General features: G+C 35.5%; 6 protein-coding genes, 1 long non-coding RNA gene, 2 other non-coding genes and 5 pseudogenes across 12 annotated transcripts; 9 read left to right on the top strand and 5 right to left on the bottom strand.

Moving 5' to 3' along the window:
• The first annotated feature begins 5917 nt into the window (after window positions 1-5917).
• On the top strand, window positions 5918-7785 carry LOC120212436. Its single transcript, XM_039210737.1, has 3 exons — window positions 5918-6423; window positions 7554-7579; window positions 7648-7785. The coding sequence occupies exons 1-3, from the start codon at window positions 6018-6020 to the stop codon at window positions 7783-7785; spliced, it is 570 nt and encodes a 189-aa protein (XP_039066668.1). The 5' UTR covers window positions 5918-6017.
• A 497-nt stretch (window positions 7786-8282) lies between these two features.
• Window positions 8283-11275, top strand: LOC120212435 (annotated as a pseudogene).
• A 31148-nt stretch (window positions 11276-42423) lies between these two features.
• Window positions 42424-42497, top strand: TRNAN-GUU. The gene has a single exon. It is a non-coding gene; the product is annotated as a tRNA-Asn (tRNA).
• Window positions 42498-52745: 10248 nt separating this feature from the next.
• On the bottom strand, window positions 52746-59213 carry LOC120212550 (protein CTR9 homolog). 2 transcript variants are annotated; one of them, XM_039210825.1, is made up of 2 exons: window positions 58535-59213; window positions 52746-52929 (listed from the first exon to the last, which is right to left on the bottom strand). In XM_039210825.1, exon 1 carries the CDS (start codon window positions 59196-59198, stop codon window positions 58698-58700), a length of 501 nt encoding a protein of 166 aa, XP_039066756.1. In that variant the 5' UTR covers window positions 59199-59213; the 3' UTR covers window positions 52746-52929; window positions 58535-58697. The 2 variants fall into 2 exon arrangements, with proteins under 2 accessions (XP_039066756.1, XP_039066755.1); XM_039210824.1 differs by lacking the exon at window positions 52746-52929 and adding an exon at window positions 56588-56673 and having other exon boundaries at window positions 58499-59213.
• On the bottom strand, window positions 54464-56564 carry LOC120212434 (protein CTR9 homolog). Its single transcript, XM_039210736.1, has 3 exons — window positions 56388-56564; window positions 56267-56291; window positions 54464-54915 (listed from the first exon to the last, which is right to left on the bottom strand). Exons 1-3 carry the CDS (start codon window positions 56562-56564, stop codon window positions 54464-54466), a joined length of 654 nt encoding a protein of 217 aa, XP_039066667.1.
• A 3939-nt stretch (window positions 59214-63152) lies between the features above and the next one.
• LOC120212433 lies at window positions 63153-64218 on the bottom strand (annotated as a pseudogene).
• An 11891-nt stretch (window positions 64219-76109) lies between these two features.
• LOC120212432 lies at window positions 76110-78924 on the top strand (annotated as a pseudogene).
• A 321-nt stretch (window positions 78925-79245) lies between these two features.
• On the bottom strand, window positions 79246-81266 carry LOC120212431 (annotated as a pseudogene).
• Window positions 81267-86318: 5052 nt separating this feature from the next.
• On the top strand, window positions 86319-87327 carry LOC120212594. The gene is made up of 3 exons (XR_005524716.1): window positions 86319-86410; window positions 87010-87123; window positions 87241-87327. It is a non-coding gene; the product is annotated as an uncharacterized LOC120212594 (long non-coding RNA).
• A 5933-nt stretch (window positions 87328-93260) lies between these two features.
• Window positions 93261-93334, top strand: TRNAT-AGU. The gene has a single exon. It is a non-coding gene; the product is annotated as a tRNA-Thr (tRNA).
• Window positions 93335-110202: 16868 nt separating this feature from the next.
• LOC120212310 (50S ribosomal protein L7/L12-like) lies at window positions 110203-110935 on the bottom strand. The gene has a single exon (XM_039210666.1). The coding sequence runs from the start codon at window positions 110886-110888 to the stop codon at window positions 110376-110378; it is 513 nt and encodes a 170-aa protein (XP_039066597.1). The 5' UTR covers window positions 110889-110935; the 3' UTR covers window positions 110203-110375.
• A 1496-nt stretch (window positions 110936-112431) lies between these two features.
• On the top strand, window positions 112432-113105 carry LOC120212549 (60S ribosomal protein L26-1). Its single transcript, XM_039210823.1, has one exon. It carries the CDS (start codon window positions 112525-112527, stop codon window positions 112963-112965), a length of 441 nt encoding a protein of 146 aa, XP_039066754.1. The 5' UTR covers window positions 112432-112524; the 3' UTR covers window positions 112966-113105.
• Window positions 113106-124050: 10945 nt separating this feature from the next.
• Window positions 124051-128012, top strand: LOC120212547 (annotated as a pseudogene).
• A 1605-nt stretch (window positions 128013-129617) lies between these two features.
• On the top strand, window positions 129618-132494 carry LOC120212545 (queuosine salvage protein-like). Of its 3 annotated transcripts, none has more exons than XR_005524708.1 (5): window positions 129618-129757; window positions 129903-130046; window positions 130439-130874; window positions 131167-131265; window positions 131499-131736. XR_005524708.1 is itself a non-coding variant. In XM_039210819.1 (5 exons), the coding sequence occupies exons 2-5, from the start codon at window positions 129926-129928 to the stop codon at window positions 132479-132481; spliced, it is 438 nt and encodes a 145-aa protein (XP_039066750.1). In that variant the 5' UTR covers window positions 129618-129757; window positions 129903-129925; the 3' UTR covers window positions 132482-132494. The 3 variants fall into 3 exon arrangements, 2 of the variants coding, with proteins under 2 accessions (XP_039066750.1, XP_039066749.1); XM_039210819.1 differs by lacking the exon at window positions 130439-130874 and adding an exon at window positions 132341-132494 and having other exon boundaries at window positions 131499-131575; XM_039210818.1 differs by lacking the exons at window positions 129618-129757; window positions 130439-130874 and adding an exon at window positions 132341-132494 and having other exon boundaries at window positions 129828-130046; window positions 131499-131575.
• Window positions 132495-144179: the final 11685 nt, after the last annotated feature.

Below are 144179 nucleotides of genomic sequence, written 5' to 3'. Positions count from 1 at the left end.
TTAAACAAGAAACAATTCACCACATACGTATTCATGCAATCTATATGGCAATCAGATTAAACAATTGAACGTGTATAACATTCTTTCCTCTATTCGAACAAGAAGCAATTCACCACATATGTATTCATGCAATCTATATGGAAATCGATTTAAACAATTCAACATGTATAACATTCTTTCCTCTATTCGAACAAGAAAGAAACACTCATTATATGCACACACACACACATACATATATATATATATATATAATTGAACTATGCATTTCATGTAAATATGCATAATTCTTCCGACTTAATCTTATCATTCAATTTAAATCTTGGTTGATAGTTTAGTTTAGATAACCAAATCTCCAACCAACTTTCTCCATACAATTGCACCGTAGTGCTGGTCAACCCTCCTACTATCGCCAAAGACCATATATCGTACTTTTTGCCTGTCACCAATAAGCATCATAGTGTTGGACCGTAGTCTCCCACACACAATTGAGCTCTAGACTCTAAGACATGCCCTTCTATCTTGGACTAAATATTAATCAAGGACTTGAATCTTATTTGGCAAACCATCATGTTTCAATTACTTATTCGTCAAGAATCCTTCAATGTAAAACACTAATAAATGACAATTAGTTCAAGCATTTTTACCATATGCCCTTAGGCCTTTAAACATGGAACTGTAACAAGGATTATATCTCATAAATCAGCAAGCTTTTAAGAACCAAGATCACACATACAATCCAATTCGATCATGGTAGCAACAATAATCTAACTAAGATAACATATACAGTCCAATTCAATCATGGCAGCAAGTAATTATCTAACTACCAATCAATTTCAATTTGCATTCATTAAATTTATAATTCTTAATTAATCTAACTTTCCCTTTAATTTAATTTACCAATATAATTAATTTCACTTATAAACATACCAATTTGATAAGCAATAGAACATAAAATAAAAAGGGGGTAGTTGAGACCTAATTCCCAACCCTAGCTAGCCTTGAATTACTATTCCTTTTTGCTTATCCTTAGTGGATTCTCTCCTATTTCTTTAATCCACTTCCTAAATTCCTTGCTCTATAAATTTATACACAACATAGGAAAGTCATAAGAATCAATACAATAGCAATTCAACTTCAATTAAGCAACATGACACTAAACAGATTCAGTTATAGCAGATTGTACACCTTAGAGTAATTTGTCCATAATTTTTAATTCACTCATCTTATTTTTAATTGATTTATACCTACAGAAAGATAATTCAATTATATTTCCAACCATGTATGGATCATATTTTAATTCCTTCTACACAATTATAGTTTTGCATTTGAAGTTAGACAATTTTCTAGAGACCAATCTGTAACTCTTGTAATTCAATGCACTTTGGTGAACTAATTCACCTAGAATCCTTATCAATTTGTCTTAGATATTTTTACCATTATTTAATTTTATCCCTTCCATGTATTTTCATATTAACTTTAACCTTTAACAATTCAATTAAGTCCTCCAATTAACAGTTTTCCCAAATCTGCCCAATTCCACTATTTTACCCATGTATCACCTATAAGCCTTCGAATTCTCTCAAATGAAGGCTTCAAACTTTATTATTTATTTAGTCTGGTCCCTGTCCAATCCTCAATTATTTTTACCAGTCTTCAATACTGTCAAATTGAGTCCCGAATTTTTCAATTTGTTCAAAACAGTCCCTAATTGAATTTTTACAGCAGCAGTGATTAAATTCACTTCTAAGATCAAATTTTTATAATTTTACAGTATTGTATATTGTTTAATTCTTAGAAACCCCTGTAGTTTTCAATTTTTAGCAACTTTTTCCTACAACCATTCTTCCAATTCGGTACACAACCTTTTAAATTTCTTAATTTGGTCACATGCAAGAATAATTCCTTCGGTTATCACTTCAAGATGATAACCCATAATAGTCCAATTTAGCAAGGTTCTCACTCTCTTAAACTTGATTCAACATGACCATCAATTATTTCTAATATCATGCACCAACAATTGGAATTATTTCCATATCAAACTTATAATTTCTTAAGAATCAACTCAATTAAACTCTTAAAATTTCGAATGGAAATAGAGGGAAAGGCTTACTTGTAGGCTAGGTGAATTCTTTAGTTAATCTAAGCTTGAAATCCACGCATGCATGGCCGAATACTCCCTTTGCATTCTCTCCATTTTTCTCTCAATTTTCTTTCTCAATTTCAGTCACCAAATGGAGAAAGAAGAGAATGTTATTTCCTCCAATAATACATGTAATTTGTCTTCTTTAACCTCACTTAATGTTTAAGTAATTAACTATTCAAGGGCAATGTAGCTTAGTTCTCCTAGGCTAGGATTTCGGGGTGTTACAAGATCAATGTTGATGCAACCTGTTCTACTCTTAATGTTGGTTCAGCAGTGGAGATTATAACTCGAGATCATCGAGGCTTAGTTATCACTTGCCAGGCCATCTATATGGTCGACTGTTTTGATGTGGGGATTGCAAAGACCAAAGCCATTACTTACTGTCTCTGCCTTGCCGTTGAGCTCTCTTGTCCCAAGGTTTTACTTAAGAGTGACGCACAAAACCTCGTTCGGCAATTGACCTCAACTCACTTGGATCTGTCCACAGTAGGGTATCATCTAACAGAAGCTTGACAATTACTCCATGAAAATGCTGGTCTGCAAGTCCATGGGATCTGCCGTTCAGCTAATATGACTGGGCATACCTTAGCTACTTATGTTTTATCTAAATCTACCACATTTTATTATAACTATGATAGCTGGAATTGTCTTTCTCATGTTTTGCTTGATGATGTATTAATGACTAATATTTCGAATGCTCGTTATGTTTAAAAAAATTGTGTATGAATTTTGATCGCGTGCAGTATATAAATTCTTAGTTCGCATGCATGAGTAAGATAATTTTATGTGATTCCATGAGGCTAAAAGTGTTTTATCCTTTAAATTTTATTTTTTTAATCAAAGGTAAGATAGATAGAATCTTAGAGTTTAAAAGTTACTAAAACTTAGTGTATTCTTTAAGTTAATCCTTTTACGTTTTTTTAGTTTTGATGTGATTAATGCAAAAATTTTCTATGACTTTAGCATAAAAATTAGAAAAGAAAATAATCAGAATGTTAAATTTATTGAAAATCTTGTATTTTTGTGAATTAAACATGACCTGATGTTGGCTATGTTGTTAGCAGATTATATTAGATATACCCATAACCTAAGTAACTAATATTAAAATTTTTGAAGTATTTTATTGAATGTTTAGAGAGGATAATAACTTAGAATCATAGTTTATCGAAGTACTGTGCCATCATTAAAAGATATTATATATAAAATAGGTAATTGATAATGTTGTGGGAAAGTCTTTTAGTGAGTATATCTCCATCTTGTGTGGAGTAAATTTCTCGTAGAAGTTTATAAAATATATGTTTTACTCTCTGCTTTGAAGTAATTGATAGCCCTCGAATTAGTCAAACAAAATGATGAGTGATTTAAATATTTATTTACTCAGATTTCTTATGGGGTAAAAAAACCTACACACGTTGTGTTTCATAGGGACTCAAACTGTGCAAAAAAAAAAATACAAGCCCATAATGATAATAGAATGTACAATTGAATTAAATATGAGTGTGTGAAATAGATATAGAGTACTACTCGGCTTTGGAGTACAAGATAATCTTGTTGATCCCTCAAGTAAACAGTTAAGTAGGAAAATGGTTCACGATTCATCAAGGAGATGGGTCATAAGCCTAATAATCGAAGGATTTACGGTGGATATTCAACTTAATTTTCTAAATTTAATGTTGTCAAATGAAACTATGTTACGCGAATTAAAATAAATTTATCATGTATTGATCAGTATAATTATAAAATAGACGTTGCCTTCTAAAATTAATACACTCAAACAAAAAAATGAAACTGACTCAATGTTGCTCTTTTTAGGGAAGGAAGAAATGGGTTATTAGATGAAGGAGAACAAAGAAATAAGAAAAGGCTTGTATTATTGATATTTCAGTAATGAAGTAATGGACAATAGAGGTAATAGATAAAATGAAGAGAGTTGATGAAGCAAATCTTGGTTGAGCTGGCCTTTCTTTTGTCTTTCAGCCACACAAGGTCTTGAAATCTACTGTCAATAACCAAATGTATATCTTTCCGATGTGATCAATTCATCAGACACGCGCGTATTCTTTGTTGTATTAGGCCAAATCCATACTATCATCGTCTTTTATTCACCTCAACTTCCTTTTGATTTTTTATGCATGTATTGAGTTCGTGAAATATCTAATTTTGTTTAATATTTCATTTAATAATTTAAATTTTTAATTCAATATAAAAAATTAATAATTTTTATTAAATTAGTTTAAAAAAATATGAAAGTACGTAATCGATCTACATGGCACGTGATTGAAAACTCACCTCCAAAACAGGGAAGGAATGATTAGAGGAGGAAGAGATTAGGGTATTATAAATTTAAGATCTAAGGAGATTATATTTAAATTTAGTGATTTAAGGGATTGAAACAATATCAAGAGAATAACCAGTAATATAGTCCAATGATGAATTAGCAAGTGTTCGACGATGCCAATGACGATTGTGGAGATGATAAATTTGAAATTCGTGTTTAGGGTTACTTGAAATTTTATGAAATTTGTAATATTTAAAAAAAAAATTAGAAAAGTTATAGTTTTGTTTCAAAATGTATGAAATATTTTTTAATTTTTTTTAAAAACTAAAGTATGTAATTGATTAACTATTTTTTAACGAATTCTTTTATTATTATTTTTAAAATTAAGCATAGAACTTTTTATGCTTAATATGTAATTGAAAGTTCTATGCTTAATTTAAAAATATGTAATTGAAAGTTCTATGCTTAATTTTAAAAATAATAATAAAAGAATTCGTTAAAAAATACTTAATCAATTACATACTTTAGTTTTTAAAAAAATTTAAAAAATATTTCATACATTTTGAAACAAAACTATATCTTTTCTAATTTTTTTCATAAAAATATTACAAATAATTAAGTAATTTTTTTTTTGAAATCAACAAATGTTTATTATTCTTTAAGAACCAAGAGCTGATTTACACGTGTCAAAGCTAGAGGTCGTGTCAGACACTGATTGGACTTTACACTATACACGTAAGCAAACTTGGAGGGATGTCAGTCCACTTGCTGCTGTATCAACGGTTAAAAACATATTGAGCTTTTAGCCAATTATCTTTTTGTGTTTTTTCTAAAATAAAAATATTTTATTCAGACCGTAGCATCTCAACCATCAAATGTTCTTTGATTGAAAAAAAAGAAGAAAAAAAAAACTGTATAAATGGTGGAATACGAATTCTCCCAGTTTGATTATTCTTCACGGTAGGGAGGACAAATAATGATAAAACAAGAAAATGGAAATGTGTGAGATAATATTAGGGTTTTCGATTATCCCTTTAATTTTTCTTTGATTGAAAGTTTCTTTCTCCCCATCTCCAATCTCCAGTCCAGTGTGTTGAATTCTAGCTTCTTCTTTTTTTACCAGAAATTCAACGTGTATTTTATCTTCAGTTGACGTTTTTTTCTTCCGGTTCTAGTTTCGCCGTATTAGCGCTGAAACGACCTTTTGAATTTTGAGCTTTTTCTCGCAGTAGAAATTGTAATATTTGGTAAAATTTTGAGCTTTTCTGTTTGTTGACTTTTTGATGAACTTTGGTTTGACGAGTTTGAGGTAAGAGAAAAGGGTCATAAAACTGTAGACGAAAAATAAAACCTCTTTTGATTGGATCATAAGCTTGTCTGGGTTTGATTATTTTTTTGAAAGAAACAAATCTATGCTGAAGTCAGTCTAATTGAGTTCGGTTCAGAAGCTTTTGATTTTAATTTTGATTCAAAAAAATTGTTGGATTCAATCATTAAATTTCCAAATTTTGATCTTTCTTTTTCAATAACCCGATTTGATAATTTCCTAATGTTGTGGTTCATTGCAAGAAAAAAGTAGAAAGTTTTCAACAAAAAATGGCAGTTTCTTTTTCTGGGTTCCCGTGGTGGTTTCGGAGTGTTGGGAAGAAAGATAAACAGCTTATTTCAAATGAGTCTTCTTTGATTTCTTCATCGTCTTCTTCTGACACAGTTAAATTCCAAACAAAGATATCCCCTTCAAAGGGAAAGTGGCCAGTTGGTGAGAAGACAAGGGTGGTTCAATCGGATGGTTTGCTTTTATCTGGACATGAATCTGATGGTCCAGAATGGTCCATTGGATGGGAAGAACCCCATGGTCCTGGTTTTCAAGTTAATGATGATGATGGTGGTGGATTTGCTGTGCTGGTTCCTTGTTATAAGCCTGGTTGCAAAGAACTTGTACAAGGCCCTAATAACCATCTCTTGAGTGCAATCAAGAATCTCTCCAATGACTTCTCTTCAGGTAAAAACTTATTCCTACTGAATCCTTATGTTATGTTAAAGGACTATATCTATATTTATCAAGTAGTTGAGATTGTTCTTCATTCCTTTCAATGCTTGATTGTAAGTTTTTGCTGTTTTTGCTTGATTGAAACACCAGTGCTAGCTACTTTGAAGGTGTTGACAACTTTAAAGTTGATACAGATTTTGCAAGGCAGTGTCATAATTCATAAGTGTTGTATTGTATTGCGTATCTGGATGATCATTGCACAACTTTGTTACTTGGACTTTGTGTGTGTGTCGGATACGGGTACAAAATGGGAATGTTTGATTTTTCGATTTTTTTTTCTCTTGAATGTGGGATACAGTCTTAGAGTATCATATTTCATATCGATGTCTAAATATGTTCGGATGTCTGTTGGATGGGAAGTTATATTCACAGAAAATCCTTTGCGGGCAGCATTACTAGGGAAAGCCTCTGATTGACAGACATTTCGACAAAAACTGGAGCTTCACATTTGCATTTGTTTAACTTAACATGGTTCTTTAGACTTGGTGAGCATTGAGCTCAACCTCTAGCATGTAGAACTTGTATCGCGTCAGCAGATGTGTACTTTGCGCGAGCATTACGGTCTGATTTAGTTGGAGTCTGAGTTGAAAGCATCAGATGGAAAGGAACTGGAAGGTGATCTTTGATGCAACTTGTCCAAATGTATCAGTAAGCTCTGCAGGATTAGTGTAGGGAGCACTTATTGCACCATTTGTTGCAATCTTATTCTCGAACGACCCATTATAGTTTTAAGTGATGTTTCATGGACTCTTAGATCGAACTCTGAAGAAACTTGTGTTTCCCAATGCTCGATTTATTTGTATTTGGTTAAGCTTTGCATATGTATTGAAAACATTTTCAATCACAATTCGCAGTGTACTGTTGTGTGAGAACTTTCTATTTCACGGACTGGAGCTTTAGACTTATCATCTTCAACTCTGTTGAACTCGAAGATGTGTGATTCAAGTGTTTCGATGTTTTAAAAGATGTTTGTACATGCTGAATTGGGATTTTTCGTGTTTAAAATCGGTGCTCTTGTCGCAGGCTGAAGATTTCTTCATGCATACTAACATTCTCTATGCATTTTGGTTACAAATATGCAGAGGGAAGGGACTCCATCCAGCAGTGGTTTCCTTATAGATGAAATCCATAAATATTTCAGCCGAAGGTACTCTTGAAGTGATCACATTTCTAGTATTTGCGCATAATGCAAGAAAAGGTGTCCGGTACTGGCAAGAGGCAATGATCTGCTTTAGATTCCAGTGGAAACATGAAGAAAATGGTTGCTCTTGTTTTTCAGTTTCTGTAAATAATTATGCTGTAAATATGCAGTAAAAGAAATCAACTTTGCTTTCAGCTCAAGTTCTACTGTGATAATTCTTGTCATTCAATTGGATATATATATATATATATAATGGAGATGATTAGCCCTAAATTTGGGGATAATGGCTTAACATTATCTCCAAAAGAAAATAATATCTCAACATGTTATTTATTAAATAAAAAATAGAAAAAGTGGGTTAAATGGGAGAAAAAAAAAGAGAGAAAATATCCTAATTGCCAAGCCGAGAACTGTGAACACCCTGATAAAAAGACAGTCGCCACGTGGAGGAAGGTCACTGGCTGAAAACTCTTAAACTAACTTTCTCTTGTAATTGTTTAAAAAAAACATGGCACAAAGAAAGTTCCGTTGTCTCAAGGATATAATTGGGGCGAGGCTTGCTCGCTTCCATGATTCCATAACAAAAGCAAATGAAACCAAAAAAAAAAAAACACAACGACAAATTTTATCTTATTCTTCCCTCTATCTACCCCAAATTTTCTCTTTGATTAGCTTTCCATGTCTACTCTTTATTTTATTGGAAGATAAAAAGAGTTTTTTTTTTTTTGCATGCTTCTTGGGGGGTCTTAATTTACCTTAAAACAAACCTTTCCTCTGCAAACTGTTTTGGTGATTTTGTTCTTAAAAAAAAAGTAAGCAAAGATGTTGCAAAGAGCTGCTAGCAATGCCTACTCATGGTGGATGGCTAGCCATATAAGAACAAAGCAATCAAAATGGATGGAGCAAAACCTTCAAGGTAATATATATCTATTAATGTAAGAATTTCTGGGTTTTTTGTGTTCTTTTTGTTGAATATGTCCAATGCAAAAGAATTCCAGTTTGGAAAAGTGGAAAAATTGCAGATATGTATCTGCAGTACTTAAACTGATCGAAGAAGATGGAGACTCCTTTATCCAGAAAGCCGAAATGTATTACAGAAAGAGACCTGAGATCATAAATTTTGTGGAAGAATTTTTCCGAGCTTACCGTGCCTTAGCTGATCGATATGATCACTTATCAACCGAGCTGCAGAATGCCAACAACACCATCGCTGCAATTTGTCTCGATCAAGTTAGGGGCTTGGACGATGACGACTACTTCAATTGCCCATCAAGGTTCCCGAAAAAGCCTTCCGATAACATGGGCAAAGCCCCCAGTGTTCCTAAGCAACCCATTAAAGAATTGAAGTTCATAACCAATACGAAGAAGAAGTGCAAGAGAAGAAAGTGGCGAAACAGCCTGTTTCGTCCGTTTACAAGTCCTCCGGTCTGACCAAGGAGGAGGGAATCGATGAGATCATTCGGATTCAGAAACGAATCCTGGCGTTGCAGACCGAGAAGGAATTTGTTAAGAGTTCTTATGAGAGTAGATTGGCTAAGTACTGGGAAGTTGAGAATGAGATCAAAGAAGAGCAACAGAAAGTTAATAGTTTGCAAGATGAATTCGGTGAAGGTAAGGTGATTGAAGACAACGAAGCCCGGAATTTGATGGCCACAACCGCTTTAAGTCGTGCAAAGAGACATTGGAGGAGCTGATAAAGAGATACAAGAGATCGGCGGTCGAAGCCGAAGTCGAACAAAAGAGGATCACAGCAGCAAGGGGGAAGGTGGATGCTTTGAGGAAAGTGTTCCTTTCGAAAGTATCCGCAGCGGATATGACCAAAATCGCAGAAGAAAGGGCGGAAAAAAGGAAAGAAATGTGCATAATATCGCCCACAATACGGAGTCAGAGGCCGGAGAAGATGATTCCGAGGCGGACGTTCCAAGAAGATTGATGTGCTGATGAATAAGGTGACGAGCCTAAAAACTTCGAATTCATCTTAGGAAGCTCTTATTCATAGTTAAAAAAAAATGATGAACTTTAAGGCCTAATTCAGAGATTAGAAGAAGGTAAGGCTAACCAGAATTTGAAGATGAAGATAATCAACTTGGAGCTCAAGTGGCAAGGGATTCAGGATTTGGAACCATAGTATTGAAAACCAAAAGACAAATCTACAAGCTTCAAAGATGCACAGTCTAATCTTGATGAACTTTCCCATAATGTGCAGCTGATTGAGAATCTAGAAGCCCTGAAAAGCTGGTTGGCATTGCCGAAGAACGAAAAGGAAGAGAAGCCAAAGAAGGCGAAAGCAGGGAAAGAGTTCTTGAAGCCGAAACAGGCCCTGATATCTACCACTGTCGATGCTGATGCATCGAAAGGAGTAAATTCTGCTGTAAAATCCACTGTTGATGGTGCCAGTGCATCGAAGAACTAAATTCCGTCCCGAAAGATGCAAACGAAGGTGCTGCCGATGCATCGAAAGAGCTACATTCCGTCCCGAAATCTGCAAATGAAGGAGACGGAAGTTCTGAGACTTCAGAAACATCTGATTATCTGAAAGCAATGTCTCAAGTCGTTGGACAAGCATCATCACTGATAGCCGACACACTGTCCAAAACTGATTTGAAAGAACATGAATCAGCTGCACTGTCTCAGACCTTGGAGGAAACCAAGAAGAAGCTCATGGAAGTCGAAACAAATCATCAGAACTCTTTGAGATAACGTTGCAGTTAAAAGAATTGAAGAACCATATGGCCAAGAAAGACGAAGAGATTCGATCTTTACGTCTGAAACTAATCTGAGGCCAGACCGGTATCGGTAAGCCAAAGAACGAAGATGAATCCCTAGAATGTTTCGAGAAATCACGAGAGCCCGAAACAAAAACAACAGAACCACCTTAACCGGTCAAGAAAAAAGTGGAAGAGGACGAAGATTCGATCAAGCTCCCAAAGCCGGTTCAGGACCCTGAACCTACACCCGCATCGAAGAAAAATTCCGAACCGACATGACGAACTGCTGGAAGAGAACTTGGAGTTTTGGTTCAGATTCAGCTTAACATTATACGAAGTAAAAAAGTACCAAACTGGGGTTAAAGATTTAGAAGCAGAGGTAATGAAACTGTAGGAAAGGAAAAAGAACGAAGGAAGTAGCACATCTAAATACTCGGCAACTTCAGACGTCCGACCATTATATAAACACCTGAGAGAAATGCAGACCGAACTGAATCAGTGGATCGAAAAGGGAATGTCATTGAAAGAAGAACTGAAGAACAGGTCAGCATCTTAATGGGAAATCCAATAGGAGATCACCAAAGCACTGAAAGCGAGTACCGAAGATGACGAGTTCAGTTTCACGAGTTTTCAGGCAGCAAAATTCCAAGGCGAAATATTGAACATGAAGCAGGAGAACAAGAGGGTTGGCGACGAATTACAAGCTGGTTTGGAACTAGCGACATTACTGCAGCGTGATGCAGATAGGGCACTGTCCAAGTTGAGTGACGACTGGGGACTGTCGGGTTCGAAGAGCCGCCACAGCAGCGGCTCGGCGGAAGTTCGAACGAACGTGCCGTTGAGGCCGTTTATCTTTGGTGCAAAACAAAAGAAGCAAAAGGCTTCCATTTGTTCAGTGGTTCAACCTGCACTGCAAAAGAGGCAGAATAAATCAGGGCTTAGCAGTGGTAGATGATAAATGGTTGGATTCTGAATGTTTTGCTTATATTAATAAGCCTTTTACTTATACTATATCTCTCGATCTCGTAACTTCAAATATGATATGAGAATAGATACGAACACAAAATACATACAAAAGTGATCCAACAACTGTTGCTCCGATTCTCACCCATTTTATAATATCTCAATGTTTGTTTCATCGTCTTTGGTTTTTCTTTGATAGGTAGTATTGAAGTAAATGTTCTAGAATGAATCTAGAATTCTGCTGAAGTAATCTGCTGTGTGTAGAATGTAGTGCAGTTAGTTTGTTAGTATTCTGTTATACCAGATTACCAGCTTAGGGAATTGGTTGTTATGTGTATGTAAACCATGTTCTCATTAATGAAGAATTAAGAAGCTTTCTTTACAGATTTCAGTCTTCTTTATACATCATAATACGGTATCATCCGCCTTTTGATCCTGGAGATTGTTGCCTTCATGGGTGATTGTAGCAATATTGCTTTCGAATTCGGGGAAGCTGCTCGCAGTAGCAAGATCTTCACACATAAGAAGATCAACATCTTGCTGGATGAAACGAACTTCTTGTTGTGGAAACAACAAGTATTGCACACGGTTCACAGTCACATGTTAGAGAGGCTGCTCAATGGACAATCACTACCATCGCCGGCTCGAATTGCTGATGAATCAGGTGCTAGTGTTGTGAATGAAGACTATGAAAACTATGTTGCATAGGACAGTGCTCTTGCGTCCTGGTTGCTATCTACGATCAGTGATCCCTTGTTGCCCCATTTTGTAGGAGCTGAAACCGCAGTTGATGTATGGCAAACAGTTCAGAAAATCTTTGTTAATCGATCCACTACGAGTGTGATGAGTCTGTATTGTAAACTCAGATCCAACAAGAAAGGTGATGATAGCATGAGATTCTATCTTACAATGATTAAAGAAGTTGTGATGCACTTGCAACGTGTGGGAGTGCGATCTCGGACCATGAACAAATTGCTACCATTCTCAATGGTCTCTTGGTTGAATATCAACCATTTGTGGCTGTGATTACTGCAAGCAAAGAAATGTTTTATGTTGACAGTGTAAAAACAATCTTGATGGATGCTGAGTCACAATTAAGTGATTTTCAATCACAACAATCTCTTCCTATGAGTGTGATGAGTGTTCAGAATCGTCAATCTCTGCTGGTTATTTCTTCGGTTTTGTGGAATTATTGCTGCTAAATTGGTCGTGTTATGTTTGTTTTCTTGCAGGTCCTTACTTTCTAGAATTAGTGACAAAACGGGCGTATTCTGCATTTTTTTATTATTTGATCACGGCTGGAGACATGGGCACGACTCTGGGCATGACGCAGTCTGACGTGGCAGTTTCTAGAAGGTCCAGTCAACGACGGTTTCTAGAAGACTTCCTCCGCACGCCTTCTAGGAGATTGACGAGCAGAGTTGCATTAGGAGACTAGTTTAAGTTTGAATTTAAATTAAAAATAATTATCTTTAAGATTATTTTATTTGTTTTCTTTGTTTATTCTTTAGGCTTTGAGAGGCTATAAATACCCCTAAACTCATCATTCGGATTACAATCTTCTTTTCTTTCTAGTTTTTATAAAAGCTTTCTAGTTTTCAAGTTCTTTTCATTTTTCTTTTATTTTCCAAACTTTGTTTTCAAATGCTAAGTATGACTTTTGTCATGCTTAGCTAAACGTTTCATAAGCCGAGAGCTGTCGTAATGACTCAATTCCATCGGGAGAATTGAAACAGGCCCTTAATATCTTCGGAACATCTCTCTCAATCTTTGCGCTTATTTTTCAAAATGTAAACAGTTTTCAAAATCAAAGATTAACTTTGGTCAATAGGTTGTTGCGATTAAACGTGTGGGAGGAAAATTCGGCTTATAGAAAGCAATTCGACTTCATAGGAACACACTTGGCGAGATAGCTTCTCCAAGAGGGAATTGAGATCAGAATTGACAGTTATCGAAGCAACAATCCGAGTCGGAAGCTACGAACTTAAACGGTAACTGATCTACTACAATTGATGTTGTTAGAATCAATTACCGAAACCGAAATCAAAGATTGTCTTGGGTATTCGGTATACAAGATAGAGTCACGGGGATAGCCCTTGTAGAAAAAGTAACCGACGTGAATCCCGAAGAGAAAATCTTATTCGATGATCATAAGGAAATTGAGCCAAAGCAAGGCTTGAGGCTATTTTTACAGTATTTATTCACAATCTCTACTCTCTTATTTTTATTTAAATTGCTTTTATTTATTTAATCGCTTTATCACTTAAATATATTTATACCAAAACCCCCATTTTATTACTTTCACGTCTGGTTTAAAACAATCAAACATAAATTTGTGATTTTCTAAGTCCCTGAGGATTCGACCCTTATTTCTCTACACTACGCATTTCTTTATTAATTAATTGAGAAAAAGGAATTATTTTGACATCGAAAACGACATTTGTCAAATTGGCACCGTTGTTGGGGACCTCGCCAAAGTTACTAATTTTTGTTTGCTTTTGATTTATGACCAGGTCTAATTTGAGAGCATTAGTGGAGTACGACCCGGAGATTGAAGCCAAAGCTAGGAGACTCCACGCCTAGAAACTTCGGGCAAGAAAGAGACAACAAACAAATTCAGAAGAAGAATCAAATTCAAGTAATATAAATCCGATGGCCGATCTTACTATTTGGGAGTTAGCCGCGGCTCCTACTAAGCAAGGGCATATGTGAATTGATTTTCCCCAAGGCGAAACTCCATACCAATTAAAAATTGTCCTTATTCATCTCCTCCCTACATTCTGTTACTACATGGGCTCAAATCACTCGTCTTTTTCTTGACAGGTTTTTTTCCTGCGGCGAAAGTAAGTGAACTACGATGGACAATACTTGGAATCAAGCAGCTTGATAGAGAGTCACTTTACAAATACTGGAGCGGTTTAAGAAGTTATGTTCTAGTTTCCCACAACATGGGTTAACCGAACAAACACTCCTTCAATACTTTTATGAAGGATTATCTCCCCTGGAAATGAAGATGATCGATGCTGCCAGTGGTGGAGCCTTGGTGAATATGACTCCTACTGAGGCTAGAGACTTAATATCGACGATGGCCGCAAATTCCCAACAATTTCACACAAATAATGAACCTTCTCGAAGGGTTCATGAGATAAGTTCATCTTCCTTAGAAAATAAAATAGACAAGTTAACTGAAGTCATAAAGTCTCTTGTTGTAGGAAAGATAGGACAAAACCGATTATGTGGAATATGTGCATTACTTAATCATTCAACAGACGATTGTCCACTGATTCAAGACGATGCAACAACTCAATCCTACGCAGTCAGAAACTTTTCGGGCCTCCCCAAAGAGCTTATAATCCTTACGATAATACATACAACCCAGGATGGAGGGATCATCTGAACTTTAGTTATGCTCAGAACCCAAGACCGAATCAAGGCTATCAAGCGAGACCTCCACCACCGCAACAACCGCAGAAGTCATAATTAGAATCGATTATCAAGAGGTTAGCACTATCCCAAGAAAAATTCCAAACTCGAACTGAAGCCCACTTCCAAGAGATGGACAAACAGATAAACCAACTGACTTAAGCTGTAGGGAGATTAGAGTCACAAAGGAGGCTGTCATCACAAACTGAGCCGAATCCAATAGAGAATATTAGCGCCATCACCCTCCGAAGCGGTACAATTGTTGAACAACCAGACCCAAAGAAAGTAAGCGCAAGATCCCAGAAGAAAGAAAAAATTTTGAACTCCAAAAGGGAAGAAGAAGCAGTTGACGCAGGATCCCAGAAAGAGAATGATGAAGAACAAATGGACGATCCGACGCCATCTCCCTATGACATGCCACTACCTTTTCCATCAAGGTTAGTTAAAAAGGATAAAAAACCATGGAAAATGAAATATTAGACGTACTTCGGAAGGTGGAAGTTAATATACCTCTTCTTGAGGTTATCCGAAAAGTTCCAAGGTATTGTCTATTTTTGAAGTATCTCTGTACGACTAAAAGGAAGCTTATCGGGGTCGAGAAAGTGGATTTAGGTGCGAATGTCTCAACAGTTTTCCAACGATCGCTTCCACCGAAATATAAAGACCAAGTTATGTTTTCAATATCTTGTAAAATCGATGAGGTTAAAATCAAGCGAGCTATGTGAGATCTAGGTGCCTCTATCAACTTAATGCCTCTCTCCGTCTATAATTTAATTTCCACCGAGTCTTTGAAAGAGACGAGAGTTACACTTCAGCTAGCCGACAAATCAACTATTTATCCTGAAGGACTGATAGAAAATGTTTTAGTAGAGCTAGAAGACTTAATTTTCCCTGCAGATTTTTATGTGATTAATATGGAAAATGAGCGTAGTAATTGGTTCTGAAATCCTCCTCGGTCGTCCCTTTTTGCGCACGGCAAATGCAAAAATTAACGTTCGAAACGGTATTCTTACTATGGAGTTCGATGGTGAGATCTTAAAATTTGATGTTTATAAAGCAATGAGATATCTGGATAACGTGCATAGTATTAATTTTGTTGGCATTATTGAACTTGTTGATGATGAATCTAACTTTGTTGATGATTTATGCCAGAAATCGGATAATAAAAAGGACGACATAAGGGAGTTGGAAAATATTTCAGTTGTTGATTTAGATTTGATCTTAACTCCTTTAAAATCTAAAGATTTACTTTCTCTTTTGCAGGTACTAAAAATTAAGTCGAAACCATCGAGAAATCGTTTGAAGAAATCAATTTTTGGTAAAAAAAGATGTTTTGACGGCCATTCTTTTTGCATGATTTTTAATTTGGGAAATATTTGAAGAAATCTTAATGATAATTTTCGAATTTCTCATAAGAAATTTCTTAGTTGGAAAAAGTGAATGAAGTGGAAGTGTCTGTCACGGAACCTGTAGTCTGAATCAGGTCGTCGAGCTAACGACGTTAAACAAAAGCGCTTCATGGGAGGCAACCCATTGTTTTTAATTCCATTACATTTTTTTATTTTTTTTATTTTTCATTTCGATCGAGCATGTTTTATTTTATTTTTATTTTACAGGAATCAAATTTTTTTTATTCAAACTTGAACGATGAAGATTTACGAAATTATGATTCGAACAGTGCTAATTTTAGAGACTACTGAGCAGTGAACAGTCGAACAAAGCAGAAAAAAATAATGCCTCAGCCATGTGCACCGTTTCATTAAACGACACACGTTAACAAAACCGACATGAAATCCAGGGAGTACTCTATTCCTTTTCTTGCACTTTAATTTTTCGTTTTGAGGCAAAACGCTTTAAGTGGGGGGAGTAGAGTGTATGATTGAATTTTCCTTTGCTTGTCTTTATGTTTCGATGTTAGTATGTGTTGGTTGGATTTGTTGAAAATTTCATTCATTGTCTTTATCTTATGGAAAAATTTTGGAATGCTATGCTTGTTTGGGAACACATAATTGTTTATGATAGGATATTCTTGATAGCAAATAGCATGAATTGTGATCAAGTTGGTGCTTTTGTGATATTCCATGCCTTTTTTGGTTGAAATGTGATTAGCTCAATGCATGAAACATTTGGTGTGATTTGAGCCTTTACGAGCATATCATTTTCGCTCTCATTTTGTTGGATTGAGTGTGTCGAATTTGACATTAGTATTCTAGAACCTGTATGATAAATACTGTTGAGATTACACATGAACATGATGCTTAAAGATGATTTGAGCACCTTAGGATTAACCATTTCGTTCCCCCACTAAATTTCCTACCCATGCATTTTCCCCTTAGTTAACCACTTTTGAGCTTATTCCCGCTTCTTTGTTTTCACCATATTCATAAACCCGAGCCTTTTTTATTTTATCCCTCTTTTCTACCTTTTTAGGGCAAGTGAATAATTTAACCATTGTATGCTCCATCAAAAAAAAAGAAGAAGAAAAAGAAAAACATCAGTTTGAAAAAAAAGGAAAAAAAGAAGCTGTTCGAAAAAAAGAGAAAAAAAGACGTGAGAAAAAATTGGTGTTGTTTTATATGTCGTCTTTTTATATTGTTGTGCTTAATGTATTGATGGAGTTGAGATTATCATTTGTTAGTTCCTTGCCTTGAATATTTAGCCATATATTTAGCCTTTTTCCCCACCTTTACCTAAGCCCCGTTACAACCAATAAAAGACCCTTTGATTTATGCATCTTGTTCTTATTAGTAGTGGAGATTTGATTTACTTGCAGGCTTATGGTAATATTGTGTCAATTCTGACATTGAGTGTTCCTTTACCCCAAACACATTGTGTGATTTGAGTGAATCCCGGTAAGGTGTTGAGTTATAAGCATTGAGATTAATGAATGAATTGATATTACAATTGCACTTGACTTGTTCCAATTGGTGATGTTCAATTGATTGATTTCTTGACTTGAATAGTTATTGTGGTCTCTACCTTGCTTCCTTGAATGTGAAACTTGACAAAGAACGATATTAATCATACTTGAGGACAAGCATGAGATAAGTGGGGGGAATTTGATGAGTGTTCAGAATCGTCAATCTTTACTCGTTATTTCTTCGGTTTTGTGGAATTATTGCTGCTAAATTGGTCGTATTATGTTTGTTTTCTTGAAGGTCATTACTTTCCAGAATTAGTGACAAAACGAGCGCATTCTGTATTTTTTTTATTATTTGGTCACGGCTGGAGACATGGGCACGACTCTGGGCATGACGCGGTCTGACGTGGCAGTTTCTAGAAGGTTCAGTAAGCTACGGTTTCTAGAAGACTTCCTCTGCACGCCTTCTAGAAGATTGACAAGCAGAGTTGCATTAGGAGACTAGTTTGAATTTAAATTAAAAAACAATTATCTTTAGGATTATTTTATTTGTTTACTCTGTTTATCCTTTAGGCTTTGAGAGGCTATAAATACCCACTTGGGGTAAGCCTAAACTCATCATTCGGATTATAATCTTTTTTTCTTTCTAGTTTTTATAAAAGCTTTCTAGTTTTCAAGTTCTTTTCATTTTTCTTTTATTTTCCAAGCTTTGTTTTCAAATGCTAAGTGTCGTAACCGGTTTTCGCCCGGGTACGAAATTTTTTACTTGGCGGGAAAAATAATGTGAATTAATGGATTTTTAAAATGTTTAAGGAGTCGCCATCGGCCTTTTGGGTCAGGTAGGTCGAATACCTAAAAATTATCTTTTAAAAGAGTTTTTAAGAAAACATCAGTTAAAAGATAAACTGGTATGCGTTTTAACCAAAAATTCGTTCTTTTTAATAATAAAAAGAGATTCGTGGTCGATTACGTTTGGGGAAGGATTAGCACCCCTACAACGCCCAAATTTGGTACTCATTAATTGTAAATTGTCTCTATTATTAGAAATTTAAAAATTCAAAATCCTGCTATTTCAAATTTATTAATATCTATATTTTTAAATAAGATATTTATTTATTTAGAAATATCAGAAAATGGCTTCTAGGTGCTTTAAGACAATTCTTTTCTTTATATTAAAAAATAAATAAATATTAATAAAATATTTATCTAATAATTAGGACATTTATATATATATTTTATAAAAGTAGGACATTTATTTAAATATATCAGAAAATGAACATCCAGTTATTTTAAGACTGACATTTCTTAATATTGAAAAATAAATATCAAAATATGATTGAAATAATATGTATAAAAAACAAAAAACAAAAAATAAATATTATTAGTTTATAAAATTAATCATATAAATATATATTAATAAAAGTAAAATAATAATAATTAAAATATTAAACATATAAAATTAAAATATATTTAAATAATAACTAAAACAATTAAAATTCTAACTATAGTAAAAATATAATAAAACTAGTATATAAAAATAAATGAAGTATTAGACTTAGTGATTAATTTATAACATATTAAAATTAAAGGTTCTAGTTCAAAATATTATGAAAACCAAGTATTATCAGTGTAATTTGACATATGTTAATTAATTTCGGGATATAAATAAAATTTATTAAAATTAATAGGGGCTAAATAGATTATTTATCCTATTTATAAGTATATACAGTGACTAACTTATAAAATATAAAAATTAATAGACATAATTAATAACATTATATAATATAGGTATGAACATCGTAATTTAACCTAAATGTTAATACGATATTAAAATAAATATTAATTAAATGACAAGGGACTAAATCAGTTATTTACCCTAAATATATATATATACGGATAAGGATTAAAATAATATCAAATAAAATTACGAGACTAAATTAAAAAGATCAGGAAATTGTTCCAGTGACTAAATTGCAATGTTACAAATATATGGGGATTGCGGGTATAGTTTACCTATTTGGGAAATTACATATGTACCCTCCCCAAAACGACGTCGTTTGGGGAGGGTTTTAAATACCCCAAATGGTCGGCCCTTTTGGGTCATTCTCTTCATTACTTCTCTTCCCATTCTCTCTCTAACTGAGAGTAAAATGCTCTGACCTCTCTCTTCAATTCCCTTATCGGAGGGAAGAGAAATCCGACCGGCAGCCGCGCTCCGGCGCCGACCACCACCGCAGGCCACTGTCAATGGTGGCCGGAAAATTATATCTACCCCAAATTAAAGGCTGGCTCTCCCTCGTCCTAAATCTAACCTTTGTTTCTCCTAACAACCCTTAGATTTTCCTAGATCTAGGTTTTTTTACCTTCGATGTATGGATCTCCGGCGGCTCGTGGGGCTTAGATGAGGTGGTAAGTTTCTTCAATCTCTCGGTTTATTTTTCGTTGTTGGTGATAGCTTGTTGTTGATGTTGGTTCTCGGTTTTGTACTGTTCTTGCTCTCTATCTTTGGTTGTTGGTTCATTCTCCTCTTTTTCTTTTTGTTGCTTTTGTATCTCCCTCCCCTTTTGGTTTCTGGTCTTTTTTGCTTGCTGTCCGTGTCTCCCCCTTTTTGTTTTGCAGGTTTTGAAAAACATCATGCACTGAAGGACTTACAGATGTTGGAAATAGTTTACTAAGTAAAAAAAACTATGGAAATCATTTTCTTACTTTTCAACAATTTCATTTTTAGAAAAAATGAGAAATTTTGAAAATCGTTTTCTCATTGAAATAACTTGTTGATTGGGTAACATGACCCAATTAAAATAATGTATCTCCTGTGGATTGTGTCCATCTATTCTTTAGATGTTTGCGTGATTCCTGTATTTGAGGTTTTGAATTCTATCTTCTTCTTGTAAGGTATTGTTCATCATGAATCTTCTTTTTCATATGAAGATCTGTAAAACCTCATGTTTGAATGTATTCAGATGTATCAATGTAATGCATTGTCTATTGTGTAAAGGATGTTCTTATGAATGCATGAATGTTTATGCAATCTTCATTTGACTTCAAAGTGGTGAACTTGGTCTTCTTTTACTTCATCATTTATTGCCAGGGTTACCTTCAGATATCAGTGTAGCAACCTATGCAATAAAGCTGAAGAACCATCTGATTAATCTTGTATATTTGTGTCTTCTTCCTTTGCATTAAAGTCTCAGAAGAAATGTTTCATTTATGGAACTCTTGCCGTAATCAGAACTATGATCTTGATGCCCCATTTTTTCTTTGATAACATCGGATTTCTTTGCTTGGACTTGTGTAGAAATCCAATAAAGCTTTCATCTTTGAAAAGAGAATCTATCATCTTTAAAGAGATAGGCTATCATCTTTGAAGAAAGAGTCTATCATCTTTGAAAAGTGTAGATGTAGATATGTCATACTCAGCAGGGATTAATTAGGAGAGCAATGTCTGTTCTGATTTGACTCTTGCAACACATTATAAGGAAGATGTATCCTGATTCCTTCCATGTCTCCATATCTAATTGGATCTCGAACAAGGCAACTTGAACCATATCATGTCAAGTTGTGTTTAACAATAACCTGTCATTCAACTTTAGTTGGCTCTACTAGTTTCTTGTTGTTAAAAATTTCAACTTCCCTTATGTGGAAAAAAATCTTCATCATATCTCACTTCTAACCTTGAGGTTGAAGAAGACAAACTTCATCTTGGACCAATTAATGGAAACCATATGATCACAACATTGGTTCAACATCAGAATGACTGGTTCGTAAAACATTTGTCAATACATTCATCATCTCATGTGGTTTATGCTCAGATGCTAGTAAAACATTTGACAACACATTCATCCTTTCCTGTGGCTTCTGCACAGATGCTGGTAAGGGAGGATCTTTCGTAGCGCTCAGAACTTTCGTATAACTTCACAAGACCACTTGAGAACAAAACTCAATTAGATGCTGGTGTGACCAAAAAGTTGATCAAATTCGTGAGATATGCTAGTGATGAATTGAATAAAGATACCAATTGATCTTGATATTGTCTCAGGCAAGAGTAAGTGTGATATTGATCACGTTTTCTTCCATAACAAGTATTGTAGGAATTAGAAACACATCAGCTATAGGAGCCATGTACAGAACGATATCCATGGAATTCTTACCGCTGGGGATGAAACGCACAGGATAAAACCAAAATAGATGAAAACTCAATTCATCCTGGCTGGCAATGATAACCCCAGTAACAACGGGGATAAGAATAACATAAGCTGAGCCTCTTTATTCAATATCATCAAGTAATTGAAAACTGTATTGAAAAAACATATTCGTAGCACAACAGTACAGTTGAAACTAACTGCCAGAAATCTCAAAGAAATATGTTCAATCATTATTGTCACACAAAAGACCAAATTCAAAGCCAAGATCTTGAGGAACTAAACCCTGGATCAAATGGTTTGCCTGGGGACCATCTTTATTCATACAACCGTGATTTAACTTAACAAAGAACATGTTGTCATGTAACACATGGTTAAGAAGATTTGATATTTGAAACCATACTTGCTGAGTAGATATTTGTTCAACAATATGATCCTGATGTAACTGTCTGATGAACGAAACAATAATGTAGTGTCAGCTCCACTGTCACTGTTTCACCATTTTCATTCTTCATGTCTTTCTATCTTATTGAAAATATTTTCTCAAAGCAATGATCTTTCCATAAGATGATATGGGCCTTCAGCGTGCCCCGACATTTGCTGATACGAACATTCAAAATGCACAAACATTCCTGATTCTTGATTGAAAGGTGCTTTCAGCATGCCCCAGCATTGGCTAATACAAACGTTCAAAATGTGTCAATATTCCTCATTCTGATTGAAAGGGGCTTTCAGCATGCCCCAGCATTTGCTGATATAAATGTTCAAAATACATCAACATTCATGATTCTGATTAAGAGGGGTTTTCAGTATGCCCCAGCATTTGTTCTTGTTAATCTGAGCCTTCAAAATGCCACACATGGATATGTCTGAAGTAACCTTTAAAATGCCCCAACATTTGCTGATACAGGTGTTAAAATGCATTCATATTATTTCTTGTTGAGATGAGCCTCCACGAATGGCCAAATATTCATATTACTATGAGCCTTCAAAATGCCCCACCATTCTATTCTTGGTTGAAATAGGCTTTCGAGATGTCCCGCATGGATCTGTCTGAATTGGGCCTTCACAAAGCCCCTAACATTCTAAACTGTAAGGCTTACTTTCAATGTCTGTTTGACTTGAATATCATGATCCCCACAAGGTCCAATTTGACAATACACTGTGGTGTGTACTTGTGGTTTTATCCGTGCCCCAAATATATTTATCTTGAATACTCTCATTCTGGTGTCACTAAATAGCAGTGTTGTCAAGTAGCTGGAGGAATTCTCTTCATGTTGGCACACACTTAAGAAGTGCTTAATCATTCTGACTGAAATGTCTAAGATATGTGCCTCTTCTGAATGAGGTGCCCATTTTTTTGGATCTGGAGGGATCTAGTCGGATAGAGTAGTATAAATTGCTTGGTAATTCATTCCAGGCTGACATAGTGAACCTTGTTTTCAGTGAAGGTTATTTCTGGAATATACTTTTCTGTGGGAGAGAAACCAATTTATGTGAACAGTAATCTGATGCAATAGCAAGACTATATATACAATGGTAAATGCTTTTGAAAAATCTGCACCCATGCAACATGTGGATTATGATAACTACTCATCTGATTATGAATCGATCTTTCAGGATGATTTCACAGATATTGATAGTTCTTCTGATACCGAGGAAATCCTGAATTCTAATTCTGATGAGGAGAATAAACTGTTATACTTGACGAAAATAGGGTACTCAGAGGCTGAGGCTTTAATAACCATGGAGAGATGTGGTTTGGATTCATCAATTGCAGAGTTGACAGATTTTATATGTGATGCTCAAATGGCTAAGGCTGATGATGCACTTCTTTTAGTAGAAGATAGGAAACCATTATGCAATGACCCCAATTACAAGCAAAGGCAAAACTTGGGCTATGATTTTTGGAAAAGGAAGCAGAGAAAGCTTGAAAAGAAGCTTCTTAATGAAGACGATCATGTAATTCATCTTTCAACTCTAATGATTGAGGTTCTCACCGAACCAGATCAGATAACTCAAAGAACACTTCCAGAAGATGCTATTGGGCTTCCTTATTTCTACTTCGAGAATGTGGCACTTGCTCCGGTTGGTGTTTGGACTGAAATATCATGGTATTTATACAATGTAGAGCCAGAATTTGTAGATTCGAAGTATTTTTATGTTGTTGCACGGAAAAGGGGCTATGTTTGTAATATGCCAATTAAGAACATATTTCCTCTTATTAAGTTTCCTCCATGATGTTTTTCCATTGAAAACAAAATGGTGGCCTTCCTGGGATCCAAGAACAAAGTTGAACTGTTTACAAACATGTACAGGAAGTGCCAAATTGACGGAAAGGATCCGTAAGGCTCTTGAAACTTATGACGATGAGCCACCTTCGAGTGTCCAGAAGTGTGTTCTTGATGAGTGCCAAAAATGGAATCTGGTATGAGTTGGGAGTAATAAAGTTGATCCACTTGAACCTGATAAGGTGGAAATTCTTCTAGGTTTCCATAAAAACCATACACAAGGAAGAGGATTTGGTAGAGACATTCTCCGATGGTATCAATGTTCTGTCTCTTTTCTATGGAATCAGTGATGCAGTGGTTGCCTTCTACTGTCTTGGCATACCTTTAAAAATAGATGCGCAAGAACTGAATGATGATCGGTTGGAGAAATTGATGAGTAGATTTCGTAAATTTGACCTTGTTGGTGGTGGCGTCTAGTGTAACAACCTTACTGGAAGAAATAAATATCATCGGGATGAACTAGAAGATTTTTGTTGGTGCATTTTATTGCAATGGCTGCCACAACAACTTTCTCTTTTGTAACCCCAAGATACGCACTACCATATCTCACTCTTCCCAAACCATAGAAAGGTTTAGTTGATAGTAAAACTGGTTATCTCTACTTTTGGAATCCTGCAACCAATGTTACCTAATATGAAAGGCATACAAGTGTAGAATCTGTTCCAATGTCTTATTCTGTGCCATAAGTCCTTAATTTCAAGTTCAACAATCTTCTGAAGGACATAATGGATATAATCATGACAAGGAAAATAATCGGCATGGAAGAGGCATCAATGATGCATCAAGACTTGAACCAGTATCACAGTATAACCAGAGCGCAGATGGTGGACTTGTTTATTCCCATAATATACCTTAATGGGACTTATAACTCTGTGATGTAATCTTCTAGAGAACAAGGATTGATGGCTGGGGAAAATAATTTGTCTGATGATGCTTATCGCCTTCAGCATGAAATAAGTGATAATCTTTCTTGATGGATTGCTAACAATGTTACAGGAGATCTTCATAAGTTCAATTCTACATACTTTCTGGCTTCTTGGACCACTTACTTTCAAGAAAGTGCTTCATCATTTTGGCCTGACTTATTCTTTTTCTTAAATAGAAGTAGAATAGGCAACAACTTACTTCAAGGACCTTCCTCATTTGAGACTGTCCTATTTGAAAATGTTTTTTCTCCTTTCTTTATCGAAGAATGACAGAATTTTGTAAAGTATTGCCCTTTTCAGGTTCACAATAAAATTAAATCATAAGACATGAAATTAATAAACATCAAATAAATCAACTACTCTTTTAAATCATTCCAAAAATCATAGTCCTATGGCAAGTGTCAAAACTATTGACTGATTTAAGGTGTAGGTTGATTATGGTAAAGTAAGGTCTCTCATATCAGTCCAGCATATATGTCTCTTTGGGTTAACTTGAAGAAATGATTGTTATGCTCATCTTGTAAAGATACCTCTCATTGTTATGCTTATCTCGTAGAGATACTTCTTGTGTCTAACTCTCAGGAACATCTTTGGGATGTGTGGTGCTTCATTAAGAGCTTAAGATCATCTCTTATGTCATTGTTGCACCATTCAATATTCGAGTCGCCTTTTCAGGTTTTCAACTCGAATCCTCCTTTGGTTTCAAGATGTTATTTCAAAATTTACATCTTGAACCCCCTTTTATCATTTTTCATATCATGCATTAAAGATTTTAAAAACCAATTTTTGCAAATAAAATTCAATCTTGAGAGGCGGAATGAATTCTGAAGATTTTCTCTTTTAATTAGATGCCTTCAATCTTGCTTTGCTTAACTTGGATCTGTTTTGTTGGGGATTTTTCCATGATTCATTCCTCTCCAGTATTTATTGCGCTTCTTGTTGAATATGAATCTTCGAACTAATTGCACTTGATCAATCTTGTAACTTGAGGCTCCATGAGTCACCCATCTTGGTTTAATTTTTCCCTTTTTTCCTTTTTTTTTTCTTTTTTTCCTTTTTTTCAAGTATAATATTTCTTGACAGAATCTGAGTTTATTTGGTTTCTCAAAACTTTCCCATTCATTTCTGCCAAAATCAATGCTTCTCCGGAAAAGGCCTATTTTTACAATATTTGACCCATCCCAATTAGACATCCCATTTCTCACGGAAATATTTATGTATAGGCAAGATCTTTTTAAACACTAGATCACCCTCTTGGAACTCTCTCAGATGTGATCTTTCATCATCCGTTTCTGATGCATTTGCCGAGCTTGGATCCCTTCAGCTTCCTCTAATTTTAGCTCCTTTAAGATACAAAGTGATGTATCTCAAATTGGTAAGACTGAACAATAAGGTGTTGCCCCAGTGATGTTCGAACATTATTTCGATATGTATATAAGGCGAAAGGTAGCTTCTCGTGACAATCCTTGTAAGTTTCAGTGATCTTTGTAATGATCATCTTAATGTTCTTATTTGCTCCTTCAACTGCCTCATTCATCTTTGGGCGATATGTCAATGAGTTTGCATGCTTAAACTGTGCACAAAGTTCAGTCGTCTCATACATAGAAGTCTTTGTGAAAAGATGTATCTCCAGGGGGATGAATATTCAAGATTAACTTTCATTTACATGAAAACAATGTAATTAATGCATGATATATTTATTTAAATCAATCATTTTTTCTTCTTTTAGTATGCTCCAATCACTCGAAATTATATTCGATAAGCTGGTCCATAATGCCTCATCTCGTCTCTTCTTGTAGGAAGATTCACGGATAATTGAAAGTTTGGTTCTTTTGAGGTCATTTGGTTTATGATGGTTTTGTATTTGGAAGGACAAAAGTGTGACTTTTGAAGTCGTGTATGTGGTGGAAGTTAGTATCATAAACCAGTAAACGTCTGGATTTGGTCTCTCAAAAATATGTAGAGATATTTCTTCAGAGTCTCAGATAATCGTAGTGTCAGGATTTGGTTTTGGTAAGGATCAAGCAATTAGCGTTAGATGGGATATGGAAGATATAATTTTACCACTTGCCAAAGATCTATAACTCTTGAAAAATTAAAAGAATATTTAATCTACTTGATACTCAAGAATTTCAAGATTAAAACTTAATTCTTTGCTCATAATCATAAAAGCAACACAAATTTATTTATTGCACAAAGGGCGGAGAAAAGGAACAAAAAACAAGTTCAAACAAGATGCTGAAAGTAGAAAGGTACTACAGTGGTAGATATTAACTTCCACTTGTTTATCTATCATGCCTCACTATATTGTTAGGTGTGTAATAGGACTAAGGTTTTTGTCCTCATTTGCCCCCCATTTCTTGATCATCTTTATGTCAACTTCTTTGGATAAACCCTCAAATGCACAAATCTTTGCTTCTTCCTGATCAGTCTCTATCATCATCTTTTTCTCTCCCCGAGTGGAAATTGGGCTCAATTTTATATTCAGAACAGCTTCCTTTGGTGATGAAAGTTTTGTTCTGATTCTAAATGCATCTTGCAGCTGTGATTGGAGTAGTATTCACCAGACTCTTTATATTGCCCATTGCTTCACTTGTCCTCAGAATATCTGATACAAATGTTTGAGGTTTCTTCAGAGTTAAATTTTCCCATTCATTCTTAAACTGGTGGGCCAATCTCAAATTACTCTCTTTTCATTTATTTCTCATTCTTTAGTATCAGAGAAGTATCAAGAGTTGAATCTGTCATACATTCTTCATATTCCTCAATTTTGCCTTTTTTCTTTTCAATATCTTCTGTTGTATGATCTTCATTTGCCTTGATCGTGTTAACTTTATTTTGTGGTTTGAATCCCAATTATTTGATCAAAATGGATTGACTGTTAACATCCACTCTTATGATTTTATGAACCAAAAGGTCTTGAACTTGTCTTTTGAAGTTACCGCAATTCTCGATGGAGTGTCCTCGGATTCCAGCATGATATTCACAAAATACTTTCTCATTATACCATCTCGGGTAAGGAGGCAACAAAGGATTAGCCTGACATGGGCTAATAAGATGGGCTTTGAGTAACTCAGGATATAACTTGTTGCATGAAACTGAAGGAAACTTGGGTAGAATTTCCCCTGACATCACTGTCACATTACAATTGTTTTCTTTACTTTCTTGAAGACCTTGTGACTGACAATCTAGATGTTTTCTTTGTTTATCTTTCTTCAATGGTACTGAAATTTCTTCTATGCTTCTCTTCAACTTGATCTTTGTCTCATCTTCTGGGGTCATACCCGATTTTTGGAGATTTATCGAATTTTCACATTCCCTGGCAAAGTTCTGGTCATTTGTTTCCATTGTATCATCTACATTATTCATAATCCCATTCAAATCTTTCACAATAGGATCCTCTAAGGGTTTCTCTCCATGGATTACAATATTCACCAGGTCCATCAATTTGGTCAGTTGTTCATTTGAATCCTCCTGGAACTTTTTTATTTGATCAGTCATCTTTTGTTGTGTCTCGATAAATTGCTCTTGTAGTTTCTCGATTCTACCAACCCTTGCTAAAATCTCATTTATGGCTATTATCCTTCTTTAGGAAGACCAAGTTAACTCCACTTTGATTCTGTCATGGAATTCTCCACGAATTATTTCACGTTGTCATGATTAAATGCATATAGAATAGTTTGAAATAAAATGTAATTATGCAAATATGCAAATGCAAAAATGAAAATATAAATATAAACGTAAAAATGAAAAAAATGCAAAATGTAAATGCAAATGTAAATATGTGAATGTAACAATAAAAATGCAAATTGTGCAATACAAAAGCAAACATAAAAGTATAAATACAAAACGAAAATGCAAATGCAAAGATGTGAAATGCAAATGCATGTATGAAAAGGTGTTACTCAAGAGTGATCATCTTAGAATAGATTTCATTGAACACAAAAGTTTCCGTGCATCAAACAAAACTTTTATATGTAGGGGATAACTTTTACTCCTAACTTCTCTATTTCTCTTAAAAGCCAAATTAACTTCCACTCATGTTCAGGTGTGGAGTTATCCATCTGCTTCAATTCTCTCGTGAAGCCAGCTAAGTTCACCAGCTTATGAGCCACATTGCTTGCTTGAGCAACAATTTCCTTCGTGACATTGTCTTTTTCCTTCATCTTCTGTGTCAACTCTTGGGTTTGTAAACAATGTTGTTCATTTTTCTTGTGAGAGATTCTTTATGTTCAAGAAGTTCTCGTACAAGATCTCTATAATCATCTAAACATTTCTTCAATGTTTTGTTCTTGGCCATAGTGGCTTTTAATTCAGTATCGATCTCAAACTGATGAATCTGATATGATGCTTCCATGTTGGTCATAGCCATATTTAACCTTTGATTTTCGACTTGACATCTTTTTAATTCACTGACAGATGTATTGTGTCTTTTTTCTGCAACTCGTAAATCATGAGAAAACTTCTTGGCTCGTCCTTCATGTATGTTACAGTTCTTTTTCAGTTTGGTGACCTCTGTTATCCACTCTTCTGGGGTGTTTTCTAGGCCAGTATTTTGAAAGGCTTGACTGACCTTCTGGAAATCTTCATGCATGGTTTGCATTTTGGTGCTCAATTTATCGTTTGCAATCTTTAGATGACGTATTTGAGCCTCATATCTCATCAAATTTTCTTCTTTCTGGGTGCCCCTACTGATAGTCTTACTTTGTCCACTTTTGGTAATAATCTAGCAGGACCTTCAGTTACCAAACTAGGTTGATCCTTTGTCATAAATTATAAGGTTCCATGATCCAAAAGACTTTGGACTCGATGTTTGAAGGCAAGACAATTCTCGATGGTATGTCCTTGAGTTCCAGCATGATATTCACAATAAACGTTGATGTCATACCAATTCGGATACGGAGGTTGGAACGGTTTTATGTAGTACGGGGCCACTTCTCGTGCTTCAAGTAGTTTTTCATACAACTCTTTATATGATATAGGGATAGCATCAAAATGAGAATCGCCTTTTTTCTTGGATTGAACCTGAGTTTTAGACGTCGGGAGCAGACTAAACTTCGTCGATTTCAGATTATATGATTTCTTCTCATCTCTAGGAGCTTTTACAATTGTCACCATTTGCTTAATATCTCCAGACAACTTGTGAATACAAATAATGATTGTCTACAACTTCTCAAATTGGTTAGGATCAGAAGTCCCTTGCATATCTGAAATTGCAGGATTATCTTCATTAAGCTTTCTCTCTTTCTGTGCAGGAATCTCTTCTCCTTTGGCCAAAACAGATATTCTATCCATCATCTTGGACATCTTCTCTCTTATTTCTCGTATCTCCTCTTGCTCCTTAATGGATACATGATCTTTAGGTGCATAGCTCTCCTCCATCTTCAGAGTTCCCTCAGGATGCCATTCCATGGTTACGTCATATTTTGTTCGATCATAAAACTTTTTGTTCATTTATGATTTTTTTCCAATTTGATGAACAATCTTTCAAGTCAACACCTTTTGGTTATGCTATGATCATGCAATGCAAACGAAAGAAATCAATATAAACAAGTTATAGCAAAACAAAATGTATGAAAAATAAAAATGGGAAGGGAAAAAATAAATTGGTTAGTACCAATAAATATTCTATCTATCAAGGTATATAATGTATCCTAACCTCATGCTTTCTAGTTCCATGCTTTGTTTGGAAAAATTAACCTAATTGCATGATTACTAGTTCGCATGCATTTATTCAGAGAGAGAAATAATAAATTAAAAGCTAAAGAATATTTCTCCCTTGTGTACACTTACGGATAGAGGTTCAGTACTGTCTTAGATCAGGAAAATTTCTAGGGTTCATTATATGCAGGGTTTTGGTTCTAAGAGTAAAGGTACTCGAACTGTCCTTGTTGATGCCCCCTTGGACTACCAACCCTCAATCCTAGTCCATCACAGACTTAAGCGGACCGAGTTCAATTCGAGGGGACACATTTCTTTATGCCTGACACAGAGAATAAATTCTCACGAAGAAATAGAGTATATGAACCCCGAAAGCTACTTGCTAGGTCTGACACGGAGAATAAATTCTCACGAAGACTTCGCTTTCACTCCCAGTTAAAAGGGACAAATCTCAGTTATAGATATTATGTTTATGCAATGCAAGTGTTGTGTGTGAGGAGAAATATTCAGACTTCTAACAAATAATTAAATAAAAATGAAATTTAACACCTTTAAATAAAATAAAAACAATCATAAAGAATAATATATAATATATTACAAAAATAATAAGTATATGTATAAAAAATTTGAAAGGAAAGAATTATAAATTAAATATATGAATTTTTAATTTCTAGAGACAATTTATAATTAATTTCAAAGCTTGATTGGTCCCCAGTGGATCGCCAAGCTGTCGTAACCGGTTTTCGCCCGGGTACGAAATTTTTACTTGGCGGGAAAAATAATGTGAATAAATGGATTTTTAAAATGTTTAAGGAGTCGCCATCGGCCTTTTGGGTCAGGTAGGTCGAATACCTAAAAATTATCTTTTAAAAGAATTTTTAAGAAAACATCAGTTAAAAGATAAACTGGTCTGCATTTTAACCAAAAATTCGTTCTTTTTAATAATAAAAAGAGATTCGTGGTCGATTACGTTTGGGGAATGATTAGCACCCCCACAATGCCCAAAATTGGTACTCATTAATTGTAAATTGTCTATATTATTAGAAATTTAAAAATTCAAAATCCAGTTATTTCAAATTTATTAATATCTATATTTTTAAATAAAATATTTATTTATTTAGAAATATCAGAAAAAGCTTCTAGGTGCTTTAAGACATCTCTTTTCTTTATATTAAAAAATAAATAAATATTAATAAAACATTTATCTAATAATTAGGACATTTATATATATATATTTATAAAAGTAGGACATTTATTTAAATATATTAGAAAATGAACATCCAGTTATTTTAAGACTGCCCTTTCTTAATATTGAAAAATAAATATCAAAATAAGATTGAAATAATATGTATAAAAAATAAAAAATAAAAAAAAAATTATTAGTTTATAAAATTAATCATATAATATATATTAATAAAAGTAAAATAATAATAATAATTAAAATATTAAACATATAAAATTAAAATATATTAAATAATAACTAAAACAATTAAAATTCTAACTATAGTAAAAATATAATAAAACTAGTATATAACAATAAATGAAAGTATTAGACTTAGTGATTAATTTATAACATATTAAAATTAAAGGTTCTAGTTCAAAATATTATGAAAACCAAGTATTATCAGTGTAATTTGACATATGTTAATTAATTTCGGGATATAAATAAAATTTATTAAAATTAATAGGGGCTAAATAGGCTATTTATCCTATTTATAAGTATATACAGTGACTAACTTATAATAAAAACTAATAGACATAATTAATAACATTATGTAATATAGGTATGAACAGCGTAATTTAACCTAAATGTTAATACAATATTAAAATAAATATTAATTAAATGACAAGGGACTAAATCAATTATTTACCCTAAAAATATATATATACGGATAAGGATTAAAATAATATCAAATAAAATTACGAGACTAAATTAAAAAGATCAGGAAATAGTTCCAGTGACTAAATTACAATGTTACAAATATATGGGGATTGCAGGTATAGTTTACCTATTTGGGAAATTACATATGTACCCTCCCCAAAACGACGTCGTTTGGGGAGGGTTTTAAATACCCCAAACAGCCGGCCCTTTTGGGCCATTCTCTTCATTACTTCTCTTCCCATTCTCTCTGACCTCTCTCTTCAATTCCCTCATCGGAGGGAAGAGAAATACGGCCGACAGCCGCGCTTCGGCGCCGACCACCACTGCAGGCCACCGTCAATGGTGGCCGGAAAATTATATCTACCCCAAATTAAAGCCCGGCTCTCCCCGTCCTAAATCTAACATTTGTTTCTCCTAACAACCCTTAGATTTTCCTAGATCTAGGTTTATTTACCTTCGATGTATGGATCTCTGGCGGCTTGTGGGGCTTAGATGAGGTGGTAAGTTTCTTCAATCTCTCGGTTTATTTTTCGTTGTTGGTATGTTGTTGGTGATAGCTTGTTGTTGATGTTGGTTCTCAGTTTTGTACTGTTCTTGCTCTCTGTCTTTGGTTGTTGGTTCATTCTTCTCTTTTCCTTTTTATTGCTTTCGTATCTCCCTCCCCTTTTGGTTTCTGGTCTTTATTGCTTGATGTCCGTGTCTCCCCCTTTTTGTTTTGCAGGTGCACCACCGAGGCTCTCGTTGGACCGGTCCCAAAGATGAGTTCTGGTGAGTCACCGAACCTGTGGTGACTCACCGAAGAATGGGACACATGGACGGCTGGACTGACTCTTCTAGGAGCTTCGACGGGCATCGTGGTAGCGTCGGCAGCAGCTGGTTGGACCATCTGGCTTGGGAGGTGTCGGCAGAGGCGACGGCATCTGTACTAGGGTTTAGAAACCCTAGCTAAAACCCTAAATGTTTAAGGTTTCCTTTTAGTCTGGGCTAGTAGTAAACATGCCTTGTAAATGGGTTTAGGGTTTTGTAATATTTAATTTAATAATATTAATAATATATATAATAATAATAATAATAATAATAATAATAATATAGTGAAAAATTAATGTCTACACTAAGTATGACTTTTGTCATGCTTTGCTAAACTTTTCATAAGCCGAGAGTTGTCGCGATGACTCAACTCCATCGGGAGAATTGAAACATACCCTTAATATCTTCGGAATATCTCTCTCAATCTCTGTGCTTATTTTTCAAAATCAAAACAGTTTTCAAAATCAAAGATTGACTTTGGTCAAGAGGTTGTTGCGATTAAACGTGTGGGAGGAAGATTTGGCTTGTAGAAAGTAATTCGACTTCCTGGGAACACACTTGGCGAGATAGCTTCGCCAAGAGGGAATTGAGGTCGGAATTGACGGTTATCGAAGCAACAATCCGAGTCGGAAGCCACGAACTTAAATGGTAATTAATCTATGACAATTGATGTTGTTACAATCAATTACCGAAGCCGGAATCAAAGATTGCCTTGGGTATTCGGTATACAAGATAGAGTTACGGGGATAGCCCTTGTAGACAAAGTAACCGACGTGAATCCCGAAGAGAAAATCTTATTCGATGATCATAAGGAAATTGAGTCAAAGCAAGGCTTGAGGCTATTTTTACAGTATTTATTCACAATCTCTACTCTATTATTTTTATTTAAATTGCTTTTATTTATTTAATCGCTTTTATCACTTAAATATATTTATACCAAAACCCCCCATTTTATTACTTTCACGCTTGGTTTAAAACAATCAAACATAAATTTGTGATTTTCTAAGTCCCTGAGGATTCGACCCTTATTTCTCTACACTACGCATTTCTTTTATTGATTAATTGAGAAAAATGAATTATTTTGACATCGAAAATGACAGTTTTCAGAGTGCGAATGTGGCTACTGTACGAGCAAGAAATCATGAAAATGATAGGCCTACAGCTCAGGTCTACAATGGCAATGGAGTTGACAATTATAATAGGAGTAGCAAACCTGCAGGGCATGGTCGTGGCCGTCCTCGGTTGTAGTGTCAGTTATGTGGAAAGAATGAACATTCAGTTGTTGCTTCTAGCATTGCTTCGATCAGACATTTCCAGGCATGTTGGCTAACAAAAAATGAAGGTACTGAAGTACATCACACTGTGCTAGATGAATGCAAGTCGTGCAGCAGTGGTGTGCATGCTCAAGCACATTCTGCATCAACAAATTATGGTCGATAAATTGTGGACTCAGGGGCTACCCACCACATTACTCCTTATGCCTTGAACCTTAATACTAGCTCGGATTACACTGGACCAGATAAGGTAGTTGTTGGTAATGTGCATAGCCTGAGTATAGCTCGAGCTGGTTCTTCAGCTATAGCTACTAATTCTCGTGTGCTGGTTCTTAATGATTTATTGCATTTGCCCTTAGTAACCAAAAACCTTCTTTCTGTGTCAAAGTTTGCTAGAGATAACAAGGTATTTTTTGAGTTTCATGCGGGGTCGTGCTTGGTTAAGGATGAGGTGACTAAAGCGATGTTGCTTAGGGGACAAGAGCATGAAGGCCTCTATCAGTTCATAACAAATGCAGAATGCTTGGAAGCTTGTCATGCCATAATGATAGAAGGTTTCAATAGTAGTAATAAAGAGTACAATCTATGGCATAAGAGGCTTGGGCACCCTGCTCATCCTGTCCTTGTGCAAGCATGTAAACAAGTCGGTGTAATATTTCCTTCTAGAAATAAAATGGTTGGCAATTCATTTTGGGTTGCATGTAGATTGGGTAAGAGCCATAATCTGCCATTTAATCGATCTCAAACAGTGTATACCATGCCGTTGTACTTAGTTTTCAGTGATGTATGGGGTTCATCACACATAGCCTCCAATGGATATAGATATTATGTTTCTTTCGTTGATGCATGCACAAGGCATAGTTGGGTCTACCTGCTCAAAACTAAGGATCAGGTTTTGCCAACTTTCCAATTGTTCTTCATTTTCATACAAACTCAATTTAACGCCACAGTAAAAGAAGTTCAAAGCGATTGAGGAGGTGAGTATCGATCAATCTCGACGTGGCTTAAGTCATTAGGCATAGTGCATCACCTAGCATGTCCACACACGTCCGAGAAAAATGGTGTGGTCGAACGGAAACATAGACACATCATTGAGTCATCCTTTTTTGTCATGGCTCAAGCTTTAATTCCATTTAAATTCTGGTCATATGCAGTATGCATTATTGTGCACCTCATCAATCGGTTGCCTACATGCGTTCTTCAAGACAAATCCCCATACGAGATGTTGTATTCCAAGAAACCATATTACAACTATCTTTGAATCTTTGGGTGTCATTGTTTTCCCCATTTACGGTCGTACAATGCTCACAAACTCAGCTATCGATCCTCTCAGTGCATGTTTTTAAGATATAGTACTCATCACAAAGGTTACCAATGCATGGACTCGGATGGTCGAATGTTTATTTCATGCCATGTTATTTTTGATGAAGAATTCTTTCCTTTTGCAATATCAGGCAGCACGACTGGATGCAAGTGTGCATTGCGTAGGGATGGTGTGAAAAATTCCTATAATATGTGGTGCTCAACGTGTCTGCATGGGAAGAGAATCACATGGTGTTAACCCTACGACTAATGCTGATGAGTCAGGGTCCAAATCCTTTAACAATATGAGTCTGCCTGAAGATGTTGGTCATGAATCAGATGTGCAGCCTATGGTGTCAGGAAACAATGCAGTAGATGAGGATGAGCAGCAAGATGAGAATATGGTTGCACATCAAATTTCAAGGGAAACAGGTACTTCCTCATCGACCTGAGTTAATGAAGGATCAAGCATCAACAGTCGAGGTAGTCATGATCAGCATGAGACATCACTACCAGTGACAGGCCATCACATGATAACATGAAGCAAAAATGGAGTGTTCAAACCCAAATTGTACTCCTCAACTCTCAGTGGTGAATTTGCTTGTCAGAATAGCAACAGTATAAATGAGGTTGAACCTCAAAATATTCATGAAGCCTTCGAGAATCCGCTGTGGAACGATGTCGTTCTTTCTAAGTATGAAGCACTTCAAAGAAATAATACTTGGTCGCTTGTTCCTCTTCCAGAAGGAAGATCTATTGTAGGTTGTAGGTGGTTGTTTCGAGTCAAGCGTAATGCTGATGGCTCGGTACAAAATATAAAGCCAGACTCGTGGCCCAAGGGTTTTCACAAGTGCCTGGCTAGGACTTTCAAGAAACGTTTAGTCCTGTTGTAAAAATGTCAACAGTAAATGTTGTATTGACAATTGCTGCTCGCAATGGTTGGAGCCTAAGGCAAGTAGACGTTAATAATTCGTTTTTAAATGGTGAATTAAATGAATAGGTATTCATGGAACAACCTCAAGGCTTTGAGCAACAGGCTGTAGATGGAACAAGGTTGGTGTGCAAACTACAAAAAGCCTTGTATAGGTTAAGGTAAGCACCAAGAAATTGATACTCCAAGTTAAAAAAAATCTGGTGGACTTGAGGTTTCAAAGCTCTCGTGCAAATAACTCTTTGTTTATTAAACATAGTAATTGCACTAGCACATATGTCTTAGCCTATGTTGATGATATCATTGTTATAGGAGGTAAAAATGAGGATATTGAGCAAGTTCTGAAGTTGCTAGAAGAGAGGTTTTCACTCAAAGACTTGGGTACGCTTAACTTTTTTCTTGGAATTGAAGTTAAGTGTGTTGATGATGCAGTGTTTCTCAGCCAGAAGAAGTATATAATGGAGCTGCTCAATAAGTCAGGAATGAGTAAGGCCACAGCAACACCTACACCTATGGTTGCATTAGTTAAACTATCAAGTAATGATGCAGGCAGCTTATTAGAAAATGCAAAGGAATATCGCAGTTTGGTCGGGTCTTTGCTTTATGCTTGTCATACAAGGCCAGACATAGCTTATTGTGTAAATAAGCTAGCACAATTCATGCATGCACCATGTGAACAACACTTGGTGGCTATCAAACGTGTGTTGAGATACCTTAGGGGGACACTCGATTATGGCTTGGTGTTTTTGCCAAAAATAGAACCGTTTCAGCTTGTGGCCTTTGCTGATGCCAATTGGGGAAGTAGTGTTGATGATAGAAAGTCCGTATCAGGCACTTGTGTCTTCCTTGGTGGTAGTATGGTTCAATGGAGTTCAAAGAAATAGAAGATAGTTTTGAGGTCCACCACAAAGGCTGAGTACAGGAGTCTAGCTGATGCTACCTCTGATATTATTTGGCTTGAAGCATTGCTGACTGATATGAGGGTTCGAGTTCAAGCTGCTTCAGTGGTGTGGAATGACAACACCAGTGCAATTGCTATGAGTGCTAATCCAGTATACCACTCTATAACAAAGCACGTGGAGTTAGACATACACTTCATAAGGGAACGAGTTGCTACAGGAAAGCTTCAAGTGAACTTTGTACCCTCTGAACATCAAGTGACTGACGGGTTTACTAAGGCACTAACGAAAGATAGCTTTGTTCAGTTCAGGAAAAGGCTTGGTGTGCTGTCATTTCTTGAAGTTGAGAAGAGAAAAAGTAGGGGGAATGTTGAAGTAAATGTTCTAGAATGAATCAAGAATGTTCCTGAAGTAATCTGTTGTGTGTGTGTAGAATGTAGTACAGTTAGTTGGTTAGTATTCTGTTATACCAGATTACAAGCTTAGGGAATTGGTTGTTATGTGTATATAAACCATGCTCTCATTTATGAAGAATTAAGAAGCTTTCTTTACAGATTTCAGTCTTCTTTATACATCATAATAGGTAGTTGCATTGGAACGCTTGTACCATTAGAAGAGATTCTCTATCCGATTTCCATACATTTGGGAAACTATTTTTGTATTCCAACTTATTTTAGTCCATCTATTTGACAGTATTTTTTTTTTCAAATTTTCTTTTATAACATTTCTTAGTTCTTTAAAAAATGAAAACTGTTGCATTATGAACACCCAAAATACAAAATAATAAATAGGAGTTCCATCATCAATCGTCGGTGTAAGAAATAAACCTAATATATTATACCTCGAGACTAACACTCTGAAAGCGCTTTAACTTACGATTGGCCTAAGTTTCAAAAGAAAAGAAAGAAGCAAAATGGTCATGCACAAATACATAAACTAGGATCCCTCTCTTATCCTCATCAACTATTCTCCACTTAAATTAAATAAGGCGACACTTATTTGAAGTTCACATTCTCATTTAAACCACCACATCACCCATTAATTGTACAACAACTAGGGACTATATATCATATTCAAAGAGCTGTCAAGGTGGCGAATCAGTAGAAGTTCGTGCGAACGTGTGATTGAGATCATTTGTCTTTGATGTGAAAAAAAAACCAAAAGACTTGTAACACCTCCGTATTTAAACATAAATTGGGTCTAAAATCTTGTTCTTTCAAATGAGCATGCTAGATTCGAAACCCGGAAGATTTGAAAACACCCTATGGATATTGGAACTTATTCGAACCCCGGTACCTTAAAACACAAATAAATTATCTTAAGTCCCATGAAACCCTGAATTACATGCTTCTTATCAAACAATCTTTATGGACATATTTTAGTTCTAATACACTCAACATACATTATAATCTCAACGAACAAGACATGAACAAGTGATCATCGCTTCTGTTCAAGTTCATATAATTCATTTGACATACAAAATTTGTAATTTAAACTTATTTTCATGCTTTTACCAAGTTTGCATATCAATAGACGGAGTCAGGATTTCAACTCATAGAACAAAATATAATTAACCATAGAAAATAAAGGGATAAAATCAAAATAAATTATAATTTAATATTTGTTCATATAATTTTTTAATAAAAAAATAGTGAGGGGCAATAGCCCCTGAGACCAAGAGTTGTTCCGTCCCTGTTAATACATATAATCAAAGTTATAGAACCTTTCCATTTTGCACAAATTAATACAACAACAATAACGAAACCTATTCCCATATGCAATGGGATAAGGGGAGGTAGGGTAGTAGGCTGCCCCAACGCTAGGTTGAGAGCAGCTTCCGTGGAAGACCTCCGCAGTCATAAAATTACAAATAAAGATAAATGCAATGCATGTATAAATAAATAAATAAATAAATAAATACATAGTTGACTATTTTTATTTTTATTTTAAATAAGCAGTCTTCTTATGCGCGTCTGTAATGGGAAGTAATCCCTGCATAAAAATCTCTGCAATATTGACAGAAACGTAAGATCCGACTAAATTTAAAAAGAGGAAACATGAAGAGAATGATACGCAGAAGTCAACGATAGCAAGCTACGAGAAAGAGTAAAGTCAAATGTGTTAAAACCTAAACTAAGGCAACACTACCCCGCTACCCTAGATCTAAGCCTTCATAAATTCCAATGACAGAAACGTGAAGAAGAAGAAGTCAGGGAAATTACTATAAATGCCTTAAAAAAGACATAGATGTTGTAACATATGACTGTGACCCGCACTACTCGGCTACCATGGTCTTAAGTCTTCATACTTTCATATCAAAGGTCATGTCCTCGGTAAGGGCTAAATCCTTCAAATCAGATCTCAAGCAGTCTTCCCACTTCCGCCTTGGTCGTCCTCTCCTTCTGGCACCGTCGACTGTAATCAACTCTACCCTCCTGACCGTATCCGATGGTTGTCCCTAAGGACATGCCTAAACCACCGTAGTCTTCCCTCCCTCATTTTTTCGGATACAGGCACCACCCCCAAGGACGTCCTAATAGCAGAGTTTGGTGTCATGTCCCACAGAGTCTTACCACATGCCCATTGAAGCATTCTCATTTCTGCGGCCTCCATCCTCCTTACGTGATCCTTCTTGATTGCCCAACATTCTGATCCATACAGCAGTACTGGTCTTATTGCCATTCTATAAAATTTTCCCTTAAGTTTTAGAGGCACCTTCTTGTCACTCAAAACTCCAGTAGCAGCCCTCCACTTTAGTCATCCCGCCTTTATACGGTGTGTCACGTCAACATCAACACCCCCATCTTTATGTATCATAGACCCTAGGTACTTGAAACAATCCTTTGAGTGGAGAACGTGTCCTTCTATGCAAGCTTCTACATCTTCATCGTTTTGTTTCCCACTGAAGTTTGAACATAAATACTATGTCTTTTCAATATTGATCCTTAGACATTTTTCTTCCAAAGCAGTCTTCCAAGCAGCCAGTCTTCCAAGTAGCCAGTCTATTATTCAGTTCAGTTTTTGTTTCAACAATTTTTTTTTTGCACAAATTAATGATATTCTCTAACACTTTCCATCTTTATCAACGTCATGGACTAATCAAATTATCTTCACAACATCTTAATTTCTCTACTTTAACTAACATGTATACACATCCTTTCATGCTTCATCCATTTACTTATCTATGATCATATATCAATTACTATAACATGTTATCATTATACATTGAGGAATATGAACGCAGTTAATGATAAAAATATGTATTTTAAAAATCTAAATCAATGAAAATCTATCAATTGGTTTCAACTTAGGTTTATATAATTGTATCTGCAAGTATACGTATATTGCCAATAATTAAAAACGATCCTAAAGCGCTATTACATTATAATTACTATAGGCTATAAAAAAATCCAAATCAAATGAGAATTTCAGATCATGAAATGATTCCAATTTGAAACCCATTCAACAAATGTGAATCCAAGTGTTTAAATGGTAAACAAAATATTAAGTTTTTCAAGGAAAACAGGTTAAAAACATTCAAGAGAAGGAGTCGCACGTGCGTCATCGAGAAATAAAACATATATGTATTAAAATGATGCTCATCTCGTGCTTTTCAGTCAATGGTCAAATGCAGCGATTGCGCCAGTCTTTGACCTTGAAACATAATTTAATTAATAAAGACGAGATTAATCAAATAACGCATCGTATAATATAATTCATAAAAACTATCATTCTTGTTTACACCATATTAATCGGATATGGACTGACGGAGTTGGCGGGATAATTTAAAATTTTTAAAATTTTCATATTAATTTGTATAATATTTTGTATCTTTTATTAACAATTTATCTTTTATTTAAAAAATTTATAAATTCATTCGTAATAGAATTTTATAAGTTACTTCTTTTGGTATAAATTCTTGGTCCGTACATGATGTTGACAATCTTTGCTTTACTTTTTGCATGCGAATCTTGGATCCTGGATGTTCAAACCACAGTTTATACAGTATACTTGGGTAAGAAACTCCATACCTTTGTTGTTGCTCATTCCTAGTTATTAAGTTTATTCTTGCAACGTCATACTGCTGATGTAAATCTTTAGACTTGAAATCTTATGGTATAATTTTCAGGTGGTTATGATAAGGAAGAAAAGGCCGCTCGGGCATACGATTTAGCCGCCCTGAAATACTGGGGTTCGACGGCAACCATCAACCTCCCGGTATATATGAACTCTTCTTTCTTTATCATAGGTCATGCTTAAAAATATTTAAACGTGACAAAGATGCATATGGAATAGAGGTATTTTATGGAAAATGAAGATTACATGAACTTATTGATTAACTAAGCTAAATGATCCACGTTTTGCTTGGTTTAGATTTCGAATTATTCGAAAGAGTTGGAAGAGATGAAGCATGTCACCAAGTAAGAGTTTATTGATTAACTAAACTTCATTAAATTTAGTTTACATGGTAATAATTTGAAGGGCTACAATAATGATATTTTTGTCTTAAAGTTGTTGGAATTATTCACAATAGTTTTACAAATTCATTATCATGCCTAAAACATGTGATTTATCAAGACCCAATTCATAGGAGTTTTGTTATTGGTCCAGAGGAGAGTTTTAAAGAAAATGTTGACAGATTTCTTTTTTAAATTTTAAAGTCGATTAAAAGTCAATTGATTTTAGATTTTCTTTGATATTATAAACTTATTATAAACGAAAATTCTAAAACATAAAACAAAGCTGGAATAGCTCAGTTGGTTAGAGCGTGTGGCTGTTAACCACAAGGTCGGAGGTTCAAGCCCTCCTTCTAGCGTTTATTGTTGGGTAAATGTGCATTTTGGTACCTAAACTTAGTTTCAAGATACAATTTGGTACTTAGTATTCTTTTGGTCCAATTAACAACTGGTTCTATAGGAAAATGAGGCAAGGCTCATTCAGAAGAAGCTTTGGACAAGTCTAAATTAATCCTTGTAATCACCACTAATAAAAGAAAGATTATGTGGAATGCAAAACCTTGTGATTAGCCTACATACTTTAGAAATAGTAAAATCAAGCATTTTCGGCACATCCTTTTATATACATTGAATGATAAAGTTTCAATCCTTCTTGTTTATCTTTCACCAATCAAACGATGGCCACCGAGACCTCCATTGGATCCTGCAACATCCTAGAACTAGTCTCATTTCCGCCAATTGCCATCGCCACTACAATCCTCCTTTTTCTCATTCAATGTATCTGTGCACTTCATTTTCTACCCACAAGCACCATTAATCAAAGTAAACACTCTCTTGGTTTCGAATTTCATGGTCTCCGATTCGAATTTGGTAGGCAATTGGCTGGCCAACATCACAATATATAACCCGAACATCGCGTTGTCGATCCACATTAAGCAAACCAAAGCCTTGATTCTTTATAAACACAACTACGCGTTGTCGTTGACTTCCTTCGATGATTTCGAGCTCGATCCGGGGGAGAAGAGAGATGTTTACGTTTAGTTTTGGGGGTTTAAGCTTATCAACCAATCATTGAATATCCAATGTTGAAGGAGCTTCGAAAGGATCGAGGACAAAAGAAAATTAAGCTTCGAATAAGATTCAATGCAATGGTTAACTATGGAATCGATTGCTCTGGTTCAAGGGGGATATCAATAACGATGGACCCTTATAGTATAGATTTGGATGTCAATGTTGAAGATTCAAGAAGAAGAGCAATGGATGAAATTTATGATCTCATTCGTCATACCCCTGAGGATGGTTCTTGGCTTATCGTGCTAGATAATTGAATTCGAGTTTAATTTTGTCTCGGTTTGAACTTCAAAATTATTTGTACGAATCAATTAGGTGTTTTTTGTCCCAGTTTCTAGGATTTATGAATTTTGTAGATTAAAGACGAGATTTTTTTTCCAAATGTTTGAATTTTAGATACGAATAACGTAATTATATGAAGCAATGAAATTAAGTTATTCGTCTCGTTTTCTTTACTAGTTACTACCAATGGTTTCAGTTCGCCTATTGAAACATAACTGGACGAAATCTAAGTTTTCTATGTTCCTAGAGCAATGGAAAAGTCCAATAAAGACTGTTTTATTGTGGAGGATGAGTTGTGCAAAAAGGAAGATCATTATCATATTCTAATCTCATATATGTTTTAGTGTTTATGGTCATTGTTCACAAGTGTTTTGTCTAAAAAAGAGGTTGTAATGTTTCACAACAACAACAACAAAACCCTATTCCCATATACAATGGGGTAAGGGGGAGGTAGGGTAGTAGGCTGTCCCCAACGCCAGGTTGAGAGCAATTTTCGTGAAAGACCTCTGACAGTAATAAAGATAAAATGCAATGCATGTATAAATAAATAAATAAATACATAGTTGAAGCAGTCTTCATATGAAGTCACGGCCGCTACCTTGTAACTTATGAATTCCAAGTGATAACCACAGCAGAGAATATTGAACGAAAAAATTGCTTTCAATCTAGTATATATGAATTATCATTATGCTTACGATAATGCCTGCCTCCGTTTTCCTGCAGCTAATGAGGGCGCAACGACTTCATTATCCTTTAGATCGGAATCTTCTAATCCGGCCGCGGTAAGAAGATCCAGAGGATTTTCCCCATCGTCATCGTCCTGATAATTTATCTGAGTTGTAGATTCCCTATAGTTCCTGTTGGCATCTTCATCCATCATGTCATCGTCTCTCTCGTAACGCGATTTGTTCTTATCATTCCTTCTCCCCTTCCCACATTTTCTTCTCCTCTTCTCACTATGCCCAACCTCTTCGTCATCGATTGCAGGCATATCCCTTCGCCTGGAAGGGTTGCTGCTACTCTTACACTTGTCATTCACACGCTTGAAATGTTCCTCGGCCTGCTGGAACCTTTTCTGTTCGTCTTCTTGTTTCCTTCTCTCCAACAGACATTTTCTTTGCTCTTCGGCCTTACGACGGACTTCTTCAGCCAATGCAAGCTGACGAGCTGCTTCTTATTTCTGTCTACTCTGCCGCTCGCCATGTTCAGCGGCTTCACGGTAAACTTTTGCTGCTTCAAGCAAGTGTTTGCAATACTCAACATGGATGTTTATCTTCTTCTCATCAAACCCATGAAGAAGAAGGTTTGATGCAGCAAATAATTGACTAAACATGCGAACGACATTCTCTAGCTCTGCAACCGCTGAACGAACCTCATCTGCAGTCCTTTTGTCCTTCTGAAGTATTGATGTCGATAATTTCTGCATTGTTACTCCTGAATCAAACCTTAGTGTGTAATTCGAAGGAGCGAAGTGGATGGCTCTCAATAAAATTTTCTTGCATTCTTGCCATTGTTAAGCTTCATAATGAGTCCTAACTACGTAGAGAAGAATCTGAGAGTCCGTATTGTGATAGAACTTCCGCAGGCAATTTTGATACATTCTTACAGCTAAAGCAAAATTTCCTTGAGCGAAGAAGATATAAGCCAAGTTTATCCATAGATCAGCCATTTGGACAAAAATAAATTAATGTTAGGTGAAAATTAAATATTTTTCTCATGTTTTAATTTCAATGATTTAGATTATTTTGTGATTATTTTAATGAGTGGTTTAGATTGTTGAAGATTCAACAAGAAGAGCAAGGGATGAAATTTATGATCTCATTGGTCATACCCCTGAGGATGGTTTTTGGCTTATCGTGCTAGATAATTGAATTTGAGTTTAATTTTGTCTCGGTTTGAACTTCAAAATTATTTGTACGAATCAATTAGGTGTTTTTTTTGCAGCAGTTTCTAGGATTTATGAATTTTGTAGATTAAAGACGAGAATTTTTTTCTTTAAATGTTTGAATTTTAGATACGAATAACGTAATTATATTAAACAATGAAATTAAGTTATTCGTCTTGTATTCTTTACTAGTTACTACCAATGGTTTCAGTTCGCCTATTGAAACATAACAGGACGAAATCTGAGTTTTCTATGTTCCTAGAGCAATGGAAAAGTCAAATAAAGACTGTTTTATTGTGGAGGATGAGTTGTGCAAAAAGGAAGATCATTATCATATTCTAATCTCATATATGTTTTAGTGTTTATGGTAATTGTTCACAAGTGTTTTGTCTAAAAAACAGGTTGTAATGTTTCATAACAACAACAACAAAACCCTATTCCCATATGCAATGGGGTAAGGGGGAGGTATGGGAGTAGGTTGCCCCCAACGCCAGGTTGAGAGCAATTTCCGTGAAAGACCTCCGACAGTAATAAAGATAAAATGCAATGCATGTATAAATAAATAAATAAATAAATAAATAAATAAATACATAGTTGAAACAGTCTTCATATGAAGTCACGGCCGCTACCTTGCATGCGAATGTCTTGTTTCTGCCTGCTCTGCCGCTCGTCATGTTCAGCGGCTTCACGGTGAACTTTTGTTGCTTCAAGCAAGTGTTTGAAATACTCAAAATTATTTTGTCATGTTTTCTTCAGCCAATACAAGCTGACGAGCTGCGTCTTGTTTCTGCCGCTCGTCTTCTTGTTTCCTTCTCTCCAACAGATAATTTCTTTACTCTTCGGCCTTACGAAGGACTTCTTCAGCCAATACAAGCTGACGAGCTGCGTCTTGTTTCTGCCTGCTCTGCCGCTCGTCATGTTCAGCGGCTTCACGGTGAACTTTTGTTACTACCAATGGTTTTAGTTCGCCTATTGAAACATAACTGGACAAAATCTGAGTTTTCTATGTTCCTAGAGCAATGAAAAAGTCCAATAAAGACTGTTTTATTATGGAGGATGAGTTGTGCAAAAAAGAAGATCATTATCATATTTAATCTCATATATGTTTTAGTGTTTATGGTCATTGTTCACAAGTGTTTTGTCTAAAAAAGAGATTGTAATGTTTCACAACAACAACAACAAAACCCTATTCCCAGGTTAGCAATTTCCATGAAAGACCTCCGACAGTAATAAAGATAAAATGCAATGCATGTATAAATAAATAAATAAATACATAGTTGAAACATTCTTTATATGAAGTCACGGCCGCTACCTTGCATGCGAACTACTTGTAACTCCTGAATTCCAAGTGATAACCGAAGCAGAGAATATTGAACGAAAAAAATTACTTTCAATCTAGTATATATGAATTATCATTATGCTTGCGATAACGCCTGCCTCCGTTTTCCTGCAGCTAATGAGGGCGCAACGACTTCATCATCCTCCATATCGGAATCTTCTAATCCGGCTGCGGCAAGAAGATCCTGAGGATTTTCCCCATCGTCATCGTCCTGATCATTCATCTGAGTTGTAGATTCCCTATAGTTCCTGTTGGCATCTTCATCTATCATGTCATCGTCTCTCTCGTAACACGATTTGTTCTTATCATTCCTTCTCCCCTTCCCACATTTTCTTCTCCTCTTCTCACTATGCCCACCCTCTTCGTCATCGATTGCAGGCATATCCCTTCGCCTGGAAGGGTTGCTGCTACTCTTACACTGGTCCTTCACACGCTTGAAATGTTCCTCGGCCTGCTGGAGCCTTTTCTGTTCGCCTTCTTGTATCCTTCTCTCCAACAGATATTTTCTTTGCTCTTCGGCCTTACGAAGGACTTCTTCAGCCAATGCAAGCTGACGAGCTGCTTCTTGTTTCTGCCTGCTCTGCCGCTCGTCATTTTCAGCGGCTTCACGGTGAACTTTTGCTGCTTCAAGCAAGTGTTTGAAATACTCAACATGGGTGTTTATCTTCTTCTCATCAAACCCATGAAGAAGAAGGTTCGATGCAGCAAATAATTGACTAAACATATGAACGGCATTCTCTAGCTCTACAACCGCTGAACGAACCTCATCTACAGTCCTTTTGTCCTTCTGAAGTATTGATGTCGACAATTTCTACATTGCTACTCCTGCATCAAACCTTAGTGTGTTATTCGAAGGAGCGAAGTGGATGGATCTCAATAAAGTTTTCTTGCATTCTTGCCATTGTTCAGCTTCATAATGAGTCCTAGCTACGTAGAGAAGAATCTGAGAGTCCGTATTGTGATAGAACTTCCGCAGGAAATTTTGATACATTCTTACAACTAAAGCAAAATTTCCTTGAGCGAATAAGATATAAGTCAAGTTTATCAATAGATCAGCCATTTGGACAAAAACAAATTAATGTTAGGTGAAAATTAAATATTTTTCTCATGTTTTAATTTCAATGATTTAGATTATTTTGTGATTATTTTAATGAGTGGTTTAGATTGTTAAAGATTCAAGAAGAAGAGCAAGGGATGAAATTTATGATCTCATTGGTCATACCCGTGAGGATGGTTCTTGGCTTATCGTGCTAGATAATTAAATTCGAGTTTAATTTTGTCTCGGTTTGAACTTCAAAATTATTTGTACGAATCAATTAGGTGTTTTTTTGTCCCAGTTTCTAGGATTTATGAATTTTGTAGATTAAAGATGAGATTTTTTTTTTCAAATGTTTGAATTTTATATATGAATAACGTAATTATATGAAGCAATGAAATTAAGTTATTCGTCTCGTTTTCTTTACTAGTTTCTACCAATGGTTTCAGTTTGCCTATTGAAACATAACTGGACGAAATCTGAGTTTTCTATGTTCCTAGAGCAATGGAAAAGTCCAATAAAGACTGTTTTATTGTGGAGGATGAGTTGTGCAAAAAGGAAGATCATTATCATATTCTAATCTCATATATGGTTTACTGTTTATGGTAATTGTTCACAAGTGTTTTGTCTAAAAAAGAGGTTGTAATGTTTCACAACAACAACAACAAAACCCTATTCCCATATGCAATGGGGTAAGGGGGAGGTAGGGTAGTAGGCTGCCCCCAACGCCGGGTTGAGAGCAATTTCCGTGAAAAACCTCCGACAGTAATAAAGATAAAATGCAATGCATGTATAAATAAATAAATAAATAGTTGAAACAGTCTTCATATGAAGTCACGGCCGCTACCTTGCATGCAAACTACTTGTAACTCTTGAATTCCAAGTGATAACCGAAAAAGAGAATATTGAACGAAAAAAATTGCTTTCAATCTAGTATATATGAATTATCATTATGCTTACGATATTGCCTGCCTCCGTTTTCCTGCAGCTAATGAGGGCGCAGCGACTTCATCATCCTCCATATAGGAATCTTCTAATCCGGCCGCGGCAAGAAGATCCTGAGGATTTTCCCCATCGTCATCGTCCTGATCATTCATCTGAGTTGTAGATTCCCTATAGTTCCTGTTGGCATCTTCATCCATCATGTCATCGTCTCTCTCGTAACGCGATTTGTTCTTATCATTCCTTCTCCCCTTCCCACCTTTTCTTCTCCTCTTCTCACTATGCCCACCCTCTTCGTGATCGATTGCAGGCCTATCCCTTCGCCTGGAAGGGTTGCTGCTACTCTTACACTGGTCCTTCACACGCTTGAAATGTTCCTCGGCTTGTTGGAGCCTTTTCTGTTCGTCTTCTTGTTTCCTTCTCTCCAACAGATATTTTCTTTGCTCTTCGGCCTTACGAAGGACTTCTTCAGCCAATGCAAGCTGACGAGCTGCTTCTTGTTTCTGCCTGCTCTGCCGCTCGTCATTTTCAGCGGCTTCACGGTGAACTTTTGCTGCTTCAAGCAAGTGTTTGAAATACTCAACATGGGTGTTTATCTTCTTCTCATCAAACCCATGAAGAAGAAGGTTCGATGCAGCAAATAATTGACTAAACATGCGAACGGTATTCTCTAGCTCTACAACCGCTGAACGAACCTCATCTACAGTCTTTTTGTCCTTCTGAAGTATTGATGTCGACAATTTCTGCATTGCTACTCCTGCATCAAACCTTAGTGTGTAATTCGAAGGAGCGAAGTGGATGGATCTCAATAAAGTTTTCTTGCATTCTTGCCATTGTTCAGCTTCATAATGAGTCCTAGCTACGTAGAGAAGAATCTGAGAGTCCGTATTGTGATAGAACTTCCGCAGGAAATTTTGATACATTCTTACAGCTAAAGCAAAATTTCCTTGAGTGAAGAAGATATAAGTCAAGTTTATCCATAGATCAGCCATTTGGACAAAAACAAATTAATATTAGGTGAAAATTAAATATTTTTCTCATGTTTTAATTTCAATGATTTAGATTATTTTGTGATTATTTTAATGAGTAGTTTAGATTGTTGAAGATTCAAGGAGAAGAGCAAGGGATGAAATTTATGATCTCATTGGTCATACCCGTGAGGATGGTTCTTGGCTTATCGTGCTAGGTAATTGAATTCGAGTTTAATTTTGTCTCGGTTTGAACTTCAAAATTATTTGTGCGAATCAATTAGGTGTTTTTTGTCCCAGTTTCTAGGATTTATGAATTTTATAGATTAAAGATGATATTTTTTTTTTCAAATGTTTGAATTTTATATATGAATAACGTAATTATATGAAGCAATGAAATTAAGTTATTCGTCTCGTTTTCTTTACTAGTTTCTACCAATGGTTTCAGTTCGCCTATTGAAACATAACTGGACGAAATCTGAGTTTTCTATGTTCCTAGAGCAATGGAAAAGTCCAATAAAGATTGTTTTATTGTGGAGGATGAGTTGTGCAAAAAGGAAGATCATTATCATATTCTAATCTCATATATGTTTTACTGTTTATGGTCATTGCTCACAAGTGTTTTGTCTAAAAAAGAGGTTGTAATGTTTCACAACAACAACAACAAAACCCTATTCACATATGCAATGGGGTAAGAGGGAGGTAGGGTAGTAGGCTGCCCCCAACGCCAGGTTGAGAGCAATTTCCGTGAAAAACCTCCGACAGTAATAAAGATAAAATGCAATGCATGTATAAATAAATAAATAAATAAATACATAGTTGAAACAGTCTTCATATGAAGTCACGGCCGCTACCTTGCATGCAAACTACTTGTAACTCTTGAATTCCAAGTGATAACCGAAGAAGAGAATATTGAACGAAAAAAATTGCTTTCAATCTAGTATATATGAATTATCATTATGCTTACGATAATGCCTGCCTCCGTTTTCCTGCAGCTAATGAGGGCGCAGCGACTTCATCATCCTCCATATCGGAATCTTCTAATCCGGCCGCGGCAAGAAGATCCTGAGGATTTTCCCCATTGTCATCGTCCTGATCATTCATCTGAGTTGTAGATTCCCTATAGTTCCTGTTGGCATCTTCATCCATCATGTCATCGTCTCTCTCGTAACGCGATTTGTTCTTATCATTCCTTCTCCCCTTCCCACCTTTTCTTCTCCTCTTCTCACTATGCCCACCCTCTTCGTGATCGATTGCAGGCCTATCCCTTCGCCTGGAAGGGTTGCTGCTACTCTTACACTGGTCCTTCACACGCTTGAAATGTTCCTCGGCCTGCTGGAGCCTTTTCTGTTCGTCTTCTTGTTTCCTTCTCTCCAACAGATATTTTCTTTGCTCTTCGGCCTTACGAAGGACTTCTTCAGCCAATGCAAGCTGACGAGCTGCTTCTTGTTTCTGCCTGCTCTGCCACTCGTCATTTTCAGCGGCTTCACGGTGAACTTTTGCTGCTTCAAGCAAGTGTTTGAAATACTCAACATGGGTGTTTATCTTCTTCTCATCAAACCCATGAAGAAGAAGGTTCGATGCAGCAAATAATTGACTAAACATGCGAACGGCATTCTCTAGCTCTACAACCGCTGAACGAACCTCATCTACAGTCCTTTTGTCCTTCTGAAGTATTGATGTCGACAATTTCTGCATTGCTACTCCTGCATCAAACCTTAGTGTGTAATTCGAAGGAGCGAAGTGGATGGATCTCAATAAAGTTTTCTTGCATTCTTGCCATTGTTCAGCTTCATAATGAGTCCTAGCTACGTAGAGAAGAATCTGAGAGTCTGTATTGTGATAGAACTTCCGCAGGAAATTTTGATACATTCTTACAACTAAAGCAAAATTTCCTTGAGCGAAGAAGATATAAGTCAAGTTTATCCATAGATCAGCCATTTGGACAAAAACAAATTAATATTAGGTGAAAATTAAATATTTTTCTCATGTTTTAATTTCAATGATTTAGATTATTTTGTGATTATTTTAATGAGTGGTTTAGATTGTTGAAGATTCAAGGAGAAGAGCAAGGGATGAAATTTATGATCTCATTGGTCATACCCGTGAGGATGGTTCTTGGCTTATCGTGCTAGATAATTAAATTCGAGTTTAATTTTGTCTCAGTTTGAACTTCAAAATTATTTGTACGAATCAATTAGGTGTTTTTTTGTCCCAGTTTCTAGGATTTATGAATTTTGTCGATTAAAGACGAGATTTTTTTTTTCAAATGTTTGAAATTTATATATGAATAACGTAATTATATGAAGCAATGAAATTAAGTTATTCGTCTCGTTTTCTTTACTAGTTTCTACCAATGGTTTCAGTTCGCCTATTGAAACATAACTGGACGAAATCTGAGTTTTCTATGTTCCTAGAGCAATGGAAAAGTCCAATAAAGATTGTTTTATTGTGGAGGATGAGTTGTGCAAAAAGGAAGATCATTATCATATTCTAATCTCATATATATTTTACTGTTTATGGTCATTGCTCACAAGTGTTTTGTCTAAAAAAGAGGTTGTAATGTTTCACAACAACAACAACAAAACCCTATTCCCATATGCAATGGGGTAAGAGGGAGGTAGGGTAGTAGGTTACCCCCAACGCCAGGTTGAGAGCAATTTCCGTGAAAAACCTCCGACAGTAATAAAGATAAAATGCAATGCATGTATAAATAAATAAATAAATAAATAAATAAATAAATAGTTGAAACAGTCTTCATATGAAGTCACGGCCGCTACCTTGCATGCAAACTACTTGTAACTCTTGAATTCCAAGTGATAACCGAAGAAGAGAATATTGAACGAAAAAAATTGCTTTCAATCTAGTATATATGAATTATCATTATGCTTACGATAATGCCTGCCTCCGTTTTCCTACAGCTAATGAGGGCGCAGCGACTTCATCATCCTCCATATCGGAATCTTCTAATCCGGCCGCGGCAAGAAGATCCTGAGGATTTTCCCCATTGTCATCGTCCTGATCATTCATCTGAGTTGTAGATTCCCTATAGTTCCTGTTGGCATCTTCGTCCATCATGTCATCGTCTCTCTCGTAACGCGATTTGTTCTTATCATTCCTTCTCCCCTTCCCACCTTTTCTTCTCCTCTTCTCACTATGCCCACCCTCTTCGTGATCGATTGCAGGCCTATCCCTTCGCCTGGAAGGGTTGCTGCTACTCTTACACTGGTCCTTCACACGCTTGAAATGTTCCTCGGCCTGCTGTAGCCTTTTCTGTTTGTCTTCTTGTTTCCTTCTCTCCAACATATATTTTCTTTGCTCTTCGGCTTTACGAAGGACTTCTTCAGCCAATGCAACCTGACGAGTTGCTTCTTGTTTCTGCCTGCTCTGCCGCTCGTCATTTTCAGCGGCTTCACGGTGAACTTTTGCTGCTTCAAGCAAGTGTTTGAAATACTCAACGTGGGTGTTTATCTTTTTCTCATCAAACCCATGAAGAAGAAGGTTCGATGCAGCAAATAATTGACGAAACATGCGAACGGCATTCTCTAGCTCTACAACCGCTGAACGAACCTCATCTACAGTCCTTTTGTCCTTCTGAAGTATTGATGTCGACAATTTCTACATTGCTACTCCTGCATCAAACCTTAGTGTGTAATTCGAAGGAGCGAAGTGGATGGATCTCAATAATGTTTTCTTGCATTCTTGCCATTGTTCAGCTTCATAATGAGTCCTAGCTACGTAGAGAAGAATCTGAGAGTCCGTATTCTGATAGAACTTCCGCAGGAAATTTTGATACATTCTTACAGCTAAAGCAAAATTTCCTTGAGCGAAGAAGATATAAGTCAAGTTTATCCATAGATCAGCCATTTGGACAAAAACAAATTAATATTAGGTGAAAATTAAATATTTTTCTCATGTTTTAATTTCAATGATTTAGATTATTTTGTGATTATTTTAATGAGTGGTTTAGATTGTTGAAGATTCAAGGAGAAGAGCAAGGGATGAAATTTATGATCTCATTGGTCATACCCGTAAGGATGGTTCTTGGTTTATCGTGCTAGATAATTGAATTCGAGTTTAATTTTGTCTCGGTTTGAACTTCAAAATTATTTGTACGAATCAATTAGGTGTTTTTTTGTCCCAGTTTCTAGGATTTATGAGTTTTGTAGATTAAAGACGAGTTTTTTTTTTCAAATGTTTGAATTTTATATATGAATAACGTAATTATATGAAGCAATGAAATTAAGTTATTCGTCTCGTTTTCTTTACTAGTTTCTACCAATGGTTTCAGTTCGCCTATTGAAACATAACTGGACGAAATCTGAGTTTTCTATGTTCCTAGAGTAATGGAAAAGTCCAATAAAGACTGTTTTATTGTGGAGGATGAGTTGTGCAAAAAGGAAGATCATTATCATATTCTAATCTCATATATGTTTTATTGTTTATGGTCATTGCTCACAAGTGTTTTGTCTAAAAAAGAGGTTGTAATGTTTCACAACAACAACAACAAAACCCTATTCCCATATGCAATGGGGTAAGGGGGAGGTAGGGTAGTAGGCTGCCCCCAACGCCAGGTTGAGAGCAATTTCCGTAAAAAACCTCCGACAGTAATAAAGATAAAATGCAATGCATGTACAAATAAATAAATAAATACATAGTTGAAACAGTCTTCATATGAAGTCACGGCCGCTACCTTGCATGCAAACTACTTGTAACTCTTGAATTCCAAGTGATAACCGAAGCAGAGAATACTGAACGAAAAAAATTGCTTTCAATCTAGTATATATGAATTATCATTATGCTTACGATAATGCCTGCCTCCGTTTTCCTGCAGCTAATGAGGGCGCAGCGACTTCATCATCCTCCAAATCAGAATCTTCTAATCTGGCCGCGGCAAGAAGATCCTGAGGATTTTCCCCATCGTCATCGTCCTGATCATTCATCTGAGTTGTAGATTCCCTATAGTTCATGTTGGCATCTTCATCCATCATGTCATCGTCTCTCTCGTAACGCGATTTGTTCTTATCATTCCTTCTCCCCTTCCCACCTTTTCTTCTCCTCTTCTCACTATACCCACCCTCTTCGTCATCGATTGCAGGCCTATCCCTTCGCCTGGAAGGGTTGCTGCTACTCTTACACTGGTCTTTCACACGCTTGAAATGTTCCTCGGCCTGCTGGAGCCTTTTTTGTTCGTCTTCTTGTTTCCTTCTCTCCAACAGATATTTTCTTTGCTCTTCGGCCTTACGACGGACTTCTTCAGCCAATGCAAGCTAACGAGCTGCTTCTTGTTTCTGCCTGCTCTGCTGCTCGTCATGTTCAACGGCTTCACGGTGAACTTTTTCTGCTTCAAGCAAGTGTTTTCAATACTCAACATGGGTGTTTATCTTCTTCTCATCAAACCCATGAAGAAGAAGGTTTGATGCAGAAAATAATTGACTAAACATGCGAACGACATTCTCTAGCTCTACAACCGCTGAACGAACCTCATCTGCAATCCTTTTATCCTTCTGAAGTATTGATGTCGACAATTTTTACATTGCTACTCCTGCATCAAACCTTAGTGTGTAATTTGAAGGAGCGAAGTGGATGGCTCTCAAAAAAGTTTTCTTGCATTCTTGCCATTATTCAGCTTCATAATGAGTCCTAGCTACATAGAGAAGAATCTGAGAGTTCGTATTGTGATAGAACTTCCGCAGGAAATTTTGATACATTCTTACAGCTAAAGCAAAATTTCCTTGAGCGAAGAAGATATAAGCCAAGTTTATCCATAGATCAGCCATTTGGACAAAAACAAATTAATGTTAGGTGAAAATTAAATATTTTTCTCATGTTTTAATTTCAATGATTTATATTATTTTGTGATTATTTTAATAAGTGGTTTAGATTGTTGAAGATTCAAGAAGAAGAGCAAGGGATGAAATTTATGATCTCATTGGTCATACCCTTGAGGATGGTTCTTAGCTTATCGTGCTAGATAATTGAATTTGAGTTTAATTTTGTCTCGGTTTGAACTTCAAAATTATTTGTACGAATCAATTAGGTGTTTTTTTTTGTCCCAGTTTCTAGGATTTATGAATTTTGTAGATTAAAGACGAGAATTTTTTTTCCAAATGTTTGAATTTTAGATACGAATAACGTAATTATATGAAGCAATGAAATTATGTTATTCGTCTCGTTTTCTTTACTAGTTACTACCAATGGTTTCAGTTCGCCTATTGAAACATATCTGGACGAAATCTGAGTTTTCTATGTTCCTAGAGCAATGGAAAAGTCCAATAAAGACTGTTTTATTGTGGATGATGAGTTGTGCAAAAATGAAGATCATTATCATATTCTAATCTCATATATGTTTTAGTGTTTATGGTCATTGTTCACAAGTGTTTTGTCTAAAAAAGAGGTTGTAATGTTTCACAACAACAACAACAAAACCCTATTCCCATATGCAATAGGGTAAGGGGGAGGTAGGGTAGTAGGCTGCCCCCAACGCTAGGTTGAGAGCAATTTCCGTGAACGACCTCCGACAGTAATAAAGATAAAATACAATGCATGTATAAATAAATAAATACATAGTTGAAACATTCTTCATATGAAGTCACGGCCGCTACCTTGCATGCAAACTACTTGTAACTCCTGAATTCCAAGTGATAACCGCAGCAGAGAATATTGAACGAAAAAAATTGCTTTCAATCTAGTATATATGAATTATCATTATGCTTTCGATAATGCCTGCCTCCGTTTTCCTACAGCTAATAAGGGCGCAGCGACTTCATCATCCTCCAGATCAGAATCTTCTAATCCGTCTGCGGCAAGAAGATCCAGAGGATTTTCCCCATCGTCATCGTCCTGATCATTCATCTGAGTTGTAGATTCCCTATAGTTCCTGTTGGCATCTTCATCCATCATGTCGTCGTCTCTCTCGTAACGCGATTTGTTCTTATCATTCCTTCTCCCCTTCCCACATTTTCTTCTCCTCTTCTCACTATGCCCACCAACTTCGTCCTCGATTGCAGGCCTATCCCTTCACCTGGAAGGGTTGCTGCTACTCTTACACTGGTCCTTCACACGCTTGAAATGTTCCTCGGACTGCTGGAACCTTTTCTGTTCGTCTTCTTGTTTCTTTCTCTCCAACAGATATTTTCTTTGCTCTTCGGCCTTACGACGGACTTCTTCAGCCAATGCAAGCTGACGAGCTGCTTCTTGTTTCTGCCTGCTCTGCCGCTCGTCATGTTCAGCGGCTTCACGGTGAACTTTTGCTGCTTCAATCAAGTGTTTGCAATACTCAACATGGGTGTTTATCTTTTTCTCATCAAACCCATTAAGAAGAAGGTTCGATGCAGCAAATAATTGACTAAACATGCGAACGGCATTCTCTAGCTCTGCAACCGCTGAACGAACCTTATCTGCAGTCCTTTTGTCCTTCTGAAGTATTGATGTCGACAATTTCTGCATTGCTACTCCTGTATCAAACCTTAGTATGTAATTCGAAGGAGCGAAGTGGATGGCTCTCAATAAAGTTTTCTTGCACTCTTGCCATTGTTCAGCTTCATAATGAGTCCTAGCTACGTAGAGAAGAATCTGAGAGTCCGTATTGTGATAGAACTTCCGCAGGCAATTTTGATACATTCTTACAGCTAAAGCAAAATTTCCTTGAGTGAAAAAGATATAAGCCAACTTTATCCATAGATCAGCCATTTGGACAAAAAAATTAATGTTAGGTGAAAATTAAATATTTTTCTCATGTTTTAATTTCAATGATTTAGATTATTTTGTGATTATTTTAATGAGTGGTTTAGATTGTTGAAGATTCAAGGAGAAGAGCAAGGGATGAAATTTATGATCTCAATGGTCATACCCCTGAGGATTGTTCTTGGCTTATCGTGCTAGATAATTGAATTCGAGTTTAATTTTGTCTCGGTTTGAACTTCAAAATTATTTGTACGAATCAATTAGGTGTTTTTTTGTCCCAGTTTCTAGGATTTATGAATTTTATAGATTAAAGACGAGAATTTTTTTTTTCCAAATGTTTGAATTTTAGATACGAATAACGTAATTATATGAAGCAATGAAATTAAGTTATTCGTCTCGTTTTCTTTACTAGTTACTACCAATGGTTTCGGTTCTTCTATTGAAACATAACTGGACGAAATCTGAGTTTTCTATGTTCCTAGAGCAATGGAAAAGTCCAATAAAGACTGTTTTATTATGGAGGATGAGTTGTGCAAAAAGGAAGATCATTATCATATTCTAATCTCATATATGTTTTAGTGTTTATGGTCATTGTTCACAAGTGTTTTGTCTAAAAAAGAGGTTGTAATGTTTCACAACAACAATAACAAAACGCTATTCCCATATAAAATTGGGTAAGGGGGAGGTAGGGTAGTAAGCTGCCCCCAAAGCCAGGTTGAGAGCAATTTCCGTGAAAGACCTCCGACAGTAATAAAGATAAAATGCAATGCATGTATAAATAAATAAATAAATACATAGTTGAAACAATCTTCATATGAAGTCACGGCCGCTACCTTGCATGCAAACTACTTGTAACTCCTGAATTCCAAGTGATAACCGTAGCAGAGAATATTGAACGAAAAAAATTTCTTTCAATCTAGTATATATGAATTATCATTATGCTTACGATAATGCCTGCCTCCGTTTTCCTGCAGCTAATGAGGGCGCAGAGACTTCATCATTCTCCAGATCGGAATCTTCTAATCCGGCCGCTGCAAGAAGATCCTGATGATTTTCCCCATCGTCATCGTCCTGATCATTCATCTGAGTTGTAGATTCCCTATAGTTCCTGTTGGCATCTTCATCCATCATGTCATCGTCTCTCTCGTAACGCGATTTGTTCTTATCATTCCTTCTCCCCTTCCCACCTTTTCTTCTCCTCTTCTCACTATGCCCACCCTCTTCGTCATCAATTGCAGGCCTATCCCTTCGCCTGGAATGGTTGCTGCTACTCTTACACTGGTCCTTCACACGCTTGAAATGTTCCTCGGCCTGCTGGAGCCTTTTCTGTTCGTCTTCTTGTTTCCTTCTCTACAACAGATATTTTCTTTGCTCTTCGGCCTTACGACGGACTTCTTCAGCCAATGCAAGCTGACGAGTTGCTTCTTGTTTCTGCCTGCTCTGCCACTCTTCATGTTCAACGGCTTCACGGTGAACTTTTGCTGCTTCAAGCAAGTGTTTGCAATACTCAACATGGGTGTTTATCTTCTTCTCATCAAACCCATGAAGAAGAAGGTTCGATGCAGCAAATAATTGGCTAAACATGCGAACGGCATTCTCTAGCTCTGTAACCGCTGAACGAACCTCATCTGCAGTCCTTTTGTCCTTCTGAAGTATTGATGTCGACAATTTCTGCATTGCTACTCCTGCATCAAACCTTAGTGTGTAATTCGAAGGAGCGAAGTGGTTGGCTCTTAATAAAGTTTTCTTGCATTCTTGCCATTGTTCAGCTTCATTATGAGTCCTAGCTACGTAGAGAAGAATCTGAGAGTCTGTATTGTGATAGAACTTCCGCAGGCAATTTTGATACATTCTTACAGCTAAATCAAAATTTCCTTGAGCGAAGAAGATATAAGCCAAGTTTATCCATAGATCAGCTATTTGGACAAAAATAAATTAATGTTAGGTGAAAATTAAATATTTTTCTCATGTTTTAATTTCAATTATTTAGATTATTTTGTGATTATTTTAATGAGTGGTTTAGATTGTTGAAGATTCAAGAAGAAGTGCAAGGGATGAAATTTATGATCTCATTGGTCATACCCCTGAGGATGGTTCTTGGCTTATCGTGCTAGATAATTGAATTCGAGTTTAATTTTGTTTCGGTTTGAACTTCAAAATTATTTGTAGGTGTTTTTTTGTCCCAGTTTCTAGGATTTATGAATTTTGTAGATTAAAGACGAGAATTTTTTTTCCAAATGTTTGAATTTTAGATACGAATAACGTAATTATATGAAGCAATGAAATTAAGTTATTCGTCTCGTTTTCTTTACTAGTTACTACCAATGGTTTCAGTTCGCCTATTGAAACATAACTGGACGAAATCTGAGTTTTCTATGTTCCTAGAGCAATGGAAAAGTCCAATAAAGACTGTTTTATTGTGGAGGATGAGTTGTGCAAAAAGGAAGATCATTATCATATTCTAATCTCATATATGTTTTAGTGTTTATGGTCATTGTTCACAAGTGTTTTGTCTAAAAAAGAGGTTGTAATGTTTCACAACAACAACAACAAAACCCTATTCTCATATGTAATGGGGTAAGGGGAGGTAGGGTAGTAGGCTGCCCCCAACGCCAGGTTGAGAGCAATTTCCGTGAAAGACCTCCGACAGTAATAAAGATAAAATGCAATGCATGTATAAATAAATAAATAAATACATAGTTGAAACAGTCTTCATATGCAGTCTTTATATACTCGTCTGTAATGGGGGTAATCCCTGCAAATAAATCCCTACGTAAAAATCTCTACATATATACAGAAAACGTAAGACCCAGCTAAAATTAAAAAGAAGAAACCTGAAGAGGATGACACACAGTAGTCAAGATAGCAAGTTATAAGAAGAAATAAAGTCAGATGGGTTAACACCTAAAACTAAGGCAACACTACTCCGCTACCCTAGTTCTAAGCCTTCATAAAATTCAATGAAAGAAACGTATATAAAGTAGAATTCATGGAAATTACTACAAAGGCATTAAAAAGAGGACAGAGATTGTTACACCCTATGGCAGTGACCCGCACTACTCGGCTACACTGGTCTTAAGTCTCCATACTTTCCTATCAGAGGTCATGTCCTTGGTAAGGGCTAAATTCTTCAAATAAAATCTCAAGCAGTCTTCCCACTTCCGCCTTGGTCGTCCTCTCCTTCTGGGACCGTCGACTGTAATCGAATCTACCCTCCTGATCACATCCGACGGTTTTCGCCTAAGGACATGACCAAACCACCGTAGTCTTCCCTCCATCAACTTTTCGGATACCGACACCATCCCCAAGGACATCCTAATAGTAGAGTTTGGTGTCATGTCCCACAGCGTCCTACCATATGCCCATCTAAGCATTCTCATTTCTGCGGCCTTCATCCTCCTTACGTGATCCTTCTTGATTTCCCAACATTCTGATCCATACAGCAGCGCTGGTCTTATTGACATTCTATAAAATTTTCCCTTAAGTTTTTGAGGAACCTTCTTGTCACACAAAACTCCAATAGCAGCCCTCCACTTTATCCATCCCGCCTTTATACGGTGTGTAACATCATCATCTACACCCCCATCTTTATGTATCATAGACCCTAGGTACTTGAAACAATCCTTTGAGGGGAGAACGTGTCCTTCTATGCATACTTCTACATCTTCATCATTTTGGTTCCCACTGAAGTTTGAACATAAATACTTTGTCTTTTCAATATTAATCCTTAGACCTTTTTCTTCCAAAGCAGTCTTCCAGGTAGCCAGTCTACTATTCAGCTCAGTTTTTGTTTCAGCAACTAGGACAATGTCGTCTGCGAAAAGCATACACCATGGGACACCGTCTGGTGTCACAAAAAATATGTCCTCCATAATCAAGGCGAAGATGTAAGGGCTAAGAGTCGACCCCTTGTGGAGTCTGATTTCCACAGGAAATGCCTCGGTGTCACCAACTGTAGTCCTGACGTAAGTAGTAGATCTACAGTACATATCACGAATCTCCCGGATATAAGCAGTTGGGATCCGTCTCATTTCCAAGGTCTTCCAGATCGTATCGCGTGGGACGCTATCATACGCCTTCTCAAGGTCAATGAACGTTATGTGAAGATCTCTATTTTTTTCCCTATATTTCTCCATAAGCCGTCAAAGTAGATGAATCGCCTCCGTAGTCGACCTGCCTGGCATAAAACCAAATTGGTTTTTCGAAACCCTAGTAACCTGTCTCAACCTAGCCTCTATTACCCTTTCTCATAGCTTCATGGTATGGCTTAGTAGTTTAATACCTTTGTAGTTGCCACAACGTTGGGGATCTTCTTTATTCTTAAAGATTGGTATGTAGACTCTCTCCACTCCTCTGGCATCTTGGCAGTCTCTAAAATAATATTAAAGATTTTGGTCAACCACTTAACTCTCTCTTCTCCTAGGGCCAACCACACAGTGATAGGAATTTGATCTGGGCCGACAGCTTTGTCCCTCCCCATCTTTCTAAGAGCCATTTTGGCTTCCTCAAACTCAATCCTACTTGTAGGGCAATTATTGGCCGTAGTATGATGGTTGGCTAACCCATCAACGACCATATCTCTACAGGGTGAGGCACCGTCATTAAATAAGCCAAAGAAGTAACTACCCCAAACCCTTTTAATATCATGGTCTTTCATTAAAAGAACACAATTGTTATCCTTAATAAACCCAATGCTACCGAGATCCTTTTTCCTATTTTCCCTGGATTTTGCAAGCCTGAAGATGTCGTTTTGTCTTTTCTTGGTGTCTAATATCTTGTACATTTCCTCATATGCCTTATCCTTTGCTTTAGCCACTGTTTTCTTGGCTTCCCGCTTTGCTTCCTTGTATCTTTGTTTAGCTCTCGATCTTTCTTCATCGTCATTGCATTGTAGAAACTCCTTGAAGCAAGTTTGCTTTGTCTTCATCTTAGTTTGAACTTCGTCGTTCCACCACCACGATCCTTTATGTTCCTTTACCTTCCCTGTCAATAACCCAAGGGTGTTTTTGCCCACCTCTCTGATGGTATTTGCCATATTTTTCTATAACATATCTGCATTATTTGCGTTTGTAGTTCCAAAACCTGTATTAGACAAAACCTTACTCCTAAAGTCATCAGTTGTCGCTCCATGTAATTTCTTCCAAAAGATCCTAGGTTTACCTAGTTTAGCCCTCCTATGAGTGCTCCACCCGTTGCGTACGCGGAACACTAAAACCAACAATATGTGTTGTGATGCACATGCCTCTTCAGGGAACACCTTACAGTCAATGCAAGCCCATCAATCCCGATTTCGAACCAGAATGTAGTCGATTTAGGTACAATGACCCCGCTATGGAATGTAATCAAGTTCACATCTCTCTTATTAAAGAAGGAGTTAGTGACCAACATATCGTGTGCAGTAGCAAATTCAAGCAACGTACGCCCCTCCTCGTTCTTACTACCAAAACCGAAACCTCCATGAACACCGTCATACCCGTCGATTTCACTACCTATATGGCCATTGAAGTCTCCCCCTATGAAAACTCTGTGGTCCTCCGGAATAGAGGTTGTAATGTTTCAGATGTATGGAATTCTGTTCAATCTTAAAACTAGCTTCTTTTACCTTACCTGCGAAAGAAGAATATTGAATATCGTGCACTCGATATGCAGAGCATAATTACATTTTAGTACATCAGTATGCATATTGAATATAGTCACCACAAGCAATGCATTTCCCTTTATACATGGGATCATAAAAGAGAATATCATCAACCACAAGCAATGCATGGGATCATAAAAGAGGTTTTGGGTGATCTATGACGAATGTCAACCCATTAAACGATGAAAAGGACAGTATGGGCACTTGAAACTTTTCGAGGCATTCTTTGACATCTTGTTGATAGACTGTTTGCAAAGCACATGCCCACACGACAATAGCATTGGCGGGTTATCATCAGTTGATTGCTCCTTGGATACGGGGCAGAAAAATATTGAATGAAACTGAAACTCCTTGTCCAACTCCACCGGCATGGGCAACTGATTCATTGTTTGTCATTCGTGTTTCTTCCCTGCCATAACAGTCATAAACTTGAGAAGAGGTGGCAGTCCTTGGATTCCTGCTGCTATTGTGACACTCAATGGACCCTCGTATGATTGCCCCAGAAGATTGCAAAACTGCCTGGTGAGTCCCTCGGTCACCCTATCCCAATTGGTAGGCGAAAATAAATGAGCATATGGGGACTCGTGAAGTCTATCAGAATAAAAGAGACATCCCATAAGCTTCTGGATTTCGGCCATGTGGTTTCCGGCGAAAGAAACAAAGTTGGTTCTCGCATACTTGAGTGCTTCATCTATGCTTCCCTTTTGAAGTATTTTCAGGAACTGCAAATGGAGTCTCAGCTGAAGGTCTGAACCATTTTCTTTCAGTTTATTGGAGTTTGCAGCTGCCCATTTCAGGGAAAGCTCTAGGTTCCAACTCTTCATGGCTTCGAGTAGTTGATGAAGTTCCTGGAAAAATAATTTCATAGCAGCAGCAGCTTCTACATCCCGAGCCTCTGCTATTAAACAATCACCAACCTCAAACAGCCCTTGACGATAAAAGCCTTGGATATATCAGGATTAAGGACTTTCTCGAGAGCTTTGGATACATGCTCAATGCTATGTTTAGTTCCTTTTGGGTGCCTTCTAGCTGACTCCGTGGAGCAACTTCCTGCAACTTTTTCTTCAGTTCAGCTAGTTCGGATTTATATTCACGGGTTCTTGACTGCACCATCTCAATTGCCTCCTCTATTTCCTGAACAATCAGGTCTGTAACTTCATGTGTTTTAGAATAAGACACCTTTTGCTTCTTTGCAACACGCTCAAATGAATCTTTCAGGCTATTAAACTACATTTTTAGTTCTATTCACTGTGTGAAATGTTATATTAGAATCTTGCAACAAGAGTACCTGCAAAAAAGCAATTAAGAAATTGTATCGGTTAAAAATCAAATTTGTCTATGCCGGAACAAGAGAAAAGGTATTAAATATTTACAACCTTAAACCTGCAGCCAGTATATTCACAAATGCAACTCATGCCAGAAAGGCGAGGGCATTAACAGCATAAAAGGAAGTTAAAGTATATGTTCCAGTAAAGTAAGGAAAAAGAGGAGTGCGCATAAATGAGAGGAAAGATAAGTACACAGACGTATGGTTTTTCATTTGATTATGACTCAAATGCACCAGAAAAAAAAGGATATATTGGGGCTAAATCATGTGAGTTCTAAACTACATATCACAATGAATTGGTTTCAACAATACCATTGAGCACATGCTCAATTCGCATTTATCATTAATAGGAACAGAAGCGAAAGCTTAATAACAGGAATGATACATATATATTTGGAAGAGTTTTAGTCTATTAACTTAAAATCCATAAAACTAGACATACAGCTTTGACTCAAGGAAACAGCTGGTGCTAATAAAGTGCTTGAATCAATTCTAGATGACTGCATAAGCAGGCTAACAGATTCTGATTACGCAACGCACAAATCTTAAAATAAATCATTAGCAGATTAATTGGAACTCTCGTGTAACCACAAATTCTATTTAAACATATGAGAAACTTTGCTAGCGATCAATAAGACAATGTTTTACGGGACTGAATGTTGGGTGCAGAACAAATCAGTGTGATTCACATGAGAATGCTAAATCAGATGCTATGCAACCAAAAAAAAATAGAAATGCAAGTATAAAGATGAAAGCTGACAATCTTGCAGGTACCTTCCATAGCAATAGTAGTTGTAATTTGAGTTGGATTCTAAATACAGGGGCAACTGACCATATGATATTTGATTTCCAAAGTTTAGACTTTCATGTTCCATGTGATTCTGCATCTTATCTTGTCCATCTTCCAAACGGTAAAACCACTTCTATCACCAATTTTGGTTCCTTTCACTTTGATTAAACACACCGTTACCAATGTTTTGTATGTGCCTCAATTTTCTCAGAATTTATTGTCAGTCCCTAAATTGACCAAGGACTTCAATTGTAGTATTACCTTTTATCCAGACTTCTGCATTTTACAGGATCTATCCGACTGAAGGATGCAGGGGATTGGTAGAATCTCTCGAGGACTCTATTTTTTTGATCCCATGAGTCTTGGTGTGCCTTCTTCTTCAAGTTGTAAACATGTTTCTTTGCAATCTACAGGTTCTGTTTTTGCCTCTGCTGATTGTATGGCTTCATCTGTTGAAAATAATACAAAAATTTGGCATGCTAGATTAGGGCATGCCACATTGACAAATCTACATAAAATTCCTTTCTTGCAATCTGAACAATTTACTGCTGGTCGTATTCACACTTGCTCTATTTGTCCTTTAGCTTGACAATCTGGACTACCCTTTCTTACTAGTGCTTCTCGAGCAGAAACATCCTTTGAACTAATACAGTTAGATCTATGGGGGGCTTATCGGATTTCCATTCATAAAGGGCATAGGTTCTTTTTAACAATAGGTCATGATAAAATAAGGATGACTTGGATTTATCTTTTGAAACTTAAGAGTGATGTTATAATTTTAGATGTCAACTTGAACCCCAATCCACCCTTAACTAATTATTGTAATAGTATTTCTTTCTTTTTAAAAATTCGTTTTTATATAAATTTTAGTAAAATCAATATCTAATTTCCATTATTGAATTTTTGGGATTTATAAAACATCCTCTGAAGTAATTGAAATATATTTATATTTATGATAAGACACCAATTTGTACCCACCAAAATAAATCTTTTCCATAGTTTAAAATTAAAATTAGCTCGACAACTTCACAAATGTAGGAATTAATAGGAATTGAGGTGTTCCCAAAATTTACTTTACATATGGAGTAGTTGTGGTAGTGAATTTTATGGGGTCTTTTTTTAAGTTTAAATATTGTTTACGGGTCATTTATGAAATATTTATCTTTATTTTAAGTTGCTTTAGGTATGGGTTGATTATGGTCTGTTTTATAACGTGTAAAATTAATATTTTAGTAATTTATTATTTTATGCAATTTTTTTTAAAATGAGATCATAATATACTTAAAATTTTTAAATTTAAATTAATTTAAAACCAAATCAACACGATAAGAAAATCTTTTAGAACATATTTTATTAGGTTTAAACAAAATATTATCATTGAATTTTCAATTTACATTTATTTCAATTATTAGATTTTTAATGATAAAAAGAATATAAAATTAAAAAGCGTATTGTAAGACGAAGAAGAAGAAGAAGTTCAATTATTAGAATTTTAATGATAAAAAGGAATATAAAATTAGGAAGCGTATTGTAAGACCACGTGCCATTATTTCTCTGGTTTGATGGGAAATAAAGAAGAAGAAGAAGAAGAAGAAATTAAGAAGAAGAAAAGAAGAAGAAGTTCAATTATTAGATTTTTAATGATAAAAAGGAATATAAAATTAGGAAGCGTATTGTAAGACGACGTGCCATTATTCCTCTGGTTTGATGGGAAATAAAGAAGAAGAAGAAGAAAAGAAGAAGAAGTTCAATTATTAGATTTTTAATGATAAAAAGAAATATAAAATTAGGAATCGTATTGTAAGACCACATGCCATTATTCCTCTGGTTTGATGGGAAATAAAGAATAAGAAGAAGAAGAAGAAGTTCAATTATTAGATTTTTAATGATAAAAAGGAATATAAAATTAGGAAGCGTATTGTAAGACCACATGCCATTATTCAATATAAAATTAGGAAGCGTATTGTAAGACCACATGCCATTATTCCTCTGGTTTGATGGGAAATAAAGAAGAAGAAGAAGAAGAAGTTCAATTATTAGATTTTTAATGATAAAAAGGAATATAAAACTAAGAAGCGTATTGTAAGACCACATGCCATTATTTCTTTGGTTTTATGGGAAATAAAGAAGAAGAAGAAGAAGAAGAGGGTTAAATCAAATATTGTAATCATTATTTTACTGATAATAAACTCTATATTTTTATTCTCTGGTTGTACCGCTCTTCATTTCGCTGTTTTTCTCAAAAAATCACTGGTGACCGATATATTTACCGATCTAACATCGATCAGACTATATTTCCCGATCTAACACCCTTAGCAGTAAAGCGCCCTCCTGCACCGCGCTATATGCTGATTTGGCGCCACGTGGGGTAAGGTGTGCCCCTGAAGCTCGCTTTATGCTGACATAGATATACGTGGATAAAGCGCGGGGTAGGTGTGTAATTACACCATAGGCGCGGGGCAGGGGCCGCGCCTTCCCTGTGAATCTAACACGCGTTAGGAAGGCGCGCCCCCTACGGCGCACCTTAAGTGTAATTACACAACTACCCCGACTTCAATACCCCCAAACCTCCCTATAAATACCTCCATCCTCAATCACTTTCATCACACCAAATTCTCTCAACTTCTCTCAAATACTCTTATAATTTCTTCTAAGGTATATTTTATTATATTTTTAATATTTTGTATTTAATTTATTTAAGTATTTAATTTATTTAACATTTTACTTATTTGATTTTTTTATAGATATAAAATGGCAGACGATCTATTTCGCTTGGATGCAAATCATATATCTCGACACTTTGCTGATACGGTAACATTTTAACGTTTTAATTTAATTTAAATTATTAGTAATAATTTGTTGATTTATTTAATTTATGATTATTATATTAAGAATTAATTTTTATAATTATTTAATTTTAGGAGAATGACCGTGTATTAGATCATTTTATTAGGAATCTTAAGTTAGTGATATCTAGCCGTGTCTTGTCGTATTTAGTAGAGGCTGGATTCGGTTACATAGGTAGATATCAGGGTCACTGTAAGATAGAGTCAGACCTTATTTATGCCTTAGTAGAGCGGTGGAGGCCGGAGACACACACATTCCATCTTCCGTGCGGAGAGTGCACGATTACACTTGAGGATGTTTCTATGCACATGGGGCTTTCGGTGGATGGAGATGTGATATCAGGGATCGCGCATGGTTCCTGGATTGCTTCGTGTCGGGATAATCTAGGACGTGTCCCGGAAAATTTTAACGGTGGTCGGATACCGTTAAATTGGTTAGATGCCAATTTTCGTGATTTGAGCGAGGACGCGTCTGAGGATGAAGTTAAAATGTATGCACGGGCATGCATACTGCAACTGATAGGAGGGTTGTTGATATTGGACAAATCGTGCAACCAAGTTCACTGTTTGTGGTTGCGACAACTTGGCGACTTTCATCTGGCCGGATCACTTAGTTGGGGCTCGGCATTTTTGGCTTTCCTGTACAGAGAGATGTGTCGAGCCACTGACTACAGGCGTAATGCTATCGGCGGATGTCTCCTGCTGCTGCAGTCTTGGGCATGGTATCGATTGCCCTTTTTATGTCTCGTTGTCAAGAACTCATTCGTATTTCCACTACTATTGAGGTAATTGTAAAACTGATTTCGTATATTAATCATTTTATACAACGTATAATAATTTTTTTCCTCGAATAGGTGGTCTACTGATAGGAAAACTCATCAGGAGCTACCTGATGATTTAGAAAAAATTAGGGTGCTCATCGATCAGCAGGCTGGCACACAGGTATGAATTTTAATGTTTAAAAATCGATTTTAGATTATAGTTATATAATTAGATTATTATTTTGATAAAATTATATATTTGTTTTAGTTTGAATGGGTGACATATTCTACTGATGATGTGAGGGCGATGATCCCACCTGAGTTGAGGGTCTCATTAGATGTTTGGATGGCAATAGTCCCCTTGATCTGTTATGCGACCGTTGAGTGGCACTCCACTGATCGCGTGCTCCAGCAATTTGGTTGTTTTCAACAAATTCCGGAAGCACATCGCAATATGGACGAGTTGCATAGCACAGATAGACGCGGCAATACAGATACAGATTGGCTGGTGAGGCATCATGTGTGGGTCATGTTGTGGGAGGATTGACATCAGCGCCTTCCCCGTAGAGAGCCCTTTTTTATGACCTCTTGATGGTTGCTGAGGGTTATTACGAGTGGTTCAGCAGTAACGGGAAACTGTTTCTACTTCTCGAGGATGCATGAGGGCAGATCTTTTCGCGACATCGACAGAGATGTTCACCGACACAGCACCATCGTCCCTCGACTTGTGGACAGAGAGCAGGTGCTTCTGGTTCATCCTCAGCTGCACCAGCAAGACCTTCACAGCAGCCACTGCAGCCATATATGATGTCGTCACTGCCTTTCCATTACTAGATGCCACCGCCGCCATTCCCTTACCCAATGTCGTTGCCGCCACCATCACCTGGTTTTATGACCCCGCCACTGTCACCGTCACAATCACAGATGACCCCTCCTGGAGGTTATTATGAGTCTATATTTGCAGATCCGACTTGGGGTTCATATGCTGGATATTTGGCGGGTTCAGCCTCATCACCCATGGTCGCAGTACAGACACCTCCTGTACAATTTTTACACTCAACGATGTCTGGGTTTTATGAGTTTTCCCAGTTTTCGCAGGCCGATGGAATAGTCAGTCATACACCTCCAGGGTCCTTATTCTATGGAGATGCTTCATCGTCATCAGCTCCTCATGTACCTACTCAGGACGACGACGACGATGATAATGGTGATGATGATGACAACGAAGAGTCACAACCAGTGATACGAAGAAATCCTCCTCGAGACCGACAGTCATCGCCCTGCAGAACACATTCGCGTCGCAGGCATCGATAGATTTTGTTTTTTATTATATTTGTATTTAGTTTATTGGACTTTTTAATTGTAATTTTTTATTATTTCTCATTTAATACTTACTTTATTTTGTTAAATTTATTTGACTTTTTTTAATGTATTTCAGTTAATTTTGTTTATTATCATTTAATATCAGTTATTGTAATTTGGTTATCATTTACCATTTAATACTTATTTTAAGTTTGTTGTATTTAAAATTATTTTGAAATACCAAATTATTATCAGTTTGATAAAATTTAATGATTGTGTTCGATAACTTTCTTAAGTTTGTCACTTATTATCTTTTTTATTATAATTACATATAACGCAAACGTTCAATCTCGTATTATTGTATCATTTTTTTAATCTTTATCAGCGATTATCGAATGGCATTAACTTGAAGTAAATGCAAATTGAAGTACAAGAATTATTATTTGATAAACAAATACATCATTTCCTCATCAATTATTAATTAATGGCAACAGAAGTGGACATGTTTTTCTAGTGTGTCTTGGGTTTCTACAATGCACACATCTTCTGTCTTGTCTAGATCTTTCTCGAATATCCATATTGCAATGAATTCGATTGGATTTTGGATGACCACACTCCCTCAATAAACTCGGATTTGGTACAATCGGAAGCCAATCTTGAACCTCATCAGGGTCTTTGTCATTACCTATGGGGGAAACTCAAATTCATATACCTTAAAAACTTCAGATAGTAGGTATACGGAATCCACAAAAATGGTTAATAGTCTTGACGTGTATGCGAGCAAGATGCTATCACATGAGAGCATGGATACTTCAGAGCTTGAAAAAACCCGCAGTCGCACGTTCTGTCCCTTAGATTTACTCTTAACGACACAACTTCAATCCCTTGAAGAGGTCGCGACAACTCTGTGACACGAAACATTTCATGCCTTCTAGAGAAGCTTGTCACATACATTCCATTTGATGCAGAATTTTTTTTCTGTAGATCTGTAACTAATCTAGGGTGATAAACATGACCGCCTTGCATCCAGGTTTGAGCTTGTCCCCCGAGCTTCGCAAAAAATGCCCCCAAACGAAAATATATAGTCTTTACCAAAGCCGCTACTGGTAAGTGACGTGTACCCTTTAAGGTCAAATTGATTGCCTCTGCCAAGTTGGTCGTCATGTGTCCATATCGATATCCACCATCATATGCGTTCGTCCACATTTCTTTATCGATGAGGCTGATGTAATCGTATCCTTCCTCGTTCTTCGCCCGCAAATCTTGAAGCATTGATTCAAACGTTCGAGGAAGTAGTTCGTAACCTGATCAAAAAATGTATAACTTACTAACTTGCTTTCTTTGCAAAATTAAAACGATCGAAAAGAAAACACACACTACATCAGTTTCACTTACCCATGCGCATAATTAATTAACGCTCATCATTCTTCTTGTACCTTCCATGGTAGTTCGTAGCAATGTGTCAGAGACAATGCCTATGTTGGACAAAGGGTAGTTGTCACATTGGACCCAAAGACTTCATTGCTGCTTTGATCCCAGCTCCGCGATCTGAAATGACACAGATGTTTTCCCTCGTGATAACATGTGCACATAAATTTCGGAGAAAAAAACCCAAGAATCTGTGTTTTCTACTTCAACAAGAGCAAAAGCAACTGGAAGAATGTTGTGATTGCCATCTTGGACAACTGCCAATAATAAAACATGCTTGTATTTTCCATACAAGAAAGTCTCGTCGATCTGGACCACAAGCTTGCAGTATTTGACAGTATTAACGCACTATGGGTAAGTCCAAAAAACACGGTAGAATTGACATCGATCGCGGAGAACTCGATCATTGTGGTATGCATAAGAGGTTTCGAAGTCCACAATTGTCCCAGAATTCAACCTCCGCACCAGCCTAAACCAGCCTGGAAGTTCGTTGTAAGATGCATCCTATTCGCCATGAAGTTTGACAATGACATTTTGTTTTGCCAACCAAGCTTTTTTATAGGAGAGAGTGTAGCCATACTGCGATTGTTAGGGCTGAGCAACGAAACCGAGAAAACCGAAAAATCGACACGAACCGAGTAAAACGGTTCGGTTCGGTTCGGTTCGGTTTGGCTTTAAACGGTTCAGTTTTTGGTTCGGTTTAAAGGCTTCATTTTTATGATTCGGTTCGGTTCGGGTTTTCCATATGGAACCCATTTTTTCCATATTGAACCGAATAGGCAATTTTTGTAAAAAAATTTATAGTTTCAAGTGATTTTTTCATTGAAAAACCGAAAAACCGAACCGAATCAAACCGAAAAACCAGAACCGTTAAAAAAACCGAACCGAACCGATAAAACCGGTTTTGGTTTTTTCGGTTTTTTAACTATTCGGTTTCGGTTTAAATATTGAAAAACCGTTTATTTCGGTTCGGTTCAATTTTTGGTAAAAAACCGAACCGAACCGAACCGAATACACCCCTAGCAATTGTATAGCTGAAATCAACACATCAACAACTATATGAGAGCTTGCTTTTACCATGGGCATGATGGCTTGGCATATCACTTCAGAGTCCAAGTTGGGATGATCTTGGTTGATCCCTCCAGCACAACATATGTGAGGATCGTTGTATACTGTTAGTTCCCATATGTTATTTTCCTCTTCCTTTTCGAAACGCGAACCATCCAATTGCATCCATTTTCGCGTCGGGCACAATAGCATACATATTTTTCGGTCATGGATCGGTTAACTTTGGACTGAACATAATTACGGATATTGTAATTTTTTATAGCCATCATCGCTTCTTCTTTGCTTGAAACTCCATGCCTAAAGAACTCGCCATATTTATTGATGAGTAATATCCATAGTCACCGAGATTAGGCATATCCACAAATTCTGGCCCGTACATTGCACCATAATTAGCTTCATACATGTGTGCAGGAGGGTCAGTTTGTGCCACATTTCCTGGAACTTCATCATCATCGGAGTTGAATTGCGGTGATTATGGGTGATGAAGAATAGTCCAGTCTCCAGCACCATCCGCACCAGGCTCACGAAGCGGTTCTTCTGGTGGAGATGATGGTTCCTCCATGCGCTCCACATTTAGGTCGAATAACCTACTACTTGCACGATTTCCCCTTGAACTATAAGGCATATCGACATTGAGATCGAAAAAGCTCGCAGTCGAATGCTTCCCTCTAGAGCTTGAAGCCATTGTGTCAAATGGAAACTGCACAGATGGTTGTGTCGATGGCATCTCCATATTAAGGTCAAACGGATTTGCGATGAATACATTCCCCTTGAACTGGACGCGATGTTGCCATACGGATTGTTTGTCGACCCACTCGGTATATATTGTAAGGAGTTGCGGATGAATGTCTCCCCATTATGGCATTAAAAATCATTACACATAATGTCGTCGGGCTGTGTCAACTTGTTCAGCCAACCCATAGTGGGAGCTTAATGATGACCCGAACGGCACACACTTAAATAAAATTTGCATACATCTCAATATCGGCGTTGAATAATTACTTTGAGTTTCAACCATCATTTCAACATCATCATTGTTCAAAAGTTCGAACGCTGTATAAGTTAATGGCAACAATGATGTTGGAAATATGTACTGCAACAACATTCTTCTCTACTTCAAACATGAATCTTCCTCGAAATCTTCGTTATCAACTCCTCAAGAGTATGTTCTCTTCAATGATATTTAAAACACTCATTTGATACGAAAACAATGTCGGTTTCATCTTCTCGAATTTTCCCATCATATAAACAATAGCTAAAAGTCGCGCCATTCTTTGAGTTTAAAAGTACGACAATATTATATCTGCAAAAAAACAACTGAAACAATGTTGATTAAATAAATAATATATGAACGAAAATATAACAGAATAAAATTTCTACACATAAACGTAAATAATTTAAATAATATAATTTTATATTATTACCTGTACTGCAAAATTATTTCGACGTATATTCCCGCTTTCTAATTTTTACAAAACAGAAATTAATTGACAAAATTGTATAATATTTTTTTCAAATAATCATAATAAATAATAATATAATAACAAATTATCACAAAATTACCTATAAAGAAAAATCGAACGAACTTCTGAATAAAATATGAGAAAATTGTCAGAATTATTGACTCGTTGACGGAATTGATATTAATTTATAAGTTGAGATGAGAGATGTCAGGAACTAATCGGAGAAGGGTATTTATAGTCGGGAAAAGTTACAAGGCGTGGTACCTGCACCGCGCCTTATATAATTATATCAATTAAAGGTATGGCGCGGCCCCTGCCCCGCGCTATATATAAATCAGAATTAAAGGTAAGGCGCGGCCCCTGCCCCACGCTATAACCCCTTGGCGTTAAGGCGCGGCCTAGGGGCCACGCTTTACACACATGTATCAATGTCAACATAAGGCGCGCTTCAGGGGGCGCGCCTTACCTCACGTGGCGCCAAATCAGCATATAGCACAGTGCAGGGGCGCTTTTACTGCTAAGGGTGTTAGATCGGGAAATATAGTCTGACCGGTGTTAGATCGGTAATCAACCGGTCACCGGTGATTTTCGAAAAAAACGCCCTTCATTTTCGCACACTCGATCGCAGCCGTTCTTATTCCATGTCATCAATGGCACCTTTCTCACAATTACTTATATGTTTAAAGAATATTCATTTAGAGGTGTACACTTTTTCAATATATTTTTAAATGGTCCAATGCAATGATCATACAAAATAATGGTGTTTGACATGAGTCACAGTTTATATTTTTTAAATAAAAATTAAAATATTATTTCTTATAAAAAAATAATTCTTTGAAACTACAAAAAAATATAAATCTATGTCTTGATTCATGCCGGTGTCAATTATCTATTATCTGTCGTACAAGTGGCAGAAACTTCGATGAATTTGATCTTGTAACGTGAGTCGGTGACTATTACTTTCGACACATTAAGATCATGTCTCGTAAGAAGGTGAAGAGTTCACTGGGATTGATCTCAATGAAGCATGAGGAAGCTTCTCATTGTGAGAGGTAAAGACAGAGGTCTCGACGGTAATGGGATGGTATCGATGGAGAGGCAAAAAAATTAATAAAACGGAATAAAGGAGCTTCTATTTGTGGAACAAATAATTCTTCTTTAGATTCTTCAAACGGAATAAAGGAGCTTCATATTTGTGGAACAAATAATTCTTCTTTAGATCTTCACTTTTCTTTTCCTTATCCATCTTCTTTCCTTCTATTTCCTTCTACTCCATTGATGGAAGTTGAACTGTTGTAATTTAAAGAGATGGTTGATAGTGGATTCCGTGATGGTGGATAGGTGTTCATCGAAGATGACGGTTGATGGTGGTAATGGACATTGAGTAGAGATTTAGGTGTATTTGAGGATTTTATGATATTTAAGTGTTTTGTGAAAAATATATGAGATTTTTCTAAAACAATTTATAAATTTTACTTTTTTGAAAATAAAGAAAAATAAAATTTAGGTCACGTGTTAAACACTAATTGATTGATTAGTTTTTAATCATTTTCTAATGACCGTTACATGGTATGTATTTGAAAAGATTAATATTGAAAACATAAACAACTACTTTAAACTAAAAAAAATGTTCAAAAATTATAATTTAAACCTCCCATTAAGTAAAAGGCCTGTCATCAGGTGAATTGAACACTCAATTCAAATATTTATTAAACATTTAATATGAAATGTGTAATGTTGATATTATCAAAACTTCAACTTAAAAAGGATCCAAAAAAATATATAATACAAAATTCTAAAGTCAAGGAGAATTTTGCAACTTTGATCTTTCTTGAAGAAAACAATTAACCGATAAGTAAATGAATATGTACTAACATGGGCAAGGCCGATATGTGGTTACACTGATGTGGTAGGTTGTTGGAACTCTACTCTTCGTCTGTTCTGTTCTTTTCAGTTCATTCCCCCTCAGAAATTTGCAATTTCTTCTTTTCAATCCCAAAACATGACTAAAACTCAGCCATGAAACAGTGAAAGAAAAAAAACATACATGACCTTCTTCAAAGCTTCAACTCTCAGCTCTTCCTTGTCATCATCAACCCATGCTTTTTACAGGCTGTTTTGATTGGTTCCTTCTCCAAAATGGATTTTGGGGTTCCGGGATCGGATGCTACATCTCAAACTCAGCCTAAGCTGGTTGGATCTGGGTTTCCCAAGCAGGACAGATCTTGTGCGTCAACCGAAGATCACTGGAAATGTTCAAAGTTGCAAAGAACTGATGGTTTGTTAACTCCCAAGACAATGCCATTGCATCAAGGCACTCCTTTGTTGAGATCTAATTCTTTGGTCTCAGCTGACTCTGGTGGCCAGCAAGAGCATATGCTGAGCTTCTCCTCACTCAAATCTGAAGCTCCTTTCAGCAACAAAAATGGTGACTTTTCGGAGATAAGTGCACTAAACAGTGTAAGTTGCAAAGACTGATGGTTGTTAACTCCCAAGACAATGCCATGCATCAAGGCACTCCTTTGTTGAGATCTAATTCTTTGGTCTCAGCTGACTCTGGTGGCCAGCATAGCATCTGAGCTTCTCCTCACTCAAATCTGAAGCTCCTTTCAGCAACAAAAATGGTGACTTTCGGAGATAAGTGCACTAAACAGTGGCTTTTCTTATTATCGCCATACACCCTCCACATATGCTAGAAATCCAGGTAACCGAAAAAGATTGGTTCTTTGGGATGATGAGGTTTTGGGGTATGAGATTTAGGCAGCACTCTGTGCAAAAAAGGGTCTTTATTTACTAGAAATTCACGATTTTTGCTTGCATCATATGTTAATGTTTGTGGTATGTGGATGTTCAATGATGTTTCAGGCAAAGTTAAGACTTCTCAATGTTGTGTGCTTTCAGGTTATGGTTGTGGAAGCTCTAATGCAAGCATGCATGAGGCTTCTAGAGGACCATAACTCCATCTCAGTTGACCGAGTTGCAAACATCAGCATTGATCTACAAATACATCACTGTAATGTGGCAGTGCCTTCCAATTTGATCATCCCTCTCAAGAAAACACTTTATCCTTATGGCTTCACCAGCTCATCTGCTGGATCTTTGCCCCCAAATTCATGTATGTTTCTTTGAAATTACGTTACTTTTTTTTTACTCCATTTGAGTTTTGAAGTGCCTGCTGGTGTTCTTGTTTGGTGTATATAATAATTTCATATCCTGAATTACTTTGCTGTTTGTAACAGGGAATTTTGGATTTTGCAGTGATCTCAAAATTTTCTGTTTCTCTTTATTTGAAAAGTAATTTTGGTTAAAAAGTAACAATGGGGTTGATGTTAAATCCTTTTCCTTTTTGTTTGGTCGTCTTTATTATTGATCATTGTGTGTGTGCGTTTTCTCTGGTTTATAGCATATATATATGTGTGTGTAGTGGGATGGGGCTCTTTCCATCTGGGGTACTCAGGCAGCGCTGACCCTGAGCCGGGGAGGTGTCGCCGGACAGATGGAAAGAAATGGTGGTGCTCTAGGGACGCTGTTGCCGACCAAAAGTATTGTGAAAGGCACATAACAGGGGCCGCCATCGTTCAAGAAAGCCTGTGGAAGGCCAGACTGGCCATGCCCCCTCTGGGACCACTAATCCAAAGGTGGTGCCGATGTCTTCCCCTTTATCGGCATCGCTGATAACTGGCGGAGGTGCATCCAGTTGCCTCAAAATCTCACAGCAGCAGCGGTTTAAGAACTTGCAATCTGGTGCTACCAATCATTCTCCGAAACACAATTGTTAACAGGTAAAAATTGTGTTCATTAATTCGAGATTGCTTAGTTGCTTGCATTCGTATAATTCGGTTAGTAATTTTTTAGATGGTATTGCTTTGAACAGTTTGAGTAGGGATACGTTCTGCTCTTTTCTTTTCTCTTTAAAGTAGACCCCATTGTTTCCTCATTACTTTGGTGACATTGACAACACCTTCAGGAGCATTTTTCTTGCATCTTCTGCGTTCCATTGATACGACTTTGGTAATTTGGATATATTAGTGATTAAAATTGATGTTTTGATCTTTTAATCATGTTCGTTATGATCGGTTTCCGTATTTCTACTGTATTTAAGTTTTTCTAAACGAAGAATATTTGTGCAGCAGGATACAGGATCCACGAGCGTTGTCTGTGATGTCTTCCACCGCCAACATGAAATCAACAACTCCACATTTACCATTACGAAGCAAGGTGCTCCGTCTGCAGAATCCTCTCAATCAGATTTCGGACATGTCGCCTTTGATTCTCTCGTTAATCTCACGCATGGAAGCTTGAACATGGATTCTAAAGAGTATGGTCATCTCCTAGACTTCACTACTGATCAAGAAACCCAAGACCAAAATCTGCATCACAGATTCATCGATGACTGGCCCAAGGACGTTATTACTTGGCCAGGGGAGTTGAGATCGGACTGGACCAAACTTTCTATGTCTAATCCTATGACATCTTCTGAGTTCTCATCATCCTCGTCCTCGCCTGCAAGAGAAGCTTGCCCTTTCGCCTCTTAGTCTATCTCGCGAATTTGGTACGGTAGGAGCAGTGACATGGTGAACCGAAGCAAAATCAAGCTTTCTGGATACCGATATCTTGGGGAAGTTCAATGGGAGGCCCTTTAGGAGGTCATAACCAACAGCGCAAGCAATGTGGGTAGCTGCAAGAACTCATCCCAGCTTAGCTTCATATCTGAAGGTTGGTCCGGCAGTCCGCATTCAAGATCTCCTCTGCTAACAGGCATGTTTCAGACAACACCTTTCGGATCACTTTCGAATAGCAGTTCAGGGAGCAGTCCGATATCTGAGAATAAGAAGCTCCACGATGGTTCAAGCCTTTGTGACGATGTGCTCGGCTCAACCCTTGTAAGTTCTGCCTTGATCCTCTCCATAATCCGTAGCTAATAATTTAAGCTAGAGAAGGACGGAAACTTAAGGGGGGGGGGGGGAACAGCTTTTATTCCAAGGATGTTTGAAGTAACTTGTGTTTAATCAATTTTCTTTCAGTCTTTGTTGAACTTTTAAACTTGATTATTCTTATATTTGGCGAAAGTAGGAAATGTTGAACATTCTCCGGTTCATTTAGATTTGTGGGTGTATGAGTAATTTATGATCAAATCAGGGATGGATAAAGAGACAATGAAGATAATTGTTCATGAAAATTTCAAATTATCATATTATATATTTTTATTAATTATTTGTTTTTACTCTTTAAAAATTTTATAAGTTTATTTTTTTTTAATATAAAATCATGCTAATCAAATTATTTGTCTAGTTTTTCCAATCATCTTTGCCCCAATTGGGTCCATTTTTTGCCAAAGGATATCTGTTTCCCATCTATTCCAGCTGGTTTCAACAATAGAGTTTCCATGACTCCAGGCAGGAGGCACATTTACTGCCTGCCCACCCTTCAGTATCCATAAATTAAATAAACATGGGACCATTTCTTTCCTTTCCCTGTTCCTAAACCCTATCGGACTTTATATTAAATTCTATTTTGACTTTTTTTTTTAATCATGCATGATGATTGGGACCATCTTGGTGCATGGGGTCCCAATAATTGGAGGGATTGAGAATGAGGCCTTTAAAATATCTGTTATTTGACACGATGGAATTAAAATGAAGAAGGAATCCGACAATAGTTGGTACCAGTATGTGCTGTACCCTACCCTACATTGGGTGAGAAAATAATCGACTTTGTCGAGTGGCTTGCTTGGTACCAGCGGGAAATGAAACACTGTTCCAGTTTGTTCCCAGAAAACTAAGCAAGCGAAAGATTGTTGGCTGCCTGCACACAGTAATAGCCATTGGAGTCAAAACTGGAAATACATGGAAGAAGAAAACCAAAATTCCCTGCTGCAATATTTGACTGAAACTGCCTTGTTTTTCTCTTTTAACTGGCTTGTTTTCTAGTCTGCATAGTTTATGAATTATGAAGTGAATAAATCAAAATTAAATTTGGAAAAAATTTCTTGGCTTGACTTGTAGTGTTGGAAACATATAAGCATTGTAATTAGAGTTCGAAGTTTGTAACAATGATGGCCTTTTCTTCCTGTTCGAAACAGATAAACATTGGGTTCTATATCAAATGAAGGGAATGTCTGATTTTATTCTCCTTAAAATATCCGAATTCAAACAGTTAGAGGTGTATAGTTGTTAATAAACTATACAAATTTTAAACAGCAGTCATTAGTCAACCACTATATTTTTCTTAAAGTTTAAAAATTCTCGATTAACTACATAGTGTTTTTTTTCGTTAACGGATTTACCCACTTCCGTCACAGAAAGTGACATGAAACCCTATAACCATGATATGTGACACGTTAAAAAACATATTTTTTTAATTTTTTGATAAATTATACTATTCATCATTCAACTATCTTCTAACTCTTATTTTAGTCATTAAAGTTTAAATTTTTTAATTTAATTATTAAACTATAGAATTGTTCTTATTTTAATAACTCAAATTTATTTTATTAATTTTTTTTGACATGACATCTATTAATAACTCAAATTTATTTATTTATTTTATTAATATTTAATAACTCAATTAATATTTTAATTGAACCAAAGAAACTGGAGCTTTTATCTCCATTAGAAGAGCCATTCACTTCTGGATCATCTAAATGCAAGTGTATGTTGTTGTCATCGTTGTTTTTCTTCTTATCTTGTTCAACCGAGTGCTTCCTCAATAGCTTAAGGAGAGAATCGACTGTTTCACTCTCTTTTCCCTTCCCCTGTGAGGCTTCAGTTTTCTTATCTTCTTTAATTGCAGCTCTTTCTTGAAGTTTAGCTTGGACCTTCATAGAAAGCTCCAATATCTCCTTCTCTATTGGACCTGGGGTTGCAGCAGCTTGAAATTTCGTGGAACCAGAAAGGGAGAGTAATGGCCCGTTTTTTTGAAGATATCATTTCAGATTCATCTATATTTTCAAGATTCTCTCTCTCCTCATTCTGCCTGTTCTTCTCTCGAAACCCATGGCTTTGCCTCGAGAAGTCAGGGTTTCTCCTGTGACCACTAGAACCTGTTCTGCATACAACATATATTCATATCGAACTACATTTTAAGGATATAATCTTCACCTGTGTGCAAATTCTGTGGTGACTATGTGAAGAGCAAGGAGGAAAGAGTCACTGCTCTTCCAGAAATACCCGAGTAGGAGCAATATCTACAGTCTGTTGGTCCATAACCTACAATAGATCAGAATCAAATGACACAGAGTTAAGAAAATAACCATGTCTGATACAATATTATCTATGGGCCTAATTCTTTACCCATAAAACACTTGTCAAAAACCCGAATAACTAAAAATAACAAATAAATAACACACCAGCAATCTAGCCAGTAAACTACCTTGGGCAAATCCCACATTACAATCAATATCAATATTCACAAAGTTGCTATCACCTTAAACAAGAACAAATTAAAATGAATTTTCAAACCAACCAAAGCATGCCTACTTAAAATAATCTTCTCCGAGACTTCCTCAAGGGTGCAATTAACCTTTTGCTCAGGAATATAACAGATTTCTACTTAGATAATATAAAAGCAAAAGTTCAACATTAGCTAAACTAATCTTCAAGATACATAGTAGCCTAAGAATGAAAACAACACTCAACCCCAAAGCCTATTTATGTTACCCGAGCGACGAAAACAACCCCAACAAGACAGGACTATCTCCTCCTCTAGCTCATCACAAATGAAAAATACTTATTGTAGATGCACAACTAAGTAACTCAGTGAACTTCTCTTTTTTTTTAAAATGCAAAAAAAAAAAACAATTAAGCTACCTTCCAGACCACAAGAATGCAAATATAAACAAATTCAACATATCAGCATGAATTAACAATAGATCATTTCACAGATTCAAGCAATGAACAACAAAATAATATAAGGATAAGATTAATACCAGAAAATTTTTAACAAAAAAAGAGACCAAATACACTAAGGTAAAACTAAAAACACTCATTAATGAAAAATGGGATGTGAGTAAAAAACACTCATTTCATCCCTTAGCCGCGAATATGACAAACATTTTATTTTCATTCTTTTTTTCTTGGGAACCAAACAAAAAAAGTAAATAAATTGAAGGGAAACCACACACCCCCAAAATAAAAAAGGAAGAGAAATAAACCATGAACGTTATTGGGAAGGTGATGAAGTGTGTGCGACATGAGTTAAGGTGGAGCTTCAAAACAAAACGTTGTTGTGGTGGTTTTGCATTCTCTTTCGCAGGGTTTCCGTGTTCTTTGTTTGATAAGGGAGTCTGTAATATCCCAAACACCAGGTTAGTGACCAAATTGTAAAACTTCAGAATTTATTGGCTAAAGTAGATAAATTGAATGGTTTAAGGATTTATAATGAAAATTTTGCGTAGGACTAAATAGCAAAGAAGGATAAATGGAAGGAAAAATGGTCATTTGACCTAGAAATAAATTAAAAATGGGATATGGTAAGGATATATATACACGTGGAGATATGCAGAAATGAAAGATTTCTACAGAAAATTCTCTCTTCTTCTTTCAGGCTTGAGCTACCATAGCAAAGGTGAGTTTTCTTGTGGGTTGATTATTCATTGAATTCAAGTTTGGTTATGATCCTTAGATGATACTTAAGCTTAAGAAAAGCTTAAGTTATCTTAAAACTATAAGATGGAAGAATTAAGGGAATTAAAGATAAGGAATTTCTAAATGAAATCTTGGAAAAGAGTTGATAAGTAGAATTTGGAAGTAAATTTGACTTGTCATCAACTAAATTAAGAAGTATGAAGTGTTAGAATTGAAATTAGAACATGTTGGAAAATTGGTAGAATTCTTGATTTCAAGATATAGGATGAAATTCTGAAGATAATGATGGTTTATATGGATATAAGTTGATTGGAGTAAGGGTAGTTGAGTTTAATGGCATGATAGGGGCTTAAAATGGAAGGTTTAGATTAGTATTAGTGAATTTCGGGTTTAAAAATGATTTCTGGGCTGTGAGTATCGGTACTACTTAATCAAGTACCGATACTTCAAGAGTAAAATAGTGAATTTTGGTTTAGGGTATCGATACTGGTCGAACAATATCGATACCATAAGCTTGAATTTGACAAAGACATTCATGGGGTATCGATACCAAGGGTACCGATACCATAAGGTTAATATCGGTACCAATTTTTGAAACAAGTATTTCGAATGCAAAATGGGTATCGATACATGGGCTTGGTATTGATACCACAACTAATGAAGTATCGATACCCTATAGGGGGTACCGATACTACTTCAAGTAGAAAGTGAAATTAAGCCTTTCTTTTGGTCTAAGAAATTAAGAATCGAATCATGATAATTGGAATGCTAATATGTATATAATATGTATGATTATAGATATCAAACACAAGCAAGTTCCGGAACAACCGCAGAGTTAGGATTGTGAGGCTAAGGTGAGTGCATACTATAGGTATAGTTCAATGGAAATAAGACTTGTGATAAGTCTATTTCCTATGTTAGTTTTCATGGTCCAATAGTTATGAACATGCATATATTATGGTCATTATAAAAGCATGCATAAGTTATATATGTTTATATGATTTGATACATGCTATATGATTTATGTAAACATACTCAAATAGCATATGTTATATGATATGAGATTGATGGTTATATGTACATGTGATATGTGACAGAAGGGAAGACATATGTGATTATAAGAGAAATGACATGAGTACATGAACATATGAAGCATAATAATAATGCCCATGTTATATGATATGAGAGCTATAGGTATAGTTGGCATACCAAGAGTCGAGGGTTACATAGGTCCTTCGGGACATATACATGAAGTCCTTCGAGACAAATTTCACATGCCCCTAGTGGGACCCTATACGAGCTATGTTGACAGTATATGCGCACAACTTCAATGTACTCGCATATCTTAAGTTCTCAGTAATGTACATGGGCCTATAAAAGATATCAAAAGTGTTTGCATTATTATATGTTATTATGTTATTTTTGTTTTGTAACATCCTCAATATCGGGTTAGTGATCAAAGTGTGAAATTAAAAAAATCAATGACCAGATTAGATAAATTGAAAAGTGAAGGAATTAATTGAAAGATGTTAGTCTAGGATGAATTAATAAATAAAGGAATAGTAAAAGGGTAAATGGGTCATTAAACATGGGGTATTGATTAAATAATTAAATAATTATGGTGGGTGTTTTATAAACCCACGTGAATCATAATTGGGGGAGGAGAGTTTCCAGATTCTCATCTTCATCTTCTTCTCTTCTCCAACGTGAAGCCCCAAGCCAAGGTGAATTTGATTTCTTTTGGTTAATTCTTAAAATTTAATTACTGTTTTGGTTAAGGAAGACTTAGGAAACACGATGGAGATGAAAAAGGCCATAGAAACTCAAAGATTTGTAAGTTATGAAGAATTAAAGATAAGAAGAGGATAAGTGAAATTTTGAATAAAGATGTATAAATGAATTTAGAAGTTAAATTTGACTTGTCATAGGTGTGAGTAAGAAGTATAAGTGTTAGAAATAAGTTTGGATTACATGGAAAATTTAGTATGATTATTGAATTCCATGTAGAGGATTGTAATTTGAAGTTAGATAAGTGTTGAAGGAGTATTAATTGTTTTAAGTAGGTGTATGTAAGTTAAGGATATGAATGAGGTTGAAATATGGAATAATTGAGCTAAAAGGAAGTGATTTTCGTGCTCAAAATATAATTCTAGGCTAAAGTGTATCGGTACACATTCGATATGTATCGATACATCAAAGGGAAATTTCCAAAAAATTATTCAGTGTATCGATGCACAGGAAGTGTATCGCTGCACCCCTTAAAATGAAAACATCGAATGTTAATATGAAAATGAAACATGTGTCTCTATGAGTATGGGGAAGTAAGTGATGTGCTTACATGATTACAAGATAGGAAATAAGACATGAGATATATGAAGAAAAAGTATATGTGAATATTTGTGAACAAAATATGACATAAGTAGTTACATGAACATCTGTGAAATAATAAAAACTATGACACTACAACAAATTTAGCAATTTATGACAAAATTTCTATATGACATTTTGTATAATGTCACAAAATATACTTTAAAGGTGACGATTTTTAATTTTGGTCGCATTTAATGATTAATGATATATCATTTATGACAATTTTAAAAAAGTCATTGATTTCCGTCACTATATGTTTGGAGCCAAAATTTGCCTCCAAAAAAATTTGGTGGGAAATATTTCAATGATGTTTAGGTAAAATGGTGACGTTGTAAAATCGTCTCCAAAGGAATAAAAGTATTAGTGACGATTTATTATTATGACGATTCGATATGAAATAGTGGTGTTAGAAATTTGTCACCAATAAACTTTATCTGTGACAATTTATTTGTCATCTTTTATAAGATATAAAAGGTGACATTTTATTTTTGTCATAAAATAAGTTTAACATGACAAAAATAATTATTTGTCACTCATTGCATATCTCTTGTTTTTTATATGACGATTAAAAAATATATATAATATTAAAACTTTATTAAAAATTACTCTTGTGAGGTGAATTGTTGTGTTATGATGTCATAGATTCTTCTCGAAAGAACTGTTATATAGTGGCGTAGATCTCCATGGAGAAGAAGTGTTGTACATATATCTCCCGTTCGAAAACCTATGCTACATAGTTTTATATATTTTTAAATATTTGAATAATTTTAAAAATAAGAACATAATATTTCATAATTTTTATTATGTTTTATAATTTATAACAATAATTAAAATTTCTTTCTATTTTTAAAATATTTTTAAAATTTTTAAATATTATAATAATATTTAATTTTTCATTTTTTAAATAAATTTCAAATTTTGAAAAAAAATAGCTTAATTGGGCTTAAAATAATAATAATTCAATCAAAATTGGGGTTAGATGAACGGTCATAATAATTTAGGACTTAATTGAATTTTATAATAAAATATTAAGGTTGTGATAAATATGAAATTCAAAGACTAAAATATAAAAAATAAAAAGTTGAAATTCTAAAAAGTTAAACCTAAATTGTTTAATGGCATACGTTGCAGTTTACTCATATTTATTTAGGATTAATGTTCTCTGTAATTGTTCAATTTCTCTGAAATTGCTAAAGGTAAAATCATATTTTATTATTGGAAATAAAATAAAATAAAATATATCTAACCCTAACCAACCCTTTATGTAGAAAAGGAATAAACCAAATTCTAAACTTCATCATCCTTTCGGTCTTCGCCGTTTGCGCCATCACCGGTGAACCATGCCTCCGTTCACGAGTCAAGCACTCCTTGTTCAATCGTGAACACCATAACATTGTGATCAGTGCCTATCCTCGTGTCATTCAATCATCTTATTTGAAGTCCCCGCCGGTGAGCTCTGATATTCCGTCCGTATGGTTTCTTATTGTAAGTTTTTGTCTTGTATTCTGGTATTACTTAATTGATATGATATTTTTTTCTTATGGAAAAACTGTTTACAATGGTTCATCAATGGACAAATCGTTGTGGAATCTGAATAACTACGCCTTCACTTATCCAAATGAGAAACTTGGGAATCAAGATGGTCAAAAAGACATTGCGGGGATAGCAACAATGTTGTGGACAATTGTGTCTAGAATTGTTGCAATGCTTTGTTTTTTCTTTTACACTTATGATACTGATTTTATCATTTGGTGTTTCTATTTGAACAAGTGATGTATCGTCATAAAAAAACATTAGCATTAGGGAAAATCTAAGTGATCATGTCTGAACAAGCTTCTTGTCTGATGTTGGTTTCTTTGAATGGGTAATACTTAATAGGTATTGTTTAATACTGTTTAATATTGTATTGTTTAAGTGATCATAACATGGAATTGAATCATCACGTTATTGGGGGACATGTGTCTTTTAAGGACATATGTTCATATATATATATATAATCATACAATTAACTGGTTTTTTATTTTTTTCTAGAAAAGGTTTACTAATTGTTACACAGTATCTTACAGTTGTCAATGTTGCTCTAGGATGGGGTCGTAATTGATATCCATGAAACCAAAGATTTCTTGGTAAAAGCATCGGATGTCCTACGGTAGATCCTCATTGTTGGAGTTGGAGGAGAAGAATTCAAAGAAATGGAGGTATTTATTATTGAAAGCCTTTTATATCCATTTAAGGGAGAATGGTTACTTCATAAATTATCTTTTTGTTGGCGGGTACTTGAGTCAATTGATTTATCAAGTTAATCTTTTTTACAGATTTTAGATGCTGACAAGGGGGAAAGACTTGAAAGCTTAACCGGAGAAGTTACTTCACTCCATATTGTTCAATTGTTCCATTTAGATATATACAAGGTAAGCCATCTACTGGTTTCAATTGTACCATGTTAACATGGATTAAAATGCTTTGTAGTTGGGATATAACAATCGTTTTTCATTGCATGTGATGAAAACGTGATTATTCCATTCAATGTAGTAAATGGCACCACATAATTTACAATTAAAAAAATAACTTTAGTTTTATATTGATATAAGTGGGGGTTTATTATAACATGACATTATTGGGGTTTAGGGCTTCTCTGCTCTATCAAAAATTTGCTTCTCACTTTGTTTTGGGTTTTTTGCTGTAGTCATCTTGATAAACTTCATTAAGGATATGGTGAGTATGAAATGTGGATACATCATTCCCATGGAAATGGCAATACCTTTCTACATTGGCCCATACTTTGCTATTGATATGTGCACAAGAAGTTTGATCTTATTCGTCTGGGAAAAGTTAAACAAGGAAAACACAGATGCATTTGACCTAGAAGTCTCCTCATATCTTATCTACTGGGACGGTATATGCTAGTTTTCGAGTTCAATACTTGCTCTTGCCGAGTATTTCTTCAAGTAAACTTGTTATTGGTGCTACGAATGAAGTAAATTCATCTTCCATGGTTCCAATATTTGCAAATCCGTTCTGGAAGGAAATTGTGGTATTGTCAAACCGATCCATCTTGAATTCGAGATGATGTTGGAATTGTTTGATATTCGTTTGGAAGCAGTTCTAGTGATAGAGTTTGTTCGAGAAATTCCTCTCAAGTCGTAATTTATTAGAAGTTTTTTCTTTGATTGTAATTTATAAAAACAATTGGAATTTGTTGTAATTTATAAAAACAATTGGAATTTGTTGTAATTTATAAAAACAATTGTAATTAGTTGTAATTTTTAATTTTTTTGGCATTTGTTGTAATTTATAAAAAGTTTTGGTATTTTTTTGTAATTTATAAAAAGTTTGGCATTTGTTTGTAATTTATAAAAGTTTTGGTCTTTATTGTAATATATCAAAATATTATTTTTATTTTTATTTATATAAAATTTTAGACTTTTATTGTAATTTTAAGTTTTTATTTTTTAATTTTTTTAAAATTTAAACAAAGAATTACAACGATCTTTTCTTCGTCGTTTATACAGTAAAAATTTAATATTATAGTGACAATATGAATGATTAATGATAAAATTTTATTTCATTTAGTGACGTAATTAGTTGTCACTGAATACAAATTATAAGGTGACGTTATACAAAAACGTCATTAAATGTTTAACAATAAGTGACGATAAAAAGATACATCGTCACGCTAGACATTTAGTGACACACCTAGGGTGACGAACGCCATGACGTCGAATTTTATGTCACAAAATACAAATAGTGACGTAAATGTAAGTCTCAATGACAATATTTTCAACGTCAAAAATTAACAAATTTTTTGTAGTGTGAGACATGATTTACACGATTTCCTGAATATATGAAACATGTTATATGATATGAGAGCTATAGGTATAGTTGGCATGCCAAGAGTCGAGGATTACCTATGTCTTTTGGGACATATGGACAAGATTACCTATGTCTTTCGGGACATATGGACATGATTACTTATGTCTTTCGGGACATATGGACAGGATTACCTATGTATTTCGGGATATATGGACAAGATTACCTATGTATTTCGGGACATATGGACAGTTACCTATGTTCTTAGGAACATATTGATAGGTCCTTTGGACACAGATTTCATATGTCACTTAGAGGAAATTTATACGAGCTATGGTGATAGCATAGTACACAACCTCACAGTACTCACATACCTCAGGTTATCAGTATTGTATCATGGGCTATTAAACTTATTATATGAATTCATTATGGTTAATTTTATCAGATTATGGGTAAGATATATGGTTATGCAATTTGCATAGATTGAATATATGATTTCATGATATTGCATTTCATTATGACATTTTCATTATATTTCATTGGCATTATCATTATGCCTCACTAAGTCTATGACTTAACGTGTAAGTGTTTTACACGTAGGTACCGAAAAGCAGAGAGATCCATTATAAGCTCAACAGAACAATATATCTCCACTTGAAGGTCAGATCAGAAGTAGATTAAATAATAGGTATTATTATGTGATAAATAGGTTGGCATGTAAACAAAGTCTTTAAATTAAGTATGTGTGCTCTGATCAAGTTTTGGAATGTTTTAAACGTATATATGTAAATAGTAAATGTATAGTGATGAACGTTTTAAATTTGTATGAGTTTTATATGTTTTGCCGAAAAATACTGTAGCAGGGTATCGATACCCCTGCAACAATCTGGAAAAATTTTAGCATTCGATATTGTTCACATTATTGTTCATCAATGTTCACGGGACTGTTCATACCGTATAGTACTATTCATAAAAACGTATATTTTTTTAATAAATTGTTATAACGAACAAAATTCAACAATATATTATCATATTTTCTTAATATAAGTCCAATTGATCTGTATTTTGTTAAGAATATTGTTTTAAAAAGTCAATGTAACATCTCATACTCGTATCCGGGTCAGGTACTGGTTGGGGTGTTACATGTTTACACCGAATCATATGTGACATGATTGGATAATGATATGATAATTATGATTGGATTTGAATAATTAGATTGCATGTTCATATTTATAGGAAATGCATTATTATATTTTTATGCCTAACTAAGTATATGACTTAGCGTGTAAGAGTTTTACACGTAGGTACTGAAAAGCAGGAGAATATGATATAGGTTCAACAAAATAACATATCTCCACTCGAAGATCAGATCAGAAGTAAAGTATACAGTATATATTTTGTTGTATCAAAGGTGTTGGCATGTAGACAAATTATCACTTATATATGTTCTGATCGGTTTTTGTAATATGTTGAGTATACTCATGTAAATTATTAACTTTATTTTAATGAAAGTTTGAATTTTCATGATTTTATAAGTTTTGAATAGTCAATGTGACACCTTAAATTCATATTTGAGTCGGGTACGGGTTGGGAGTGTTACAGAGTCCATTGGTAATATGTCAATTTGCTTATAGGCAATTCCGGGTTACCGAAATAAGAGGCATGCCGGCCATATCAAATCCGGAACAACCCATTTTGTGAAGGGAAAACATATGGATTTCATGGTTCTGCATCTTCTATTGCTGCGAGGTTCTGCATATTCTATTGTAGAGATAGAAAGTATAGGGTCGGTACCTGCCACTCACATGGGTCAATATACTTTATGTCCCTTGCCATGCAAACCCTAATCCGATAACAGGTTAAATGGTTATCATTAGTTACTGTGTAAAACATGCTGACATATCTTTATCATTACATTATTGTTGTCATCCTCGGTGAAAGAAACATACGCTTTTTAATATGTATTATGTTATTCAAGATATTATTTTTGGCTAATCAGATCATGCAAGCAAGTTGGTGCAGATTTGTTACTTTTGGCCAATTCTTGTTCACAAATTGGTGAAGTTTCTTCGTACTTCTTGAGCTTTCACTTTCTAGATTTTTTTCCCCTTTTGCTCTCACAATCTGCATCGTGTCTGGGTAAAAAAAGATATGAAAACTGGAAAGGTTTGTATCTGAAAATGGGAGAGATCAATTTCTATCTTTGAAAATCTTGGGCGGTTTGCTGAGGTCAGGGAGATGTTATAATTGTATCGATGCCAGGTTCTGCATCTTCTATTGCTGCGAAGCTCGGATAAGGTTTGTTGCATGGCTTGCTGGTGTGGATCGTAGACTGACGAAGATGACGCTTTGGCTAGCAGTGATGAGGGTATTGTTTCACAAGTCGAAACTTGAGGCCGAGGATCACTTGGGACAGTGGTGGGCATCAGATAAGAATTCGGACTACCACCAGTGGACCGTGACCTTAATGAAGATGAAGAAGAAGAAGGCTTGTTGAGGTCGGTGGGTTGATAATAATTAAATTAAAAAAATTGTAAATTTTAGTGGCTAAAATAAGAGTGAGAATGTAGTTGAATGATGTAATTTACTTAAAAAAATAAAAACATGTTTTTTTAAGTGCCTCGTGTTAGTTTATATAGGTCAGAGGGTTTCACGTCATATTCTATGACAGAAATGGGTATACCCATTAACGGCAGAAAATATTACATAGTTAATCGAAAATTTTTAAATTTTATGTATGAAACTGAGAATTGAGTATAGTTCATTTATGAATGGGATAATTAACCCTTCATTTTATGATCCAAATACATATAAGCAACTTTTTGAACCACGAAGTTAAATTTAGGTATCAATTTGAACCTAAAAGCCAAGTTCATATACTTAATTGGAATAAAAAGTTTAAGTGCCAAGTTCAACCATAAAACCAAGATCAAGTACTTAAGTGGACCAAGAAAAAGTCTAGGTACTAAATTGTGACTTAAAACTAAGATCAGGCCGAAATATATATTTACCCAAAAATATACGCTACAGCCCTAATTACAATTGTCCAGAGGAATTAACAAAGCGTCGGCCTGAAAACCTCTCCGCTACAACTTTCAATTCCCAATTTATCACAAAACCCTAAACCCTTCCTCCTCCGGTCCTTCTCACTCTACCAATGGCGGAGCTAAAACTATCCTAGAGTAGAGACTTGACCCGAATCGAACGAATAGGTGCCCACTCCCACATCCGTGGCCTGGGTTTTGACTCTTCTCTGGAGCCCCGTGACGTTTCCGAAGGCATGGCCGGTCAAACCCTAGCTCGTAAAGCAGCCAGCGTCATCCTCCAAATGATCAAACACAGTGAAATCTTTCAGAAAAGAAGGTATTACACTTCACGAAATTGATGTCATTAATAGCAGGTAAATTTGAGTTTGGCTACAAATAACTTCATTTTCTTTCCAAATTTCTGTTGTAATTGATATATGCAGTGCGTGTTTAACAGTCTATCGTTAATTGTTTTGAATTTACCTAAAAGCTGAGCCATTATGGACTGCTAGTAATTTAGACTTATTTTGTTTCTTCCACTTGCTACTGACATTTTACTTCTGAAAGTAAAAACATAAGTATATGATCAAGAGGTATGCTTGGATGAAAAGGCCTACAGCATTCTGGAAACATTATTGAATTAAGTGGATTTGATTTTCACATTTAGAGGAGCCTACTGATAAAGATATTGAGAACTGAGCTTCTGCAAGTTAAGAGGGATGAAAAAGGTTTGAATAACTGATGAGATGGATCTCTAGTAAGTCATTGATTCTTATTATAGTTGCACCAATGTATATGAACCTTACTTATGTGGCATCCTTATACTGTCAGTCGATCAAACGGATTTGATTTTACCATTATTTTATGACTTTGATGGAAGAATTTGTGAATGACAGTCCTTTGGCTGGTCAGATTATGAGCGTCATTACTTGTTTAAATATATCTCACTAGCTTGAAATTCCTGGTCTGCCTTCTAGGAGGTTCTTCACATGAAGAAGCTTTAAACGATCTACTATATTCATCTGTTCTGAGTTTATATAATCTTATGTCTTATTATGTTTCTGGTTCAGAACATAGGGATTTCTTGCACTATTCATTGGTGAACTTCATGCCGAGGTGAGAGAATAAATTGACACGAAGGTTGCAGAGTGGAGGGAGGAAGGCAAGGCAGAAGTTGTGCCAGGTGTTCTCTTTATTGACGAGGTGTGTATATGCTTGACATTGAGTGCTTTTTCGTTCCCGAGCCGTGCTCTTGAGAATGAGATGGCCCCTATGTTAGTGGTTTCTACTATCAACTGCTTGCCGATTTACAATGCAGTAAGAATTTCTTCTTAAAATCCCCTATCCTTACATTTTGGAAACAAGCTCTTGTAACTCGGTTAGAGCGCCCGTTTAGTAGGAGATCCTCAGTTTGACTCCCGTTGAGCATATTTTACTTTTTTATTATTAAGAACGCAATTATTTGATTTAAATCTGTTAATCTGACTGGTGAGCATCAAGCTCTCGTAGCTCAGTTGGTTAGAGCACCCGTTTAGTAAGCGGGAGGTCTTGAGTTCGACTCTCAACGAGAGCAAGTGTAGTTTTAATTATTCATATTTCATGTAATTTAGAAAGAAAAACTTATCTACCTGCCAAACAACAAGCTTTTGTAGCTCAGTTGGTTAGAGCAATCCGTTTGTATGCGGGAGGCTTTGAGTTGACTCTCAACGGAAGCACATTCTATAGTTTTTTTCTTTGATTTTGTTTGGGTATTCACGCACGCAGCCCATGAGTACATGGAGAAGATGAATATCCCCATTACAGCAGGCATTCGACCACTAATTTCTGCCCAGATTCGATTGCTGAAAACCATTTTTATAACCAAAATTTGAAACTTAATTTCATTATAATTATGATTGAACATGTTTCAGCTGTATCTTTCTGTCTTTATCTTACTTTAGCTATGATAAACCTTTATGTTTACATTTCATAGATTCGTAGTTACTTATAATAAGTTATGACATTTGCAGGCTATGAACCAAAGTATAATGGAAGATACAGAATAACGGAATCTGAATCACTAGCAGCTGCAACGGAAGCGGAAGGTGGAATTCGTGTAATGATAGAAGCAAAGCTTTCTTCAGAACCCTTGCATCTAATATTCGTCCACATGGTGATAGTAGTCGTTTTCATGAAGTTGGTGTCAGTGTTGCAGCCAAGGCTAGAATGTTTATGTTTTGAGACTTGAGTAGGGATATATTATCTTTCACATTTATTTGTAGGTATATGTAACCCACCTTATTCATACTGAAGATACTCATTTTTTTCATTTAAATATTATTTATATTATTATTATTATTATTATAATAATTATTATTATTATTATTATTATTCTATTATTAATAAATACAGGCCCATATCAGACTGGATCGGCCCAGTTACAAAGGACCCAACTGGCCCAAGCCCATAGGAAACCCTAAACCCAATTTAGGGTTTGTATCATCTCTTGCCCCAGCCGCCAGCATCACAACCGTTGGATCTAGTTTTGATCCAACGGCCCAGATGGTCCCAACAAGGAAACCCTAGGGTATCATAACCCTAGGGACACGTCCCATCCGCCGTTGCCTCCAGTGCCACGCCACCTCGCCGTTGAATTCCAGCCGCCGCTTCACCAGAAGCTTCCAGAAGGCCAGCTGCCCCTCCCACATGTCGCGGCTATGGGGTGAGTCACCACATAGCTCGGTGACTCACCGAACTTCCCCCTCTAGACCGGTCCGAGCATGGCTCGGTGGTGGCTATAAAAGCCACAGGATCCTGCAAAACAAAAAAGGGGACAGAAACGAAGAGAGGGCAAGCAAACCAGTAACCACAGCAAGCCAACACAGAACAACCCAACAGCCAAATATCGAAAGAAGAGAGAAATGAGATGTTGGCCCTAAGGGCCAGCCAGCATAGGGTATTTATACCCTCTCTTAAACGACGTCGTTTAAGGGAGGACCTGTGTGTAATTTGGTAAGGGTAAAACCCTTCCCGCAACCATTATAATTTTATAATCTTATATTTTAGTCACTGAACCCAATTTTAGATCTTTATAATTCGGTTCTTTAATTTTAATTTTATTTATTTTAGTCCTTTATATTAAATAATATATTTAGGATAAATATCGCATTTAGTCCCTCATAGTTTTATAAATTTTATTTTAGCCCTGAATAAATAATTAAGGTTAAATTAAAATATTAGGATATAGATTTCTTAATATTTCGAATTTGATATTTCATTTTTAATACTTTATATTTTGATCATATAATTTTAATTTTATTTATTACATTGCAATTTTATTTTATTGTTATATATTTAAATTAATAATAATTATTATTTTAATCATATTAATATATTATTTGATTAATTTTATAAAAATTTTATAATAATGTTTATTTATTTTTTAATATCAAAGAAAATGATAGTCTTAAAGCAACTAGATGTCTGTTTTCTGATAATTTTAAATAAATAAATATTTTACTTTTATAAATTGTATATATTAATCTATTTTTTAGATAAATGTTTTAATATTTATTTATTTTTTAATATCAAAGGAAAGAGCTGTCTTAAAACACCTAGAAGCTCTTTTCTGATATTTCTAAATAAATAAATATCTTATTTATATAAATTAATAAATTTACTTAAAATTATAGTAATAAATTTAAATTAAATATTTTGAATTTTAATTTCTAATAATAAGAGACAATTTATAATTAAAAAGTACCAATTTTGGGCGTTGTAGGGGTGCTAATCCTTCCCTAAACGTAACCGACCACGAATCCCTTTTTATTATTAAAAAGAATGAATTTTTGGTTATAAACACAGATCAGTTCATCTTTTAACTGATGTTTTCTTAAAACTCTTTTAAAAGATAATTTTTAGGTATTCGACCTACCTAACCCAAAAGGCCGATGGCGACTCCCAAATTATTTTAAAAACCATTTATTCACATCACTTTTCCCGCCAAGTAAGTAAAAAAATTCGTGCCTGTGCGAAAACCGGTTACGACAGCTTGGCGACTCCGCTGGGGATGATGTCAAACTTTAAAATTAATTATAAATTGTCTCTATTAATTAGAAATTAAAAATTCATTTATTTAATTTTTAATTCTTTTCTTTCAAATTTTTTATTACTTATTATTTTTATATTATTTTATTAATATTTTTTTTCAGGTATTAATTATTTTATTTATCTGTTAGAGGTTTAAACATTTCTCCTCACACACAACACTTGCATTGCATAACATAAAGCTCTATAATTGAGTTTGTCCCTTTTAAGTGGGAGTGAAAGTGACGTCTTCGTGAGAATTTATTCTCCGTGTCAGACCTAGCAAGTAACTTTCGGGGTTCATATGCTCTATGTCTTCGTGAGAATTTATTCTCCGTGTCAGGCATAGAGAAGTGTATCCCATCGAATTGAACTCGATCCATTTTAGTCTGTGATGGACTAGGATTGAGGGTTTGACAGCCCAAGGGGGCACCGACAAGGACAGTTCGAGTACCTTTACCCTTAGAACCAAAACCCTGCATATAATGAACCCTAGAAATTCTCCTGATCTAAGACAGTACTGAACCTCTATCCGTAAGTATACACAAAGGATAAATAAGCTTTAGCTTTTAATATATTATTTTTCTCTCTGAATAAATGCATGTGAACTAGTAATCATGCAGTTAGGTTATTTTTTTTTAAACAAAGCATGGAACTAAAAAGCATGAGGTTAGGATATATTATATACCTTGATAGATATAATCTTTCTTGGTACTAACCAATTTATTTTTTCCTTACCATTTTTATTTTTCATGCATATTGTTTGCTCTAAACTTGTTTATATTTAATTTGTTTTGTTTAAATTGCATAATCATGGCATAATCAAAAGGTGTTTATTTGAAAGACTGTTCATCATATTGGAAAAAAATCGTAAATGGACAAAAAGTTTTATGATCAAACAAAATATGATGCGGCCGAGGAAAGACATCCTGAGGAAACCCTGAGGATAGAAGCAAGCAATGCACACAGAGATCCTGTTATATTAATACCAAAAGTACTCCTCAAAGATCCTGCCAGATTGATACCAAAAGCAGTCTATGGTAAGAGTATTAGTCGGGACACACAGAATAGACGAGGTTTTTATGAAGCTCAAGCATGTTATTTGAAGGACTTGAACGACCAAAACAAGAAATTGAGCACAAAAATGAAAACCATGCATGAAGATTTTCAGAAGATCAGTCAAGCCTTTCGAAATGCTGGCATAGGAAACACCCAGAAGAATGGATCACAGGGGTCACCAAGCTGAAAAAGAACTGCAACATATATGAAGATCTTGTTCAAGAACTTCTTGGACAGAAAGGTTCTCTTACAAGGGAAAATGAGCAACTCCGAGAAGTGACACAGAAGATGAAAGAGAATGTCATAGAAGAAGTTGCAGTCCAGACAAGCAATATGGTTCTTAAATGATAGATTTAGCTGATTTTACAAGGAGATGAAGCAGACTGAAGACTCAACTTTTTGAGCATGAATGGAAACTAATTGGGATTTGGAAAAGTTAGGAGTAAAAGATATCCTTATATGTAAAGTTTTGTTTGATGTACCGAAACTTTTGTGTTCAATGAAATCTGTTCTAAGATGATCACTCTTGAGTAAACACCTTTTCATACATGCATTTGCATTTTGCATCTTTGCATTTTTCATTGTGCATTTATACTCTTATATTTGCTTTTGTACTATACAATTTGCATTATTACATTCACATATTTACATTTGCATTTTTTTACATTTGCATATTTCCATAATTACATTTTATTTCAAACTATTTTACATACATTCAATCATGACAACGTGGAATAATTCGTGGAGAATTCCATGACAGAATCAAAGTGGAGTTAACTTGGTCTTCCTAAAGAAGGATAATAGCCATGAATGAGATTTTAGCAAGGGTTGGTAGAATTGAGAAACTACAAGAGCAATTTATCGAGACACAACAAAAGATGACTGATCAAGTGAAAAAATTACAGAATGATTCAAAGGAACAACTGACCAAATTGATGGACCTGATGAATATTGTAATCCATGGAGAGAAACCCTTAGAGGATCCTGTTGTGAAAGATTTGAATGGGATTATGAATGATGTAGCTGATACAATGGAAACAAATGACCAAGACATTGTCGGGGAATGTGGAAATTCGATAAATCTCCAAAAATCGGGTATGACCCCAGATAATGCGACAAAGATCAAGTTGAAGAGAAGCATAGAAGAAATTTCAGTACCATTGAAGAAAGCTAAACCAAGCAAACAGTCACAAGGTCTTCAAGAAAGCAGAGTAAACAATTGTAATTTGACAGTGATGTCAGGGGAAATTCTACCTAATTTTCCTTCAGTTTCATGCAACAAGTTATATCTTGAGTTACTCAAAGCCCAGATTATTACTCCATGTCGAGCTAAGCCTTTGTTGTTTCCATACCCGAGTTGGTATAATGAGAAACTCTCTTGTGATTATCACGCTGGAGCCCAAGGACACTCCATTGAAAAGTGTGGTCGCTTCAAACAATGAGTTCAAGACCTTTTGGTACAGGGAATCATAGAATTGGATGACCAGTCTGTTTTGGTCAAACAATCGAGAATTAAACATCAAAATGGAGTTGGTAGTATCAAAAACAAATAAAGTACATGCCGCAGAAAATGAAGAAAACAAAGTACTTGAGCCAAAGATAAAACGTTCAATTCTCAATACTTCTCTGATTTTAAATGATAAAAAAGTAAAAGGAGATGTAATTCGAGACTGGCCCACAGGTTTAAGAATGAATATGAAAGATGAAACTCTGAAGAAACCTCAAACGCATGTATCAAATTTTCTGAAGACCAGTGAAAAGAGTCTGGATACAAAGAGTCTTGTGAATATTACTCCAATTACAGCCACAATATGTGTTCAGAATTAGGACAAGGCTGTCATCCTTAGTAAAAGTTGTTCTGAATCCAAAAATGAGCTCAATTACCAGCCAGAGAAGAAAAAGATGATGATGGAAACTGCTCAGAATAAAGTAAAGAGTTATGTATCTGAAGGCTTACCTAAAGAAGTTGACACAAAAGATAATCAAGAAATAGGGGGCAAATGAGGAAAATCTTAGGCCAATTACACACCCAACATTATTGGAATAATGGGGTAGGCTAAATAAACAAGTGGAAGTTGTTATCTACCACTATAGTACTTTTCTATTTTCAGCATCCTGTTTAAACTTGTTTTTTGTTCCTTTCTCCGCCTTTTGTGCAATAAATAAATTTGTGTTGCTTATTAAGGTTATGAGCATTCAGTCAATTTTACAATCTTGCAGTTCTTTGAATATCAACTGGATTAAAATGCTCTTCATGATTAGAGTTATAATCTTTGACAGAATATCAGGATTGAAAACCAGAAAAACAAGGACCATTGACCTTACCTCAGAAGAAATACACCCAAACACTATCCTATTACAAATATGAGATAGTCTACTCCTATTGAAAGGAATTACAAAAAGGCTTGGTATTTATATATAGGAGCGTACAACATGGGGCATCATTGGTGTATTACATTACAAAACTTACTAGAGTATTTTTCTATTAATGACATTCGATGATGAACATAATTTTTACAAATAGGTAAATCTAGTTTAAATCAGTTGCTTGAGAATTGAACTCTAACAAAGAGATTTTCTGAATTCCACCAAAACACTTAGACTATAACAGGTTCTTCTTAACAAGCTTAAGAAATTGGATTTGGATAGCCATGTTATATTATTATATACAATAAAGCTTGAGTTGTCCCACTAGAGCAAATGGTTAATCGCCCCGGCTTTATGGATAATATTCAGCCAACCCATTATATTATTATATATAATAAAGCTGTCCCTCTAGAGCAATTGGTTAATAGCCCCGGCTTTATGGATAAGTTTCAATTAACCTGATAAAGGAATTATATTATTATATACAATAAAGCTGAATTCAGCTAGCCAAAGTGGCAAATGTGTTAACAAATGGACTAAGGGAATTATGAAACACCTGTTATAGTCAACTTCACACAAGCACTCAGAAATCTCATTTTTAGACCGATATTTTTGCACTACTTTGATTAGATGAGTCTAAATGAAAGATTCCAGAGAATTGAAATAGAAAGATTCTAGAAGGTCTAGTGATTGGAAATCCTAGTTGCGTCATTTTGTACGCATCCGGTTAAAATACTAAGTCCTCAAAGTGAGACATGTGACAAAGTTCACAAAGAGCGAGAGATGAGTGACATCTTAAATAAATGTAACCATAGAAAATAGGAAGGCCATCCTGAAACCAAACCAAATCAAATCTTGATACTTGTCAAAGAATTATAATTCTCAAACATTACAGAGTTGTTGATTCTTTTGATATTCTTTGAATTCATGCTTATGATTTGATTTTATTGTGAACCTGAGAAGGACATTACTTTTCAAAATTCTTTCATTCTTCAATAAAGAAAGGAGAAAAAACATTTTTAAACAGGACAGTCTCAAATGACGAAGGTCCTTGAAACAACTGTTGCTTATTCTACCTCTGTTGTAGAAAAATAATGAACGAGGCCAGAATAATGAAGCACTTCACATTTTTAAAGGCAAGTGGTCCAAGAAGCCAGAAAGTCTGGAGAATTGAACTTGTGAAACTCTCCTATGACATTATTAGTAGCTCATCAAGAAAGATTATCGTTTATCCCATGCTGAGGACGATAAGCATCACCAGACAAATTATTTTCCCCAGCCATCAATTCATGTTCTCTAGAAGATTACGTCATAGAACCATGAACAAGTCACTACCTGCACTCTGGTTATACCGTGATGTTGGCTCAAGTCTTGATACATCTATTGCTACTTCTTCTATGCCGATCACTTTCTTTGTCAAGATGATATCCATTATGTCCTTCAGAAGATTGCTGAATTTGAATTTAAGGACTTATGGCACAGAATAAGACATTGGAACAAATTCTACATTTGTATGCCATACAGGATTCCAAAAGTTGAGATAACCAGTTTTACCATCAACTAAACCTTTCCATGGTTAGGGAAGAGTATGATATGGCAGTGTGTATTTTGGAGCAGCAGAAGAGATAGTTGTCGTAGCAGTCATTGCAAGAAAATGCACCAACAAAAATCTTTTATTTCATCCTGATGATGTTTATTTCTTCCAGTAAGGTTATTACGCTGGATGCCACCGACAACAAGGTCGAATTTGACAAATCTACTCATCAATTGCTCCAACTGATCATCATTCAGTTCTTACACATCTGTTTTCAAAGATATGCCAAGACAATAGAAGGCAATCTCTGCATCACTGATTCTAGAGAAAAGAGACAGGACATTGATATCCTAGGGAAACATGTTTCTAACAGATCCTCCTCCTCGTGTATGGTTTTTAGGGAAACCTAGAAGCATTTCCACCTCATCAGATTCAAGTGGAACAATTTTATTCTTTTCAACCCATATCAGATTCCATTTTCAGCACTCATCAAGAACATACTTTTGGACACTCGAATGTGGCTCATTGTCATAAGCTTCAATAGTCTTACAGATCCTTTCTGTCAATTTGACACTTCCTGTACATGTTTATAAACAGTTCAACTTTGTTCTTGGATCCCAGGAAGGCCATCTTTTCTTTGTCAATGGAAAAACATCAGCACATGGAGGAAACAGAATAAGAGAAAATCTGTTCTCAATTGGCAGAATTATGAATATAGCCTTTTTCAGTGTAGTAGGATGAAAATGCTTCGAATCTACAAATTCTGGCTCTACATCGAAAAACTATTATGATATTCCAGTCCAAACATTAATTGGAGTAAGTGCCATGTGCTCATAGTAGAAATAAGAAGACCCAATAGCATCTTCTGGAAGTGTTCCTTGAGTTATCTGATCTGGTTTGGTATGAACCCCAAAAACCAATCATTAGATTTGAAATATGAATTTGCTCATGGTAGAAATAAGGAGACCCAATAGCATCTTCTGGAAGTGTTCTTTGAGTTATCTGATCTGGTTCGATAGGAACCCCAGAACCAATCATTGGAATTGAAAGATGAATTGCATGATCGTCTTCATTAAAAAGCTTCTTTTCAAGCTTCCTCTGCTTCTTCCTTTTCAAAAATCATAGCCCAAGTTTTGCCTTTTCTTGTAATTTGGGTCATTACATAATGGCTTCTTATCTTCTACTGGAAGAAGTGTGTCAGTAGCCTTAACCAGTTGATCAGCACATATAAAATCTGTCAATTCTGCAATTGATGAATCTGAACCACATCTCTTCATGGCTATTGAAGCCTCAGCCTCTGAGAATCCCATTTTTGTCAAGTATAACAGTTTACTCTCCTCATCAGAATTAGAATTCAGGATTTCCTCGATATCAGAAGAACTATCAATATCTGTGAAATCATCCTGAAAGATCGCTTCATAATCAGATGAGTTGTTATCAGAATCAACATGTTGCATGGGTGTGGATTTTTGATGAGCCTGTATCATTGTATATGTAGTCTTGTTATTGTATCAGATTACTGTTCGCATAAATTGGTTTCTCTCCCACAGAAAAGTATATTTCAGAGATGACCTTCACTGAAAGATGATAAGCCACTGTGTCAGCCTGGAACAGATTACCAAGCTATTTATATTGCTCTGTCTGACTAAATCCCTCCAGATACAGAAAATGGTCACCTTATTCAGAAGACACATATCTCAGACGTTTTTATCAGAATGATTAAGTACTTCTTAAGTTTGTAACAATATGAAGAGAATTTCTCCAGTTACTTGACAATACTACTGTTTAGTGACACCAGAATGAGAGTATTCAAGATAAACAGATTTGGGGCACGAATAAAGCCACAAGTACCTACAATAGTTCATTGTCAAAATTGGACCTCATGGGGATCATGACATTTCAGTTAAACATACATTGAGAGTTGAATCAGAAGCAGATATTGGGGCAGACTGAAAGCCCATTTCAATTAGAATCAGAAATATTGATGTATTCTGAACATTTATATCAGCAAAATGTTGGGGCATGCTGAAAACCCTTTCAATCAGAATGAAGAATGTTGAGGTATTTTTTGTATTAGTCAATATTGGGGCATGTTGAAAGCCCATATTATCCTATGTCAAGATCATTGACTCGAACAAATATTTCCAATGAGACATAAAGATATGAAGAATGAAAATGGTGAAACAATGACAGTGAAGTTGACTATAAATAATTGCTTCGTTCATCAAGCAGTTATATTATGATCATGTTGTTGAACAAATATCTACTCAGCAAGTATGGTTTCAAATACCCAATCTTCTTAAACCATGTGTCACATGACAGTGTATTCTTTGATAAACTACATCATGATTGCATGGATAAAGATGGTCCCCAGGCAGACTACTCGATCCAGAGTTCAGTTCCTCAAAATCTCGGCTTTGAATTTTGCATTCTGTGTGTCGGTAATAATTGGAAATGTTTTTTTGAGATTCCTGGCAGTTAGTTTCAACCATACTGTTAAAATAATGAAGCTGTTTTTCACATCAGTTTTTGATTACTTGATGACATTGAAAAGGGAGACTCGACTCTCACTTTATTACTGTTATTCCCGTTGTTATTGGGATCATCATTGCTAGCCAGGGTGAACTGAGTTTTCATCTATTTTGGTTTTATCATTTGTGTTTCATCCCCAGCTGCAAAAATTCCACGGATATCTTTCTGTACATTGATCCTATAGCTGAAGTGTTTCTACTTTCTACAATGCTCATTATGAAAGAAAGCATGATCAGTATCACATTTGCCTTTTCCAGAGATGATATCAAGATTTGTTGGTATCTCCTATTAAATTCGACACCAGCACATTTTGTGAATTTGACCAACTTTTTGGTCATACCAACATTACACTTGAATTCCTATTAAGTTTTGTTCTCAAGTGGTCTTGTGACGTCATTCAAAAACTTTGAACAGTAGGTAAAGAGCTTCAATAATTGAGAAATTTGAGCAGAAGCCACAGAAAAGGATGAATCTGTTGTCAAGTGTTTTACATCCCACAGAAAAGGATGAATGTGTTGTCAAGTGTTTTACATCTGAGCTGAAACCACATGAGATGAAGAATGTGTTGTCAAATGTTTTACGAACATCTGAGCAGAAGCCACAGGAAAGGATGAATGCGCTGTCAAATGTTTTACGAACCAGTTATTCCGATGCTAAACCAATGTTGTTATCATATGGTTTTTCTTTATTGATCCAAGATAAATTTTGTCTTCTTCAACCCGAAGATTAGAAATGAGATATGATGAATATTTCTTTCCACAGAAGGAGAACTGAAATTTTAAATAAGAAACTAGTGGTACCAACTAAGGTTGAATTACAGGTTGTTGTTAACCATCTCGACATGATATGGTCCAAGTTGCCTTATTCGAGATCTGATTTAAATGTGGGGACATGAAAGGAATTGAATAAATCTTCCTTATGATGTGTTTCAAGAGTTAAGTTAGAACAGACTCTACTCTCCTAATTAATCCATGCTGAGTCAGGCATATCTACATCTACACTCTTCAAAGATGATAGATTCCCTTTTTAAAAGATGACAAATTCTCTTTTCAAAGATGAAAGCTTTATCGGATTTCTGCACAACTCCAAGCAAAGAAAGTTGGTTTTATCCAAGACAAAATGGGGCATCAGAGTCATAATTTTGACTACGATAAGAGTTCCACAAATGAAACAATTCTTCTGAGACTTTCATGAAGCAAAGAAGACATAAAGATACAAGTTGATCAGATGGTTCTTCAGAAATGCAAGCTTGATAGCATAAGTTGCTGCACTGATATCCAGAGATGACCCTGGCAATAAATGATGAAGTGGAGGAAAACCGAGTTCACCATTTTGAAGTCAAATGAAGATTGCATCAACATTCATGCATCATATTTAGACATTTGCAAAATATGAGCATTTTCATTCATTTTATCCATGTTGAATATTTGACAGGAATTTCAAAGATTTTAGCAAAGTTCAAATCCATCATTCAATGGATCAACATTTCAAGAAGAGTTCATAATGAGAAGAACTCATATAAGAAGGAAGAAGAAGTTCATAATAAGAAGAGCTTGTTCAACTTTTTGCTTGAATTCATGATTCAATGGATCAGCATTACCAGTTCGAGTTCATAATGAGAAGAACTCATCTGAAGAAGGAAGAAGAAGTTCATAATAAGATGAACTTGTTCAACTTTTTGCTTGAATTCATGATTCAATAGATCAGCATTACCAGTTCGAGTTCATAATGAGAAGAATTCATCTGAAGAAAGAAGAAGAAGTTCATAATGAGAAGAACTTGTTCAACTTTTTGCTTGAATTCATGATTCAATGGATCAGCATTACCAGTTCGAGTTCATAATAAGAAGAACTCATCTGAAGAAAGAAGAAGAAGTTCATAATAAGAAGAACTTGTTCAACTTTTTTTCTTGAATTTATCATTCGATGGACCAGCATTGCCAGGGCGAGTTCATAATGAGAAGAATTCATCTGAAGAAGGAAGAAGAAGTTCATAATGAGAAGAACTTGTTCAACTTTTCGCTTGAATTTATCATTCGATGGACCAGTATTGCCAAGGCGAGTTCATAATAAGAAGAATTCATCTGAAGAAGGAAGAAGAAGTTCATAATGAGAAGAACTTGTTCAACTTTTTGCTTGAATTCATGATTCAATGGATCGGCATTACCAGTTATAGTTCATAATGAGAAGAATTCATCTGAAGAAAGAAGAAGAAGTTCATAATGAGAAGAACTTGTTCAACTTTTTGCTTGAATTCATGATTCAATAGATCAGCATTACCAGTTCGAGTTCATAATGAGAAGAACTCATCTGAAGAAAGAAGAAGAAGTTCATAATAAGAAGAACTTGTTCAACTTTTTGCTTGAATTCATGATTCAATGGATCAGCATTACCAGTTCGAGTTCATAATGAGAAGAATTCATCTGAAGAAAGAAGAAAAAGTTCATAATGAGAAGAACTTGTTCAACTTTTCGCTTGAATTTATCATTCGATGGACCAGCATTGCCAGGGCGAGTTCATAATGAGAAGAATTCATCTGAAGAAGGAAGAAGAAGTTCATAATGAGAAGAACTTGTTCAACTTTTCGCTTGAATTTATCATTCGATGGACCAGCATTGCCAGGGCGAGTTCATAATAAGAAGAACTCATCTGAAGAAGGAAGAAGAAGTTCATAATGAGAAGAACTTGTTTAACTTTTCGCTTGAATTTATCATTCGATGGACCAGCATTGCCAGAGAGAGTTCATAATAAGAAGAACTCATCTGAAGAAGGAAGAAGAAATTCATAATGAGAAGAATTTGTTCAATCTTTTGTTTGAATTCATCATTTGATGGATCAGCATCCCCAGTGAAAGAGTTAATAATGAGAAGAACTCATATGAAGAAGGAATAAGAAGTCCATAATGAGAAGAACTTGTTCAACTTTTCGCTCGAATTAATCACTCGATGGATCAGCTTTTCCATAAAAAAGTTCATAATGAGAAGAACTCATCTGAAGAAAGAAGAAAAAGTTCATAATGAGAAGAATTTATTTGAAGAGAAAGAAGAAATTCATAATGAGAAGAATTTGTTCAACCTTTTGCATAATTCTATCACAGAAGGAGATAGATCAACATCAGCTTTTCCAGAAAAAGTTCATAATGAGAAGAACTCATCTGAAGAAGTCGAGTTCATAATGAGAAGAATTCATCTGAAGAAGGAAGAAGAAGTTCATAATGAGAAGAGCTTGTTCAACCTTTTGCATAACTCTATCACAGAAGGAGATATATCATCATCAGCATTTCCAGAGTGAGTTCATAATGAGAAGAACTCATCTGAAGAAAAAGAAGTTCATAATAAGGAGAATTTGTTCAACTTTTTGCTAGATTACATCACAAAAGGAGATGAGTTGTCATCCCCAGTGGAAAAGTTCATAATGAGAAGAGCTAATCCCAAAGAAGAATTATTTCAACATTTCATCATAATCAAGGGAAGTCAAATGAAAAAAACTTATTATCTTTTCATCTTTGCTCTATTCTTGTTAACACAAGAATAAGCAAAGAGGGGCAGCTGAAGATATTCATTTTTTTCATTTAAATATTATTTATATTATTATTATTATTATTATTATTCTATTATTAATAAATACAGGCCCAGATCAGACTGGATCGGCCCAGTTACAAATGACCCAATTGGCCCAAGCCCATAAGAAACCCTAAACCTAATTTAGGGTTTATATCATCTCTTGCCCCAGCCGCCAGCATCACAGCCGTTGGATCTAGTTTTGATCCAACGGCCCAGATGGTCCCAACAAGGAAACCCTAGGGTATCATAACCCTAGGGACACGTCCCAGCCGCTGTTGCCTCCAGTGCCACGCCACCTCGCCGTTGAATTCCAGCAGCCGCTTCACCAGAAGCTTCCAGAAGGCCAGCTTCCCCCCCACATGTCGCGGCTATGGGGTGAGTCACCACATAGCTCGGTGACTCACCGAACTTCCCCCTCTAAACCGGTCCGAGCATGGCTCGGTGGTGGCTATAAAAGCCACCGGATCCTGCAAAACAAAAAAGGGGACAGAAACGAAGAGAGGGCAAGCAAACCAGTAACCACAGCAAGCCAACACAGAACAACCCAACAGCCAAATATCGAAAGAAGAGAGAAAAGAGAAATGAGATACTGGCCCGAAGGGCCAGCCAGCATAGGGTATTTATACCCTCTCTTAAACGGCGTCGTTTAAGGGAGGACCTGTGTGTAATTTGGTAAGGGTAAAACCCTTCCCGCAGCCATTATAATTTTATAACCTTATATTTTAGTCACTGAACCCAATTTTAGATCTTTATAATTCGGTTCTTTAATTTTAATTTTATTTATTTTAGTCCTTTATATTAAATAATATATTTAGGATAAATATCACATTTAGTCCCTCATAGTTTTATAAATTTTATTTTAGCCCTGAATAAATAATTAAGGTTAAATTAAAATATTAGGATATAGATTTCTTAATATTTCGAATTTGATCTTTCATTTTCAATACTTTATATTTTGATCATATAATTTTAATTTTATTTATTACATTGCAATTTTATTCTATTGTTATATATTTAAATTAATAATTATTATTATTTTAATCATATTAATATTATTTGATTAATTTTATAAAAAATTTATAATAATGTTTATTTATTTTTTAATATCAAAGAAAAGGATAGTCTTAAAGTAACTAGATGTCTGTTTTCTGATAATTTTAAATAAATAAATATTTTACTTTTATAAATTGTATATATTAATCTATTTTTTTAGATAAATGTTTTAATATTTATTTATTTTTTAATATCAAAGGAATGAGCTGTCTTAAAACACCTAGAAGCTCTTTTCTGATATTTCTAAATAAATAAATATCTTATTTATATAAATTAATAAATTTACTTAAAATTATAGTAATAAATTTAAATTAAATATTTTGAATTTTAATTTCTAATAATAAGAGACAATTTATAATTAAAAAGTACCAATTTTGGGCGTTGTAGGGGTGCTAATCCTTCCCTAAACGTAACCGACCACAAATCCCTTTTTATTATTAAAAAGAACAAATTTTTGGTTATAAACGCAGATCAGTTCATCTTTTAACTGATGTTTTCTTAAAACTCTTTTAAAAGATAATTTTTAGGTATTCGACCTACCTAACCCAAAAGGCCGATGGCGACTCCCAAATTATTTTAAAAACCATTTATTCACATCACTTTTCCCGCCAAGTAAGTAAAAAAATTCGTGCCCGGGCGAAAATCGGTTAAGACACATACGAAGGTGCATGTGTCAGACATAAGTTCGTGTCCAACCCTAGTTATTTTGTCTTCATATTTTTTGTGTATTTGAAGAGTTCTTGGAGGAACATTCCCATGCCCTATACCTATATCCAAGTATACATTGGAAGGGTCCTTTGAGGATCATTCCCCATGCGCTGTTTCTATACCCAAGTATTCACGAGGCAGGTGTATGAGACACGGATGCATAAGGAAAAATGAAGAATTGAAGTAATATAACATATAGAGAGATTGGTGGCTTGAGAAAACATTTTTCTGGTACGTCCTCTGCCGTTCAACTTGAATCTTGTTAAACCCTTTCGCTGAGAAGAGGAATTGTTGTAGGTGTTGATTATGGTGCTACTGGTCATCAGAGAACCAAAATTTGTTAAAAAATGCTTTCCTAAATTTTAGCACATTCGAAGTTGCTACAGGTTGTGCATTAGCTGTTAGAGCCGATGAGCGTACTTGTATCATAGCTGGTCTGATCTTGGACGAGAATGGTATTATAGTATAACGCGAAAAAAATAAAATCAATTTTTAAAAGGAAAAGATATTGTTAAAACCCCAATGGGTTATTCCTACGCGCGAGGCACAGTATTAACTTAAGTCATACAAATACTAATAAGTTGGTTGATGTATAAAAATCATTCACATGTTTGTTATCCCATCAAGATAGATATGAGTTTTCCTATTTTCCTTGCATAACAAAATTCACATGTATCCTAATTTTAGCATCAATTTTTCATTCATCACTCAACTGTTTTGAGCATATGATATATCGTTGTAAAGATCTCATAGAGTAGAATATAAATCAGTAAATTCATTATTCGAATCTCTGTCTTTACCCTTAGAAAACATGCATCAAAGTTACCAATTTATCACAATTTTTCCAACAAATGGATGCCTTGTTAATTTATTTATTGCCTCTTCAAGAAACAGGCTATGTTAATCCAGCAGGCAAAGCAAGATAGCAGCTAAATATGTTAAAGCTTTTGCTGAAGAAAATCTCACTTCCCTTGGACATAATGATTTAAAGTCAGACAGGAGGAGGAGGGTATTATCATGCAAGTGCTTGGCATAAAGCATGACCTATTGCAGTTGTGTCTGGTCTTGGCAGATTCTTAATGGTGCTCGTAGCTCAGCCTTTCATAATGCCGTTAGTTTTGATAACCGCAATGGACATCCCTATCAAGAAATCACTTTATCCTTGTGGCTTCACCATTTTCTTTGGCTTTAAAAGGTTGCAATTGACATGTTGACGAATTTTGAAGGTACAAGTAAACAAGTATGTTTACTATGATATTCTAGAAAATTAAAGAAATATGTCCACAACATTAAGTGAATCGAATATAAATATCTTCAGGAACCAAGAAACAAAAATCATATTAAAGTTCCAAACAAACGTTAAATACCTTCATAAATATACAAATATACAAACTCTTAACTGTTCAAAGCGGCTAAATCGACAATCTGGACTAGCAACGTAATCTTAGAAATGAAGTACCGGTACTACATTACTCAAAACAATCCTCTCCCCAATCTAATCCAATCAAATTCGATACACGCATAAACTAAAAAGCATTAAACTCTCTCCAAAGAATTTCAATAAACCGAAATAGCCCAAACTTGTGTAAATGGACTAAATTGATTCAGGCAAAGTTTTCCATTTTTCAAATTCTAATGGTAATGACAAGAACAAAAATATATTCGTCTAACTTCTTTCCCAATTTCATCAGAACAATGTTGTTTCAAAATTAAAAGGAAGGAAGAAAGAAAGAATCAATCAAGTACCGCAGTAGCACCCAATTCCTGGAGCTTCTTAATAATAGATTCAGCGTCTTCTTTCGTAACGCCCTTTTTAACGACCACCGGAACTTTCTCCACCAAGTCTTTAGCTTCTTTTAATCCCAAATCCGTAAACGACCTCACTTCTTTGATTATCTTTATCTTCGCCGCCGCATCGAATTTCTCCAGCTTTATATCGAACGCCGTCTTCTCCAAGGCTTTCGTTTCGGATGCGCTGGCTCCGGGTGCCGAAGCGGCGGGGGAGGTGACGCCGGAGACGGCGGGGCCGTAGCGGTTGAGCCCGAGTTTGAGGCGGAAGAGGATGGAATAATCATAGCGTTCGAGCTTTGTAAGATCTAAGAGCTCGTCGGCGATGCGCTCTAGTTTCTGGGTCCGGTTCTCGGTGGTGACGGTGGAAAAGAACCGGAAAACGGGCGGCTTTGGTGAGGAAGAAATGACGTGCTTGAAGAGAGATGTGGTGGGGATCTTTGTGATGGAGGATGCCATTGTTTGAGAAATAAAGAGTGGGCGTTTCACTGTTAGCCTGTTAGGTCTGAGGGTTTTGATTTTGAGGGTTTTTAAAAGGAGATGAGAATATTTTCGAAATTTTATTCATTTAAAAGGAGAGGAATGTGGATGATCCGTTTATGCATTAGATGATACGGCATAAGATGCATCATTACATTTTTTTTTAATAATATGAGGTAATTAAAATAAAATATTTTATTAAAATTTTGATAATATATACTTATTCTACGAAAACTTAAAATATTAAAATATTTTAAGAAAATAAAATTTTATTTAACCAATAGAGTCACTTAATGGATCTATACATCATTACATTTGATTATTTAACATATGTTGTATTATTATACTGTATTATTAGACACAGCGACATAATTTAATGATAAAGTTTAGGGGACTAATTTTAAACTTTAAAAAATTTAGAGGTTTAAATTTTTAAAGAGTTTAGTTTACATTTTTTTCAAAAAGTTAGAGTATAACTAAAATTTTTGAAATTCTGAGAGACTTAATAAAATTTTTAAAAATAATGAGAGGAGATTTAATTAAAAATATTCAAAAAAATATAATTTAATTTGAATTTCTAAAAATTTTAAAGAGACCAAATTAAAATTTCAAAATTTTTAAGGGTTTAAATTATAAATTTTTAAAATTTAGGGGGCCATGGCCCTACTAACCCCTGTTGTGTTCCACCATTGATTTGACATAAGTTATGAACTAAATAAATATCAAGAAAAAATATTATATCAATAATATATTGATTATTAATACAATAATAATTTTCATCTAAATAAAATTATTTTGATTAAAAAATAAAATATTAAGATTTAAAATATTTCATAAAAAAACGAATCAAAGTAGTTATTTAAACAAACACCCGTGGGTTAATTTTATCTAAACCCTAATTAGAAATTTGAGTCATTTTGTCAAGAAATAATAAAGTTTATTAAAAAGGATGATTTTAGATCATTTTGATTTTTAATTTTTATTTTATGATAAAAAATTTAACGTTTGTATGAATAATCACTTTGACCTAATATATTTTATAGAGTATTTTGGCTCCCAATATTTCAACTTAAGACAAAAATACCCATTATTTTAGAGCATTAACAATTTTTTAACTGACACAAACTAAGTAACATTGATAGTTAAGAGACTTGTTATTCTCCCTAAAGATTATAGGTTCGAGCAATAACAATGGTATGAGGGTTCATTGTTAATTGGTTGAGAATATTTGAATAGATATTATCTTGTATTCACTCTAGATTTATCAAAAAAAATTATTTTTTAACTAATGATTTTATCGATAAATATATTTTTTCAAAATAAAACATGAATATCAAAATGTTATAAAATTGAATATGAGATAAAATAATTAGTTTAATATATATTGGGGGGTTAATTTTCGCATTGTCTTATTTTATTATAAATGAAAATAAAGTAATAAGATAGGCCTCAGAAACCATTTAGACCCATAACGCCCAGGCCCCCTACATTCCCAAGCAAACCCTAGTTTTCTCCACTCTTCAACCATATATTCTTCCAAACACTCATTCTCCACTTTCTTCACTTGCCGCCGCCGAGTCGAAGAGGAACCAATCGCCATCCTGCCGTCGCAACAATGAAGTACAACCCACGAGTCTCCTCCTCACGCCGCAAGAGCCGCAAGGCCCATTTCACGGCCCCCTCGTCCGTCCGCCGCGTGCTCATGAGCGCGCCTCTCTCATCCGATCTGAGGTCCAAGTACAACGTACGGTCCATGCCGGTCCGCAAGGACGACGAGGTCCAAGTCGTTCGTGGAACCTACAAAGGACGCGAAGGGAAAGTCGTTCAGGTCTACCGTCGCAAATGGGTGATCCACATCGAGCGCATCACCCGAGAGAAGGTGAACGGTACCACCGTCAACGTCGGAATCAACCCGTCGAAAGTTGTCATCACCAAGCTCAGACTCGACAAGGATCGTAAGTCGTTGCTGGATCGTAAAGCCAAGGGACGCGCCGCTGCTGATAAAGATAAGGGTACCAAGTTTTCGGCCGAGGATATCATGCAGAGCGTGGATTAAGGTTGTCTTTTATGTTTTTAATTATATGTTTTGCAACTATTGAACTTTAGTTTTTTTTCTTTCTAATGTTATGAATCAGTAATATGGTGTGGAATCTGGGATTTTGTAGACTTGATAATGCTAAATGTTGCGATTCTTAATATGGTGGTTGATGTTTGTTTCTTTTGCCGTAGTTGTGTTTGTGATTTTAGATTAATCTGGGAAGCTAGAATGAGTTTTATTTTCCAAGTTTGAGCTCAATTAAGACTAGTTAAAAATACAGCAAATGATGTTTGGTTTTCAGCTCCGTTGAGTTGTAGAGATTTTACTTTGAAAAATCTCATAATTGCAGGTCATAGTTCATTGATTTAGGTTTGCTCTTAGAGCACCGTGTGTTGATTTCTATTGCATTCCCCCTCGAGATGGTTACTGGTATAGGCAGAGATTTAAATAGTGTTTACGGTTATGTTTTCGGTCGTGTTGTGTATATTACCGTAGCAGATATAACAGATGTCATAATGGTGATTGCGGGTGTCGTGATCATAAATTTTTTTTAAATGTCAAACAATTTACCCTAAAATAATTAAATTAAATATAATAAAAATGTAAAATTTAAATTGTAGAAATTTAGATTATTGAAATTAGAACTAAATTAAATAAAAATTAAAGTTTACATTTTAAACTATGAATTAAATTATAAATTTTAAAAGGTGGGAGGGATGTAAAATTAATATATCCTCTAAAATTATACTTAAAAATTATTTTAAAAAATAAAAAAGTAAAATAAATGTGCCAACTCCCCCTTCTTTGACCTCTCATTTTCTGAAAGAAAAAAATATTGTTTTCACTCTCAAATCTCCACTAGCCACAGTTCCAACATTGACACCTAACAAGCCGAAAGCCAAATCTCTAACGCTATCACCGTTGACCTCAAGCCCACCAACATTGACACCTAACAAGCCGAAAGCCAAATCTCTAACGCTATCACCGTTGACCTCAAGCCCACAGTCTTCATCAACCGAGGAACATGCTCCTAGCCTCGGCTCTTCTTCACCAGGCCCATCTAGAACCGATGTGGTATACATTCTCAACTCCCCTCCCCGACCTTTCATTTATTGAAACAAAGAAGAAAAAAAATCAAGTTTCATCTGCTACAAAGTGGAAGTTCATCGTTACTGCTCAACTTCTTCACCGGTAGAGAAGCTCGACGATGCACGTAAGGTTTCAGCTTTGTCTTTTTTTTCACAGTAGCAGTAGATAACAATAATAGCGTCCCGTTATTGGCGTTACTCATTAAATTACGGATGCAACTGACCGCTATTGACGTGATTCCGCTATCCACCGTGATTTTTCCGAATATCGATTTCAGACTGCGGCACTACCGTGAATAACAGCCGCTATTGCAATTGCATTTCGCTATTTGAATCCCTAGGTATCAAACAAAATTCATTATATAATCTTTCAAATGCTTTCCTTTAGAATTCATAGTAGCTATGTATATGATACAACTATGACTTCGCTGCAGAATTTTCTGTTTTTTCTGTGTTTCTCAAACAAAATTCCAACTTATTGTATGTTTTCCATTATATAAAAATGAATACTATAGTTAATTCGTCTAGCGCCACTATACACTATATTTCTCAAATTAAGTTTAAAAGTTAACACTAAATTTTTCAAACAAAGTTTAAAAGTTTGAATTGTGAATGGATCACAATCATTGAATTCTTATGTTGTGAATAGACCACAATCGATTGAATTTTAATATAATAAATGATGCAAAATTGATTGGATTATGATATTTTCGGCTGATATATTATTGTGATGTTTTATTTTTATGGTTAAACTATGCGAATAATCTCTTTATTTTTTATATAATTGACTTTGGTCATCAATTTAAAAATCAACAGGAATACTATGTGGCAATTTAAAAATAATAAACAAATCCACATAAAATGACATATAGCTGATGTGGAAATAAAAATTTATTAAAAAAAATCCCAAGAAGCTCATGTGTCTCCTCTTACTCGCTAAAAAGGGTGATTATGTGCATGGTTTTCATAACCGAACCCGTTAATAAACCGGTCATGCTATCAGTTCACTGGTTCAATCGGTCGAAAGAATCGGACGACGTTATAATTATTTAAAAAATTAAATAAAAATACCAAAAATATTTAATAAAAAATAATTTTGTATATCACAAGTCATATTCAAAGCAAGTCATAACATATATGAGTTAAAAACCATAAAATCAAGTGAAACAAAATGATTCAAATTAACTACAACATAATATTTAAGGTAAAACATATTAAATAATAAATATAACTATATAACTATAATTAAAAAATAAATTTGGGGCTAAAAATTCATAACAAAATGATATTGTTTGGTTTAATTTTTTTTTAAAAACAATCTCACATGGCTAAGAAACATAGAAGAGCATCCCAAAAATCTAAAGAGTAAAAATATGATAACAAATCAATCCCACATGGTTAAGAAACATAGAAGAACATCCCAACTAACTTCTATAAATAATAGAGGTAATTTGACATTCAAAATCATAGAGCCTTTTGGTGAGCATAGAGTGGACTATTCTTTCACTTCAATCAAGCTCGAATTTTAGGCTTCAATCGAGCTTCTAATTTTTTTTTGAGTTCAAGCCTTTTCGAGTTCAAGTTTTAATATTATATTTCGAGTTCAAGTTACAATATTATATTTCGAGTTTGAGTTGAACTTGATAATTTTTAGTTCGGGAGTTTGAGTCGAGTTGAGCTTACTTTTAAAGTTTGAGCAGAGCTCAGCAATACTCAAGTTCGACTTGGCTCGTTTAACAAACGACGTCGTTTGGTTTAATTTTTTTAAAAAAAAAAAAAAATTGGCGGTTTTTCCCGGGTTTTCCAGATTTTCAGTCCGGTTCGAACGGTTCAACGGTTCTGACCGGTTCACTAATAACGGTTCAACCGATTTAGTTTGAACCGGACTAGGTAACGATTTCCGGTTGAACCGTTCGGTTCGATTCGATTTTAAAAACAATGATTATGTGTGAATCCATGTATTTCTCTCACCTCCAAGTTTGGATCTCTCCTATATACGGCGGCTTGTCATAATTTATATTAGGCAATGCTATGATTAACTATGGGATTTTATGTTTAAATTTTTTACATTGACGAGTGAAGAAACAACCGCAGCGAGCAATCTTTGCTGCTTCAGCGTCTCCTTTGACATCTTTTAGCATTTAAGAACCCATGATGGGGGGGGGGACACAAATAGATCACCCAGGAGATCTTGTTGCCTAAATATTAGTCTATAATATCAGAACAAAATATTAGTTAAAGTGGCTTAGCATCAGGATTCATTAAGAGTATAGGGAATAAATATTTGAAGAGTGCAAACCTCAATTAAACATGTTTTTCCTCCTCCATCCCAAGCTATTGATTTAGCAAGACCTTGTATTACTTGAGAACAGATGTGTTAAATTAAAACCTCAAGCAACTCATTTCAAACACTGACCAAGATCAAGACTAACCCAAGTGACATCATCCCCAAAAAATGTAACCAAAACTTAGTTTATCGTATGGATGAATTGGGAGGTTTGCACAAGGGATACTATTTGTTTATTCAACATCTAACAAACCTAATTTAAATTGGATAGGACGAATGAAAAGCTCGAATGCAACCAACTTACAGCATCAATACCTGCTTCGAGTAGTGCAACATCGTCAAACCCACTGGCAAAAGCAATGATAACATCATTGGTACTAATCTTTTTAGCAGCAATAAGAAGAAGAAGAAGAATAGTACAACATCGTCTAACCTACTGGCAAAAGCAATGGTACTGGTCCTTTTAGAGAGGAGAAGAAGTGTAGACACTCATTTTCGTCCATTTTTTTATTTACATTTACGTCTATATATTATATAGTTTGCAAATGGTTTTTGAAAATATATATAATATATAGTTTTGAAAATATTTTGAAAACGTTTAAATATTATATAGTTTTTAAAACATTTTGAAAACATATATAGTATATAGTTTTAAAAACATTTTTTTGTAAAATTATATAATATATAGTTTTAAAAACATTTTTTTTGAAAACTTATATAATATTTTAAAAAACATTTTGGAAACGATGTAATATATAGTTTTGAAAACTTTTTTAAAGTATATAGTTTTCTAAAAAATATTTTTGAATATATATATTATATAGTTTATATCATATTATTTTTTATTTTATTTTATTTTATTTTATTTTATTATTAATTTAATTTCATTTCATTTCATTTGTTTTTGTTTTTTTCAGGTCCAAAAACGGGTCCAAATCCAGTCAAACGGGCCTGATCCAGCCCAGAGGTCAAACTAGGGTTTCAGCATATGTCACAGCGCCGCACAACAGGGGACTGTTGATCAACAAAGAAATCAACGACCAATATAGCAAGGGAGTTAGGGTTTGTTTAACCCATAAAGAGCCATCACGCCGCGGCCGATCTTGGACCGTTGGATCTGACCCAATCCAACGGTCAAGATCAAATCAAAGTTACCAGAAGCCTGAACGCCACCACACACCGGCCACCGAGATTTCCGGCCGAGGAGATCTTGAAAGCCCTGGCCTTATAAATAGATTATATTCAAACCATGACTTTGCTCGAATAATTGGCAATTCGGTGTTTGATCCACTGCTTTTGTCAGGCCGAAGACTTTGTGATGAGATGAACCCTTCAGTAAAACCTGATAAAAGTGATTATAATATTAAGCTATCCCTCTAAAGCAATTGGTTGAACGCCCCTGCTTTATGGATTCAGCTAGCCAGATCACGACAAATTAAATCAAATTTACCTAAACAAGAAATTTTCGATAATGATGGACTAAGGGAGTTAAGGAACACCTGTTATAGTTAATTTCACACGTGCACTCAATAATTTCATTTTTAGACCGATATTTTTTCACTTCCTTCGTTAGAGGAGCCTACAAAGCTTGAACAAATGGGAGATTTCAGAGGACCGAAATAAAAGGTCTAGTAAGTGATCATGCTAGTTGCGTTATTTTGTCCGCACCTAATGGAAATACCAAAGCATATTGCGATATTTTTAAAAAAATGACATTTTGGGTTACCAAAACCTTAGAAAGGAGGCCAACATATGGTCAACTCATCCATTTGATTATTTGTCAAAGAGCTGTGACTCTAAAAGCATTAAAAGAGCTCTTGATTCTTTTGATATTCTTTGAATTCACGTTTACAATTTGAGTCAATTGCCAACAATATTTTACAACATTTTTTCTCCTAAAACAAGAAAAATGAGAAAAACATTTTCAAACAGAGTAGTCTCAGATTTGAAAGGTATGTAAAGCCAAAGCTCGAGAAGATAGTGGGGCACGATCGATTCTAAGGACCTGATTGACAGACAAAGCACGAGACTCCATCAAGGAGATAACACATAATTCATTCATATTGCATGCATCTTAGACATACTTAGGTGCATCACATTCATCATTTTAGCATACACGTTTTTGCAGCTTTTAGAGTTAAGTTTTGACTTCATGATGAAGGATACTCGATTCTCAAGTGCCTTCAAAGAAGGATGGTGGTTGCTTAACTCGGCAGTAAGAATCTACACCTCAACCGACTGGACATCTCAGAACCAATTTCAGATAGGTTCGAGAATTCAAAACAAATCCAGTTCGGCTCAAACTCAACCATGAGCAGCATGTTTCCAGTTAACACTTTCAAGCCAGATTTCAATTCCACGACGGAAGATATCCGGCTCACAAAATTTGGCGAACGGGGCCACCATTCATTTAAAGGAAATTTACAGCACATCTTAAGTCAAGAAAAGTTGTCTGTCAACAAACATCTTTCCAATTTCATTCAGAGTCTATTTCAACTTCGCAGCGAAGAAAATTGGACTTGAAACGACACAATTAGCTCGAGAGTAGATTTCAACTTCACGACAAAGGATATCTAGCTCAAGGCCAAACTTTACAACGAATGAGTCATCCATGGTACTTCATGACGAAGGGAATCGTGTCCACCCGCAACATACAATACTGGGAAGGATATTCAAGTCAGGGCTCAACTTCACAACGATGGGGTCATCCACGATTACAACTCCATGACGGAGGATATCGTATCCACACACCCACGATTGCAACTCTACGACTGAGGATATCGTGCCATTTGAGGCTCAATTTCACGACGAATGGGCTTTCTAATTTCAGAGCCAATTTCAACTTCACAGCGAAGGATATTGGACTCCAGACAACACAAGTTCAACTTCACAACGAAGGGACCGCTGGTTGTCAAAAAACAACTTCTCAATTTCAAAGCCAATTTCAACTTCACAACGAAGGATATTGGACTCAAGACAACGCAAGTTCAACTTCATGACGAAGGGACCGCTGGTTGTCAATAAACAACTTTCCAATTTCAGAGCCAATTTCAACTTCACAGCGAAGGATATTGGACTCCAGACAACGCAAGTTCAACTTCATGACGAAGGGACCGCTGGTTGTCAACAAACAACTTCTCAATTTCAGAGGCAATTTCAACTTCACAACTAAGGATATTGGACTCCAGACAACGCAAGTTCAACTTCACGACGAAGGGACCGCTGGTTGTCAATAAACAATTTCCCGATTTCAGAGCCAATTTCAACTTCACAACGAAGGATATTGGACTCCAGACAACGCAAGTTCAACTTCACGCCGAAGGGACCGCTGGTTGTCAATAAATAATTTCCCGATTTCAGAGCCAATTTCAACTTCACAACGAAGGATATTGGACTCCAGACAACGCAAGTTCAACTTCACGACGAAGAGACCATCCACGGTTTCAACTTCACGACGAAGGGAATCGTGCCGACCAAAAGACCTTCGAGTTCGACTACGCTCAGCTCCAAGACACATCATTTGCAGCATAGCTCAAGTCAAGAAGGGTTATCTGCTAAAGACCTTCGAGTTCGATTATATTCAACTCAGAGGCAAATCAAATTTACAGAATAGCTCAAGGCAAAAAGGGTTATCTACCAATAAAATTATCAAGTTCGATTTCATTCAGCTCGATGACACACCATTCACTACCGTCCGGCTGCAATCGAGGCTTTCAAGTCGAGAATAAGACCTGGGTTAGCAGTGCCTTAGTGGCAAGAAACCGCTTTCCGATAGCATAGCTTAAATCGAGAAAAGCTATCTGTCAACGAATACCTTTCGAGTCCGATGTCATTCAGCTCAAAGGTCTATCAACCACATGTTGGAGTCAATGAACTACTTTTTAGTCGAATTTTAAACAAAAGTCTTTAGACCGAGGCGGACTACAATGAGAAGCCACATCCCGATTCAAATCCCGAACTGCAGCCTCAATTCTATATCATTTCGAGATGGACTCGACTTCGCGACAGAGAAGCCATCTGCAACCCAATTCGACAGGGAGTTATTTTTCAACTCCACCGAACGAAAATTTGTGTCTTTTTATCTTTGTCCTATTTTTCGTTCCACGAAAAAGGACAAAGAGGGGCAGCTGTAGACACTCATTTTCATCCATTTTTTTATTTACATATACCTCTATATATTATATAGTTTTCAAATGGTTTTTGAAAATATATATAATATATAGTTTTGAAAACATGTTTGAAAACATTTATATATTATATAGTTTTTTTGAAAACATTTTGAAAATACGTATATAATATATAGTTTTGAAAACATTTTGAAAATGTTCAAATATTATATAGTTTTTAAAACATTTTGAAAACATATATAGTATATAGTTTTAAAAACATTTTTTGTAAAATTATATAATATATAGTTTTAAAAATATTTTTTTTGAAAACTTATATAATATTTTTAAAAACATTTTGGAAACTATGTAATATATAGTTTTGAAAATTTTTTTAAAGTATATAGTTTTCTAAAAAATATTTTTGAAATATATATATTATATAGTTTATATCATATTATTTTATTTTATTTTATTAATTTAATTTAATTTAATTTCATTTATTTTTGTTTTTTTCAGGTCCAAAAACGGGTCCAAATCCAGTCAAACGGGCCTGATCCAGCCCAGAGGTCAAATTAGGGTGGGTTCCAGCATATGTCACAGCGCCGCACAACAGGGGACCGTTGGATCAACAAAGAGATCAACGGCCAATATAGTAAGGGAGTTAGGGTTTGTTTAACCCACAAAGAGCCATCACGCCGCGGCCGATCTTGGACCATTGGATCTGACCCAATCCAACGATCAAGATCAAATCAAAGTTACCAGAAGCCTTAACGCCACCACACACCGGTCACCGAGATTTTCGGCCGAGGAGATCGGGACTGACCCATCCCAAAATCCCCAGCCAACAATCGACCCCGTTATCATCAGAAACTAACCAGCACCGATAGGGGTATAAATACCCCACCACAGATCAACAACGGGGGGGGAATCCAAAAAACCAACAGAACCCACAACGGGAACAAACGGCCACACACAGTCAAACAGAGAGTTACAAACCCACGGTGACCATCATCAGGCCACAACAGACCCAAGGAAAAGACCACGGGAATACACAGCAGAAAATACCCACACCACAGTACGCATCAACGGTACTCAAACAGCATAGTCCCATAACACCATCAACAGAGAACAAAGATCACAACAGTAAAACCACAAAAATATCACCAAACCACCACAAAACAACACATCGACGAGTACAAGTATAACCACAAGAGAAGCAGAACCATTCGAAAAACCCGAAGCCAAGTAAAAAAACAAAATACGAAAGGACTTTCGTAGATCTACGAACTTTGAGGCGTTTCCAGGCAAAACGAAGCCCAGATTCGTATCTGGGGTTGAAGAACACGTCGAAAGGTGACGCCTTTTCTATTCTCCGACGCCGGCGGACGGCACTCGCCGGCAGACAACGACGACAGAGGCGGTGGAATTTAGTCGGATTCTGGGCTCGGTCGAAGCCTCTGGGAGAGCTCACTCCCCTCTCTCTCTTCTCTGGTTTTGAGGTAAGGAAGAAAATGATAACATATGAGGAAAATAAGTCGTGTGATAAGAGTTATGTACCAAACGCGAAGCTACGTCGTTTTGGCCTCAAACTTTATGTGTTTTGAACAAAAAGGGGATAATATCCTTTTTAGTCCCCCATGCTCTGTAATCTGGTCGTTTAATCACTTAATGGAGTTTTAGTGTTCTGTTTTGGGCATTTGTTTTCTCTCATTTACAATTTAGTCCTCTGTTATATACTGTGCCATATTTATTAACATTCGAATTTGGGTAATAATGTTTATGACTCTTCCATTTTCGTCCTCTATGTTTTTATTTTATTTATATATTTTTCCTTCATGGTTTTAATTTAATTTTGTTTTTCTATTTTACTTTGCTACATTTTTTTATTATTTTTATTCTTATTTATTTGTTTTTTTAACTAATCTTTTATTATTGTTTTTTATTATTTTCTTTTCTTTTATTATTTTCTTTTTCCTTCTTCGTCCATTTTGTACATACATATATATTTCATTTCTTTTTTCTTCGTGTTTATTCTTATTTCATCATCTAACATTTTCTTGACATTTTCAGTGATAATTCCAATCAATAAAAGGTAATTATTTAAATCGAGTTTTTTAAATTTTAATTTTAATTTTAATTTTCGCAAATAAAGACAACCGGTAAATTAATTGGTACCGAAAGGGCGATTCAAGGGTGCTAATCCTTCCTTGACCGTAACCGACTCCCGAACACGACACGTTTCTAGTATAACGCAAATCAGATAAGATGGTGTTCGACCCACCTAAATTCGTTTTAAAGTGGTCGGTGGCGACTCCAGTCCACATCAATTCAAGTCGAAGCCCAATTCCGGAGCCCAACTGAAAGACGGTTCCGATAAGAAGAAGAAGAAGAAGAAGAAGAAGAAGCATGAACCCTTTTTTGTAATTTTTTTTAATTGTCACGTTCGTTAAAGGTTTAACGGGAATTAACAGTTGAGGGATTAAAATCGAATATATTGATTATGTTAGGGACTATAATTGAATGGATCGATAATGTAAGGACCATTTCATTAAAGGTTTAACGGGAATTAACAGTTGAGAGATTAAAATCAAATATATCGATGATGTTAAGGACTCAAATCAAACGAACCGATAATATTAAGGATCATATACTCTTAATTTTTAAATTTGTGACCAAAATCGATTATACCGAAAACAAAATAAATTATTCGCATAGCTTACCCTATTTTTGTAATGAAAGAAACGAAAAGAAATTTAAATATAATAGATTAATAAATCAAAAAGTAATCTTTTGAAACATTTAAAAGAAAATTGTAAATGAAAATGGACATACAAAAAAAAACCATGCTTATAATGTAAGCTAATTAAAGGGCCAAAATTTATGTATATGAATGGTCTGATTATAATGTATACAAAAAAAATTTATGTTGCATTAAAACTAAGGGTAATGTATATGAATGGTCTGATTATTGAATATTATTTTGTTGAGTATTCATATTATTTAAAGTTATAAAATAATCTCTTGATTATATGATATTGTTTTGTTAAGTCCTTTGTCTATTAAAAGTTACAAAATGATCCTATGATTATTTATATGTTTTAAATTCTTCTTCTTCATTAAAAAAGTTAATGATCATGAGTTGGATATTAATATGTCGATTGAGATATAATAAAATCTTATCTTAGAATTTTGAGAGTTATGTTTTATAGATTGACTCTCTATTTATATTATATTATTGAGTCAATGCTTGAAACATTATGTCAACGATCCTGTGTTTGAAACATGTAAATAGTTGAGTGATTATTTTATAATTTTTAATGTTTGGTGATTCAATAAAACAACATTCTATTGTCAGGAGACCATTGGTTTAATTTACTCTAAAATTAAAAACATGAGTTTACGTTGGACTTTAAAATAAATAAAATTGGTGAGCACAACTCAAAAGAGAAAAGAAAGAAATGGTGCAAAATAGTAGGAGAGAGAAAGCAAAGAAAATACCGGTTCAAACACTCCACTAAATTGCATCAAATTTCGGGAATTTCCCTCGAAGACTCGTATTTCTTCCTAATTTTATCTTCATATTTTTGATTGAATCTGAGAAATCAGTTTTAGCAACGAAATGGATAGTTATTTGAGTAACTTCGACGTCAAATCCAAACATGCTTCGGAAGAAGCCTTGGAAAAATGGAGGCAAGTTTGTGGTTTCGTCAAGAACCCAAAACGGAGGTTTCGATTCACCGCCAACCTCTCCAAACGTTACGAGGCTGCTTCAATGCGTTGCACCAATCAGGTCCCCTCCCATTTTGAATCCAGTTCCATTTTAAAATTTTCATTTTCGTTGTTGTTATTTAACATTAATGAGATTATTTTTTAGGAATTTTTAGTTTTATTAATTGTTTTCTCTGTTCAAATATAGTAGGATTATCATGGATTGTAGATATCGTTTTTTTATTATCATGAGGAATTGCAGGAAAAATTGAGAATTGCTGTACTGGTTTCAAAAGCTGCCTTTCAGTTTATCTCTGGTGAGATATTTTGCTGCAAATTCAACTTTGTTAAGCCTTTGAACATATATAATTGAATCTTTCTTTTGCAGGTGTACAGCCTAGTGATTATGTTGTTCCTGAAGCAGTCAAAGCCGCTGGTTTTCACCTTTGTGCCGATGAGTTAGGATCCATTGTGGAAGGTCATGATGTGAAGAAACTAAAGTTTCATGGTGGAGTAGAGGGCATTGCCGAAAAGCTCTCCACATCAACCGCCAAAGGACTAACTGCTGATACCGGTTTGTTGAATAAAAGGCAAGTGATTTATGGAATCAATAAGTTTGCTGAGGCCGAAGCTAAGGGATTCTGGGTTTTTGTTTGGGAAGTTCTTCACGATATGACCCTTATGATCCTCGGGGTGTGCGCTATCGTCATTGGCCGTTGGGATAGTGATGGAAGGTTGGCCGGACGGAGCTCATGATGGACTCGGGATCGTCGTGAGTATTTTATTGGTTCTGTTTGTCACGGCGATGAGCGATTATCGCCAATCTCTGCAATTCAAGGATTTGGACAAGGAGAAAAAGAAAATCACCATTCAGGTAACAAGAAATGATTGTAGGCAGAAAATGTCTATATATGAATTGCCTCCTGGTGATATTGTACACCTTAATATTGGTGATCAAGTCCCTGCTGATGGTCTTTTCGTCTCGGGATTTTTGGTGCTAATCGATGAATCAAGTTTAACAGGGGAGAGTGAACCGGTATTTGTGAATGATACAAACCCTTTTATGCTTTCTGGTACTAAGCTTCAAGATGGATCATGCAAGATGCTGGTTACCACTGTTGGGATGAGGACTCAATGGGGTAAATTGATGGCAACCCTCAGTGAAGGTGGAGATGATGAGACACCGCTGCAGGTGAAATTGAATGGAGTAGCAACCATTATAGGGAAGGTAGGCCTGTTTTTTGCTGTAGTGACTTTTTCTGTAATGATTCAAGGACTGGTAGTGAATAAAGTGCAAGAGGGGACTATATTGAGTTGGTCAGGCGATGAGTTACTGAAACTGCTGGAGTTCTTCGCTGTTGCAGTGACAATTGTTGTTGTTGCAGTTCCAGAGGGTCTACCATTGGCAGTGACTCTGAGCCTTGCTTTTGCCATGAAGAAGATGATGAATGATAAAGCACTAGTTCGACACCTTGCGGCTTGCGAAACTATGGGGTCAGCAACAAGTATTTGTAGCGATAAAACTGGGACACTAACCACAAATCGCATGACGGTCGTGAAATCATGCATTTGCATGAATGTCAAGGAAGTAAGTAAAGTTGATAAAGCTTCTTTCTGCTCTGACATTCCAGAATCCGCTGCAAAACTTCTGCTACAATCAATTTTTCTGAACTCCGGGGGTGAAATAGTTATCAGCAAAGACGGAAAACGTGAGATATTAGGAACTCCCACAGAGACTGCTTTATTAGAGCTTGGCTTGGCTCTAAGTGGAGATCCCCAAGCAGAACGACAAGCATCAAAAACTGTTAAGGTTGAGCCATTCAACTCAACAAAGAAAAGGATGTGTGTAGTCCTGGAGCTTCCTGGAGCATCATTACCAGCACATACTAAAGGAGCTTCGGAGATAGTGTTGGCTGGATGTGACAAGGTGATCAATTCTAATGGACAAGTTGTTCCCTTGGATGACAAATCCAAGAACCACCTCAATGATATAATAAATCAGTTTGCTAATGAAGCTCTCCGAACCCTGTGCCTTGACTATATGGAACTTGAAAAAGGTTTCTCCCTGGACAGTGCTATTCCGGTTTCGGGGTATACTTGTTTAGGAATCATGGGCATTAAAGATCCTGTTCGCCCTGGTGTCAAAGAATCTGTTGCTACTTGTCGTACCGCCGGCATTACTGTAAGAATGGTTACCGGAGACAACATAAACACTGCAAAGGCCATAGCCAGGGAATGTGGAATTCTTACAGATGATGGTGTAGCCATTGAGGGTCCGGATTTCAGAGAGAAGACGCAGGAAGAAATGCTTAGTTTAATTCCTAAGATTCAGATATCCTCCAAATTGTTGTTCTTTGCTTCACATACCAGTCAGGTGCTTGTAACAAGGATAAATCATGTCTTTATATACCTCAATTTAACTTTCTTTTGCTGGTGATAGCTCGATCTTCTCCTATGGATAAGCACACTCTGGTAAAGCAACTACGAACCACGTTCGATGAAGTTGTTGCTGTGACTGGTGATGGAACGAATGATGCCCCAGCTCTACGTGAAGCAGATATCGGGTTAGCAATGGGAATTGCTGGAACTGAGGTCAGCAATGCATTAAATTTTCACATTGTGCATGCATCTTGTACCAGTCAAATGAAGAAGATCCAACTAATCTTGCGTTTAATTCCAGGTGGCCAAGGAGAGTGCTGATGTCATAATTCTGGATGACAATTTCACTACAATTTTGACAGTGGCCAAATGGGGCCGTTCAGTATACATAAATATTCAAAAATTTGTGCAATTTCAACTGACTGTCAACGTTGTTGCCTTGATTGTTAACTTCTCCTCAGCATGTTTGACAGGTTAGAAAGGGATATATTTGCATACTCATATTTCAAACTTATGTCCTAACTTTCTTTGTGAATGATGATAATTTTTTATTTGTACTCGTATTGAACTTAAATTTTCTGATTCCACCCGTCTCTTACCATATGTCGGACATGTATATCAAATACAAGTAATAAAAAATGGAAAAGTCTGAACAACATATTTTCTTATGCTGCAGGGAGCTCTCCTCTGACGGCTGTTCAGCTACTGTGGGTGAATATGATTATGGATACTTTGGGAGCACTTGCACTTGCAACCAAGCCGCCAACCGATGAACTGATGAAGCGTTCACCGGTAGGAAGGAAAGGAAATTTTATCAGTAACGTCATGTGGAGGAACATATTTGGGAAATCTTTCTATCAGTTGGTGGTAATATGGTGTCTACAGGCAAGAGGAAAAGCATTGTTTAATCTCGACGGCCCTGATTCTACTCTGATATTGAACACACTTATTTTCAATTCATTTGTCTTCTGTCAGGTAAACCTTTTTTTATCAAGAACTCCTTCATACTCTTCAATATATACTATCACACAGTTACCAGAAGGCGTTGGAGGTATAATCAGAGACAGAAGCTAGAAGTTTGCTTGAACTCTAACTCGATCTAGTATTTTTTTTAAAGTTCGAGTTCATTTCGAGATAAAGATCAAACTGTTTGAACACATTTGATTATGCTCGTTTACTTAGTAAAATATACGAGTTTCTTGATCTTTAGCTTTCCCACTTTTGTTTTGTTTTTCTTTCCCCAACAGGTTTTCAACGAGATAAGCTCACGAAATATGGAGGAAATAGATGTTTTCACCGGCATATTAAATAACTACGTTTTCCTGGCTGTTCTTGGCTGCACTGCATGTTTCCAAGTCCCCATCATCGAATTTCTGGGTGCATTTGCTAGCACAACACCGCTCACTTGTACGCAGTGGTGTGTAAGTGTCCTCATCGGGTTCATAGGCATGCCGATTGCTGCCGGTTTAAAGATGGTGCCGGTGTGAACCCTACAAAAAAAACCATGGCAGATATGTTGGTTTGTGAAGAACATTAACAAAACCTTTAAATGCCCTTTGTGGTGTAAGACTCTCTAGTGACTATGAACCTTTTGGTCTTCTGTTTTCTTCTTTCAAGACAATTCGCCTGAGTTTCTTGCCATTAAAATGGTAAATAGAGGGTTTGTGATCAAGAATCTCCATGATCAAGTCTTTTTCCCCTTAAATATTTTTGTTTTTATAGGCCAAGCAGTAGGTTGGTTCTTATATTTTTGTAATTGCTCTTGATTTACTTGTATTTGGGTAAGTGTCGTATGCTTGTATATGTCATTTGCCAGACACGAACATTCTTATTTTTCCCCCATGTTTGTGGAATCATATTCCATTCTCGGTCCTGAATTTGTTTATAGTTTCAATTTATTTATTTATTTAATGTTTTTTTAAACATTTATCTTGAATTTATTATTTGGAAAAATTTCTAAATAATACACATACTATACAAATTTTAATTTACATAAGTCTATCTATTTTATGGGCACGTAGACATTAAATAACTAGTTAAATACGATTACATGTCATAAAATCTTATTCAAACCCTTGTTTGTTCTTCGGAGCACTTATTTTTACTCCGATGCCCCTGATACTTGATAGGGATGATTGTTTTTTTCTCTAACGCCAATGGCTGTATTTCTCTAATACTTTCTCTCTCAACATGAGTGCACTTTCATGCCCTTGATAGAAATATTTTTACACGAAACATAATAGTAAGTACAAAAAATTTAATGATTTACTTATCAACGGTCAATGGCGACGAATGATGATCATCAGTGACAGTGGTGAGTGACAGCTAGTGATAAAAATTTTAGTTAAATTCAGGGGTTAAATTGATATTTTATCTAAAGACTAATGGTTAAAATGATATTCCATCTAAAGTTTAAAGTCAAAATAATATTAAATCTAAAGTCTAATGGTCAAATTAAAAATTAATCTCTTTTGATTGATGTTTATATCATCAAAACTGACAAACATTAGTGATCTAGTGGTCAAACTATAATAATTGATAATATAAGTAGTCAAAAATTAATAAAATAATAATATAAATAATTAAAATTTATTTTTTATTTTAGTGAACAGAAATATACAAATATAAAAGAAAAGTTACCCGTAATATTTTCATAAATGGAACCAACCTAATCGAATGTGACACCTAATCCGAATGGGTGCGATTGCATTAAAACTCCAAAAGCACAAATGTCCAAGTTCGAACCAACCAATGAGTTGTCGGCACTACTGGTCCAATCTTTCGTCAAAAAGGGTTAGCCTCTCGACCTCTCTTCCAGCACACGCTACCTTTATAAAGTAAAAAAACGTGACCAAACCGAATCCATTCCCGGTTCTCAATCACGTGAGAAATGGGCCAGTCTCTCGGTGGTGTGGTCCAGGTCCAGCCAGACAGCCAACCTCCATGCTCGAGTACACCGAACCCTTTTGTCCCAATGGGACCAAAACCCGAGCAAGATATGGTTAGTGTCAGACCTATCGCCCAACAAAACAGACAAAAGCGGGAAAAACTTGAATTAACGCAAACGTTTTTCTAGGGTTGCTCAAAGGAAACGTTTTTGGCTTTTAAAATCTTGGTTTCTCTAGGGTTGTTCAAAGGAAACGTTTTTCTTTTTCTTCTTTTAGCGGCTATGGAGGAAGTGAGATAAAGCTCTGCTTGGGTGGCTCGTAATTCTTCTCACGTCACCATTGATTCTTCAGGTTTCTCTCTCTCTCTCTCTCTCTCTCTCTCTATATATATATATATATATATATATATATATTACTCTGTTTTTTATTGAGAATGTGGGGTTCATTTTTCTACTTTAAAAGACTATGATTGTGGGGTTTTTTTTCTGGAGTGCAGGGATTGAGAAAGAAGTGGAGAAAATGAAAGAGTCGATTCCCAAAGTGAAAAGGGATTACGAAGGGATTCATTATTTTGACAATGGGCCCCTCACTGTACAATACCTTTTTGTTTTGGATGCTTTGAATTTCTGTTTTTGGCCTGGTATCTTCCTTTTATCTATTTTTTTTTATATTTTAAATACCAAATCCCTTTCTGGGTTTTTCTTTTTGAAACTAAAGTTTACTTTTTTTTTATTGGTTGGTCGTCTTTGTTAAATCATCATGCTTTTGTTTTTGTTGTTTAGTGGTGAATAGTTCTGAGACGTCTTTGAAATCCCAGTTTTTAATTTGATATGGGATTTGATTGCTAAATTTTTGTGGATTATGATTAATGATTGTGTTTTGACTTATTGTAATCTGTCTCTGCAAAAATGAAATTCTCTTCCATTGTCTATAAGGGATTAATGATAAGCAAAACATTTGTTATTGGCATTAATGTGTTTTAGGGCTCTAACCTGACATTTTTTCCTTGTGTGTTGGTGTTACTCTTGTTAGATAAGGATTTAAATTATGATCATTTGGCCAAGGGATTAAAGGATACTTTGCTGAATTGTTAGAAGTCAAACTCTTGGAATTGTGTACAAGTTCAACGTGGCAAATGAAGATAGATTCACAAGTAAACAAAACAAAGTGGAAATGCTTGGCAGTACACTAAACCACACATGCATATGTCGGCAAAGATTTTTCTTTAATTGTTTGAATTCACACGGCAACATGTTAAGCAAGAATTAGGGAGAGAAGTTGAGAAGCATCCAAAGGTCCTCAAATAAGTCGGTTATACAACCTATATATATGTGTGCTTAGCCTTTAGTTGGTGTGAAGTAGTGAGCGTGAATAAAAAAGTGAGTGAGCGTAAATACGATTGAGGAGTGAAAAAATAAAGAGATTTGAGAGATATATTGTGAAGCTTAGCAAAGCTTTAAATATATTGGTGAGTTTGTAAACTCATCATGCTTTTGTTTTTGTTGTTTAGTGGTGAATAGTTCTGAGACGTCTTTGAAATCCCAGTTTTTAATTTGATATGGGATTTGAATGCTAAATTTTTGTGGATTATGATTAATGATTGTGTTTTGACTTATTGTAATCTGTCTCTGCAAAAATGAAATTCTCTTCCATTGTCTACAAGGGATTAATGATAAGCAAAACATTTGTTATTGGCATTAATGTGTTTTAGGGCTCTAATCTGACATTTTTTCCTTGTATGTTGGTGTTACTCTTGTTAGATAAGGATTTAAATTATGATCATTTGGCCAAGGGATTAAAGGATGCTTTGCTGAATGACATCTCTGCTTTGGATGCCGATCGTCTGCAAAAATACACTGGTAATTCTGTTTCGTCTCGAACTTTCGGTCTTCTCTCATCTTCATTGAAAAGCTTGCTCTCGGAATTCGAAAACACATCCTTGGACACATTCATTTATGTGTATCTGTTGACATGTTCTCATATTAATAAGTAGCGTTGTTTGTGTTTCACACCATCATAATTCATAACCTTCACATCATTTCGTTAGCTCCTCATATCGATAGGAAACGATGAGCTGATCTTTGTTTTTCAGGTCCTCAACTGGGCGAGCTATTGAAATGGCCTCGACCATTTCCTTTAGAGGAGGAACGGGTTCGTTTGTTGCATGAGGTGTAGTATATTTTACTAATCGCTGCAGGTTTTTGTCTTGTTTTAGTATTCGAATTCCATAGATAGTAAGGATGGTATTGCTTTGTTAACAGGCTTATTCTACCCTGCAATAAGTTGTTCGATTTCATTAATTTTCATTATAAAAGTATTCATAATTTTCTAACTAATCTAAGGCTTAATGCAAAAATAAATACTTAGAGTATATTTAAAATTAATTTTAGGTATTTAAAGATTTTATTAAAAATAAGTGTTTAAAATTTTTTACATTATATATTTATGTACATCAATTGTGACGGTCATTAAATTTAACCTTTATATACTAATATTAGACTTATAAAATTTTATTTGAAATTTACTTAAATTTATTATTTTAAAAAGAACACAATATAATCTAAAATTATAAAAAAAATCAAAATCTCTGAAACTCTAATTCCCGAACCCCCTACAAATAATTTCAGTGATCAAGTAATGATTCCTTTGGTAGTGTGTTGGACTCCAATTAAATAGACTGTCCAATAACAAATAATGGTTGCATTTAACGATAATTATAATTTAAATACTTAAAAATATAATGTTAAAAACGTTAGACGTTTATATTTTAATAAAAAAAATTAGACACGCCAAATTATTTTTAACACAGTTAGAATGCTTATTTACATTAAACCTTAATCTAATACCGTCTTGGATTTTCCCTTTTATCTAACATCCATTTCCCTTGCCATTGCCGAACCTAAAATCTAAAACTAGAATCGTTTAACTTTGAAGGGCTTTTGTCTGCGGAAAAGATGCGGGAAGTACATTCAAGAAACAGAGAAATGGCAGCAATCAGATACCCGAAACACTCATGTTTCGAAATCTTACATGAATCCAAAAGGAAGGAAACACGAAAAAAGAAAGAGAAAATAATCTCAATGATCGAAAATACCTTATAATATATGATTTTAACTAAATTTTTTTTATTTACCAAAATGATCAACAAAATCGCAATGCGATCTCTAAATCGCAACGCGATCTCCAGTATCGCAAATCAGTTTCCAGATTCGCAACGCGATTTTGACTATCGCAATGCGAATATGTAAATCACAATGCGAATATGTAAATCGCAACGCGGTTCTGACTATCGCAATGCGATTTTCAAAGCGTCATTAGTATTGCAACGCGTATTTTATTTTCAAATTTCAAACACGAATATCAATATATCCCGTAATTACAACTCATAACCTAAAACCCTAAATCACAACTCAGTCTCATCTCTATCTCACTCTCTACGACGACATCCGTCCCTATCTCCGGCGAAATTCGTCTATCTCCATTTCACTTAGATTGCTTATTAAATTCATTCGATTGCTGCTAATACTGTTAAACTGTTTAGTCTTTAACCCTGTGAAGTTAGTATTTGTCTTTGTTTTATCTTTTGGTTGAAGTAATGCAATTCATTCAAGTTTCAATTTTCAGAATAAGAATAGTTTTTGAAACTTAAATTCGCAACACAAAAATGAAAATCGCAACTGGTCAATACGAGTATTGACCAATATCAAAATCATTACATGCAGGGTCTGTTTCTTCTTCTGAAACATCATCAAAATCCGAGTATTGACTAAGATCAAAGTTCGGATATTGACCAAGATCAAATTTTGAATACTGACTAGTACTCACAATTTTTTTCTGTTGGCTCATAATCGTCTAACTGGTAAATACAAAAATCGGAATTTGGTGCTAAAAGTTGATTGAGATTTGGATTAGGAAAAGGTTGTGGGTTTTGATATTGTGTTTGGTATTGGAAATGTGGTGAAACAAAATTTTCTTGGTGATGAAATTGTGGTGGAACCATTAAATTTTGAGATTGATAACAACATTGTATATTGTGAGTACCATAAACTGGGGTTGAAGAACTTAGTTGATTACTACCCGCTACTGACCCAACTTCACTACTTCTAGGTTTAACAACATACAATGTAACTTTATCTTCTTGCGAAACACTAATGTAAGCAATGAATCGTTCAACATCTTCATTGTCAGTCAACAAATAAACTTTACATTTTCTCTAATAAGATAGCCTAAATCCACTTAGAGGCTCTAAATTCAATTTCTTTGCAACACATAACATTAGAGTTTCATAAGTTAACTTTTTTAATGACAGTTTTAGTTGAAGATTCATGGGTAAAGGCACATATTGTAAAACACCATGAACATTCTCTCATGACCCTCCAAAACACAAATCTATCCAAACATGATCAACATTAAATGATTTCATTCTACAAATTGTAAATTAATTTCCTAAACAAACGAGCTATAAACTACATATCATCACTAACTTAGAGAAAAACATACATTTATTAAGTTGATAGTTGATAATTTTGGAGAGAAATCATTGAAATTTGCGTTGCGATTTTCTCGTTGTGATTTTCATTTCGCATTGCGATAGTCAAATTCGCGTTGCTATTGTCATTTTCGTGTTGCGATTTTCATTTTCGTGTTGCGATTTTAAGTTTCAGAAACTATTCTTCTTCTGCAAATTGAAACTTGAATGAATTGCATTACTTCAACCAAAAAACAAAGACAAATACGAAATTCACAGTGTTGCAAATTTAAGTTTGAAGAATAAACTACTACTACTCTTTATGTTTATTATTGTTTTTGGTATATCTTTACAGTGTAGTTTTTGGTATATCTAACTTGGTATATTTATTGTTTTTGTAAAACTTTTTTTCGGCTCAATTGACCTTAAGGAATAAAATAAGCCTAGTCACTACAATTGCGTCGAAGCTTTCACCTGTACAAAGAAAATTGTTTGAGGATACTTGCTTCGGGCCATGGCTGAAAGTACAACATCCGGGTGGAGATGCTATGTTGACCCATCTGTTTCTTCAAACCATAACTAGCGATCTACCAGAGACTATAGAATGTCGTGATGAAGAGATATGGTTTGATTTTTCACCGGCGTATACGTGTTTTAGGCGGGAGGAGTTTTGCTTATTCACTGATCTACGCTTCGGACACGATGATGTAGATCGGTACACTAGACATATTACCCGCCTATCATGGTTTTCCCGGGTTTTTCCTGAGCAGTCAACGGAGAAGTCGAATTTACACATGGAAGACTTGACGAGATTATTGAATAAGAAAGATGGTTTTACTCGGATGGATGACGTCGATGTTGTCCGAGTATGCCTTCTAATACTTTTGCAAGCCGACTTTTTAGGCAGAGAGGCCCGACAACCAATTCATAATGATCTAGTTAAATTGCTAGAGGACCTAAATGCATGGAACCTGTTTCCGTGGGGTTCGTATCTATGGAGAGCTACATGGAATAAGTTGTCGTATGCCTTTAATGATCGGAAAAGTTTGCGTGGCGATGGTTCCAAATACACTTTGTCAGGCTTTATTTGGGCCTTTAAGGTAATAATTTCTATATAATGTTTCCAAAATTATAATTAATTATTTAACAATTACTAATGTTTGTGTATTATATTGTTTGTAGATTTGGATATTTGAGGCTTTTCCCGGCATGCAGACATATGTATTAAAAACTTCAAATGATATTCCTAGGGTTATTTCCTAGAAAAGGAAACGGTGGATGCTGGATTGGGAAGAGTTACTACGGTATACAACAATAAATGATATAAGTTAACACAAATACTATCATATATAAACAAGTTATTACTAGTACACGTTTAACTTTGTTTGAGCTTTTTATATTGTTAGGAGGCCAACACTTCATTACAAAGGCTGACACCCACGGAGGCTGAGCTTGCCACTGATTGGTGGCAAGCTAGTAAGCGTTTTTTTTATGGCACGGATGATGAGCAGCTTCCACTTCGAGAGCCATCACCTCACCTAGAGCCATCACCTAATCGACCACACTATACACCTCTACAACGAGCGCCATCACCTATTTCGTCACATCATCGAGCCTCTTCTCCACCATCACCTCATGATAGGCGACCGGTAAAGATGCCACGACATTTATCTCTTTGTTCTCCACCTCCACGAGATGAGTTAGGGGAGTTACGTGATGAGGTCAATACCTTGCGTGAGGAGGTCGGTACTTTACGCGATGACAATGGTGCATGGCGTGATGAGGTATCTACTTTACGTGGTGAGGTAGCCGCTCTACGTGAGATGGTAGCATCGTTGCATAATGAGGTTCATACTATACGCAATGAGGTAAGTTTAAGATTTTTCATATTTAACTTGATTTACTAGTAATTTTACTTAAATTAACCATTTCACTTAGATTGCTTAGTAAATTCATTCGGTTGCTGCCAATACTGCTAAACAGTTCTAAAATAACCCTTTGAAGTTAGTATTTGTCTTTGTTTTGTCTTTTGGTTGAAGTAATACAATCCATTCAAGTTTCAATTTACAGAAGAAGAATAGTCGCAATACGAAACTTAAAATAGCAACGCGAAAATGACTATCGTAATGCGGAAATGACTATCGCAACGCGAATTTGACTATCGCAATGGGATAATCGCAATGCGAAATAAAAATCGCAACGTGAAAATCACAATGCAAAAATGAAAATCGCAACGCGAATTTAGTTTCGCGTTGCGATTTTTATTTTGCATTGCGATTATCTTGTTGCGATAGTCAAATTCGCGTTGCGATAGTCATTTTTCGTGATGCGATTTTAAGTTTCGTGTTGCGATTTTAAGTTTCAGAAACTATTCTTCTTCTGCAAATTGAAACTTGAATGGATTGCATTACTTTAACCAAAAGACAAACACTAACTTCACAGTGTTGCAAATTTAAGTTTCAAGAATAAACTACTACTCTTTATGTTGTCATTGAACATGCACTAAATCTATATGTTGTCCTTTTAAATGTTTATATAAGTGCTTACTTCTGGAATGTTATCTGATGCATTTTGTGAACTATGATAGAATAATGACTTGGGTGAATACCGTGCAAATTTGAAACATGTTTGTCTTTGTTTTCACTGTTTAATATCATGTCTGTTTATTTACTGATTTATGTATTAATTTATTTTTAGCGGCCCGATAAGGTGGATGCTTTACGTCGGGTTTTTCTTGCACGATGGGATTCACGCATCAGACGGCGTGCACGTGCCATTACGTCTCTGTTCACCCCAATAGTGCGAAGACTCCGTAAGAAGCCCGACTCACCTGTCATCATTCAAGAGGCCTCTCCTATCGTTCAAGAGGCCCCTATCATCCCTCAAGAGTCTCCTCCCACCGTTCAAGAGGCCCTTGTCATCGTTGAAGAGGTCCCTCCCACCATTCAAGAGCCCGATTCACATGGCGTAATATGTCGAATTATTGAGAAACCCTCTCACGTGTCGGACATGATGGATGAGTGTTAGCTTTCGTATGAGTTACCGGCCAGTACCATTTCGGCATATGAAGTGGATAGGAGAAAACTACCGGAAACAATTCTGGATAATACCCTTTGGACTAAGACCGCAGTTGATTTTTATCTACATGAGCGGAGCCAGGGGTGTTATGCTGACATATACAAACTCAACGATGATATGCATTTGTTGCTTGATCGGTCTTGGTGGGGTGTGTTATTAGGGGTTGAAGACAATGGCTATTTCGATGGGGGGTAAGTCTTATATTTTTCTTATATTTCATTTTGATTATTTTTTTTTAATTTATGTAATTCACTAATATATGTCTTTTTTTTAAATAGCATACTGATGCATGGGTGTCACGTCTTCTAATAATAAGGAAAATGAGGAAAAAAATACGCGATATACAATTATGCCGACGTCTTTTCACGTAGTTCACTTGAAGAATCAACGAGATGAATCATATGTGTTGGGTAATAGACAAGCTAAACTTTATCCTACATAGTGGGAGGTCGATAAGGTTAGTATTTATTTTTTAAATATTTTAAAGGTGTTCATAAATAAGTGCGCAATTGAATTATTACTTATGATTGCAGGTGTTTATCCCTGTTTTGGAACATAATCATTGGTTTCTCGTCGAGCTTCAGCTCCCATCCCTGAAGACAATAGTATATGACAGCATGATAAATTACATATCATTATCTGATTTGAGAGATATTATTAAGGGATTGAGCTCTCATTTGACTAAATTCTTGGATGCGATTAATTATTGGACTTATTCTGGAAACAAGAAGCCAAAGAAGTTCAATGTTACAGTTATTAGAGACGAGACCGCGCCACAACAAATGCAGGGAGCCAGAGGAGATTGTGGTCCTCTCGTATACATGTGCTTGGAGCGGTTGACGACAGAAAGTATACAGTTTCTATCTCCTACCGATAGAGATAGAGGTGCAGTAGGCTTATGGTTTTGGTATTTTATGGCTAGAGCGATATATGCGAGACGTTGCCTACCTACATCCACATTATGAAAGTGTCCATAAACAATTGGTAAGTCAAATACAAGTTTTGTTAAGTACCTAGAATTCAATAATTTGTTGTTTGTTAGTTTTAGATGTGTAGTGTAACACCCCCAACCCGTATCCGACCAGGATACGAGTCCGAAGTGTCACATTGACTTTTCAAAAACCTTTACTCATATAAAATAGTGAGTAATTTAAAACTTTTGTACATGTAACTTATTCAAAATATTTCCAGAACTATTCAGAGCTTAAATGTTTTTGACAAAACCGATCAGAGCATATACAATTCAAAAACATTAATTACATGCCAACTATTTTCAATGTACAGAATACATCTAATTCAAGAGATCTTTTCTGATCTGATCTTCGGTAAGAAGTAACTGACCTATCTTGTTCCTCTTTACTTTTCTTTTCGCTTTCCAAACCTATGTGTGAAACAATCACACGCTAAGTCGATGACTTAGTGAGGCCTATAAAACATATAATATTTCATATAACATAAAGCATACATAAACATATACCATCATTATCATAATCTCTATCATTATCATTAAGAAACACACATAACATCATATGGTTCATGTAACACATTTCAAACCACTTACCTTTGATAACCATTTATAAACCCATCGTATACATATCACATTCAGTATACTTGTTTAATCACTTTATTAGCCCATGTACACTAGTGAGAACTTAAGGTATGTGAGTACATTGAGGTTGTGCACACATATGATGTCACCACAGCTCGATCAATGTCCCGAAGGATCAGTCCATAGATTTCGAAGAACCTAGGTAATCAGTCCATATGTCCCGAAGAACATAGGTAAACAGTCCATATGTCCCGAAGAACATAGGTAAACAGTCCATATGTCCCGAAGAACATAGGTAAACCCTGGACCCTTGGCATGCCAACTATACCCCTAGCTCTCATATCACATAACATGGGCATTATCATTTATAACAGTTCACATTACTTATTCATATTCTTTCTATTATAAACACATATATTTTCTTTTCAGTCACGTATCACATGTACGTGTAATCATTGATCTCATAATCACATGTTCCTTCTCTTCTGTCACATACCACATGTATGTGTAAACATATATCTAATATCATATGTTGCATGTAATCACATAGATCGTATCATATAGCTTCTTTCACATATACATGTAATCACTTAGTCTATTTTCATGTAATTCTTTTCACTTCTCATATGATTTTATATTCATATCTCACATAGCTCATATCACCTTGCATTGTTTCATATAAACATAGATGTCATATCTTGTTCGCATATATTTTCTATATAACTCATATATCTCATAGTTCTTTCACATAGCTCACTATCATATTTTCATATCATATATCTTATAATAGATTCTTATATCATCATTTGGTTCCTTTCTACCTATTCATAATCACATATTCATATCAACCATATAATACATATATATAATAACATGTCAACATATATATACTTCTATTTATGATTTCATGCATTTTACTATGGAAATAGACTTGTCGCAAGTCTTATTTCCATTTAACATCATATAATACTAATATGCACTCACCTTGGTCTCACTAGTCAATCCCAATCTCTTATCTTTCCCTTGATCGATCTTACTTGTCAAATGTTCCGGAATTGCTTTACGCGCAGAATCTACATAAATGTACATTTTGAGGCAATCATTAGATACCTACACCTTGTAATTGGATACTAGCAACTTAAACAAACTTATTACACCAATATTCACATTTTTCCTTTAGGGGGAATCGGTTCCCTCCTGTGGGGGTATCGGTTCCCCCTTGACATTCTGTAATTCTGGTTCGCTTGAGGGGGTATCAGTTCCCCTTGAATGGGTACTGATTCCCCTTGGCCAGAAATCACATTTTTGAGCTCGAAATTCACTTCATTTCAGCTTAAACCTTCATATTTTACTTCCTTTAATATTCCTAACTTTCATACACATATTTAAACTCATTTCTATTCCATAATCACTTCTTTAAACCCAACATTCCATCATTTACATGGCATTCAAGAATCACACTAAATTTTCAATGTGTTCTAATTCCAATTCTAACACTTCATACTTCTTAATTAGATTGATGACAAGTCAAATTCATCCATAAAACTTCAACAACCATACCATATCAAAATTTTATCTTAAAACTCATATTACAAATTCCTTCTTAATTCCTTTATCTTATTGTTTAAATCCCATATAAGCTTTTCTTAAGCTTATTTAATACCCAAAGAATCAAAACTAAGCTTAAAACTCAAGAATTAACCAACTGAAATTAAACTTACCTTTGGCTCTTGGCTTCCACGTGAAGAAGAAGAAGAAAGGAGAAGAGAACTCTGGAGAAATCTCTCCCTTTCCACGTGCATTTATCCTTACCAATCCCATTTTTAATTCATTTCTTGGTCAATTAACCCTTTTGCCCTTTATTTTCTTTAATAATTACTAAATAACCTTCATAATATATATATCCAATAATCATTGAACTATTTCATTCTTATACTTTAGTCACCAAATTCTGAAACTTTATAATTTGGTCACTAACCCGGTATTGCGGATGTTACATGTAGAAAGTGTTGTTTGAGCAAATGTTTGGTTTCTACAGGTTAATCTTGAAGTGAGCTGCGTGAAATTGATGTATGAGTGCATAAACAACTATATGGGGTACACTTTTTTTTATTGTTTAATTGAATCTTAAAAGTTGATTTGTTTAATTGATGAGGAAAATAAGAATTATTATTATTTTTTGCTTGTTTAATTGATTTGTAAAAGTTGATTTGTTTAATTGATGTGTAAATAATTCTTATTTGTGCTTGTTTAATTGATTGAAATGTAAAAGTTGATTTGTTGATTTCAATCTGCATCATATTGAAGGCAAAAGACATGTTGAAGGTACACTTTCGCAACGCTAAACTCAAAATCGCAATAAGAAAGTCAAAATCGCAATACAAAAGCCAAAATCGCAACGCGAAAGTCAATTCGCGTTGCGATAGTCTAATACACTTTGTGATTTTCTCGTTGGGATAGTCAAATTCCTGTTGCGATAATCAAATTCACGTTGCGATAGTCAAATTCGCGTTGCGATAATCAAATTCGCATTGCGATTTTTGCGTTACGATAGTCAAATTCGCGTTGCGATATTCAAATGAATGTGTAATAAGTGATAACAACTGAACAGATCATAGTAATATTCAAACTCAAGTTACTAATACATGCCTAACTGAAGATGTTAAAAGTTTACACATAATACAACGTTTGCATTTAAAAATCACCTAAGTTAATAGTCCTAAAAGGTGAAGCCGTTTGTGATTGGGATTTTGATTTTGATTGCCTTTTGCTTAACACCATATGAGCTTTGGATTTTGATGAGGATCCATATTTTGGTACAGGAAAAGATGATTGTGATGGCACTGGTGATCCACATGTCAACCTTGTATGACCACTTTCCTTGCACCGACTACATGTCGATCTCTTCTTCTCTTTACCCTTAGACGATATACGATCGTGACTTTTTGGTCGGCCAGGTAGCCTTCTGTCCATGACTGGTGGCAAAACTGTTTGTAAGTCATTTGGTATGTCTCACTCAGAAGGATGTGGAATAGGGTAGATAATCTCGGCATAAGTCTGTCGATATACTTCTGTAGTGTAGCAATCCATAACGTATGCGCTTGAATCATCTTGATTTAGATGAAGAGCAACTTTTATAACATGGCCACACGGATAACCAGATGTTTGCCATTTCATACAACTACATGTCTTTGTATTTAGATCGATAAGCCTATTTAAGTTATTATCCAGTACTTCAAACAAAGTGTTTGAACATGGTTCAACTCTCTATGACGTTGACTTCACAACACGTTTCGTTATCTTTTTTTCAATCCATGGTGTAAACACGATGTTCCAATGTTCCTGTAAATTTAAATAAATAATACTTAGTAAAATATATGATAAGTTACGAATTTAAAGAAATAATACTTGCATGGTTTCTTTTCTTGTAGTACCACTGTTGAATAGAGGCTCGAAAAAACTCCATTAACATAGTAATGGGTAATTTCTGGGAATGACGACTTATAGTGTTGATTGATTCTACACTATTAGACGTCATGAAACCATATCTTGCTCCAAGTTGATGTACTCTTGACCATCTTTCAAACCCGACATCTTCTAGTGTTTGAGCACACTGAGGCAAAACACGTCTTAAACAATTTATATGCTTATTAAATCCACTTCCCGATAAGCTTTTACAGCCTTCCAGTATGTCCATTTATTTTTTATACCAACAGACCTTGATTTTAGATTTCTATACAAATGAACACCACAAAGTCCATGAAAAGCATCTGGGAAACACCTTCTAATAGCGTTGTCAATTGAGTTTGCCCTATCGGATATGATTGTCAGATTGTTAATAGGACCTATGCAATCCCTAAGATGCCCTATAAACCATGTCCATGAATTAAAGGTTTCAGATTTGCCAACCCCGTAAGCTATTGTCAATATCCCATTGTTAGCATCCATGACTACTGCTAATAAGTTTACTCCAAGGTATCGACCTTTCAAATGTGCTCCGTCAACTATAATAATTGGGCGCATGCAAGTAATAAACGAACGAATCTACAAAATAATATACACAAGAAATATAATCATTTAAATGTGAAATGCATGTAACTAACAAAAATGAGTCAACAAAATTATATTAATTTACTAACCGCAGCACCAATGGCGATAAACAACAACTCAAAGCGTCCATCTCTATCTGTTTTGATATGAGTTACTGACCCAGGATTTTTCAGCTTTAAATTATTGACAATAAGCCGGCAGTTGGGCAAACAATGCTTCTGGCGACCCCCTCAACAATTCCAAGGCATAACATTTGACTCTCTAAGCTTGAGAATATGAGATACTAATCTTGAACCGAGCATTCATGCCAGTCATAATTTCATGTCCTCGATATACCCTGTCATTCAAAAACATTAACTCAGCCAGAAAACCACCCAACACCTTTTTGTTTGCCTGTCTATGGTGAGGAAAAACTTGGGTACTTGAATATGTATGTTTATCAATAAAAGTCCTAACTTGAAACATTTCGCAATCTTTTATCATATTTGCAATCATACGCCACGACAGTTTTTGTCAATCTTACACATTGTTTCGAAACGATCTTTGCTTGATTTGTTAACTTTTAGTTGATAGCCATCTTCCACACATTTCGTATACAAAGCTATCTTCAAGTTTTCCTTTGTATCAAAACAATCATCTTTCTTAATACGAATATTTTTTGTGTAACAATCAACTGCTATCTTTACCAACTCTTCTTCCGGTATCTAAAGTAATTCTGGCATATTCCAGTTATACTCCCGTGACATTTTCTTCGGGGACTTTTCTTCGGGGATTTCTTCTTCTTCTTTTTCTTCTTCAGGGTTATATGAATTACAGAATAGATGTTCAACATGTTTATTCACAGTCGTAACTTCCTCCTCATTATCATCAACAACATCTTCCTCTGCAACGGCTGTTTCATCATCAAAATTTGGGTATTGACCAATATCAAAATCATTACACGCAGGGTCTATTTCTTCTTCTGAAACATCATCAAAATCCGAGTATTGACCAAGATCAAAGTCTGGGTATTGACCAAGATCAAATTTTGAATACTGACTAGTACTCACAATTTTTTCTGTTGGCTCATCATCGTCTAACTGGTCAATACGAAAACCAGAATTTGGTGCTGAAAGTTGATTGGGATTTGGATTAGGGAAAGGTTGTGGGTTTTGAGATTGTGTTTGGTATTGGAAATGTGGTGAAACAAAATTTGTTTGGTGATGAAATTGTGGTGGAACTATTAAATTTTGAGCACCATAAACTGGGGTTGAAAAACTTAGTTGATTACTACCCGCTACTGACCCAACTTCACTACTTCTAGGTTCAACAACATACAATGTAACATCATCTTGCGAAACACTAATGTAAGTAATGAATCGTTCAACATCTTCATTGTCGGTTAACAAATAAACTTTACTTTTTCTCTGATAAGATAGCCTAAATCCACTTAAGGGCTCTAAATTCAATTTATTTGCAACACGTAACATTAGAGTTTCATAAGTTAACTTTTTTAATGACATTTTTAGTTGAAGATTCATGGGTAAAGGCATATATTGTAAAACACCATGAACATTCTCCCATGATCCTCCAAAACACAAATCTATCCAAACATGATCAACAAACGAGCTGCGAAACTAAAACCTGTT

Source organism: Hibiscus syriacus, unplaced genomic scaffold (assembly GCF_006381635.1).
Source record: "Hibiscus syriacus cultivar Baekdansim isolate YM2019G1 unplaced genomic scaffold, ASM638163v2 tig00110013_pilon, whole genome shotgun sequence".
NCBI classification, from domain to species: domain Eukaryota; kingdom Viridiplantae; phylum Streptophyta; class Magnoliopsida; order Malvales; family Malvaceae; genus Hibiscus; species Hibiscus syriacus.
This window is presented reverse-complemented; position numbering and strand designations above follow the sequence as displayed.

Excerpts from the sequence above, each read along its gene's own strand:
- LOC120212436 (XM_039210737.1), top strand. The coding sequence starts at position 6,018 with ATGGCAGTTTCTTTTTCTGGGTTCCCGTGGTGGTTTCGGAGTGTTGGG. Across the intron at positions 6,424-7,553 it reads CTCCAATGACTTCTCTTCAG|AGGGAAGGGACTCCATCCAG; the intron begins GTAAAAACTTAT and ends ACAAATATGCAG. Across the intron at positions 7,580-7,647 it reads GGGACTCCATCCAGCAGTGG|TTTGCGCATAATGCAAGAAA; the intron begins TTTCCTTATAGA and ends ACATTTCTAGTA.
- LOC120212549 (XM_039210823.1), top strand. The coding sequence starts at position 112,525 with ATGAAGTACAACCCACGAGTCTCCTCCTCACGCCGCAAGAGCCGCAAG.
- LOC120212550 (XM_039210825.1), bottom strand. The coding sequence starts at position 59,198 with ATGTATCAAAATTGCCTGCGGAAGTTCTATCACAATACAGACTCTCAG.
- LOC120212310 (XM_039210666.1), bottom strand. The coding sequence starts at position 110,888 with ATGGCATCCTCCATCACAAAGATCCCCACCACATCTCTCTTCAAGCAC.
- LOC120212545 (XM_039210818.1), top strand. The coding sequence starts at position 129,872 with ATGATTGTGGGGTTTTTTTTCTGGAGTGCAGGGATTGAGAAAGAAGTG. Across the intron at positions 130,047-131,166 it reads GAATTTCTGTTTTTGGCCTG|ATAAGGATTTAAATTATGAT; the intron begins GTATCTTCCTTT and ends TACTCTTGTTAG. Across the intron at positions 131,266-131,498 it reads TCGTCTGCAAAAATACACTG|GTCCTCAACTGGGCGAGCTA; the intron begins GTAATTCTGTTT and ends TTTGTTTTTCAG.
- LOC120212434 (XM_039210736.1), bottom strand. The coding sequence starts at position 56,564 with ATGATGGATGAAGATGCCAACAGGAACTATAGGGAATCTACAACTCAG. Across the intron at positions 56,292-56,387 it reads CTGTAGGAAAACGGAGGCAG|GAGTTACAAGTAGTTTGCAT; the intron begins GCATTATCGAAA and ends CTTGGAATTCAG. Across the intron at positions 54,916-56,266 it reads ACAAGTAGTTTGCATGCAAG|AAGTCCGTCGTAAGGCCGAA; the intron begins GTAGCGGCCGTG and ends CATTGGCTGAAG.